This window comes from Uloborus diversus, chromosome 5 (genome assembly GCF_026930045.1).
Source record: "Uloborus diversus isolate 005 chromosome 5, Udiv.v.3.1, whole genome shotgun sequence".
In the NCBI taxonomy this organism is placed as follows: domain Eukaryota; kingdom Metazoa; phylum Arthropoda; class Arachnida; order Araneae; family Uloboridae; genus Uloborus; species Uloborus diversus.
This window is the reverse complement of record NC_072735.1, coordinates 92,483,042-92,627,220: the sequence shown is the minus strand read 5'-3', so window position 1 is coordinate 92,627,220 and position 144,179 is coordinate 92,483,042. Positions and strand designations below refer to the sequence as shown.

Genomic DNA, 144,179 nt, shown 5'->3' with positions numbered 1-144,179 from the left:
AAACAACAAAGTATACGTTGTTATTTCTAATTTTACCTTTCATGTACAAAGTTATTTATTCAACTTCATATACTGGATTGTTTAACAAGAGCAGAAAATTTCGTTACGTATTTCAAATAAATTGTTCTCAACTGTATCACTGTAAAGTTGTTTATTTTGTCACAAGTATTTATCTGCAAAGCAAGTACTTTCCAGGAAAAAACTTTGAACACGGGTTTCGTTGATCAAAAACGCAGAGAACATTTTTAAAAAATGTTTTTATTCACCTCACAAAAATGAAACAATTATATACAGGTAGTTATCAAAATAAAGGAAACACTCTGTGACAACTGTGTTGGGAATCGCAACTCTGCCGTAAATGTTCTGTTAATAAAAGTGCCTTCTGACTGTAATCACTCACACTGGTGAATCCAGATGGTGATTTAGTTCTGTGGTCACTTTTGCTTCTATTTTTCGCTTTTTAGACATTACAATCCGCTTCAATACCCGTCGGTTTCTTTCACTGAGCTTCTCTTTCCGCCCACTATTTTGCTTTGCCGAGCTTGTCTTACCTCGCTCTGTGTATGCTGTCATGACTTTAGATACTCTACCTCTAGAAAGACCAAAAAGTTGAGATATTTCTGTTACACATGCTCCAGCTATATGCGCTCCAACAATTTGACCTCTTTTAAAATTTGAGAGGTCCGACATTTTACGCGCTTGAAAAAAAATCCAAACCTTCCAAAACTTCAATTAAACCACCATATACTACCAAAATATGTACATTGCTATTTCTAAAAAAAAAACAGATTTCTAGTTTATTACTTACGAAGCACATTCAAAAACTCACTTTCATTCACAGGTATTTCCATTATTTTGATAACTACCTGTATCTTGTCTGTGTGTGCATGTTAATCATGTAATTAAATAATTAATTATCCATGAATTAATAGTAGCAAGAACTCTACTGATAGAGAAACCAGTATTTGGACATGAACAAAAGATCATGTTCTTTGCTTAACGTTATTTTCACGGATTGTTCAATTTGAATGTTTTCCACATTGTCGACACCGACCTCTATTTAGTCAACAACTGCACTTACTTCCTTATTTGCGGGACTTTTCGACTCTTGGTCAGGCACCTAAAATTTGCATCAATTCTATTGAACAAGAGGAATTCACTTTTGAAGCATGGTACTTCTAAAGCACATACAACCTGATTGCTAAAAGACGATGCTAAAAAAAGTGGAAGGTATTGAAGTGTTATCTCCTCTCACATAAATCCGTGGCTACCGATAGTCAAGTTCACAACTCGATGGTCTATCTCAGGGTTTCTCAACCGGTCGTCAGGCCGGCGGAAAAATTGACGACTCCTCTTTTAAGGTACAGATAAAAATGAGCGGGCAGGTAAAAATGTTCAGATCGATTTTTTTTAACCGCCGCGCCGCACAGTGAGGCGAAAACGCCAAAAAGCGCTTAAAAATGTCTTAAAAAACTCTCTCGCTTGTTTGTTTACATAAGCATGTTATTAGGGAGTTTTTTTGGTTCATGGTCCAATGTTCACAGGTTTACGCAGATAATTCCTTTTCAAGGTCTTTCTACAGATCATTAATGACTAATTAATATTAATTTCAAAGAGCACATAAGAGGACATTTTATTGTATAGTGTTTTGAAAAAATAACCTTGAATTCTCAAGTTTTCGGTGCTGATCAAAACCGATTTTCGGTTTGAGAATTCGATTATTCATTTTTTTCGTCCTATTACTATCATTGAAAACGAAAGAAATTAAATATACCAGCCTTTAATAAGAAAAAAAATATAGACCGCTTTAAAGCAAATTTTTTTCATTCCCGCGTTTATGGTTCTTCAACTTTCCTCAGGCTCTCTTCAGCTTTGTAGTGGACGAAGGGCTTTAAAATTCCAGTTCTGATTGCCTAAGAAGTAGGCCTGTGCAAATTTATTAATCCTCAATTAGTTGAATATAGGGGGGAAAAAACATTTACAAGCACTTTTTGGCGTTGTGCGCCGTAGAGTACTTATATAACAGTTTTTAAATACCTAGTAAAAGTGTTTTTTTTTTTTTAAAGAGAAAAAAATACTTCACTACTCAGCAATACCTTTACTATTTTTTTTCCTCAGTTCGCGGATCGAAGGTGGTTGATAAACGGGTTCTAACTATAGCTTCGACACTCAGTGATAGATAGCCAATCTCAATTTTCAATATCACGCACTCAATTTGTAGAACATAAATTAATTTAGTGGTTTGTACGCAAAAATAAAAAATTTTCTTTGTAATATTTTCAGATCTAATTTCATGTTTTTTTAAGGAATTAAATCGGCTTGACACGTGATTAAAAAGGCTTTTAAGCACTATTTGACTTGACGATGCTTTTATGTGAATCGCGTAAAAAATACAAGAATGATGTACTTTACATGAAAACATATGACCAATATGACAATATCTTTCTGAAGTTCTTTTTGCTTAAATTTGCTGCTTCCAAAAGAAAAATGTATTTTCAAAAGATCTATATATAACAGACAAAAAGGTAATGACAACTAAATATTTTCCGTTTTTGAAAAAGAAGAAAAGTCTGAAGAGCAATTTGAAACTGGGAATTTAACTCCAAAATCGCACATGAGCATATTTTGGAAGCATTAAAGAAAACATTTTGCCAGCAGTTGTTCTTGTAAATCATTCATCATTAAAATACGTTCCTTCAGCTAACAATTCAAAACTGTTTTGCATTTCAGAATTCCAAATGCTTTGCAAAATAGTGTGTAGCCGCGGGGGAAAAACAATCCGACGCATATTCTTTGAAATAAGTTGCAGTTATTCTAAAAGTAGCAGATAAATCGGAAAAGAAAATGAAGCTTTTTTGAAAGTATAGCTGAATAATACTGGGATGAGAGCTGCTTTCAATATAAAATTTAAAAAATTGTAAATGAGAATAAAAATAACTTTACTCATTTCGCGTGAATGGGGTCGCTTCCGAAATTTTAAAAGTATTTTTTTATGGAAGAGCATGCATAAAAATATAGGATCTGACCATTTTTTAATAATATGACAAAATTTAATATTTTTAAAAATTATTTAAACCGGTGCGCCGATTCAATTTTATTTTTTCCGCTTTTGTGCTTGATGAAATGCCATTCGCTGATGCCATTAGCGCAGAGCGCATTCTCTGATTTGCTTCTTTACTCACATGCACTGGCAACGATATGGTTGATAGCAAGCTTAGAGCGCAATATTTAATTCGCTTTTTAATTATCATAGCCTGGACACGCAGTAGACAGCAAGCGTAAGCATTCAGCGTGCCAAAGTTCTTGATTTGTGACGTCATAAAGACCACGCCTTTTTTGAAAAATCGGACATTTAAAAAAATAATTAAACTAAACGATTTGAAAATAAAAGTTTCCTCGCTCCATGTTTTTTTTTGCTCATTTTATCAACTATAGCAGAGGTTCCCAAACTACAGATCTCTGCAGACCCCCTCCGAAAAAATTACAAACTTCGGGAACCCCCCCCCCCCCCCCCAGCGGGTGCCAAAAAAAATTATTTGACACAGTTAAATCTTTTTTTTTTTTTTGGAATATATTTTTACGATTTTTTTTCCTTCAAATTTATTTATTCATTGTTCTGTATATTTTCAGAGCTCTTGCATGGTTTACATTTTCTACATTATTATTTTGAGTCATGGAAGTAAAATTCTATTTGAAATTCAACTAGGAATAAAATTGTTAGTATCACAAAATTTCTACAACAAGTTTAATTATAAAAATGAACTTCTGAAGTTAATGAATAAAACACTGTTTAGTTTAAGTGCGTTAATTTTTCATATGAGTTATATTTTTATAGCGTAAAATGTGCCTCAGTATTTGCATTTCACTTAATATAGTTTTGGAGCAATATGAACTTCGTCATGTACACAAAATTAATTAATGTGTAGTGTATTTACATCCGAGAGTTCCGGGGGGGGGGGGCGGCTGCGTCCTGCATGTATGTAAGCAAGAATATTTTTATTCCTCATAAATATGCTTTCTTTTAAAATAAAAATATCGTTCCTCGTCCTTCAATCTCAATTATATTTAACGTTTTAGCTGGATAGCACCGCGGACCCCTTGGCATGGACTCACTGACCACAGTTTGGGAAACTCTGCACTATAGTGACTAAAAGTAGTACTTTTGACTGTTGGAAACAACCCCATTATGCAATTGATTGAGGAATATCGAAAGCTTTCGATGAATGGTTTGATGAATGACGTATCACTAGCGCTATTTTTAATCACGTATGATTAACATTGCAGGAACACTGATAATGAAGCAGCGAATGAATAATGCGTGCTACCATTTCTACACTGTGCGTCCAATAGAAAAGGTGACTAATTTTAAATAAGGTACAAGACATACTTTTTTTCTAGTTTAGAAAATGATTAATTCAAATACACACCTTGGGAGTTAATACAATGCTAGAAGCGGTCGTGTAAAATTTTTTTGAAGCACTCTTCAAACCCATCTTTTGGAATTGGCCCTAATGTCGCAGTCATAGCTGCCTGAATGTCTGAAATTGTGGCAAAATGATTGCATTTCATTGCCGATTTCAATTTGGGGAACAAAAAGAAATCCGCTGGAGCCAAATCAGGGGAATAAAGAGGGTGGTCAAGCACCACAATACTTTTTTGGCCAAGAAGTCACGTACAATCAAGCTTTTGTGTGCTGGCGCATTGTCCTGCAAAAAAGACCATGTCCCTTAGTTTTGGTATTTAGGTCTAACTCGATGAATTCTCGACTATAAACGCTTCGAAACACTCAAGTTGTAAGCAGCATTAACTGATTCCCCTTGTGGCATGAATTCCTTATGGATGATACCCTTCGAATCAAAGAAAACTGTGAGGAGAGTCTTGATTCGCCTTTTTTCCATTCGGACTCCGCGCTCTGACGTTTTGTGAGTGGTTCATACTTGAAAGACCAGGTTTCGTCACCAGTTACAATGTTTGCCATGAAGCTTGGATCCCTAGTGGCTGCTTGTTGTATGCCTCTGTAGTGCTCCACTCTGCAATGTTTTTGGTCGTCAGTCAATGTGTGCAGTACAAAGCGAGCACAGGCTTTCCTTCTGCCTAAATTTTCCGTTAAAATGAGATGGACAGTGTATTTAGGTATGCCAGTAAAGTTCTTCGATGAGTCGAGTTGAGACACAATGATCATTTCGAAGGATTTCAGCCATTTTTTCAATGTTCTCATCATTTCGAACTGTTACTGAATGACTTAGTCTTGGATCATATTCTAAGCTGTCTCTACGATCACGAAATCTTACATATCACTTAAAAACATTCTTACGACTCAGTACTTCACTACCATAAACAGTTTTCATCAATTCAATTGTTTCGGCGGCACTTTTACTCAATTTAAAACAAAATTTAATGTTAGCGCGGTGCTCCATTTTTTTTTTTCGACCGAGGCCAAGCGACTTCTTTTAGAATTTGTGCTATCACGTTTGAAGCGATGTTGCCAACGCTTTGAAATTAATCCAGAGAAGAATTGAAATGTGCGTGTATTTAATGAAATCATTCTTTCATAGATAGCGCTAATAGTTCCGCAAGTATTAAATCAGTCACCTTTTCTATTGGACGCACTGTGTATATTTCTTCTCAATAAGTCAATCATACTTTTTTAGTTACTGTTCGTTTTACTTTTATGTTTGTCTTTCCTTAGTAACCAAGGTTTCTAATTAAATGTGGTGTTTTTTTAATTTTCAATTCATTAAAGTGAAGTGCCTTAATTTGACCCCTTAAATTCCGAATTGTATTTTTTTTTCTTGGAAAAAATGACAAAAAACGATTGCATTTTTTTTATTGACGAAAAATTAGTATGTTTAGGTAAAGTGCGATTTTTTTTTTTTTTTAAATTTCGGTTTTGAGGAGCCGAGGGAGTTGACTAAGGAGAAGGGGAGGGACAGTTATAAAAGACAATATTACACAAACAAAATGTAAACGATTTGATTCTATCTTTTTTTTTTTAATCTTCTTCTTTACTAATAATAAAGCAGAAAGTCTCTCTGTCCGGAGGATGTCTGTAGGATGTCTGTGACGCGCATAGCGCCTAAACCGTTCGGCCGATTTTCATGAAATTTGGCACAAAGTTAGTATGTAGCATGGGGGTGTGCACCTCGAAGCGATTTTCGAAAATTCGATGTGGTTCTTTTTTTATTCCAATTTTTAGAAAAAAAAATATCATAAATTATGAAATCATCATAACGTGGAACCGTAACATGGGCACAAGCCAATTGGCGAGATACGAAATTATCATAGCGTGGAACCGTAACGTCGGTACAAGCCAATTGGCGAGAAAATTCACCATACATTATTTGTAAATATACAAGCGAACCAAAAGACCTTTAATTTTTCGATTACGGGCGAAGCCGTGCGGGTGCCACTAGTTAGAAATAAAATAATGGGGGATACAAGATCACCCGTCCAAGACATGGAGAAGTATGTTAATAAGTGGGAAAATATTTATCTATAAATACGCTTTTTAGAAACACATGCTTTGAATTACAAACACGCTTAAAGCAACAGGCTTAAAAAATGTCCATAAATACATAATCATATACATTTAATTTTTAAATCATGCAAAATACGGAATGCATTAAGAGCTAATTTAAAAACTAAAGTTTCATTTTATATTTACTGCATGGTGTGGTTTATTCATCTTTATTCATTATTTTGATATTTTTTTCTGAGAAAACCTAAACCTTAAGAGCCATTATTTTGAAGTTCAGACAAGGTGTGGCAGTGACCATTTTTGATTTTTATAATTTTTTTATATGTCAAAGCAGGTCATGAGAAGTGAACATTCTGAAATTTTTAGGCTTCCAAAAAATTTTTTTCGCTCGTTAAAAATTCCCAAAGTTTGACGTTTTGCAGGGCTTTTTAGAAAAATTCTAAAAGTCGCGTTTTAGTGCGCTTTAGCTCTTTACAGAAACACCACCCCACGGTTATGTTTATATTTATTGATTGTACTGTATCTAGTGATGATGACTTCATAGTAATTTTGGTTGGGGGTTGTTGCTTTCTTCAGATAAGGGGTCGCAAAGTATGGATTTTATCCGTTTTCGCGCAAGTTGAACCTGCGTTATTTCCCCCAAAAAGCCACCCCCCGAAAAAAATGTAACATATACTGAAAGTTTATACTATGAAGAGAGTAAATGGCACAAAATTTGTTTGAGGTTTAATTTTTTTAGGAGAAAAATACCCTGATATTTTTCAAATTATCAAAAATTGTGCTTTTTTGATCGCAATTAACTCAAAACAGCATCACTAGGAAAAAAAAACCTTTTATATATTATGGTACCTGGCTATGTGTAAAATATCATGAAAAAGAAAGCAGCATGGGATCTCTTCTTGTTTTCCAGAAAATAATTTTTTTTGTAGCTCATTTTATGCGTGTTCTCGTACGTAAAACATGTGTCCAGTATGCAGATTAGATCTTCTAAAACTTTAAGGATGTAGTAAGAATGTATATATGTGTGTATAGAGAAAGGAAAAGACTAGTAATACTTTATTTTTCTGATTTTTACAAATTGATGGTATTTTAATTGCAGGTAATTCAGAAAACGATAAATCAATATCATATATATATATATATATATATATATATATATATATATAATAATCCCAAAATAATTCTTTCTTATTTATGTCCGTAGCAATGGAAGAAATATCATGAACAATATCTGTTTTACTTTTCTCTAAATGCCTTTTTTCTATGTCATCTTCAAATACCTCTAAAAGGCTGTCAGTTCTTGATAAATCAGTATTATTCGCTTTTTCTTGCTTGGGATATCAGCTAAAAACAGTTTGAATTTGACTTTTTGTCAGATATTCGTTCGGTTGGGATATTTTTATGTCTTCAATCATCTCTGTTCTCATTGCATGTTCTACTTGGTCGGACGTCTGTTTTCTGCCGGTTTTTTACCATAAAGGAACTTTTCATAAAGAAATTCTATTTGTTTCAATGAAAATTGTGTACTTTTACGAGTTGGGAGAGCCCACCCCTCACATGAGATTTCCAAAATATTTTCTTCTTTGTTTTCTCTTTTGTTGTAGAACATGCAATGAGAATAGAGATGATTGAAGACATAAAAATATTCCAACCGAACGAATATCTGACAAAAAGTCAAATTGAAGCTGCTTTTAACCGATGTACAAAGGGAAAAAAAAAACGGATAATACTGATTTATCAAGAACCGACAGCCTTTTAGAGGTATTTGAAGATGACATAGAAAAAAGGCATTTAGAGAAAAGTAAAACAGATATTGTTCATGATATTTCTTCCATTGCTACGGACATAAATAAGAAAGAATTATTTTGGGATTATTATATATATTATATATATATATATATATATATATATATATATATATATATATATATATATATATATATATATATATATATGTGTGTGTGTGTGTGTGTGTGTGTGTGTGTGTGTGTGTGTGTGTGTGTGTGTGTGTGATATCGATTTATCGTTTTCTGAATTACCTGCAATTAAAATAACATCAATTTGTAAAAATCAGAAAAATAAAGTATTACTAGTCTTTTCCTTTCTCTATACACACATATATACATTCTTACTACATCCTTAAAGTTTTAGAAGTCTAATCTGCATACTGGGCACACGTTTTATGTACGAGAAAACGCATAAAATGAGCTACAAAAAAAATTATTTTCTGGAAAACAAGAAGAGATCCCATGCTGCTTTCTTTTTCATGATGTTTTACACATAGCCAGGTACCATAATATATAAAAGGTTTTTTTTCCTAGTGAAGCTGTTTTGAGTTAATTGTGATCAAAAAAGCACAATTTTTGATAATTTGAAAAATATCAGGGCATTTTTCTCCTAAATAAAATTAAACCTCAAACAAATTTTGTGTCATTTACTCTCTTCATAGTATAAACTTTCAGTATATGTTACATTTTTTTTCGGGGGGTGGCTTTTTGGGGGAAATAACGCAGGTTCAACTTGCGCGAAAACGGATAAAATCCATACTTTGCGACCCCTTATCTGAAGAAAGCAACAACCCCCAACCAAAATAACTATGAAGTCGTCATCACTAGATACAGTACAACCAATAAATATAAACATAACCGTGGGGTGGTGTTTCTGTAAAGAGCTAAAGCGCACTGAAATGCGACTTTTAGAATTTTTCTAAAAAGCGCTGCAAAACGTCAAACATTGGGAATTTTTAACGAGCGAAAAAAAATTTTTGGAAAGCTAAAAATTTCAGAATGTTTACTTCTTATGGCCTACTTTGAGATATAAAAAAATTAGGAAAATCAAAAATGGTCACTGCCAAAATTTCCGTTTTTTGTCTGAATTTCAAAATAATGGCTCTTAAATGCCGTAAAATTTCTTCCTGAAAATAAAATCAACAGTGTAAGTGTGTTGGTATGAGAAGGGAAGATCAATGTGTTGATAAGAAAAGGGTTCGTACAGGCTCCTGGGTTGGAAATGCATTTTTCAAGGCCCTCAGAACGCCTTAGATTGGCAAAATACTCCTTAAAGACTCCTTGAAATTACATATTTCGAATCAAAAGTACACAACTTCGAAAACTCGTGCCATTGTTGAGATAAATAAATCAATGCATTTTTCGTGTCAGTCAAGTGTTTCTTTTTAATCATGTTTGTTGCGAATTTCAAGTTATGGTGCGAAAATGCGATTTAAATAAAAATGTCAATATTTTCATTTATACTACATCGTTTTTTCATTCTTTCAAATAAAATTTTGCTCAAGTGGGAAAATACGCTTTCACAAGGATCAAAGCAAGGCATTTAGTGCAATAATTTAAAGTTGCTTCTTGAAAATAATTTTATCAATTCAAAATACAATCCAGTTGTTTTTTTTTTTTTTTTTTCAAATTTTTTATGTGTATTCCATTTACTTGAAGCGCATCGTTTTTTCTTCCTTTTACAAAAAAAAAAGGAAGTATTGTATTTGCGAAAAAAATTTCACTCAAAAATCGGCCTTAATTTCATTTTGCTCACCCCCAAATGAATGTTGAGTTTTTTTTTCAACCCGACCACACGTACATATGTACCTAAAAACGTACAGACTACCGAAATATCCAAGTTGACGTTTCCCGATTTAATTACAACGAGTTTTCTCGTGACGTCTGTATGTACGTATATATGTGCGTATGTGTGTAAGTATGTCGCATAACTCAAGAACGGTATGTCCTAGAAAGTTGAAATTTGGTACGTAGACTCCTAGTGGGGTCTAGTTGTGCTCCTCCTCTTTTGGTTGCATTCTGGAGTCTCTAAAGGGGTCTTTTGTCCCTTTTTGGGCGGAAATCATTGTTAAAATTTCCATGTAAACTCAAGTGGTGTTATAATTTGGCGGACATTTGGCCATATATCGCCGAACTTTTGGCCCCAAGTTTTGTCGCCAACTTGGCGACAAATTTGGCTATTTTTATTTGTTTAATTTTTCAAATTGGCCACTGGTGGTGATATTTAGAGAGTAAACTATTGAATTACACTAAAATTGCCAATAATGGGGAAATGACATTGAATTGGAGTAGAAGGAAGTCATGTGATGCACACATCAGCTCGTTTTTAATTTGTATATTTCTTTTTTCTTCGCTTGAATATTAAATAATTGCTTGAATGTCTGCTTTGTCGATCCCAAACGGTTGATCTTTCGTTCCCATTCTATATTCCTATTTTCCCCTCTCAGGCAGTTTGGCAGTTGCACGTTATGATTGAAAACGTAAGAATAACTTTTTGGCGCCCCATTTAACTCTTGCAGCGCAGTATGGAGCTAACGCGCAGCAACAATAGGAAAACACGATTGTATAAACAATCAATAAGCGTGAGCGTATTTTACGGAAAGAGCGGATTCAAAAGGAAAAAAAGTAGCGATTAAACGAAGTTTTAAAAAGAAAAACGAAAAAAAAAACTCCATCTGAAGCAGAAGTTAAAAAAAATGCACAATATTGCTTTCAGACACCGAAAATATACTAAGTATAGTGCATAGACCTGCCTTTCTCCCAAAATTATTTTGAAACGAGAAAGTCGCCCGTCAAGGTATGACGAGTGAAAATTGCTTCTCTTCTACATTTTAACGAAGCAATTGCCTGTTTGCTGATATTTTGATTGTTGAAATGTTAACCCTAACTCCAATGGATTAACCTTAAGAAAGAGTAGATAGCGTTCATAGTTGACCGCTATTCGTTTCTTCATTCCCCTGAAATGACAGTCTTCTGAGTAAAACAGTTAAATTACCGGATCGAGTTCAGCCTAGTCACAATAAAGCCTTTCCTTGCATGTTAAAATTTACCAAAAAAATATCAACAAATTATCATGCCGTAATTATCATGATAGTAACTGACCAAACACTTAATTTTAATGCAATACAAAAAAGCGTGGGGGGGGGGGGGCTTCTTATGAAATATCTTGAATTCCTTTTAGTTGTCCATGCCAAAAAGGCAAATAGACAGCACCCCACGGTTCTTTTATTGCATTAAAATTAAGTGTTTGGTCAATTACTATCATCCAAAGATTATTTTTTGCTTTTTAATTCATTTTCCTACAAAAGCGTGTTTTTTTTTTTTTTTTTAGTTTTTTTAAATTATTTTTACTTTCTTTTACAAAAAAGGATGTATTGTATTCGTGAAAAAAAAGTTTTCTCTCAAAATTCGGCCTTAATTTCCGATTTGCTCACCCCCGAATTAAGGTTGAATTTTTTTTTCAACCAGACCACACTCGGATAAGTGCCTAAGAACGTAGAAACACCCGAAATATCCCTTTTGACATTCCCCGAGTTAATTACGACTTTTCTCGTGACGTCCGTATGTGCGTATGTATGTCGCATAACTCAAGAACGGTATGTCCTAGAAGGTTGAAATTTAGTACGTAGACTCCTAGTGGGGTCTGATCGTGCACCTCCCCCTTTTGGTTGCATTCGGGTGTTTATAAAGGGGTCTTTTACCCCTCTTTGGGGGGATATCATTGTTAATTTCGATGTAACTCAAGTGGTGTTATAATTTGGCGGACATTTGGCCATATATCGCCGAACTTTTGGTCGTCAAGTTTTTTCACAAATTCGGCGATTTTTTTTTTTTTTTTAAATCTGGTTTTAATTTGGCCACTGGTGGTGATATTTAGAGAGTAAACTATTGAATCACATTAAAATTGCCAATAATGGGAAAATGACATTAAAATTGGAGTAAAAGGAAGTCATGTGATGCACACATCAGCTCGGTTTTTTTTTTTTTTTTTTTTTAACCTTTTGATATTTTTTTTCGGAAATAGAGTAACGGTTTTTTTAGCTCTTCAGGAAACAATGTGCAGAAAACCATTTTCATATTTCTGACTGCATTTGCAGTTAAGCTGCTTGAAGGGAAGGACTTATGCTCACTTTTAGTACGCAATTTGTAGTCACATTTATAAAAGCAATTTCATTGTGTTTTGTGGTCATTAAGAAGCATAACAGAGGTGAAATGGTGTGAACAAGAAATAAAAGAGCAAACGAATAATTCTCCGAAAACAACTAGTGTATAAACAACACATTACCAGTTATTGCAGCCATTTTTGAGAGAAATATTAGTTGCCCTTGTGACAGAAAAGTCCATTTGAATTAAACGAGCCTGCTTTCCTTTTAAACTAGCATCGATTTTCAAGCATCAGGTCAATATTCTCCTCAATTCGCAAAAAATGCATATTATTTAAAGCATACCTTCTTAACATTTCAAACCGATTAATAAATACAACATATTCCTCTCACGTAAAAAAACTTAATAATTTAAAATAGATACCAAATTTATTTTCTAAAATTGTTCGACTAAATAATTTTCTAATAAATTTCAACCGTTATTAAGCTTTCAGTTAGGAATATTTTAATTTCAGAAATTTTATGTGACTCAGCCAAGAATATTTCTAACCAGCCAACAATATACAATGCATAATTAATGATCTTAACAAAAAAAAAATGTTCGCTATTCATGAGATGAATTGAAGTCATAACTGTCGGATCATTTGATGAGTTATCTTTATATATTAATAGGCAAGCCGTTTTATTTCGGTACCGATTTCTCCTCTGTTTGTGAACAGATTTCCTTCATTCTTTTTTTGTTTAGTAGCTATTGCCGAGTTTTAGTGTCATCAATAAAAAATTTTGAAATCGAACGCTAATTAACGTAAATATTAATTTAAAACGTATTTTCGTCCTAAATGGCTCTCTCTACGCGAACGGATGGTCCAATTTTTTTGAATTTTATATGGTTGGAACGGTTTTTAAAAAATACTCCTAACGGAGAAATTGTCCGGGCGCCCAAGGTCCAATAACCTAATCCACTAGAAAAAAAAGTTATAAGCGTTTTTTAATTCACTCAAAGAATTAGAAGAAACTCAAAAATTTCAATTTTGTCTCTTTTCCATTGTTGAAATTCATTGTTGGAAGCGTGAGACATTAAACTTTAATTCAATTTTTCAACCGCTTTTTCTACACGTAAAAAGTTCACGAATGAAGTCCCGCTTTAAAGTGGGGTTCACGAAATAGTAACAGTTTGTGACAAGGGAAAGGAAAGAAATGACGAGGGACATACAATGGGTAGAAAGTGACAACAAACCTTTTTTTAACAGGAACGCTTATGAAAACAGTGTGACATGTGACAAAGGGAAGAGGGGGTATGGCGAAATGCAAAATTTGTGGCAAAGGAGGGAGAGGGTCGAAAATGTTGAAAAGTGTGACATCAATTATGCCCCGCCCTTAACCATAAACAACTTTCAAAGATGACCTTTTTTTTTTTTTAATTGTACTATTATTGCGACGTCCAGTGTTTTCGAATGGAGAGTTATACGTTGCCAAGAGTAGAGTTCGTTCATTTGATACTTGGAAATTTATATTTCTAATGACGAAGAAGCAACTTACTCAGTAATAGTAGACATTTTGTAAGTAATATTGTTCACACAGAAGTTTTACGCATAAACTGAGTTTTGATGCTCATTTCATACGGGAAGATTTTGAAAATTGGAGATTTTCATCCTATGGCACGAAATTTTTTATTTCCAATGCCAGCGCGTTTTTTTTTTTTTTTTCCTTTGCATACGTAAACAAAGAGTAGGGAAATATCTATTTGCATAGGGTTAGCACAAAGCAACATGGTATACAAAATAAAATTATTTAGGACAAGAACTTGACGACCACACCAATTTCTCAATGGGGTTGTTTTCTTCAGTCAAAAGTACTACTTTTAGTCATTGAAAATGATAGAATAAGCTAAAGAAATAACGTGGAGACAGAAAAACTTTTATTTTCCCGACAGTTATTTTTTATTTATTTTTTAACTGTCGTATTTTGGAAATACAGCATGGTCTTCATGACGTTACAAATGCACTTTGGCGTGCTACTCCATTGCCGCGCTAAATGTTTACGCTTTGCTGTCAACCGCGTTTCCAAGTTATGATAATTTGCGTTGTGTGCTAATGGCATCAGTGAATGGCACTTCGTCGCTTTTGATGCCATGTGCAGAAGCGTAAAAATGAATTTCAATCTGCGCACTGATTAAAATAATTGCTAAAAAAAACTATTATATTTTTTCAAATTATTTAAAAAATTGTTAAAACCTTAAGGACTTCTTTCAGAAAAAAAATAAATAAATAAAATTTCGGAAACGATCCCATTTCCGAACTATCCCCTTTCATCCATTTATTTTGAGATTGACAGACAAAAGACAAAATTGGAATAAATTATTACTGTTTGTTATTCTGTGTACATACAAAAAATGAAGGTTTCCAGTCATGCAGTAAACATAAGTAAGAGTAGAAATGAAAATGTTTGGAATAGTTAAATTCATACAAGTTTTCTCAAATATTCATTTATGAATGTGGTCGAATTTCGACCACTGGGTGAACGCTAGGAAAGTATAAAGGCATTTCTATTTTTATGCGCATTAATTGAGCTCAGAGTTTCATATCCTAACATTTCTTTTTTTTCTTTTTTCTTTTTTTTTATATATATATATATTCATAATTGAACAGAAAATTGTTCAAATCAAAAAATGAACTTTGGGAATGGAATCTTGCTAATGTATTTCGGTTCGGACTAAAAAAAGTTTATTCTAACAGGAATATTCCCTCGAAGTTTATTAAGGGGGAGGGGGATATACAGATCGACAGACACACATTTCGAGCACAGAAATCTATTTACGAGAAAATTATGCTCTCGAAACAAAGGACACTAGAAAAATTGAATATTTTTTATTTGTTGAGCTATGCAAGCATGACAAAAATTACATTAAAATTTTAATTTTCTAGTATTCAATTTTTTTTAATGAACGTCTTTGAAAGCGCTGTTCAAAAATGACGTTTTAGCAAAAAATGGAACAAAAAGCAGTTGCTTCTTTAGCTAACATTCAGGCTGAGAAGCCGTGGAAAACAATTTGTTTCCTCAGCGATTCACTTTAACACAATTTAGAATTAATTACGACCCAGAAACTTCTTACATGTTTTTTTTCTCATATTTTTAAGCCTCAACACACAAAGGAAGGTTGTTATAAGTTTGACGTTGCTGTGTCTCTCTCTCTGTGGTACTCTAGTGCCTAAACGGACGGACCGGTTTTTGAAAAAAAATTTTTTTGCTCGAAAGAAGTGTTGATTGACAGTGTTCAGAGCTAAGTTGCGTCTTCGGATGACATTAACTAACGAAGATACTAATTAAAAATCTCTAAAAGGTTTTTCGCGATTTTTGCAGTGAAAACATACTTAAAATTTAAAAACTTAGTTCCAAAATAAAGAGTAATTGTTTCTGCGTTTGATAAAATGTATTTGGAGTTTTCATGTTATATAGAATTACTAGAGGACCCGACAGACGTTATTCTGTTCAAACTTTGTGAATTGAAAAGTTAAAAAATTTCAATAAACTATCAAGTGTTTGATTCGTTCTGTTGAAAAAAATAAGTAAAAAAATGTTTTAAGTTGCTATGGTGTCAGAGCAGTTGTTTTATTAACTATTTTTTCTCACGTACTTGATGGTTTGTTCCTTTGGCCATACTCAAAGGATAAAAAGCGTCCTCATATTAAGTGTAAAAATTAAACTACCCATCTAGAACAAACGGGAATTCCCGCTGCAACATCCCTCATATGAAAAAGAATAAAACAATCGAAAGGACATCGTTAAGAAAAATGATAAAAGTAAAAACAGTTCTTTGAATAAATCTGCAAAATCACTCATCCCCCCCTCCCGATGTAAAATATTCACATTCTTCAACTAAAATGACTAAATACTCTTTAAAAACGCAAAACAATACTTTGCAATTTGAAATATTTCGCCAAATAAACAAAAAATACCATAAATTACATTAAAAGTAACTTTAAAATGTAAACAAATCATCACGTAACTCTATTGTTTATACCCAAAGTCACCAAGCCACCACATTACTGTAATTCAGCCGATCAGTGAGAGAAGCCAACTCCGACCGATTAGCGGTCCGATCTTTTGAACGAAAACTTTTAAAACTTCATATATTGCCTAATATGTTTTTTCCACCAAAGATAAAGATCTTCCACTGCACTGATCATTTGTGTACTGAACTTCCCTGTTGTAATTTATCTGAACGAAAATAAAATTTGTTTCGTCTTTAAATTCCATCATCTTTTCCTTTAATAATGTACTGATTAGTTAGACAATCCTTAAAGTGTTCTTGACATAGGTGCCAAAACGCAGATGGATTTCACCCGAGAAACAAATGTTGCTAGGTGCGGTACTTTAAACGGAACCTAAAATCGTTGCTTTCAAGAGAGAGAGAGAAATGAAGGTTTCACTCTCTCTCTACGCTTTATCTATACTCAATTGACATATCACAGTAGGAAATTTTCATTACAAAAAGCAGAGCTGGCTTACTTATTGTCTTTTGGCAACTATTCTTTCTTAATGAATAGCATAAAGTCGTCTAAGTTTTTATTACTTGAAGCACTTTGCATTGCTATGTAAGTGCTAGGGTATTTGTGAAATATCCTAGCACTTGTGCACCATGTGTGTAGGATAGGTGTGAAAATATGTGCTAGGATAATTTTCCTGCCAAAATGTGTTTCTTTCTTTCAAAATATTATTTCAAGTTCCAGTTAACTTAACACCTGATGTACTAACAGTTATTCAAAACATTTTAAGAGTGAATACGTGTATTAATAAATAAGCAAAATATTTTATGCTACCAATATTTTCTTGACTTCGCAGAGAGTCAGTTTCGTGAGGGGGAGGATACTTAAGACAATGTTTCATGGCCCCTAGAAATTTTAGGACACCCTGGTTAGGAAGCTCTCGATTGAACTACCACTGAATACTCAATACCGTATAATAGTTAGTGTAAAAAGCCTTTTCTCCGAAAAGTCTTTTAAAAAAGCTTTATTTTTTTTGCCAACAACTAAAAACAAATTGTAAATAAATCTTCATATTCTTCAAGGCTTTTAGCAATAGAAATCCAAAAATGTTCCACGTTAATAGTTGAAAACCTGTTCCGTCGTGAAAAGAGGCGTTTAAAAATCCAGAAATGAAAGAAATCCTTTTCACTATAATAAGAACATTACTTATCTTGCTTCAGAAAATATTTCTATTTGACATATGCGTGAGTTACCGGTGCGAATATTTATGCCGATCGCACGAGCACCGATTTCTCTAATTATTCCTAAGTAACCAACTCCTTTTGGAAGTAATCAACATTGTATACCTTTCTGATATCTACGTTTAGCAATTTTTCTTAGTGCGGATATTGAAGAGAACTGGTTTGAGGCACCCTATTTCTATCGAAAACAAATGTGTATATTTTTTCGCTGGTAGTAGATTAATCCATTATTTACGTGCAAACATTTTATTTAAAAAAAAATATTTTTTTCCCGCACACATCTCTAACCAATAAACATTCCGAGGCCTAGGAAAATGCCTAAGCGAAATACCACTGTGATCGAGCTTTGTTACTCACTTGACACAATGTATAAATTTATTTTGGAAATATCAAGGAATCGGGAACTTACCCCATTTGGTCTTGAGTGACGGTCATGTTCCGGAAATAAAATATCACACGTTAAGAGAGCTTGTTCAATGAACCACACTACTGTGTTCCAAGGCCGTGAGAGGGGCGCAACCACAGATTGTAAGGCAGGGACTTCTCTCGGTGGGGCGGCGCGCTGCAGCCGATCGCCCGCACTGGCACTGAGAACGGGGCTTTGCGGGCTCTTCCGGCGTACGCTGCTCCTGGCCGATAGGGGGCGCAAGGCTTCCGAGGGCTGACTCGGTGAGCGGGCGGGATTCCCACGGAAGACATTTTGGATCATTCCTGGAATAGATATGATACTGGGCTGTATGATTCGATTATGCAAGGCCGCAACTAACTTTTTTTCTTGGGGGAGGGGGAGGTTTGGTGTATTAAAAATCTATGAGTGACTGGCGGGCTAAGCAAAACAGAAATCTTGCATGAAATATGTGCCGGCAACGGTTTTTACTTTGTCATATTTTTTTAAAGTAATATGATAGAGATTGGATTTGCTCTCTAAATTCGTTTAATAATTTTAAATACAGTGGAACCTCGTTATTCGTACACAACTCGTTCCAGAAGAGTTCGAATAGCAATAGGGAAGTTTTCAATTTTATTTTTGTATGATAGAGTAACATGTATGAACATCATAGGTGAAAAAAAATTTGCGATACGATAAATAGTTTTTTTTAAATTAATTTTTTAAGTTCAAGCGATTGTGACGTCAAATGGCGCAGGAAGTGACGTCATGCGCTCTTCCGCCACGGGAGAAGTCGAAGGTCGCGCAGTTGGCTTCGAAGACGAAACGTACAGCTTACCTCCTCGCATTTAACTCCTCGCGTTTCTGGAATATTAAACTTCTCATCCTCTCGGAAATATTCGAATAACATCATTGATGTTACTTGAGGAAGATTATTAGATTGTGCTTTAACGAATCCGGCCCCCATAGTGTGTTCAAAAGGATTATTAAATTTCTGAAAAATAAAAATATCAGCGCGCTCAAAATGTCCGTAGCGAAAACAAGGGATCTTCGGCGGAAAGCTGCCCATTAGTGCCCTGTGACGTAAGCTCGTGACGTTTCAGAAGAGCGCACTTTTGCGCGTGGATTTTAAAAAAAAATTCATTAAAAATCAATCACGGTGTTTTAAAATTCGGCGATGGTGATTTTTTTAGTTTCGAGGGTCAATTAACAATATCCAATAGTCAAAATATGAACATTTAATAGGTTGCAACTTCCCTATTTGTACGAATTCCAAATTATTTAATATTGCGTTAGCTACAATGAAAATTGGATTATTGCGTTCCAGACCCCAGATTATTGCTTATTTAAACGTGTGAAAAATGATAAATATACATCGAGAAATAATATTCGAGAAATTAATAAAAATTTAACTGCAGTTTGCTTGCACTGAGACGAGCTGATGGCGTAAGTGGAATGTGAATAGGATTTAAGAAGGACGTTGATGTTACTGTTTAGAAAGGTGGTCATCTTCCATTTAAAAAAAATGATAAAAATAATAAGATAAAAGTCCTTTAAGTGTTTTCACTATTTTCACGTGTCATTTCTTTTATCTGCTGTTTTACACTGAAAGAATCTTGGAATTCTTTTTCTGAAAATCTATCCAACGTTGTCTGCCTTTGACCAATAACAGTGCCGTTGAACAACGTGATGCTTCTATTGACCACATCAGTATTACAAGGATTGATACCCCTTCCTTGAAACGAGAGACAGGAACTCTCGTGGCGTATATTTTCGATATTAAAGTTTCAAAAACGCAATTTTATATAATATTCGATGGTGTTAGAAAAAAAAGGAGATAAGTTTTTTTTTTTAATTGAAGTTCCAAAATCTCAACTTTAGACGATGATATTAGGGCTAGGTAAAAAGGCTCACCCTAACTATTTTTCGAAAGGAACACACCTGTAGGACAATTTTGATTACATAAGGGTAAACTGAGGGGTTCAGTACACTCCTTCGAAAGTTTTTAGAAATTGAAGTTCCAGAGTAAAGAGTAAAAAATAATCGCCCCCTCCTTGAACATTTTTTCGATCCGTCTTTGCAGTATTATTATGCCATTTTTCCACCACCCTGCGTTTTCTCCTAATGATAACACAGTTCTTTAATTTCTGCTATGGAAATGCGACTCTTGCTACTTTCCTTCCTGAAGAAAGCTCTTCAACAATTTCTTCTTGCTATTACCTGTGCAGTTTTTAAACTGTCGGCTCATTCTCATTGCTATGGTCTTCTATCAACTCCATTAAGTGACGCTGTAGGAGTAGAGAAAAAGAGAAAAATAAACAACGAAATCAATTTTACTTGAACAAGTTGGACGAGTAAAAAACGGAAGAATGGCGGGGTTCAACTGTATATCTATACTCTTAGCAATTTTAAAAAGTAAAATATATATACCGGGTAATCACGCTTTATTAGAAGATATAACGATCTTTAAACTGAGAATTCCATGCTGCAATAACTTAGTGATATACAGTAGACAGGGGTGCTACCCCCCCCCCCCTAAATATCGCGAAACCGCCCCCAAAAGCAAGAGCTCCCCAAAAAAGTGAAAAATACCCTTTCAAAACAACCCGCCCCCCTAAAAATTTCAATGGCCCCCCCTTCTTAGGTGGGCACCCCTGCAGTAGAATCTCAATTAACCGAAGCGTTTGAGACTGCACCAGCTTCGGTTTATCGTAAAATTTTGATAAAAGTGGGGATTTAAAAATGTCTCTCAGGAAACCACAGTAACTTAAACTCTGGTTATTAACGTGCACCATTCAGTGGCGCATTCAGGGAAGGAGCAACATTTTGGGATCCTCCAAGAACCTTTGTTTTATCTGAATTGCTTATCCTAATACGCTAGCTAATATTCGTATATAAGAACTCAAAGTTAGTTTCTGGTAGCGCTGCTGCTCACATTTACAAAACAGTTATTAAATGTGATGTTATATTTACATATTACTTTCATTATAAGCAATAAACGGTACTAGGGATTGCAATACCGGGCCAAAAATTCAATACCGGCATTCGGTATTTTTAAAACGTGATACCGGAATACCGGTATTAATGCCGGTATTTGATATTTCTCAAAAAATGTTTGAAAACATATGGTTTCGTTGCCACATTTCATAATTTTGTACAAAAATTGTATTATTATGAAAACGTATTGTGAACAAATATAAAATGAAGGAACAAATGTCAATAAAAAATCAATACTAGTAAAAAACATAATGCATCTATTGAATTGTCTCTAAGCCTGGAACTCTTTTTAGTGCTCAACTTTCCTACAGTTGAAACTAGTCTTCCTGAATTCACGCAGGTCGGTGGTGCTGTTAACAATGCGTGATCCACCTCTTCTAATTTAATTGCCTAAAAGTGTTTTATCTTCAAAAGAAAAATCGGTCTGCTGCCTTGCATTTTTGGATAAACCCTTTTGTGTGCATGTGTGTGTTTCTTTCGTATTGTGTGTATTTCTATTATTTTTTTAATTTAAAGCTAGTTGAAATTTTTTTCCTGAGAGATGATACTTTTCCAATATTAACATCATTTTCTCTTGAACAGGAGGGGTTTGTGTTTACTTTTTATCAGCTCTTTGGTTTGAAATTTACGATAAACTTGATTAACTTGATCTTATTGGTTTCTCTTGTTCGTTTCAGCTTTCTTTTCAAAATTCTTTGCAATTATAATTATGTAATTATCTTAAAATATCTTTGAATTCATGGAACATATTTATACTTTTCCTCTATGCAAATTTTCAAGGTAATACATAATTTCTAAATATTATCTTGCCAAGTATGAAGCCAAATAGCGAGACGGCACAACAAACCAATACTCGTGCCAACAAATTACCGCTTGTAATGCTAACAAGAAACAGTTTTTGTCAAAATTTAGTACAGTTGAGACAAATATTTCAGAAAAAAAATCATAAAGCATTCCCGCAATTGATGATTTGAATAAATTGTTCATCGCAGATGAGGGTGGGGGGCATTTAAAATTATATTCGAAATTAACTTTCTAAAAAGGGAAAATGAGCAATCAAGGGAAATGGAAAAAATAAATACATGGTGCACAAAATACTTTTGTTTAATGATAATCTATTAGTTCATGCTTTTGAAGCTAAATTTTTACATCAATAGATTGATTTCGGTTCTGTATCGTGGTAAAATAAGTGCACATTTAAAATATAAGTAGATATTTAATAAGTTAAATTGAAAATTCTTAAATTAAGACTAGTTCCTATTTATAATTAATACCGAAAATACCGGTATTTTCCTCAGCAAATACCGGTATTAAGAAATTGCAAAATTGCTCATAATACCGGTATTCGTATACCGGTATTGCAATACGGTACACAAATCAAAAAATGCAGTTCAAAAGTTTACTGGTGTGTGGGGGAATGGAGGAGCAAAATATTAATTACAAAAATGCAGGGGTATCTTACTGTCTGCGGCAGAAGCTGGGAACTACTTTGATATACCCCCCCAAATCGGAAATTTGGCGACTTTTTTTGTTTTTGTTGACACAAAACTTTGTTGCCACAAAAATTGTTGCCACAAAACTTTAAAAGAAAACTCAAAAAATGGTACAAAATACATGAAAATACTAAATTTGGCAACAGTAAAAACCTAAAAGCTGAAAAAACCTAAATTGGCAACACCAAAATAAGGAACAGCAACCCTAAAAAGTCCGTAGGGAATGCCAGATTTGGCGCGTAATTTTTGGGGGTGTATATCAAAGTTATACCAGAAGCTGTTGTCTTCTGGTACCTTAAAATGATTTAATTATTTATTTAAAAATAAAAATAATGAAACCGGTTTCTGATAAGACTTTTGGATAAACAAGGCTCTACTGAAACTTATTATCAAATGTTACAAAGTACTAATGGATTTTATCTTACTTTCTTTCTAGATTGCTGCGCATTTCAGCATTAAAACATACTTTAACACATCAGTATTTTCGTCAAAGCATTTTATTTTTCAGCTTTTGGTTTACCCAAAACTTTGATTTAATTTTTTTTTTTTTTTTTTTTTTTTTTTATTTTTTTTTTTTTTTTTTTTTTTGGTCAGATTAAACATTATTTATATGAGGAATGATTTTATTATTTTTATCTTGGGCGTTTTATCCTTTCAAGAGAAATACACTTGATGCGTCAGATAGTCAAAAAGAATTATCTCACGTCAGACATCTGATTTTTACCCGTTAAACGTACCAATTTGATCGATTGGAAAATGTTGCTCAAATTGCGTATGAAGTTTTGAAGTTTCGAAGAAAAAATTGCGGATTTTCTCATTTTTATGTAAAAATATTCTTAACTTTTTATATTTAAAGTAATTTTGAACCTCAATAGGTGCTGCTTCTTCCAGACCGACCATTCTCTCACTTTCATTCTGTAAAATTTAACATGTTACAAAGAATAAAATGTACACCAATGGTCTTGAGTCAAGCATACCGTTCTTCTGCGCTTGTTCCAACCAAGCGGGAGGGGAACGTTTCTTCCCATCAAGATGGATACAAGGGATTCTATAGGCCATTAATGAATGGCCTAGGCCATTAATGAACGATCTTTGACAACAACAAATTGCCTCCTCCAGGCTTTGGGGGTGTTGATTTACGAAATTCCCTGTGTATGTAATAGGTGTGGCAAATAGAGTCCCAAGGTTTCAATGCTATAAGTATAAGTAATTGCAATTATATTTTAATTCGCTGTTCTTTAGTTATAAACATACCTAAATGCTTATGCATTTTTTAATTTTTAAAATATAAATTTCGAAAAATCCTCGATTACTCCTAACATAAAAATATACTGTATTTTCCATAGCTAAAATATAAATTTAAAAAAATATATCCAGATCGGAACAATGTAGAAATCTATACTTTAAATTAATTTTCTTCTATTTCAGTACATAGTCCTTTATTATCATCAAATTCTTGCGATTGACAAGATTTAGAAACCGAAATGGGTGTCTATCCTAACCTGTTGAACTTTTGTTTTCTACAGCTGGTTTACCACAATGCAAAAACGCTTGACAACTATTGATATCTGCTCGCCTTTCATCACTGTTAGACAAATGCCATATTAGGGACAAAGATTTTGTTCATTTATTTACAGCCTATGTAGATGCAGTAAATTTAAATCCAAATGACCTAGTGATCAATCGTAAATTCCTTAAGAGAGCAAAAGAAAATCTTCAAAAGGCAAAATTAAATTTCATGAACTTGAATTTAGATTTTGTAGTTATTCACTCTGATACAAAGCTATATCCAGATGTAACTGGAAAAAGAACGCCGACAGGATTACCGTGATAGCTTCAGGTCCTAATATTGAACAGCTACTCAGAATTCCTTAGATATTTCTTCAGTTGTATATGATATCTTAGATGACAGCTCTTTATTGCTAACTGTTCTAGCTGTAATGTTTGATACAACGACTTGCAACACCAACCGTATTAATTGTGCATGAAATTTTTTAGAGCAAAAACTGAACGGTGATATATTACATTTGAATTGCCATCATCACGCACTTGAAATCGTACTGCAGTGTCCTTAAAGAAGTTCTTACCTTTCTTAGATCTAGATCAGACATTCAATTATTTAGGCGCTTCAAAATTTTGTGGAAAGATCTCCATCATTCAGAATGATTGAATCATTATGAACTATAGATTGAAGTGTAGTTGAGAACTTGTTGAAGTGTCCTGATTGAAGTGAAGTGAACTGATTGAAGTGAAGTGTACAACTGATTGGAGTGTACTTGATTAAAATGCTGTAAGTAACATTTCAATCAAGTACACATACCACTTAAATTCTAAAAGACGAAGTTGATGACATATTATTTTTCGTAAAAAGCGAAATTGAGAAAGATTACAGAGAATTCTCATAACTTGTAATAATATTTCCTGGTGAATTTCCTCCTACAGGGATATGTTTTTGGCAACCTGGAGCTTATCCCTGAGCCACATGGGTGGCAAAAGGATTTTTTTTTTGAAAATTTTTACATTTAGGGAACAGTATAATTGACCTTACATGAAAAGAAAGCCCTTCAATGCTGTTTTACAAAGCTGTTTCACAATTAAATGCTGTATGAAGATATGGTTTTTCGCAGCAACCCAATCGAGGCTTCTTTGAATATTATAATATGTCTGAAAAACTAGCAGCGTACAAAATGACAACAAACATGCAACAGAAGCAGTGATTGGAAAATTCATAAATCACTTATGGTATTTAGGGGGTAAACTAGTAGCTTTGTCATTGTCCGTATTGGATGAAGATAGGAAAAGACTAGTCTAAAAAATGCTTGTGATAAGGAAGACGTGTCTGATGACTATTTAACAAATTTCAGATCACAGTAGATGATTTAGAATACTTTCTTAGTAAAGATCTTCCTCTTTATGGAATCAATTACGAGACAATAAAACTGTTTGATAAGTTACAAATACTAAAAGTTTTTTTTCCTATTTGATCCTGATTCACGGCAAAATGAAGGAAGGTATTTAAAGGGAAGAGAGATTGTTAAAATGCACTGGGATGATTGTGAATGATACAACTGAAAGAGGAGCACAATATTAATCGAAGAATTTCACAACTAATTTACCAAATATCAGTCAAAAAGCAATTTAATTTACAGACCGTCCAAAACTATCGAAAAAAATACACACTATCGAGATACACTGAGAAAAGCGTACGATTATGGAAAGTTTCTAAAGCATTATTTCATTCTTATCCAACGTAAAATCTTTAGATGATATAAAATAATTAAAAAGATTAATTTTAATGCTACCTCACTCTAAAAATATTTTGCAAACCTAGGAGAAACGATGTACTGGGTCTGAAGTAAAAACTCGGAAGATTTGTGGGAAAATTATCAAAAGTGTTAAAGTTCAACGGCCGAGGGGCACGTGTTATTATTGACCGATCGAGTTCAAATTTTGCACACGTTACTTTTTATAATAGTGTCACAAAACTAGGGGGCGTCACTTGTTGAATTCCGAAAAAAAAATGTCCCATAGAAATAAGGACCACCCTTATATATATATATATATATATATATATATATATATATATATATATATATATATATATATAACTTTTTAAGCAACTTGAAATTAGCAGCGTTAAAGTTGGTCCCCCCCCCCCCAATAATTTTTTTCTGACTTGGGTGTTAGGACTTCATGTTTCCCAAAATATGTCTTTGAAAATTACCGATTTTTTCTCTTTTCTCTGAACTTCAGGGCTCTTGCCCGATTTCAAAAAATAATTTATAAATATTTTAACTATTTTTCCCGTTATTAGAATGCCAATGCGCAAGTTTTCTGCGCTATTAGAAATTTATTAGAAAAAAAAAGTGCTTTTCGACCTATCCTAGTGCCCATCTTTTAGAAACACTTTGTATTTCTCTTTAAATTCGGGCATTACTTTTTGTAATATGGGCAGTAGTTTCGAAAATGATTTTTTTTTAATCGTTGTACTCTCCCTGTATTGTATTCAACAAAAAAAAACTAAAAGCGAAGTTTCTTATTCATATTGATTAACTTGATACATCATCTATAAATGGACACTTATTTTAATAGGGTCTGGTGGGGTAAAGTGGTCATAAAATCGTAGGTTTTTAACTTCGGTGGATAATAAATACAACAAATTATTTAAACACTTCAACCTTTTTTGTTGATATTTTACATTGCATTACTAAAGAACACAGTACATTGAAGTTTAGAAAAAAAAAATACTGATTTAATTAGTTTTACAACACTTTCTTTTCCCTTTGTATTTATGACCACTTTACCCCATGGGATGGGGAAAGTGGTCATAGCATGGGGTAAAGTGGTCATAGTTAAAAATAAATGCAAAACCATATTAAATAACCGTAATATTTGTATATTTCAGTTATTTTTATGGTTACAAGTATATACACTAATATATGTGCGTATACTTGAGTATACGTGTCCTGTAAACATGAGTAAACACGTTCATATATGAGTAGATACGTGTATACATCAGATACATGCATGCACGTGCCTACTCAAATATATGTGTGTATACACGAGTATATAAGCATGTATACGTGATTACCTAAAGGAGTGTTGACGTATCTACACGAGTATATATGTGTCATGTTTATATACGTGTTACGTGTATATACGCGTATAAACGAACGTCATATGCATGTATGCACTTATATCTCGAGTATACACGTGCATACCTGAATATTTACGTGTATAGTAGACGTATATACGCATATATATACAGGTGTACATGTGGGTACATACACAAGTGTACATAAATGTATATACGGGTATACACGAGTTGATTCGTGGATGCATCCAGTGCGTGTTTGTACATATCTACTCACGTATATACATGTATATATGGAAGCATGATTATATACGTATGTATACGTGTAAACAGTTATATACCTGAAAAGACCAATGTACGTACATTTACGTGCATACACCAGTACATAATGTATACACGAGTATATACGCTTATATACATGTATACCTACAGAGTGAATCCAAGTTCTGGAGCAAAAATCTAAGGAGTGTGAGAGGGGAGGATAAAATGCAAAGAATAATAAGGAGCTTATGGTCGCTGACGCACTACATGCACACAAAGCCAGAAACTGATGGATGCAAAACAGGTCACAATTTTTTTACACAAAGATGATTTTACTCAAAATTTTTGTTTTTAAAAAATATTTAGAGCACTTGTTAAAAGTTACGGTCCGTAGTAGTTCTAATACACGCATCGCAACAAAGACGCAGCGATGGATGAAGGTTTTTCAAAAGTCTCGTTATTAAAACAGAGAGGTCTTTGTGATTACGACGCCTGTATTACAGTTGCAGGCTGCAGATTTCTTCAATCGCTTTAAAACTTTCTTACGACCTAAAATGTTGTGTAAAATTGTCTTAGTGTAACAAATTTGTGACCTGTTTTGCATCCATCAGTCCTTGGCTTTGCGTGCATGTAGTGCGTCAGCATTGTGTTTGTGACCATATGTTCCTTATTATTCTTGCTTCTTATCCTCCCCTCTACACCTTTTAAAAATTTTCCCAAGAGTTTAAACTCACCCTGTATACTTGTATATCATATGCTTGTATGTAAGTGTCTATTCGAGTACGTACGTCTATATACGTGTCTACCTGAGTATATAAGTGTTCGTATACATACGAGTAAAAGCAAGTATATACGTGTATAGTCGAATGTATATCTGCATAGATTAAAAATACCTATATCGCAGATACCCATATACGTATTTATTGATGCATTTATGTGAATACGTTCATGTACGCGCCTACACGAGTATGTGCGTATGCATACGCATATACTGGTACATTTAACCCTACTTACTGTAAGAACAATACGTATTAAGTGAAATTAATTTAATTTATATCTGCCTTATACTTAACTATTAAGTGACATTAGAAGAACAATATTCGTTAAGCCTAATATTATGACCACTTTACCCCATCTTACTGAAATTGTTCTAAAAAATTATCTAAAATATATTCAGCTATCTGCTAATGAGTAAGCGATCTTAAGACATGTAGGAAGCTTCCTGTGCCGTCAATCTGTTCATAATTCTAACAAACAAAATTTCCCAAAGAAGTTAAAAGAGGTGTTTAGATTTTTAAAATTTTCATGTTTACACAAAATATTTTTTTTTACCAAATAAAATTTTGCCAGTTTTGAAATTTTGTATTCAAAATGTAGTTTTTAACTCACCTAACCTAAAATAAAATTTTCACATTCAATCGAACATTTACTACCAAGCTATAGTCATTTATTTGAAGTATGACCACTTTACCCTATTGAGCACTTTCCCCCACCAGACCCTACTGAGTTAAATAAGAAATTAGCAGTCTGGACATTTAAATGAACGTTTGCTTAAATTGATGATTTCTAGATTTTAGATTCTTGTTCCATCGCAGACCTGTTTATTTTTTAATTAAATTCATTAGTATTACTTCCTATATATATTGTTTGTATGTTTGTTTTAGTAAGGTAGATGTGTGAAATAAGGCCATGTAGACCACAGTGAGGTCAACCACCCATTATTTGATGTAGGATACCATTCATTAGATCGTGATTTTATCATCATCAGAAAGCTTAACTAATAATAAAATGTCATCAACAAGCAGTTTGTTATCAGCATGCAAAATTGCAGCAAAAGTTACTAAAGAGTTTTGTCAAAATGTTACGGTAAATTATGTTTCTTTATGACTCACAGCAGTTTACTAGTATGAAAACACTTGTTAATTGCGGTTGTAGAAGATCTAATTTATGTTGTTGGCGAATTCAAAAAGAAAAATGTCGTTATGTAACATCAATTTTCGCTGTAATTGTGTGATTTGATAACCCAGAAAAGTATATTGCAGCCCACAGAGGCTATGTTTTTCCTTATTAGTACTCTGGTATCCTTATTCAGACACCGTAGGAAAGTAGGATCGAGTGAACGATATGATCCCGCGCTGCATATACTGCATAGTATGTGCACTGCACGAAACATGCTCAGAAGATCAGAAGTGGCCAATAAACAGAAAACAACGACTTATCAGTGTCCCGACTGTGACGATGGACCTTTCTTCTTTTCATTGAAATTAATATGGAATTTTCGATAATGTTTTTGCGTTTGTAAAATGTGGTTTAATTTGTTTTTGTATTAAGGAATAAAGAATTCTCCCCATTTAAAAAAATATTTGATTGTACTTACGTACTTTTTGGCGGTTTTTCAGAGTTGGCCTTAATAGGAACCAGTCTTCTAAAAAGGTCAAATCGCCCTTTTTTTTTTTTTTTTTTTTTTTTTTTAACTGCTGAAAAACATAATTGCAACTTCAATTTCACACAGATTTTTTTTTATTATTATTTTTGCGAGTCATGTGATGAATGTGCAAAATTTATAGCCAATTGAATTATAAACGAGTGAGATACTAGGCCATAAACCTTAGGGTAACCTTATTTGGCACATTTACCTCATTGTCAGCTTTAAATTTTGGTACTAGGTAAAATTTCGTGAAATTTGTACACCGGTATATTTAAAGAATACACTCGATGAACTGACCTTCAGTGCAGTATTTATTTAATTAACTAGCTGCGTCGCCCGACTTTGCACGGTGCACCTCGAAAATAAAAGTTATGTCTAGTGACGCGTGTTCAAAAATCAGGCTTGAAAAAAAAAATCAGTAAAATTTTTCGGCAGATTGCGGGAAAATAACCAAAGAGTAAACATTTTAAATTCCCCGATTGCAGGAAAAGCTTCAAAACAAAAACCAAAATTTTATTTGTTTGTATTCGAGAAACAAAAATGGCAACAGACCTTTCATTTAACGATTTTCTTCACGCTAAAACTACAAATTTTAATAAAAGCATTGTTACGGAAAGTTGAGATGAAGCACTGAATGATAATTTGAATGGAGGAAAGTCCTCGAAAAATAGGAATTTTATTTTTAAATCTAAGTGTCGTAATTAATAGTTTTTAATTGATATCTCCGCTCATTATTATCGGAGGATTATGTTAAATAACCAAACAGGAAGACGGGAAGATTACGAATCCATTGATACCTGGTTCTATGATCAGTTCATTGGCGTTCGGGAGAAGTTACTTGGACATACATACATACATACATAGATACATACGCTCAGTTTTTAATTATATAAGATACTTGCCGTGTTATGCTTTAAAACGTTTAATTCAATTTATCGAGTACATTCAGAGCAAAATGAGATAGTTTATTTAATGCATTTATTCATTTATTTATTAAATCATCAACGTATTTATTCGTTACTTCATTTGCATTCAATCATTTATTCATTTACTTAATTTCTTATTAACGAACTATTTTATTCACTTCTTTATTTACTCATAAATTTATTCATTCAATTTATTTGAAGAAAAATATTTTAAGGATCAAATAGGAAATGTTTCATTTGGGAAATATTTTAATTACCACTTTTATTTAAAGGTACAAATTTATTACCAAAAATCATAAATAACGTTTTTAATACAAGTTTAAGAAAAACAAATTGTAATCTCTTTATGCACAGTAATTTTTAAAACTAATTCCAAATTTGTTCATTTTGAGAAGTGAGAATCATATTATCTATTTCGCTTTTCCCCACATTTCCCTACTTCAAAACGGGCTCGTTTGAAAGAGGACGAACTTCTTATCAATGATTAAGATTATGTTCTGCATCGATAGTTGAGTTTAAAACTTAATTAAAACATTCCCGATTTTTTGGCACGATGAATAGAAACTATTGCTTATTCTCTCCAGAAGAATGTCCCTGTACCTGATCTGAGACCTAAAACGCTGAAATATGGAGTTCTCATTAACGAAGTGTTTAGACTCTAAAACCAGTGCAACGCCCCCGTCGAAATTCTGAGCACTATGATTAGCATATTGAACGATATGCATATTGTATTGAACGCGGGAACGGCGAGCTCCCTGCTTCAAAGGAATCCTTCATTTAAATAAGCATATGCACGAGAAGTCCTGTTGTTACACCGCAGATGTCAGAGATGTTTCCCGCTCTTTTCAGACACTATGGAACTTGCTTTTAAATAATTTAGTTTTTCCTTTCAAAACTGAGAAGTAGGTTCCAAGCAATAATAGGAAAAATATAAATGGTTCAGTTAAAATGGATAAAGAATAAAAATAAGTGTGAAAAAAGATAGTGTGTACTTGTTGAAAAGAAGAGATCATGTTCAAAAAGCGTTTAACAAGCCTAGAAATTTTCAGCGCAAGAAAAAAAACTTTCTCCAGTAACACTGATAAAAACGAGCTGATGTGTGCATCACATAACTTCCTTTTACTCCAAATTAATGTCATTTCCCTATTATTGGCAACTTTAATGTGATTCAATTGTTTACTCTCTAAATATCAACCACAGTGGACAAAATGAAACGGAATTAAATAAAGAAAATCGCCAAATTTGTCGCCAAGCTGGCGACAAAACTTGGCGACCAAAAGACTGGTGATATATCGCCAAGTATCCGACAAATTATAACACAACTTGAGTTAACATCGAAATCAACAATGATTTCCCCCTAAAAAAGGGTAAAAGACCCCCTAAGGAACATCAAAATGCAACCAAAAGAGAAGGTGCACAACTAGACCCCACTAGGAGTTTACGTACCAAATTTCAACTTTCCAGGACATACCGTTTTTGAGTTATGCGAGATACATACACACATACACACATACACACATACGCACATATGCACATACATACGTACATACAGACGTCACGAGAAAATTCGTTGTAATTAACTCGGGAATCGTCATTATGGATATTTCGCGTGTTTATACGTTCTTAGGCACTCATCCACGTGTGGTCGAGTCGAAAAAAAAATTCAATATTCATTCGGGGGTGAGAAAAATGGAAATTAAGGTCGATTTTTGAGTGAAATTTTTTTCGCGAATACAATACTTCCTTTTTTGTAAAAGGAAGTAAAAATGTTAACGTATTTTCTGTTCCTCTATGAACTTTGGGTGATTCTGATAGATTTCAATGTGCCGAAAAAGAATATATTTGCAAAATATTTCTATCACACTCCAATTTAAAGAAATTTCATTCATAAGTTTTGGATTATATAGGCTATCTTATAGCAGTTACAAGTTTACTTCCTTTTTCAAAAAAGGAAGTATTGTACTCGCAAAAAAAAATTCACTCAAAAATCGGCCTTAATTTCCGTTTTTCTCACCCCCGAATGAATGATTTTTTTTTTTTTTTCGACCTGACCACACGTGGATAAGTGCCTAAGAACCTACAGACATCCGAAATATTCGTTTTGACGACCCCCGAGTTAATTACAACGAATTTCCTCGTGACGTCCGTATGTACGTATGTATGTGCGTATGTGTGTATGTATCTCGCATAACTCAAAAACGGTATGTCCTAGAAAGTTGAAATTTGGTATGTAGACTCCTAGTGGGGCCTAGTTGTGCACCTTCTCTTTTGGTTGCATTCGGATGTTCCTGAGGGGGTTTTTTGCCCCTTTCTGTCGGAAAATCATTGTTAATTTCGATGTAAACTCAAGTGGTGTTATAATTTGTCGGACACTTGGCGCCAGTCTTTTGGCCGCCAAGTTTTGTCGCCAACTTGGCGACAAATTTGGAAAGTGACAAATTTGGAGAGTAAACAATTGAATCACATTAAAATTGCCAATAATGGGGAAATGACATTAAATTGGAGTAAAAAGAAGTCATGTGATGCACACATCAGCTCGTTTTTAGATTCATTTGATCCATAGACACGTGTTTTTTCACTCATACAGCAATAGAATATGTAACAAGAAAATAGAAACCGAATTAACTTTGATAAGTTTTATTTTTGCGACTTTGAGTAGATGGCGCTAGACGTTCCTCATCATTTCGGTTTCACGCAAGATCACCATAGTTGACGTTGTCTTCCAGCCCATGGTAATGCCCTACCATTGGTTCCCATAGCTTATTCTTGCCTATTGAAAGAATATTACGAAAATATGAAGATATTGCATCATGAAATTTACTACTCGCTTTGGAGCATATGAGCAGTTTTATAGTAGTTGCCATTCTCATTGGTCTGGAACTTGATGATACAAATTACTGCTATTCTCTGTGCGAGTGGGACAGCAGGGCAAAACATGAACATTATCTGAAAATAAATCGCCAGAGCGCAAACAAATATTGCAGGTGAAAAGAAATATCCAAAATGTTCCTCTAATCGATTTTTTAAAAAAAAATCTCCCACCTTTACACAAAAAGTTGGAGTTGATGAAAAATTTCGTTAAAACAATGGACAAAAAGAAGATCGATTTCAATATTTGCAGGAACAGTTCCCATCACTCTCTTATGCAAAAATTAAGGATTTCATAACAAAGCTTATAAAGGAACAAAATTTTGAAGGGACTTTAAGTGGTTTAGGAAAAACAGCATGGATTGCTTTTAAAAATGTTTTGACACAATTCCTAGCTATGAAAAATTAATATTACAAAAATTAAGATGTTCGTTGTCATTGAGAGAAAATTTAGTTTTCGGCGACTCACTTAAATTTTTTCCCTGAAAGTATGAGATCTGTGAGCGATGAGCATGGAAAGCGCTTTCTCCAGGATATTTCTGCAATTGAAGAAAAATATCAAGGACGGTTTACTTATATGCTTGGGATTACTGTTGGATTCTTACTAGAGAAGTTTTGTAATAGTGCCAATAATAAAGACTCTGCAGTTAAAGCATTTCCAGCTACATAAGGAATGAAATTTAGGAAAAGTTTTACGAGTATCATTATTTTTTTTCATCAAAAATCTCTTCCATTCTTCTACAATTTTTAAACAATATATATTTTTTGTGTTATATATTAGTTTTAAACTTTAATTGTTTATATAACATGGTAAATGACAAAAATATTGTACATGTGTTGAATTAATGTCATTAAATTGAGATCTTAAAATTTTGGATTTTTCAAAAAATCTTTGTGTGATGGAATGTTTTTTACTGTTATATTCTTTTTCAACACCCCCTAAAATATGGAAGTCATAACTTACTTACTGAGGAGCAGAAACCTTGTCTACCAGTGTAATCAGAGCTGCCACTGAGTTCCGCTATAAGAAATAGTAGCTTTAATAGCCTGAAACATGAAAAATGGTCTCCGCAATAGTCACCAGATGCAAAAACAAAATTAATTATAAAATAGTCTCCCTTATAGAAAAGTAGCATTGATGTCATATTAATGCAGTAGTGCCTAACATCTTCTTTTTCGAGGTCACACTTAGTATTAAGATGATTTTTACGGGCCAGAGAACACATGCAAAACTTAAAATATTTCTATTGTGTCATATATAGAAAAGCATGGAAAAGAAAAGAAAATTGCAAACTAAGAATTGTTTTTATCGTTACTTGATGTTTGTTTTTTCAATTGCATCTGATTTCCAGAAACCAATTTCAGAATATTTGTCTACAAATTTGTGACCTTGGTGATTTTCGAGTTGGAAGTTTGACTCTTGGTTTTTGATTTGTAACACTGTACCAAAAAATGAACCGCATGAGTCAGCTTCACGGGCAGCATGTGGCCTACTGGCAGTGGCGTAGCTACACTTTCTGCCGCCCGGGGCGGTTCCTCAATTTGCCGCCCTTTTGGTGGGAAATAGCTTACATTAAAGAGTCAAGAGTACTTAAAGCAATAATGAGATTTTAATAAAGAAAAGAAACTTTTTTTCTTGATGTTTTTCTTGCAGAAAAAAAGAATAGGAATTCGTAGCCCCACCGAAAAACTCCAAAAATTAAGTCAAAATTCAGAATTTTAGACAATTTTTCTAAGAAAAAAAAAGGCTTGAAGCTCCATCCAGATTGTATTTTTTTTTTTTTTTCCAAATTTGAAATCAGTTTTATGCTTTCCTTGATAACGTTAGGGGGCCGGAAATTTTCAAGAAAAATTTCCGAAATTTATCTGTTAAAAAAAACAATTCTAGTTTATCTTTGGATACGTGAAGATATTGAGAAAGGTTTGGGGGCGCTGTCGGGAAAATTTTTCAACTAAACTGAAAAACACGTAAATGTAGGCTACTATATCTAGTGGTGTAAGGGCAGCTTCCTTTAACTCCAATAAAGCCTATATTTTCCTCCCGAAAGATCTTCAATCTTGAAATAAATTTTATGATATCTTTGGTGGCGTTAAAGAGAATAGGGAACGTTCGGGAGCCCTCTGGAAGTTTTTCGATTCCGAAGTTTTAAGAACGCAGTTGTAGGTTTTCTTTGGTGGCGTGGCGTAAGAGGGGAGTCAAGTGTTTCCAAAAATGTTGGGAAGTCTGACGGCTCTCTCAGCTCCCCTTAAAATTTTTTGAAAATGACGTCCTAAAAACGCGACTTCAGCGGTTGTTTCACGGACAACGTTATGAGAGAGAGAGAGAGTTCGGAAGAGGGTTTCCACTCGAAATCTTTTTTTGAAACTATTGCTCATGTTAAGCTCTTTTTTGAGGAAAAAAGGTTTTGCGGGCTTCCCTCAGAAATTTCTAAAAACGAAATTAGGAGCCAACTGTGAGGACGTTAGGTGATTTCGTGCACATGTGGGGTCCCTACCTTAGAATTTTTCTGAAATTGAAGTTTCAAAAACCCAAATTTAAGCTATTTTTGGAGACATTGGATAGAGATGGGGAGTTTCGATGCTGATGTCCTAAATACACATTTTAGACTACCTTTAATCACGTTACAGGAGGAGTCAGGGCTTGACTGCCCTCAGGAATGTTTTGGAGTTTAAAAACTCAATATTAGGCTAAAAGACGAGATGTGAAGGGATGGGGTGAGTGTTATCCCTTGGAAATGTTCCGAGACTCAAGGCCTAAAACTGCACTTTTGGGCTGTTTGGTGACGTAAAGGGGTGGGAAGGTTCGATTGCTTTTCCCGAAAATTGTGACATTTATTGAGGGTTTAACAACGCAATTTTAAGCTGTCTTCAGTGGGTCAGAATTCTTTGTCCCCAAAACACATTTTGCAGTTTTCTTCGGCAACGTTAGAGAGCGAGGAGGAGGGAGAGGTGAAAATGGAGTTTCAAAATAGCTGTTTTAGTTTTAGGCTATGTTTGGCTAAGTTGAGGGAGAAAGAGATGGTAAGTGGCTCTCCTCCGGGAATTCTTCAAAATAAAAGTCCTGAAAATGCATTTCAAGCTTTGCGACAGTAGGAAGGAGCGTAAAGATCGGGGAAATTTAACCAATTAAAATTTCAGAAAAGCAAATTTAAGGTCTCCTTGGTTTCTTAAAGGGAGTTATAACTCCCTTTTGGATCCGTGCTTGAGCGAATCACTTTAATGTTGAGAAACTCAGAAGTTGCCGTCCACGGTACACAAGTTAGACTTAACCCCTCCCCTTCTCTAGATCCAGTACTGCTATATTACCAAATTTGGATGATTCTCTTTTTCACTGATAGAGGGCGATAAGATAAAGAGGTCTTTTACATTCGATTAACCATACTGTGATTCGTGAGAAGAAAAAGCTGTGCATCAAAAATCAAACAATAATGCTAAGATGTCCATAAGAAAAACGCATGTTTTGTATTAGAGCAATTTTACTATCATAGTCATGTCAAAACCTTACAATTCGAAGATTTTTTTTGCTTCCAGTAATAGATCAAAAGCATGATTTCCTTATTGGGAAAATGCGTTGAATTTTTTTGCATCAAAAGTGTGAAATTGCCGCCCCCCCAAAAAGTGCCGCCCGGGGCGCCCCCTCCGCCCGACCACTACGCCACTGCCTACTGGCCGTAGGTTGGACACCACTGTATGAATGCAATGATATTTCAATAAATACACATACCGTGAAGTGGGGCTACTTGAGCCTCCTGGGGCTACTTGAACCCATAAGAAAAAAAAACCCATGTTTAAAATCCATTCTGGTCCTATATAACTCACTGTATAGACTTAAAAAATTTTCTCCATGACAGGTAGCAGTATTAGGTAGAGGCTGGAGCATGAAACAAAGTTTCTGCTATTCCCGCCTTTTTCTGTTTGAGGTTATGATTGCAAGTTGTCTAAACAGTTGTTTTTTGTGTCTGCAAACTTTCACATGTAAGTTCATGGAAACATCTGATCTCATCAAGGTCAAGATAGTTTTAAGTTTGCATTCTATTTCTTAATAAAATGACAGTGTTTTAAGGTTATAGCTATATAATTAACGCAGTAACTAATATAAGTTAGTTAAAGTGCACTGGTTGCCTTAAAATGGGGCTACTTGAACTCAGCGTTCAAACAGTCCCAAACCACATTTCATCACTAAATTACGTTAAGTAAGGTTTGTAATCTTTTAAAATAAAGAGGTTAGTTACTATTTATACCCATTTTTTGCAGATCTGGGGATAAAAGGGTTCCGAAAGTAAAAGGGAACTCCTTGAAGTAGGAAATTATGCGGATTATTAAGAGGAAAATTTGCAATTGTGTCCAGATTCAACTAATTCCGGAGAAAGATCTTAGAGGGTGGCATCAGCCCATTTTGACTTAAGAATATCAACTTTAGAAAGGAAATTAAAAGATAGTTCACAAAACAAGCCTGGGCATCCTGTAGTATTCAGTAGCTAGGAAGAGCAGGTATTAATCATTATCAGAGAAAAAAAAACCACCCATGCCATTAAATTGAGGGGTTTTCATTCTTTCTTATGTTTAAATAACGAGCATTTCAATTGGTTTTAACTGCAGTTAGATTATGTTTCTATTTGAGAAATTATGTTTGCCTAAAAATATGTTTTAGTGTATACGTTGATTTTACATTAATTTATGTAAATAATTTGCAGTTTATGAAAACAGTTTGCTCACTAGAATGTACGTTTTGAGTTTATTTTTCAAAATCATTGGTCCTTCTTGATACCACTACCTGTTTTATAGCTTTTCCTAATGGATTTACTGAGTGGGACCAAATAACCCTAGCGCAGGGCTACTTGAACCCAATTTTTAAAAATAGAAAAAAAATATAAAGAGCTAAAATTGTTGTTTAAAAAAGGTTTAAGGTGGTAGCAGAACGTCTGAAAAGTGATAAAAACAAGGTTATCAGTTCACATTATGGGTTTAACAAAACATTCAGTGTAAAACTCGCAAAAAGTATGAAATTTCGGGTCCAAGTAGTCCCACTTTACGGTACCGTAAACAGGGGCTACTTGGACCCGAAATTTCATATTTTTTGAGAGTTTTATACTGAATTTTTGATTAAACCCATAATGTGAACTGATAACCTTGTTTTTACCACTTTTCGGACGTAAGGGTACCACCTTAAGTCTTTTTTAAACAACAATTTTAACTCTCTCTCTCTCTCTCTCTCTATCTATCTATATATATATATATATATATATATATATATATATATATATATATATATATATATATATATATATATATATATATATATATATATATATATATATATTAGGGTGGTCCTTATTTTTGAAGTTGTAGATATTTTACACGACGCCCCCTCAATTTGTTCCATTATACAAATAAATGATCCATGCAAAATTTTATGTCAATCCATGAATATTAACACGTGCCCCTAGGGCCCCCTTTTTTGAGTTTTGAAGAAAAAATTGCGGATTTTCTCATTTTTATGTAAAAATATTCCTAGGTTTCATATTTAAAGTAATTTTAAACCTTCTATAGATGTTGCAACTGCCAGACCAACCATTCATTCTGTAAAATTTTACATATTACATAAGGTACATGTACACCAATGGCCTTGGGACAGGCATACCGCTGCTATTCGCGCTCGTTCGATGCTATAAATATTAGTAATGACAATTATATTTTAATTCAATGTTCTTTAGTTATATTCTGAAATATTTATGCATTCTTATAATTCAAATTTTGAGAAATCCTCGATTACCCTATCATAAAAATAAACTCTATTTTCCACATTTTAAATATAAATTTTTAAAAATTCCAGATCGGAATAATGTAAAAATCTATTCTTTAAACTGCCTTTTATTTCAGTACATAGTCATTTATTATCATCAAATTTCTCTTACAATTTACAAGATTTAGGAACCGAAATGGGTATCTATCCTAACCTGTTGAACCTTTTTTCTATATCTGGTCTACCACAACGCAAAAAAGCTTGACAACTATTGAGATCTGCTCGAATTTCATCAATGTTAGACAAATGCCATATTAGGGACAAAAATGCTGCTCATTTATTAACAGCCTATGTAGATACAGTAAATTTAAATCCAAATAATCTTATAATCAATCGTACATCCCTTAAGAGAGCAAGAGAAAATCTTCGAGAGGTAAAATTAGATTTCATGAATTTAAATTTAGATTTTTTAGTTATTCCCTGGGATACAAAGCTACATCCAGATGTAACTGGGAAAAAACGCCGATAGGCTTACCATGATAGCTTCCAATGTTGAACAGCTACTCAGAATTTCTGAGATATTTCTTCAGTTGTATATGTGTGTTATCTTTGATGATTGCTCTTTGTTGCTAACTGTTCAAGCTGTAGTGTTTTTAAACAGCGGCTTACAATACCGGCCGTATAAATTGTGCATGTAATTTTTAGAGCAAAAACTGAACAGTTATATATTGCATTTGTATTGCTATCATCATGCACTTGAAATCGTACTGCAGAGTGTCTTTAAAGAAGTTCTTGCCTTTCTTAGTTCTAGACTCGATATTCCATTATTTAAGAGCTTCAAAATTCAAAAATTACACATACGACTTAAATTCTAAAAGAAAAATTTGATGACATATTATTGTTCATCGAAAGCGGTATTAAGAAATTATTAGAGAATTTTCATAACGTGTAATAATATTTCTTGGTGAAGGCCTCCCTCCTACAGGGATATGTTTTCGCCAACCTGGAGCTTATCTGTGAGCCAGATGGGTGGCAAAAGGAATTTATTGTTTGAATATTTATATGTTTAGGAAACAACTTAAATTGACCTTACATGAAGAGATTGCCGGTAAATTCTGTTTTACAGTTAAGTATTGTATGAAGATATAGTTTTTCGCAGCAACCCATTCTAGGCCTTTTAAATTAATATAAAGTCGAGTGTCTAAAAAACCTGCAGCGTACAAAATGATGACAAACATGCAGCAGAAGCAGTGATTGAAAAATTCATAAATCACTTATGGTACTTAGGGGATGAACTAGTAGCTTTGTCCGTATTGGATGAAGGAATTAATTTTGAAGATAGGAAAAGACTACGTCAAAAAAATGCTTGCTGTATAGGAAGACGTATCTGATGACTGTATAAAAAATTTCAAATAACACTAGATGATTTGGAATACTTTCTTAGTAAAGATCTTCCTCTTTATCGAATCAATTACAAGTCAATAAAACTGTTAGATAAGTTACAAACACCAAAAAATGTTTTCCTATTTGATTCTGATTCATGGCAAAATGAATTAAGCTATTTAAAGGGAAGAGATATCGTTAAAATGTTGAAAGTTGTGAATGATACAACTGAAAGAGGAGCACAATTAATCGAAGAATTTCACAATAAATTTACCAAATATGAGTCACAAAAGCAATTTAGTATTTTACATGCACTCCAAGACTATCGGGAAAAAATGCACTCGATTGAGATACATTGAGAAAAGCGTACGATTAAGGTAAAGTTTCTAAAGCAATATTTCATTCCTATTCAATGTAAAATCTTTAGACGATATGAAGTAATTAAAAAGATTTATTTTTGTGTTACCTCGCTGTAAAAATATTTTGCAAACATAGGAGAAACGATTTTTACGGGGTCTGAAGTAAAAACTCGAAGATTTGTGGGGAAATTATCAAAAGCGTTAAAGTTCAACGTCCTAGGGGCACGTGTTATTATTGACCAATCTAGTTCAAATTTTGCACTGATTACTTTTTATTATAGTGTCACAAAACTAGGGGGCGTCACTTGTTGAATTCCGAAAAAAAAATTTCCCATATAAATAAGGACAAACCTAATATATATATATATATATATATATATATATATATATATATATATATATATATATATATATATATATATATATATATATATATATATATATATATATTCTATTTTTAAAAATTAGGTTCAAGTATCCCCGCGCTGGGGCTACTTGGTCCCACTCAGCAAATCCATTAGGGAAAGCTGTACAAAGGTGGTGGTATCAAGAAGGACCAATGATTTTGAAAGAAAACTCAAAACGTACATTCTAGTAAACAAACTCTTTATAAAAATTGCAATTATTTATATAAATTAATATAAAATCAACGTGTTCATAAAAACATATTTTTAGGCAAACATAATTTCTCAAATAGAATTGTAATGCTCATTATTTAAACACTAGAAAGTCGACCGTCAAGGTATGGCAATTGAAAATTGCTTCTACTGTTCTACATTTGAACGAAGTCATTGCCTGTTTCGAGATATTTTGATAGTTGAAATTGTAAACCTAACTCCAGTGGATTAACACTAAACTCCAGTAAATAGCATTCATTGTTGACCTTTTTTTTTTTTTTTTTTTTTTTTTTTTTTTTTTTTTGTTTCTTCATTCCCCTGAAATGACAGTCTTACCAGTAAAACAATTGAGTTCCCGGATCGAGAGAGTTCAGCATTGTCACAAAAAAGCCTTTCCCTGCATCTTAAACATTACCAAAACATATTATCAAATTATTTTGCCGTGACACCAGTTTCATTGTTGAAACACCCACGTTACTCGATCATTTGCTATTATTTATCTCAGGATTCGAAAGTCACCCGTCAAGGTATGACGGGTGAAAATTGCTTCTACTCTTCTACATTTGAACGAAACCATTGCTTGTTTGGTGATATTTTGACAATTGAAATTGCAACCCTAACTTCAAAGGATTTACCCTAAACTCGTGTTGATACACAGAGCAAAGAAATTACATAGAGAGACCCTGCTATACTAAGAAATTGAAGTCGGAAGTTGCACCGCTGTATCCCAAGATCCTTAGCTTCTTGCTAAATAAATATTCTGAGAACCATTTTGATTCAAAACATTCCATTACTGAATCTCAACTAGTTGTTAATTTTAACCTAAATATTGTTGCAAGTTTATGAGGCACGTTTTTGAAATAGCATTACAACGTGAATTAAAATGTAAACCAATCCGCCAACTACTTTATTTGATTGTTATCATAACCCCACCCATAATTGCACCACTATATCCTATAATTCCGGCTTCAATTTCATCTTCTTTTTACAGTAGACGGGGCATCTCTATGTAATTTCTTTACTCTATGATTTGAATAGAGATGAGATTTTTGAACTTGATTAAAACGGCTTGTAACTTTTTTTCCTTTGGAGATAGAAGCTTAGTTTTTTGACCATAAGTCGAGTTAGATCTGGGGTAAAAAAAAAGCCACTCTTTCCATTGGTGTCAAAAAGAAAACTGTGTGACAATTTCTTCACTTTTTACTGATAGATTTAATGAAGAAAGTAGTGCCTCAATTTCAGCTAAGCCTAAAAAAAATTCGAGCTAAAAACGCAAATAACTCTCGCCGTAATTAAGTTAGAGCATTGAACCAAAATACGTAGAACGCGGAAAATTCTACCCTTTCCAAAGATATGTAAGTGTGCAAATATTTTTTACCCCTTTTTTTTCGCGGCAATTTCCGCGAAATTTGAGATTAAAAAATTTATTATGAAAAAACTAATTCGAAATTTAAAAAACAAAACCCTAAGAACAAACCACCGGGGCTCGAAGTGGTTTTGTACAAAATTTCAAGATTGTAGGTGCTATGGGATCTCTTGGACCACCACAGACTATCTTTCAGAATTCCTTTGACCTTACTTTTTTGACCACTTTTATTATACTTGGCCTGATTGTCATGGGAAAATCTGAGGCCTGCTTTTGCTTATATCTCAACTACTAGACCACTTAAAGACTTTGGAATTTCATCAAATGATTTGCTTAATTTTAAGGTACAACTTCATGCTGGAAAATTCAAATTCTAAAATAAAATTAGTATTTCGGTTAGGATGGAAAACACCAAATTTCATGTAATTTGCTCATTAAATGTTTAAACAAAAATCCATTGATACAATATTTGTTGCCTTGCAACAGTAATGTTAATAGTAATCATAATGAAAATTTTTAATCAAGGTTTCTCTGAAGCAAACGTGAAATTATTCAGTCATTAATCGATAACAGGGCTACGTAAATAGACGAGACACATCAGGATCTTTATAAAGAGTAACTTGTATGTAGGGCCGGATCAAGGAGTCAGAGGCCCTAAGGCATTAGAAGTGATGGGGGCCCCTAGAGCGATCGCGAGGTCAGAAAACAGGGACGGGAATCTGTAGCGTCTAAATTTTTCACACCCAACGCGCAAGCACATATATTTTTATTGAATACAAACAAGGAAGGAGCACCCCCCAACCCTTTTTTTTTTTTTTTTTTGAAGAAAATGTAACTTTTTTTTGTATTTGCAACTTTGATATTTCTCCGGGGCCCTTAGGCTACTGCCTACATTGCCTATTTGGTAATCCGGCACTGCTTGTATGATTTGAACCATAAATTAGTTTGGGAAACCTTTAATATTTAAATTGTTTTAATTAAATTAGCAAACAAATGAATCCTAGAGAGGGACAAAGATTAATTTTTAGTGCCAACTGCTTAAAGTTTTAGACACTAATGTAGATTTTTTTCATTTATTACATGTTCATGATTTTGCCTCAGCCACTCAAAAAGTAATTCAATTGCATCCGAGTTCATTTCAACCACTCATAAAAATAAATATATAAATAAATAAATATTGAATTTATCAGAGCTGATCTTAATTTGTTGAAGTCTTTAGAAAATCAATACTTTTGTTGGGAAATAGAACGTTGAAATAAAGGGGAATTCAAATGCTCTAAAACAGTGGTGCCCAACATACGGCTTTCAAAACTGATTCATGTGGCCAGCTGAAATATCAGATATAGATAAATGAATTTACTAAAAAATGTGGCTTTATTTGAAAGAATTTAAATTCAAGCATCAGTATATTGCATTCTCTATATTTTTACTTCACTTAAATTTATATATTAAAAACAAACAAAAACAGTTTATAATTAATTTCTTTAGTATGCACTCACATTTTTTCAATCACAATCACAAGTAAGCGCTTTGATGAGGTAGTAGCATTCACGTAAAAGTTTAAGACAGGAGTTCAATTTTTTTTTCCGCAATCTTGACTAAAACCATTAAAAAAAATTAATTCATAGTTTTCTGAAAAGTACTCAGGACTGCTGAAATAACACTTTCTGGAATAAAATTTGTTCAATATAACTGTACCATGTGATTTCATTATAGGATTTGTAGGACCATAGGAGCTATTTGTTGGTCAAAAAATAAAATAAAAAATATTAATATTATTCAAATAATTGGAACCCGTACAACATGCCCCACTATCCAAAGTGCCCCACCTCCCCCTACAATTTTGTTTTGGATATTCCTGAGTGAGGTGCAGAAAAAACAAGCAAGTTTTCTCACCGTTCCTAAAAAATTTAGAATCACGAACGTTCATTACTTATTTTAGTCATCATAAACTGATGATTTCTCTTCTTAAGAGCAAAGATGATGTACAGTAACAAATATGTACATAATTTTATGTACATAATTAAATTAAAAATAATCTATGCTAGTCAAAAGAGATTGATGAATTAGGTAAAATATTCCCCTGTAATATGTTTTACTTTTTCAAGTGTTTTTAAAACACACCCTGTTATTTGAAATTAAATTTTACAACGCACCTAATGCAAAGTAGTTGAAATACAGCTCTATTTCAATTAAAGTGTGTTTATTTATTTTCCATTTATAATTTTATGAACTAGTTTTAAAAAAAAACATTCCTGCCAATTGTGTTCAGCCGTATTGATGATTTAGCACATTTGAAGAGTTTTACTTCTGCTTTTAAATTTATTTGCCCTTAATGTTTTTTAAGTTTCTTTTAGATATTCTGCAACTTGAAGAAAGCTCAACTACTTGCTGAATTATAGCCCTGATGCAGATGTTCTAGAAAACTCATGATAGTATTGTACTGTTCGCTTAAAGAATTGTATAATAGAATGATCTCCAATATTTAGTTTACAAGGATGTCCAGAAATCATTTTCCAAGTTTTCTTGACTTGACAGCTTTATCAAAACTAATGAAGTTGTTTAAAAAAGTAATGAACTTCCATACATAATATGCCATTCATGTTTGTTATGCTTCTTATTATGCTGATGACTTCAGGAAATTTGTTACTGAAATGGTCTTTGGACTTTCAACAATGACATACAAACCAACAAAAATTCTGTGTTTAAATGCTAAATAGTGTAATTAAATGAAATTTAGATCTTCTTCATATAAACAGTGCTGTATTTCTGATTTGACACGCTTATTATTATATTTATTATCATTCATTTGTATAATAATTTTGAAATGTAAATAGGTAAAACAAACAATAATTTTGCAACAGAAATTGAGAAATAGCTGGAATTCTGTTTTGATTCTCTAAATTTAGAGTTTTGAATTTGTTTTGTAAAACAAATGCTTTATAAGTTTTATGGTTGTTTGTCATCTAAAAATATTGTTTTCAATTTTTAGATTTTTAATAAATTTTTCGGTATTCAATGCAAGGCTAAAAAATTTAGGTATACATAAAATTATGAAAGATATATTTAGGTTTGTTTATTTCAGCATTGAATGAACAGTTCATTGATGCTTATTTTCTTTGTGTAGTAATCCAGAAATCCCCCCCCCTCAAGAAGAGTTTTTCTCCCCACTTAAACTACAGGGCAGGATTTGAATAACTGCAAATAACTCCAATTTTGGAAGGGATAGGTAGCAACTGTTATCCTAGTCCACTTCCGACTGTCAATGCACCTTCTCTGTTTCTGACTAAATTCTGGAAGCATTTTTCAGGATGTTGGAATATAGGTCATGTTCATCCATCCATGATACAGGGTAATGAATGGAATTGCAATCTATATGAAAAAATCTGAACAAAAAATTCAATTTATTTCAATCAAGGGGTTTTTTTTTCCACAAACATTCACTTCACAAATAGTATAAAAGAAAATAAATTACAAGCATCAGTATATTTTGCCCTGTCTAATCGAAACTCCCTAATTGAGTAGATGGGAATAAAGCCTATAACAAAATTTATTTTCTTTATGCTTATAAGTGACTGAAATTTTTTATTAAACTTGTGTTTTGTCCATAGTTATTAGTTTTAGGAAATGATACTTTGGAGCAAAGAATTTTTAAAAATTTGATAATAATAATCACATTTTGAACATGTGAATATTTTAAAGTTACGTTGCATTTCAGAAAACACAAAGATTAATCTTTGCTTATCTTGTTACTTAAGCAGTTATTGACAATAATAGTTTGTCCCAAAATCTATAAAAACTACAAATTCTGTTTTGGTACCTTGAATTTGGTTTTAATTGCCTCATTGAGAAAAATGTCTTTGTTTTCTCTCTTTTTTTTTTTTTTTTTTTGTGTAAAAATGTTACAAATTCTATGTTTGAAATAAAGTTTACAGATGTAACAACACCAAAAAAATAAATTGAACATTAGAGACTTTTGTTGTAATCTTAATGTGGTAATGACCTGAACTGTTAGTATGGAATGAATGAGTTTTCTTCATGCTAAGTTGTATTTAAAATCTCTGTCAAAATTAAATGTAAACATTGCTTTTCCACGAACATTGAAAATAAGTACAAGTCCTCTACTGCTGCTGGGAATGATTTTTTCTTTGTTTTCTTTATAATATTGTTTTGATTTGAAAATATTGTTCAAAATGTAAGTAATAGATGCATGATGTGATGCAGAGAAATAAATAAATAACAATAGATACATTTGTTTCTTATTCATATGAGTTGAAAATAAGTAATGTTTCAAATTACACCCCCTCAACTCCTCAATTTATTTCTGAATATTTCTATCTACATCAAATTAAAGTAATAATTTTCAACTTTATTCAAATTAATATTTTAACCAAGAGTGAAACTGAAACCACCACTGAACCACTAAAATATTTAGATGTTCTTGGTATTCTTTCTTTCTTTTTTTTTGGGGGGGAGGGGGGGAGGGGTTACCTCGTTTTGACCATCTACCTATTTCTAGTATTGAACTTTCAAATTTTCCTTTGCATATTTATCTTTCAAATTTTTAATTTAATCTTTAACTTAATCACATTTAAATCAGAAAATTGTACAGGGTAAACTTAAACATGCAATTTTAATTAGTATTTATTTTAATAGCAAACCATTTTAATTAGTGATATTGCTTTTTAGATGGTTACAGGAAATATTTTTAGATTTAAAACTCTTTACAACGTTTGCCTTTCCGAAACAAAAACAAGCAATTTCTAATGTGCATTATCTGTCGTTCATTTATTTATTTTCATTTTTTTACCTTTTTTTATCTCTTTATTTATTTTGAATCAATTAAATTCTAACACATGGAGGTAAGAATTCACATGCTGCGAACCAAAAAAAAAAATTATTACAAAAAAAAAATGTCGGCAGATTTAAATGGATATATTTTTGCTGAAATTAAAAAATAATAAATTATTCCTTAGTTTTAACTGTAAAAGGCATGTGACAGCAAAGTTGCACTTTTTGAAGATTAGCCCATAAGTGACTGAAGTTTTTAGTTAAACTAATGTTTTCTTTTTCGGTTGAAAATGCTGAAAATTTTGTGTTTTAAATGAAGTTTATAGATACAATAACACCAAAAAGTAAATTGAACAACAGAGATCTATGTTGTTTACAACAACAACAAGATTACAACAATAAGATCATGCTATTGATCTGAAAACTTAGCATGAAGTAAATGAGTTTTCCTCATGCTAAATAGTTTTCAATTTTTAATTTTTGCTTTGTCATAAAAATTCAAAATAAGTACAAGTCCTTTTTTGGTTCTCTGAATTGTTTTAATTTTGTTTCATTAAAAAAATGTCTACTATCTAACTACTTTTCATTCTAGTATTGTTTTGGTATAAAAATGTTGTTGAAAATTTTAAATAATAGATGGTGTACTTTCAAGAAATAAATATAAAATAATGGAGACATCTGTTTCTTATGCAGAACCCCCCCCCCCCCTCCTTAACTTCCCAGTTTATTTCTGAATATTTCTATCTGCATCTAGTTTCAAATAAAAATGACCTCTGATTAATATAATTTCAGTTTTCAACTTTATACAAATTAATCTATTAACTAGGTGTGCCCACTAAACCATTAAAATATTCTGAGGTTCTTAATCTTTTTTTTTTTTTTTTTTGGAGTGGGTTGGGGCGAGATAGGATCCCCGCAGTGTGGGGTGCCCCACGTCTTAAGGGGTCCAACGGCCTCTGAAATTAAAGAAAAAAATTGAAAAAAACCTAGCACTAAGACTTTTTTAACGTTACAAATATACACTGATGGCCTCTGGGGAGGGGCTATACAGATTTTGTTGCAGGGAGGCCTAAAATGCATAGATCCTGGCCTGGATAGGATACCTTGTTTTAAGCTTCTACATATTTCTAGTATTACTCTTGCAAACTTTCCTTTGCATATACATGGGTGCCACACCCCTAACAGCCCCCCCCCCCATAGGTGGGCATCCCAGGCATATATTTCCTTTCGGAATTTTTTAGCTAATGCTAAACTTTGTTCCATTTAAATCAGAAAATTGTATATTTTTCCTTTTATAGAAAAAAAAATAAATAAGTAATGCTTTTGATATTAATACAAGAAATATTTCTATGTTCAAAAATCTTTATAAAGCTTAATTTAATGTAGCAAAAACAAGCAATTTTTTATGTTCGTTATTTGTTGCTTATTTATTTATTTTCATTTTCTTAATCAGTCTTTATTCTTTCATTCATTTTGAATCAATTAAAATTATAATATAATTTTCGTTGTCTCGGAATCTTTTGATTAATTTAAAATTGATCGTATCAAAGAGAATAAGGTTTAAGAAAAAAAAAAATCTGCTCTTAATTCTTAACACAGGGCCATTTTGTCTTTTTTTAATGTTTGAATCAAAATCGAGCGTTTCACTTATTGAACAGCATGCATTTTCGAATCCGCGTGCTTACATCCTTCAGAACCCGTTTCAGCCACTCTTTCGCTCCCGTTTGGGACTATTTTTTTAAATGAAACTCGAAAGCGAGCAAGGAGCCAATCTTGCAGCTCGGCGGCAACCCTATCTTCCCCCTGTAACCGGTTACGCTTTCCGAGCATGGCTGTTGTCGCAACTCCAAAAACTACGTTTTCATGTAGGGACTCTAGTTACTTTCAGTCAGGGTTGCCAACTTAGGGGTTTCCCCCTAAATTTAGGGGGAAAATTTTAGAATGGGGATTTTTTAAGGGGGATAAAATTTTTAGGGGTAAATTTAGGGGTTTAAATTTTAGGGTTTTATTAGGTAAAAACGTTCTTCTTTTACCTATGAAAATGCTATTTTTCGATTGTTTCATGCATTTTTTATACTTAAGTATACTTTTTGAGTCTTTTAACCATTGGTTTTGATCAGAAATGATATAAAAATGAGTTTATTCCACTCAGCAACGAAAAATAGCAATGGTCACGTGATCTTTTAATCCCATGTGTGGCGTCACAGTTAAAAGATCACGTGACTTTCTGACGTCATTTAGATGTTTTTAGAGTTGAGTTTAGGGCAACCCCGCTTTCAGTTTCCACTATTTTTACTTCGGAACTCCAGCGCTCGAATACGCTACCTTGCGGTGATTTACAAAACTGCCGATGGAACTAAAACATTGCCACGTTGCGTTCCACGTGTGTCTGTTGACGTAAACACAGGCAGTTTGTTGAGTGGCGTAGCCAGGATTCTGATTCGGGGGGGGGGGGGGCCCAGGCGATTTTATCAATGTACTACCAAATTAACTATTTTTCATTAAATCGCGAATTACGTTATTAAAAATAGACTTCATCATGCATTATGCGCATTATAGATTATTACTAATAATTCATTAAAAATCAATAAAAATTAATTGCACCCATATTTGTGGTGCTGGATATTTTCGATGATAAATAACATCAAGATTAATGTAAAGTATGTGGTTTCACATACACAGGCCCGGATTAAGCCAACGCGGGGCCCGTAGCAAATGTTTTCAAGGGGCCCTCGTTTTTACATGATATAGTAAAAAATTGTGCACTTCTTCATGGATACGGGATATGGATTTATAACACGCATGAATACATAAATATGGATATGATTTTAGAGCTTTACGAGGGTTATAACCCTTTTTCGACTTATATTGCCCCTCGTCTTTCCCATCACTACATGTTTTTAGCTTTAAATTCCAAAAACGCAATTTTTGAACGATATATATAAAAAAAGGGGGGGTCAGGTTCGGGGGCTTGCCCCCGGAAAATTTTTGATATTTCAATTCTGAAAACTCATTTTTAACGACTTCTGATGACATTTGGAAGAGAGAAGGTTCAGAGTTCTTTATTCGGAGATTTTTTGAAACTGAAGTTAAAAAACGCGATTGCATCCCATCTTAGGTAAAATTAAAGGGAAAAATTTGGATTTACAGCGACACTCCTCATGCAATTTTTAAAATTGAAATCTTAAAGAAAACTGTTGATTATCTTTAATGATGTTGTAGAGAGAGAGAGGGGTGTCCAAGGAAGCCCCATTGGAAAATTTTCAAATTTATTACCCATTATTAATCTAAAAACACAGTTTTAGGTAGAACATTTTTAGACTCTAAAATGGTAATTTTATACGATTTTTGCTGAGTTTGGGGCGGGGTGGGGAGTTCACGAAAGTCATCCCCTGGAGATTTCTTGAAATCGAAGTGTTGAAAACGTGATTGTAGACCATCGCTGGTTACGTTTGTATGGGATGGAGTTCAGGCACTCTCCAACGCAACCCGGAAAATTTACAAAATTGATGCCTTAAAAGTACATTTTAGCCCATCGTTAACAATGCTGGAGGGAGAGAGGTACAATCCCAAAGAAATTTTTTGAAATTATAGTCCAAAATACGCATTTTTAGACCACCTTAGATGATGTTATAGGAAGGGATCGAGCTTTGGATTTCACCCGTGGACATTTTTCAAAACTTGAAGTTCCAGAAAGCAGTTTTAGCGGGTTTTCGATTATGTTCAATAATTTTATCCCTGAAATTTTCTGAAATTTAAGTTCGAATAAAAAATTTTCAGCTTCCTTTGGTGATGCAAAAGAAATGCGTTTGGTTCGGGGCATTGGCAGCAGCTTTTTAGTTCCCTCCCACTCAGAGGAAAATAGTTAAAAACGAGATTTAAAGTCTTTCTTCCACGCACAATTATTTTAGTTCTTCAACAAATTATACTCTATTAACAATTTATTTATTTTGCCCAGCATACGTGTAAACATTCAAAGAATCTTTTCTTCTCTTATGTCATGATCTCTTAATTTTGCTCCTTGTAGTGTCGCGGGCGGCAATTTTTGAGGGCGACAAACTGACATGAAGTTAAGCGAGCAAAGAGTTTAGGATGACTAATTATTACCTTTTCAGGACACCAATTTCGAAAGCTTTAAGACGAAAGACACTTTCAAACATTTTCTGGATGGTAAACCTTTCCTCCTTGTCTAATATCGCCCCAACGACTGTTTTTAGGATTTGTGCTTGGGGAATTTCAAAATCCTCCTTCTCCTGCGTTCCCCCCAAAAAATTGCTTAAAATTGCATTTTAGGCACTAAATTTCGAAGAGAATCCTTGAACCGTCTCGATTTAAAAAAAAATTATAGCCACCTATTTCCCTAGCTTATCCATATTCGGAGGAAATGATCCAAACCACCACTCTTTACCTTAAGTTAGAACTAAAGATAGCATGCGTCTTGAAGATTCCAGTTTCCAACATTTTGTAAAGCAAATCCGTATCCCCCCCCCCTCCCAAAGATAGCCCGATAACATTTCCAGTGATAATCCAAAATCGCGATTTGAAAATTTAAGTTAGAATTTTTTCCGGCTCCTCATCTCTTTCTCTAAACTTCTCACATAGCTTGAAACTTTGTTTTCAGCTATATTATAGGTAGATCCCTCAAACCCTTTCTTCCCAAAGATAGCTTGAAATTGACTTCAGTTTTGAACACAATTTCAGGAAAGAACCCCATCCTCTTTCCTCTACTCTAATCAAACAGCCTAAATTTGCTTTTTTTAGGCTTGAACAGCTGAAAGTTTCAGGAAGGATCCCTAAATCCCTTAAATTTAATAAAATACTTTTTGAAAAAAAAAAAAAAAAAATCTAAGAGAAAACTTTATTATCCGTTCTAATAAAACTACCAAACATTGCCTAAAATTGTAATTTTTAGGTCAGTTTTTAAAATTTTCTAACCCAACTGAGCTTTTTCTCCTAGCACTAAGAAAGATTAACTAAAATTGCGTTTTAAAACTTCAATTAAGAGAAATTTCTGGAAAGCAATCAGCGATATCCCCCACATCCCCTTCGTGCTTCCTCTGACGTGACTAAAGATAGTGTTACCTACCGTCTCTAAATAACGCAAAAAGCCCCCCCCCCCCCCACCTTCCTTTCTGCACCAATGATACTGGTCAGCATGGTATTATTCCATAACGAGTCTGCGCTTTAATGAAAAATATAAAAATTTTCATTTGCTTGAATATTTAGATTTTTTATAATATATAATATTTATATTTTTTTGTGTGTGTTCCATAAAATTGTTTAAAATCATTTTCATCATGCATTAAATAAAAACTATATTCATGAGTATGTACCCTTGATCAATTGAAACAAGATTCGGATCAAAATTAAATAGTTTAGTTTACTAAGGAAATATCGAGAAGGCTTCATTCAGCAGTTCATTTTTTTTTTAAATAATTATTCTTAGAATCCTGTAAGAGATCTAAAGAAAACTTTAGATTTGATATCTAAATTGAAATCTAAAGAAACTAATCTTTCTATTTATCTCTTTAGTTAGAAGAGAGCTGACGAAGAAGGAAGCTACGTAAAATAATATTTGTTTAAAAACTAAAATAAACAGAACAGGGGCTATTATCAGTGGCGTAGCTAGACCCGACTTTCGGGGGGGGGTTACTTCTTATATATATATATATATATATATATATATATATATATATATATATATATATATATATATATATATATATATATATATATATATATATATATATATATATATATATATATATGTGTGTATAATCGCTTGGAATTTTTCCCTTTTCTTCTTTTTTTTTTCTTTCTCTTCTCTCTTCTTTCTCTCTCTCTCTCTTTTTTTTTTTTTGAGACTAACTTTTCGGGGGGGGGTTTGTCCCCAAACCCCCCCCCCCCCTTAGCTACGCCCCTGGCTATTATGTACCATTAATTACTTCGCTGTTAGTGTAGAATTGGTAAAATATATTTCGAAGAATTTTATGATGCTTAAGAAAAATATTTAGACGTATTTAAATAAAATTTAGGGAAAAGAAACTCACATTAAACTGAATTATAAATATTATGTAATACGTTAATGAATTCTTTTGTTCGTCACTAAATTGTTTTGTCTGAAGTTTTCTCACTCCACTTCCCCAGTAAAAAAAAATAACTGTTTGGTCAAATGTGCAGCTCTATTCATTTTTATTTGAATTGTCGTATGGTTTGTAAAAAAAAAAAAAAAATGTGTTTGTTTTTAAATCTGAAAGGTAATTCAATTATTGAATAGTAAAGCTAACTAGAATTATTAGCTAAACCTAATTTTCATTTTTGGTACGTTAAACTATTGTATGGCTTCACATCTGCCAGAAAAAAAATTTTGTGTCAATCAACCAATTTTTTTACTTATTCTATTTTTTTTTAGTTTATATAAATTTTGAGTAATGCGGTATCGGCAGTAGCAAAATTAGTTACTTGTTAAAACAATACTTAAAAAAAAAAAGTCATTTCGTCGACTATTTGCAAATAAGGAGTACAAAAATTGTGAACTTAGAGGGACAAAACCAAACTCTCATTCTTAAGAATGAAATATCATAAAATAATTAAATTCAAAATAAATAAATAAATAAAAAACTAAATAATTATTAACAGTCGTTTTTTTTTAAATTAAAGAATCTTTTTCCTTATCCTCAAGCATAACTACAAAATGTTTTATTCGTGACAATCTTGATGGGATATGCATTTTTCAATGTAAAAGTAGCTAAAACAATAAATCTCCTCTCGAAATTTAACATATGATTTTGTTCTTGAAACCAAATCCCCCCTAACCCCTTCTTTTTTAAGAATAACAGCAATAAATATGAAATAAAAAGTTAGCAGTTCATAAAATATTGCAGGATAATTTACCTCATTTATTTGTAGAATCCATCAAAAATTTCTCTTTGTGCACACTTTGTCCTTCTGAACTGAAAGAGAACTTGAACGTACAGTGGAATCAAAAATAAAACTTGTGTTTGAGTAGAGAACCGAAAACGGACTGATTCTTATCCCACTGCATCCAAATAAATTTCTGCCTTCCGTTATTGTAAAGTGATTAAACTAATGTTTTCTGAAAAACGATCCCTCTCCACTGGATACTTTTTGTAGATGCTTCAGGACAAAAAGACCGAGCCAAGAAGGAACAATTTGGAAGTTTTATTAGACATCAATCTTCAAGGGAAAGTGTCAATGGATTTCTGTGACAAGTTGTTGTCGATTTGGGTAATTTGCGCTTTCATAAGAGCCGAAAGCATTTCCGTGGTAGGGGCAGGGTCAGTATTGTGGTCTGGTGATTAGTACAATCTGTTTTGTATTGTCCAGCTCGAGGACAGAGTGCGGGGGGCGCAGACAATCTATCTGACAGATAACTGGGCAGTAAAACTGGGCCATTATCAATCTAGACGCCGTCATTCCTGGAGCATACATTGCATAAAGGGCCCCGTTGTTTACAATAGAAGACTGAAGAATCCGCTTTAGGGCCCTTCTACACTGGATTGGTAGTACGCAGTACGCCAGGCTAGACCGATTAAGAATCCCCATCATTAGACAGGGGGGGTCAACGAGTCATCCGACAAGATCCAGTACGGATAGCTCAGGCGACTTGAAGCGCTGATATCAAAGGCGTAACACTTTAAATTTTTTCGGGAGGGAGGACTTTAGGTGGGGATAATTGCCTCCTCTCTCCTTGACTTACAGAAACATAATGTACTTTGTTCGTGTCTGGTATTAGTTTTTTTTTTTTGCATCCTCCTCTCCCCCCCCCCCCCCGTCTACACCACTGCTGTCATACAAAGAATTTTTTTTAAACCAACTTTTTCACCACGAAAAAGTTGGTTAAAAAAATCATTTTTACATGAAATATTACTATGTCGATAACGAAAATTTCGGGGGGGGGGGGCCCGGGCCCGGTGGGCCCCCCCCCCTGGCTACGCCACTGGTTTGTTCTGAGTATTTATTAACGCAACCGTTGTGTCTTAGTTTGCTTTCAGCTACAGAAATTAATTCGTCCCTTAGTAGTATTCTCGAGCTTCTCAAAATAATGTTAGTTTTCCTTATTTCTTTCAAAAAAGTATTAAATGGTGGAAGCGTAAACAAGAAAACTCTGGATTAACAAAATTGGATAACGTCATACCAGGTAAAATTTTTTATTGTTTTGTATGAATTTGTAAGAATATGAGTTTTTTTTATCTTAAATTAATTTAACTAATCATATTTTACAGCAGCATTTAGTTGGAATGGACAGTGTGCAAAATATTTTCTTGAATTTATTATCGTAGAACAAAATGAAAAATGTTTAACCGAGAAAGAATTTACTTTATTCCTTTTATTCTCAGCTGAAAGGTTTCGCCAAATTTGTTTAGGGTTATTGTTTTAGTATTGTGCGAGCAAAGTAGCCTTGGCGAGATTTCGCGTTTTTAGTTAAACCATTTTTAATTTTTATCATGAGTGGAATAAAATGATAGTAAGATTACAGAATTCGATAAGTAAAAAGAAATAATGGTCAATCAACTGAAAAGAAAACTACCACCATATATAAACTGTGAGTACACATTTTATTTATTTTGTTCTGAGTGAATTTGAATAAATATCAGTTTTTCAATTCGATGAAAAAAAAAACGAACTTAACAACATTGACTGGACACTTTTCCTTAACTTAATTCCACATAAATGATTTAAATAACCCTTGTTACTACAGTATCCTACTGAAATAGACAGTATGCAAATAAATTTTCTTGAAAATATTTATCGCAGAACAGATTGAAAAATCCAGAAAGAACGTTAAGAATTTGAACAATAAAAAATAAAAGTTCGCCAAAAATCTGTTTATAGGGTTATGGTTTTAAAATTGTGTGAAAGAATAATGTATCTTGACAAGATTTCGCATATCAGATAAATCATTTCCATGACGAATGAATTAAATGCATGATTTCTTTGGATATCCAATCATATAGTCATCCCAGACAGCACAGATCTTCCAATATTCGTTGTTATATCGTTGAACTGGTGCAAAACTCATGACATATCACAAACGGATATCGACGCGATGTAGATTTCCTCACGTAGTTGGGCTTTTCCAAATATGGTTGACAAAAGTACGAAATTGGCACAGGTTTCAAAATAAATCCAAAATATGTTTGAAAGTTTACATTTATAGTATATAGCGTATCTCTAATTTTTGTAATCATTTTGATGAGTTTTTACATGTCTGAAAACTTTAATCTACTCATGCGCAACAATTTCAGTTTAGAAAAATGGCTGACTGTAGTATGTTTCCACGTTGTCAGTTGTCGGCTTGTGTATTGTTGCGAGCGCGAGTGTGTAAATGAATTAGCGATTTCTTGTATCAACGTGAAGTAAGTATATTGCCTGCTTTTTAAGTTCTTTTAAATTATGTTTTCTAAATTCAAGGGACAATGTTCTGATCGTCAAGAACGACGTAGAGATAGCTTTGAATTAAAAAGTCTCATATTATTATTATTATATATTATTATTATTATTTTGTTTTTTTGTTCAGATTATTGCTGGAATAAAATTTGTGGATTGTGCATACAAAAGAAATCGTTTATTGTCTACTTAAATATGAACACAAAATAGGTTATCAATGATTCATAGATTACTGGCATGTTTCTTGGAAGTCTTAAATCTTTAAAATTACTTTTTAAAACGCTAAAAATAGTTAACATTAGCCATTTTTCTTAAATTATTTAAATAAAATATACATATTTATTTATATTTGAAATCAATTTAAAAATTATTTCATTTTTCTTGTCTTTCTTAATTATTTTATTGAGTTATATTCCAAATTTGAATTTTATTCAAATGATTTTTTAAAAAATCTTAAGTATATTACTGTTTTAAAAAGTTTGAGGGTAAAAAAGTTTGTAAGACTTTCAAAAAGTGTGCAAACAGTCTATAAATTACTGGTAATTAATTTACCAAGATGCAATTTATGTAGATATTTCGTGACACAAACACATGAGAAAATCGGTGATAAATCCTCTGAAACATGTTGTTAGTTCATCTAATATTAGTAGATAAATCCATTTAACCTCTAAAATCCGTTGAAAACTCCTCCAGAGCACAATGTAACCAACATAGAAATATCGTTGATATTTTGTAAGCATCCAAAAAAACGTTGATAATTGCTCCCAAAAATGTTGAAAGTCATATCATATCTACAGCGATTTCACGTAAAATCGCTGTGCTGGGCGGACATTTTGCTGTTTTATCAACCAGTTCTCTACGAATTTAAGAGGATTTCGGTACATGTGATCACGTTGATGTTACATTACTTCTACGATTTTGGAACGATTTGTGCTGTTTGGGATAGAAATAAATTATCTAGTGTTAAACGTTACTCTTGACAGTCTGCCACGTATGTGCACTATGTGATAAAAATGTCAACAAATGCCGGAAATGTCACGAAACTGAACTTAATATGTACTAATGTTTAGAAAAAACGGTACAAAATGAAAATGCCGTTCGAAGCGAACCAAAAATTTATGAATTCCGAATTCAACATCGTGAAAATGGCTGCTTCAGAACAACTTACTGTGTGTTCTGCATTAATTGTTTACTTTCGTAATACTTTTTGGTTTCTAATCTCTTTCTATATGGATCAGAATAACCAAAAGACTTTGAAAAATCTTTTCAAATGAATAAAGCGAAAAAATCATACATAACAACAAAAATCACAACACTTTTAGCATTTTCTTCGTTACCACATGCGTTTGTTTTAGTTTTTAAGTCGGCCATTAGACAGTGACTGCAGTGCCCCCTATAGTTCGTTGGAGTTGCGACTTGCCAAGCCGCAGAAATTATTTGCACTTCTCGATCAAAGAAGAGCGCTGGCTTGGAAACGCCCATTTTCCGCCGGTTTCCAAATCTCCAAAGCAAATAATCTCACGTCATGTGGCTTGTCATATGTTCGAAAACTATTTAATTTTCGACAGAAGTAAATAGTTGTACTTTGTACGTTTCTGTGCCTAGCAACACGATGGGTATTCAAGAAGTCTTCAGGTTTGTTGAACCATCATACTTTTTGTACATTTTTGAAAATTTTTAATCATTTTGTTTTAACTTTTATAGTTAGATTAGTTAGATGTACTCTCATAGCTTAGTTCAAATGCAAAATTTACCAAACTTGATTCAATTATAGTAATGATCAGGACATGGTTAGACAATGAGCAGCATTTATTTAAAATTTAATTTCAGAACTAAACAAAAGAGATCGGGAGTAATTAAAAAGGAACATAAAGTAGTAAATGTTACCTTTCTAGAAGTTTTTCTAACATAGATGACACAAGAGCTATCGTTAGAAAGAGAAATTAAAGAGGGAGGAATCGTCTTTTTCATGAAAGGATCTAATACTCAATCATATGGAAAGGATGCAGGCATAAGAGAAAAAATATATTTTATCATTAAAGTATTTGTAGAATCATTTATTTGGTATTGAGTTGAAAACATTTTTCTCACCTGTGAAAAGAACTGGCATTAACGTTGTGGGAAATATTCAGTTTTTTTAACACTTGGGAAAACTAAATACTGCAACAGTGAAGTCAAAGGCTGAAATGAATTCAACACCTTATGCTCATATTTGTTCTTTTTTTTTTCTTTAATCTCCCTCACTGACTGAATTCGACAAAAGAGAAGATGTTGAGTATAGATTTATGGTTTTCTGTCACTTAAGGGGAGGTGGGGCATGTTGGTTTGCTTTTTTACTTATCATTTTTTATCTTGTCAAAAAATTTAATGAGCAGTTCAATTTTTTACAATAAGTTTCATTAAATGCTTCTCAACTCCACACATGTCTTTTGAAGTGTTGAATTGATACCTATACTTTTTTTACATTAATTTTTCAATGGAATTTTGTAAAGTGAACCAACGTACCCCACGGGTGGGGCATGTTGGACCGCATAACTCAAAAATAACATTTTTTATAATTTTAGTGATAAATACTATCAAACTTTGTAGCTACCTATTCTCTTTTGCGTGTAGAGTGAAAAGTATGGAATGTAAAGATCAATATACCATATTAAATTGATTTTAATTTATAAATCATTTTATTTAAAAACAGCAGTAAGTATTCACCATTAGTAGGTAAATAATTTTTTTTAAAAATTCAAATGAAAAATCAATTATTGAATATTCATGAGACAATTAATGCAGGTCAAAGTCAACTAAAGATGTATTGTATGATATCTGGGAATGTAAAAGTGCTACTTCTTGAGCTTTGGAAGTAGCACTTTTATTGGACTGGCTTTGGAAAGATAAGTCATACTTTTATGCCAAGTTACATCAATATTTGCTGGGGGGGGGGGGGTAGCTTTTTTTCTACATTGCATTGCATGAAACAATTTTAAAAAGAAAAGAATCTTATACTAATACCATAAAAATAAAAAGTAGTCGAAAACTTTGTACTGCATAGTGAATAAAATATGACAACGTATATAAAGTACAAATTCAAAATGAAAAAAGGTTAAAAAAACCAGCAAACAGCTGTTTCGGCACTCTAAAATACAAGTGCCATCATCAGTGCAAATAAAAACGAAGACAGGTTCAACCCGACTAAAACACAGTCGAGGCGAACATTGGAATGAGAGACGAGTTGTAAAAGGTATGAGAGCAGTACCGGAAACGATGACGTCAGGGTTACGTCAGAACTACAGAGGACAGTTGCACTCAGGAGAAAACTTCACGGACAAAAAATAAATCAAATAACAGACTTCCAAACATTAGGAAAAGGGGGAGTGCTAGACATATCATTGACGATTAAATTAGCATTTTTCCATATGTAATATGACTCCCAAAAATCTAAATCATGAATGGACGAACACTCGTGAATAACTTTGGCGGAAGAAAAAAATAAAATTATGGCCACAAGACCAACAATGTTGAGCAATAGAGGAGCGTTTGAGATCCTGTTTTTCGACGTAGTTTTCGTGTTCTTTTATCCGGAATTCGAGGGATCGTCGAGTCTGCCCAATGTAGGCCAATTTGCACTGGCAGGAAACACTATAAATGCCCCATTTGTCAAGGTTCTGAACAGGGTGTTTAAGCTGTGAAAATTTTAATTTATTAACAGGAGAAAAAGTGACGGAAAAATGAAACTTTTTTAAGATTTTGGCAATTTGTAGACTGATTTTAGGAAAAAAGGGTAAGACAATGGAACTCGAATAGTTCACAGGAGCAAGTGTTTGATTTTTGTTAGCTGAGCTACATAGCTTCTTATAAATGGTATCAATAATATCTGATGTGAATCCCCGATCAACCGCAATACCTTGTAGGTAATTCAGTTCTGATGAAAGTAAATTGGAATTTGAACAAATGGCTAAAGCACGGTAAATAAAAGATCTAAAAGCAGCCAATTTTTGTTTAGGAGGGTGAACGGATAACTTGTGGGGGGGAAGAGAAACAGCAAAGGGTTTACGGAAAACAGTAGTTGTAAACATATTGTTATGACGAGTGATGGACACATCAAGAAAAGAAAGATGATTTCCAGATTCCAATTCAACAGTAAATTGAATATGTGGGTCAATAGTATTTAGGATGGATAAAAGGTTATCAAGGTCACTGACAGACGAGTCCAAAAGCACAAAAATGTCGTCAACGTACCTGACGTAAAAATCAAATTGTATAACTTTAAATAATTTAAGTTCGAAATAGTGCATGTACAAATCACTTAGAATTGGACTCAAAGGGTTGCCCATAGCAAGACCTTCAGTCATACGGAAAAAATTACCGTCGAAAACAAACGTGTTTAGTTTTAAGCAAGAACTTGTTAAATTGCAATTCATTGATCTCAAAATCGGAAAAGTGATGTTCAGTTAATCTCATTTTAAGGCAGTCTAACGCACCTTCAACAGGCACGTTAGTGAAGAGTGATTTCACATCAAAAGAGGCCATTCTATGGTTATTTAGCTGAAAAATTCGAAGTTTGCGAACAAAGTCGAGAGAGTTCCGAACAGTAAAACAATTGCTGGAAAGAAGAGGTGAAAAAACGGAAACTAAAGATTTGGCCAATTTGTAAGAAGCACTACCAATGTTAGAAACAATGGGACGGAGAGGAATGAGTGGTTTATGCACTTTAGGCAAAGCGTAGAATCTGGAACATTGTGCAACAAAAGGAATCAAGCGTTTTTTGTGAAAATCTGGAATCAACGGAGATGACTTAATGGCGTTACTGATAGTTTTTAATTCTTTACCACAAGGATCATAGTGTTTCCTGCCAGTGCAAATTGGCCTACATTGGGCAGACTCGACGATCCCTCAAATTCCGGATAAAAGAACACGAAAACTACGTCAAAAAACAGGATCTCAAACGCTCCTCTATTGCTCAACATTGTTGGTCTTATGGCCATAATTTTATTTTTTCTTCCGCCAAAGTTATTCACGAGTGTTCGTCCGTTCATGATTTAGATTTTTGGGAGTCATATTACATATGGAAAAATGCTAATTTAATCGTCAGTGATATGTCTAGCACCCCCCCTTTTCCTAATGTTTGGAAGTCTGGGATTTGATTTATTTTTTGTCCGTGACGTTTTCTCCTGAGTGCAACTGTCCTCTGTAGTTCTGACGTAACCCTGACGTCATCGTTTCCGGTACTGCTCTCATATCTTTTACAACTCTTCTCTCATTCCAATGTTCGCCTCGACTGTGTTTTAGTCGGCTTGAACCTGTCTTCGTTTTTATTTGCACTGATGATGGCACTTGTATTTTAGAGTGCCGAAACAGCTGCTTGCTGGTTTTTTAACCTTTTTTCATTTTGAATTTGTACTTTATATACGTTGTCATATTTTATTCACTAATACCATATATTTGAAAGAAAAAGTACAATAGAATTAACAGCTTTAAGTTTGCATATCTTTGTGTTCTACAATCAAAATTAGATAATCTTTAGTAAAACTATATTTTTGTATTCCTTTAATCAATTATTTGTTTTATTTTGTTTCTATGTAGAATGCTTGTTTAGCAAAAAAAAAAAGTGTAATACAGGAACTTTGTTATAGCATGTATTGCATATTTTACTTTTAAAAAACAATTGTCTGCGAAAATTTAAAAGTATATATTCGAAAATATAAATAGTAAAAAAGTGCAGATATGAAATCAATAAATCTTTTGGTAAAATTAATTTAGTCTAATTTTTGTTAATTAATTATAAAAATATATCTGCTTCTTTTGCCCTAAGTTTTTATTATTATTATTTCGAAACATGTGTAACATAAAATTAAATGAATGTATCATATATACAAACAGTGAGAATATTATTATAGTTATTGAGATTTAAGAGAAAAAAAAGTTTTAAAATTATGTGGGTAGTGGTCTGGTCTAACTTGCCCCACAAAGAGTGGACCAACCTACCCCACCTTCTTGGTCTGAAAAAGTGCTGTCATATTTTTTTTCTTTTTGAAAAAAAAAAGCGAAAGCATTGCCAATTATTATGAACTAAAGAAACTTACTTTAAGAAAGGAGTTCAATTTTTTCCCGCAATCTTGATGAAAACCATTAAAAAAAAATGAAGTTACAGTTTTCTGAAAATTGCTCAAGACTACTGAAATAATCCTTTCTGGAGTAAATTTGTTCAATATAACTGTACCATGTGATTTCATTATAGGATTTGTAGGACTATAGGTGCTTTTTGTTAGTCATAATAAAATTAAAAATATGAATAGTATTAAAAAAATTGAGACCGATCCAACGTATCCCACCTCCCCCTCATCAAAGAGGAATCAATGTATCAATAATGAAGTGCTCTTGAGGGGAAAATAGTAATGATAGTAGCTCCGGTAAGTGCTGCTATGCAGCATGTTTTAGAAAAACTTTTCAATCAAACCTTGTGGCTGGAGCTTTCCTTGCATTCCACTCTGTACCTTAAAAAGTTTAATTACATCCCTTTGTTTCTCACTGCCACAAATATGATTTTCTTTCGAATTAGTGTTTTAACATCTTGAAACAAAACACTAATTTAAAGTTGATTCTAAGCTTTCAATCAGGCCAAGTATAATAAAAGTGCTTAAAAATTGTTTCAATGAAAATAAATGTTGCTTGTTTGGAATTTTGTTTAACTGAGCTATTTTTTTTAAATATAAATTTTGTTAAGTTTTCACATGGCTAGTAACACCAAACTTTTATTTGCTGTTTTTGTCGCAGTATGTTAAAGTTTAACAATCTTCTCTCTCAGTTATATTGATGATCATAAAGCAGATTTTATCAAAGCTTTGCGTGAAGCTGTTGCAATTAAAAGTGTGTCTGCATGGCCAGATCAAAGAGAAGATGTCGTGAAGATGATGAAATGGGCTGCCAGTGTAAGTTTTTTTTTAAAGTACCTTAACTCTTAAACAAAACCATTAAATACAGAATGCAAAATTCATCAAACAGGTTGAAAATATTGTATTTTTTCATTAAAAGCTGTTTGTTATACAGTCGGATCCCACTACAAAGCAATCCGACATATGCGAAATGGCTATAACGCGAGTTTTTTTGTAGTAGTCATTTTTTTATTGTTGACACAAATTGCTCGTCTGCAATATAAAATTTTTTTGAAAGGAGCGGCGGAGTGTTAGAATGGGCTTCGATGATACTAAATATTAGTTTTGTTAATGGGCTTTAACCTCTTTAGCATCGCTGAAAGCAGAAATTCACACACTGTATAAGTCTAAACTAAACAATGCTTTGCTTTAGTTTGTACAAATAACCGCTCCGATTCTTAACATTTGAATTCTTTCCATTTTACATATGAACGTTCATAAAATAGAATGGCTCTCAAACGTGCTTCTTTATCTAAAGGTTTTTACCGAAAGCGGAAAAAAAAGAGAAAGTTCCTGACCATTAAAGAAGGTCAAGTTTTTTATATGCTGGAACAATTAAAAAGCACTTTGAAGGTAGCATGACTATTAGGTATGAGTGAATCTTCGATACGTACAATTGAAATTCAAGAAAAAGAAATCGATAAACTTTCAGAACTTACTTTTAATACTGAAGCTCGCAGAGTAGTGTCTAAGCAAAATGCAAATATCATGAAAATGGAAGTTGCTTTTGCATTATGGATTAGAGGCCAGAAAGAGGGGTGTTCCCACACTGCATAAACCATAATCTTCATCAATTAAAAAATTATAATTAAGTTTACGATATCTAATGTTCAGTGGTGTTACTATAATGCAATAATGTACTTAATGTAAGTACCGTACTCGTACTGTTTTAATTTGTGTCTCTCATTGATCATTGATTTTGTGCTTCATATTAGTAATTTATGGAAACGATTTTTCTAAAATGCAGTAAAAAGTCGGCTCTTTATAAAAGGAACTGCAAAGAAATGGTTTGAAACAATTTGAGGGATGTTAACACACGCCTGAAATAATTAGGTATGCTTATAAAATATTTCTAAACATACGTTGTTCCACAACGTAGAATTTCGACTTGTGCGAGGGATCTTGGAACGTATCCCTCGCGTAAGTCGGGATCCGACTGTAAACAGAAATATTCCTAAGTGTGTTTTCTTCCTTGAAAAAATTTTTATTTGAATAAATAATGCAGTACAACCTCAAAAAGTGGGGAAAAACATTAAAAATTGGGCAAAATTTCCCAATTTTTCTTTTTTTTTTTAAAATAATTTATTTTTTATCTAGTAATGTATTTTTATCATAGTCTTTAGATAATTTCTTGAACTTGAAGACTATCTTCATTGAAATCAAAAAAATATTATTCATAAAATAAAATGAAGGAAGCAATTCCCAATCTTTGATATACTTAAAAAAAAAATACATAAACAAATTTTTGTATTATGTGTTACTGGTTTCTTCTGGCATTGTTGATTTATTCCATTATCCATTATAATTACAGTAGAACCTCGATCATCTGAGCTTCGATTAACCAAGGTTTATGTTAACCGAGCCAATAATGAAGTCTATATTTCAAAAAGTAATGTAAATTTAATAAAATAATGAATTTTCAGGTTGAGAATAAAAATATTTTATGGAAATTTGTGTGTTTTTTAATGCATTTTTCAATATTTAACTTGGTATTCTTGAAAAAATTCAATTTACTTTTTAAAACTTACTACAAGTTATTTTACATTTTAATTTTTTGAACTCTAAAACATTACTTTTTATCTGTCCACCTTTGAAAAATATTCTATTGTATTTTTAATTTATACCATTTGCAATCCTGACAGGTTTTTATGCAAATTTTCTATTAACCGAGAATTTCGACATTCGAATCACTAGCAGTCCCAATCAACTTGGATTTAATTGAGGTTCTACTGTACTTTAAAGATTTTTTTTCTAACCAAAAAAGTCACCAAACCATTAGATAAAGTACGTATAAACAGAGACTGATTTATGAACGGTAATGTTATGTAAAATAGCAATGAAGTTTATATAAAATTCCAATTTAAATGCTATTCCTTAATTGAAGGTTTTAAAATCCTTTCAGTATTTAGAAAAAGAAGGCGCTAAAGTAACCCTTGAAGATGTTGGGCAGCAAAAATTGGCAGATGGAAAAACCATCCCCTTGCCTCCTGTCCTCCTTGGTGAATTGGGAAAAGATCCAAAAAAGAAAACAATTTGTATTTATGGACATCTTGATGTGCAACCTGCTTTCAAGGTACAGTAACAGAATAAAATGCTTATTTAAGCTCTATAATTTAGTTAGATGGAATGACTGCTCAAGTTACTCTGAATTGTGCAAAATAGTCTTGTAGGTTTTACTTTATTTTTGTATTTATTTCAGTCGCCATTTTAAGTTAGTGAAGTTAAATATCTTAAATTTTAGTGAAGAAATTAATATGGAAATATTAATAATCCTCAATTAATTCATCAAATAAGGAAACCAATGAAATTATTTTATGTATTAAAAGAACATTTGCAGTGGTACCAGATGCCAACTCCTTCGATTGGTGCCTGATGCCAGTGCTGACCAATTTGCTAGTGCTCAAGCGCCTCCCATGATGTCTTTAGTGTTGCTGGATCCAGTGTTTACTCTCAACTGTCAGTAACCTAGGTCCCTGGTATCAATTAATAGAAAACTTCGGGTCTCTCAGTGGAAAGAATGAGTCTCTTAAATTTTAAACAGAAATTGATTTTAAAAAAAGTTGTGAAATAAACCAAATTGGATACTTTTTACTCTTATATTCTGTGATTATCATTGTAAAACCACTTTAAAATAATAATTGAAAAAAAAAAGTGAGTGACAAACTATTTTTTCACTTAAGATAAGAGTATGCTAACTCAAAAATGACTTTTTTAAGTATGATGCCACCATAAAATGTCAAACATGTGCTTTTGATTGATTGAGCAGCTTACCAAGAATTTCTTTTAAGTGAAAAAAATATCAAACACTCTCTCTCCTCTCACAGTTAATCATCATTGCAAAGAAATGAAAAAATGGCAAATGCCAAAACAACCCATTGCAAAATCATGATCTCAGAAACAAACCATTCTCTTATATGTGTGCGAAAACTGCACATTTGCAATCATAAGTTTGCTTATTCAGGGTGGCGACAGATCAGGGAAAAGTCAGGGAACTTTATTGATCAGGGAAAAATCAAGGAAATATCAAGGAATTTCAAAAAAAAAAAAAAATGAAAATTCATGGAAAATTGATCAAATGAAGACAAAAAAAATTTTTTTTGTTGCTTTCCAAAATTAAATACTTTTATTTCCTATGCATTTTCCGCCAATTATTTGTTCAAAAAAAAGTAAAATTATTGAGTTACGATTATACACTGACATATGTTTGTGCATTTTTTTCCCCTAAGGTATTGAGTCTTAAATTATTAACCATAGGATAAACTTCCTAAGCTTCTGTGTCTGTTAAGTTGTTTATTTTACGTAGTTTGAATTTTTCTGTCAGGTGTTTTATGCTACGTAAAATAAACAACTTTGCAGGCAAAGAGGATGCCGCCATTAAAGACTTTGCTCCATTGCCTTTACTCATTGTTGAAGTAGCTAGCGTACTGTAATCACAATTTCAAGAAAAAAAATCTTTTTTTTTTTAAATTGATACTGCTTAGAGCTTAAAAGGTATTTTACTTGGCATTTTCAATTTAATTGCTAAAATTGAATGTTAAATGAAAATCAACTTTGTTTTTTTTATTTTATTATTTGCTGTCACTTTAGATTATAAGAAGGGTTTATAGATTATACCAAGGGTTTTTTTTTTTTTCAGACTTTAAAAGTATTTTATTTTAAAACCAAGTTATACACTATAAATTTTGAAATTAATTATTGTTTTTTTACATTTCAATGTTTGTTACAAAAGATTTTTTTTCGACTAATAATGAAATTGAAATTGTTGTGTACATAAGTAAATATTTTTACTATTTTTTAATAGTCAAAATGCTGTATTCGTTCATTAAAACCTAAGTTCTTGATTAGAGAATAGCTCAATATAACTGGTTGTTTGAAGGTTCCAATTTGTTTTACATAAATATGTCCATTATTTTAAGTAAAACTGTATTACTTCTACACTTTCACAATTACTTGTTCTTCTCGCAGCAACAATTATGCTGCTTGAAAATTCAGTTAAAAATTATTTTTAAATTAACTTTTTTACTTTTATCATGATTAGATATGCCTTTAAGAAGGGTTCCAATAATTTCTTGAATTCTTGTGTTTACAGGTTACTAGTATTTGTTTTAGATTTCCAATAATATTTCTTCGTAGATATTTTAATACACTATTTTTACTTAAAAAAGCTTATTTTCAAAATATATTTTTAATTAACAGCTTAAAACGTTTAAAACACTGCATTTTATTTAATATACAATGTTTTTCAGGTAGGGTAAAGGAAGAAAACCATTATCCATGGTAACGTAAATCAGGAAAATTCAGTGAACTAAATCAGGGAAAAGTCAGGGAACTTTTCTTCGCCGTTCTTGTTGCCACCCTGTTATTAGATTTATTTTGGCCCATTTCAAACTACCTATTTTGACTTTGCACTATTTTTAAAACAGCACGTTTTTAAAATCTTGTGATAAAGTAATGTCTGACTTAAACAAGTTCAAATGAAAATAACGTATTAGAAAAAAAAATAATACAAGGTTTAAAAAACCTTTGTATTAAATTCAAGTATTTAGCTGCAGTTTAATGAGAAAAATGTGTGAGGTTCTGAACTGTGTATTTAGCACAATATGGAAAAGGGTTCACCATTTTTTTCTCCCATCTCTTAATTTGGGGTGCAAAACGATAATTTTTAAAAGAAATTCTAGTTGCATGAATGCTAGATAAATAAGCTTTTACTGTACAATTTTCTTGTGCTAATCCACAAGAGTGCTTTGAAACAGGACTTTCTTTTACTTTTACCTTTTTTTGATGTTTTCAAGACTCTACAAGATACAAGTTGAGAAGTGCTTCTCCCTAGAATACAGTACAGGGTTATGACTGAATAATAAGTGCAATACTTCGATCCCTAAGCTCAGTATGGGTCCCTGTACTCCCCTGTCCCATCACTAAAACTGGATTGACTGGTCAACAATAGGAGTGCTTTTGAATAGCTGATTGAGAAATAAGGTCCTTTTTATACCTGTTTGTTGGCTACTCTTAATCATCTTTACTAATAATAACGCTGAAAATCTCTCTGTCCGGATCTCTGTCTGTCAGGATCTTTCTCTGTTTGTCAGGATCTCTGTGACACGCATAGCGCCTAGACCATTTGCATAGTGCCTAGACCATTCGGCCGATTTTCATTAAATTTGGCTCAAAGTTAGTTTGTAGCATGGGGGTGTGCACCTCAAAGCGATTTTTTGAAATTTCGATGTGGTTCTTTTTCTATTCCAATTTTAAGGACAAAATTATCATAAGATGGACGAGTAAATTACGAAATGATCATAACGTGGAACCGTAACATGGGCACAAGCCAAGTGGCAAGATACGAAATTATCATAACGTGGAACTGTAGCATGGTTACAAGCCAATTGGCGAGAAAATTCATCATACATTATTTGTAAATATACAGGCAAACTAAAAGACCTTTTAATTTCTCTACGGGCGGGGTCGTGCGGGTACCACTAGTTAACACATAAAAGCACAATTAGGAAATGTATTTTCCACATTTTCCCACTATTTTTTCTGGTTTGTTTAGGTTTTCGCAGTCCCCAGGACCCGAAATTAGGCGGAAGTTGTGTCTTTTTCCCATGTACTTGAATTTAAAAAAAATTATAGCGTGGAAGTGCAAACCCTGCTTCTACGCTATACCCCTTGCAAATCAAGAGAAGAAAAGGGAAAGTAATGACGGGGGAAATCTTATTTTTTCTTTCTATTCCTTGAATAATAGAATTGTCTTTTTTTTTTCGCTTCATAAAGCATGGGGGAGGAATATAAAGTTTCATTAGAGCAAAAATTTCACTGGGGATGAAAATATGTAAAATAAAAAACAATGAAATTTGCTATTTATACCCGTCTGTGCTACAGCTCCCCTGGTTATTCAAGGAAGAAAATAGAGTATTGTGTTTCTCTATTATAAAAATTCTTTCTTATATTTTTGTGATTAAAGTAGTTCAGCTTTGTGTATGGGTTCTTTTGTTTCCATCTTTCATTATTTTAAGAACCTTCTTTCAAACCCTTTTAAATTCTGAGCTTGATATGATTATATTGAACCTAATCAATCAACCAATCTTATTATTTTTTTTAATAACTGGAATTATTGTTGTTTTGTTAACTTTATTAAATGTTCCAAAACATTAAATTAAAAAAAAATCTATTAAACTAATTTCATGATGAAAAAGCTAAGTTTTCACCAAAACATCAATTTTCAAAAGAAATCTGTTAAATTTCATGCTAATTTTAAACCTTGTGACTTATTCCTGATTGAAATTAAAATCAGTGATTTTTTGTTCTGTTTGAAAATTTTGCTTTATCCTTTACTTATGCACAATTGCTCAAGCAGTATTGATTCCAGCAGGTTTGCAGCTATTAAAATTTCATTTAAACTGTGTAGTCAAATATCCTAATTATTCTATAGTTGCACAATGTCGACATTTCTACCAATTACTGTCATTTTCTCTTTATAGTGAATAAAAGTAAGGTTTCAAAGAAATTCTGATGGGAAGTCTGTGGCGGACGTACGTTCACGACGCCCCATAGCATCTACAGAATTGAAATTTTGTACAAAATTACTTCCAGTCCCGGGGTGTGCACCTAGGGTTTTATTTTTTAAAATTTGAATTAGATTTTTTGTAATTTTTTAAGCTCAAATTTTGCATAAATTGCCTATTATTGCTATTAAAGGGGTGAAACATTACTTGCACATATTAATATTATGTATCATTGGAAAGGGTAGAATTTTCCGCGTTCTGCGCAATTTGTTTCAATGCTCTAACTTAAATACTGCGGGAGTTATTTGCGTTTTTAGCTCGAACGTTTTTAGGCTTAGCTAAAATTTTGGCACTACTTCATTAAATCTATCAGTAAAAATTGAAGAAATTGTCCCACAGTTTTCTTTTTGACACCACTGGAAATAGTGGCTTTTTTTACTTTAGATCTCCAGTGGTCGAAAAACTGAACTTCTATCTCCAAAGTGAAAAAAGTTACAAGCCTTTAAAAAAAAGTTTGAATAATTTCATCTCCATTAAAATTATTCCATGTTTTATTTGGCATTGCCGTAGTTACGTCTTTTCGGCGCATGTTTCTTCTTTTTTATTCACAAACTTTAACGAAATATCTTAGACTCAACTCAATTCAAGCCCTGAGATAAAGAGCAAAATATATTACTTGAAACCACAAATATGAAAGTGACTTTTCAAACGTACAAAACTGCAGTTATGCAATGCTCAGGAGCCCCTTAGCCCTTACGGTTCTGTAAGTTGGTACGAGTTATTTTTAAACCCGGGGAGGGGGTGCTTTTTGATCTAAAGGGAGCTAGCTCACAATGCATTTTTAATTTGTTTCTTCTAATTGACGATTTAAATCTTTGCGAATCAAATAAGATTAAACCCGAAGCAATTTTTGGGGGTTCGTGAGCGTTAGCGAGCAGGGGGCAGAGCCCCCTAGTATTTAAAAAAAAGGAATTAAAATGAAAGTTTTGCCCCTATTTTAATGTTGAATAAAATTAAGAGAAATTTATTTATACTTGCAATGTACCAACAGCTTGGTTATCTCATTCAGAGATTGCAGTTTCATCCTTGTTATAGACTCTTCAGTCTGGAATCTTTGCGAATAATAAAGCTGAAAGTCTCTCTGTCTGAATGTCTGTGATAAGCATAGCGCTTAGACTGTTTGGCCGATTTTCATGAAATTTGGCACAAAGTTAGTTTGTAGCATGGGGGTGTGCACCTCGAAGGGATTTTTCGGGAATTCAATTTTGTTCTTTTTCTATTCCAATTTTAAGAACATTTTACCCAGCAAGTTATCATAACGTGGAAGAGTAGATTACGAAATTATCATAATGTGGAACCGTAACATGGGCAAGCAAATGAACATAGCCAATTGGCAAGAAATTCATCATCCATTATTTGTAAATACACAGGCGAACCAAATGACCTTTTAATTTTCTACTACAGGCAAAGCCGTGCGGGTACCACTAGTAAAGAATAACCGAGCTGGAGGCAGATGTCATCTCATTAAAATGTATTCAAATTTTTAATTCCTCAAAAATCTTTAATTCATTTCCTTTCAAATTTTTAACAACTGGAATATGTTTCTTTAATTGTCTGCTGCTGTTGAAATTAGCATCAATGTGTATGTGCTTTTTACGCTATTTTTATTGTTATTTGTTTTATGTTATTCATTTTTGCTTAAATTTTGTGGCCTTACATAAGTATGAAACATAAATTTATTTTCTGCTCATTTTCCAAACATTATTATTTTTACAACAAAACATTAATATGAATGCTGTACATTCCTGTCATTACATTTTTTTCCTTTCTTTTTTTCTAAAACCATAAATAGGAAGATGGATGGAATACTGAGCCATTTGAATTGATTGAGAAAGATGGAAAGCTGTATGGAAGAGGATCAACTGATGACAAAGGGCCTGTTTTGGGTTGGCTTCATGCCATCACAGCATTTAGAGAAACTGGCCAAGAAATTCCTGTCAATTTAAAGGCAAGTGTTTTTTTAATCATTTGAAAAATATCTATTATCTAACAACACAGCTGTGGTACAACCTTTTGTGCATGGAAAATTCATTTTTAGTTGCTGTGCTTGGAGTATAAGTATCAGACCTATCAAAAAATTTCTTTCTTGATATAGTAAATGTACTGTGTACCAGTATTGATATTGTTTTGTTGTAGAGTGGTCTTGTTGTCGAATGATGTATGTGTAGCAATAGTACTTGAAATGGAACTTCCCACTTGTGTTCATAGTAATCATCAGTCATAATTGAAGAGCAGTCAATTGCATATATTCCTAAATAACAATTTTAACACGTTTTTTTTAGCTTTACCTGTATTTATGTATCTTGTAACGGAATCTTGTAACTCAAATTTTGCCCTCTTCCTACGATCGGATTCTTTCAAAATTTGGCATGCGACCTGAGACCTGATGACGATGCAATATTCTATAATCAAATTAATTAGCTGTTAATTGTTGGTTTATTCCAATTTTAATCAATATTTTGGTCTAATTTCCAACAATGTGAAAAAGGAAAGTTTAAAAAAAAAAACATTAAAAAATGCTCGCAAAAATTATTTAAAAATATCTATAAAAACCTTTGATTTTTCTGCATCAGACAAAATTTGTTCCATTGTTCCAAGGTAATTAGAACATGAGTTACTATTGTTTCTAACTAATTTCATGCCAGAATTTAGTGAGCCTTCAATTGGCAATTCATTGCTGATCAGGCCATTGTTGAACAATATTTTTATTAAAATGTATCAGAAATTTTCAAAGCAATGTAAATAGGATTTCCACACACGTACATCGATGACGGAGATGGATTAGACAATTACTCGACAGGAAATTTATCAACGCAGTTGAATGTTTTTATAGCTCGGCTATTACACTTTAAGAGATATAGTTATTCTTTTTGGAGTTCGAATGACATATTTTGAATGCTGCCCAAGACCTTTGCGCTTTTTATTGGGCAAATTTCATGAATATAAAATTTTTTGAATTATGTTGAAATGAATATTTTTTTGTTAAACAAGTTAAACTAAAAACAAAAAAATAAAATAAGTTTGAAAACCTAAAAAAAAAACATGCTTTTGTAGCAAAATGAACTAAAGTAAAAAATAATCTTTGGATGATAGTAACTGACCAAACACTTAATTTTAATGTAATACAAAAACGCATGGGGGCTTCTTATCAGTTGTCTTGAATTTCTTCCTGTTGTCCATGCCAAAAAAGTAAATAGACAGCACCCCATGGTTTTTTATTGCATTAAAATTAAGTATTTGGTCAATTACTGTCGTCCAAATATTATTTTTTACTTTTTAGTTCATTTTGCTACAAAAGCACGTTTTTTTTTTAGTTTTTTAAACTATTATTATTATTATTCTGCACAATGACATATTTAAAAAAGATGGACAGCCAATTTATCCTTTCTCTGTAATGGGGGCCGAAAAAAAATCTGCTATTCAGTTTAGATTGTCTTATATCTCAAAACAAGTAGTCGTATGCTTATGTCCTCATTCACTCTGTGATGTTGGTGAGTTCATTATGGCATCTTGTAGAGCTTTACGATGCTCTACCAAATTCTGAAATACTACCATAATTCTCTGCAATATCAAAAAAGTTAGAAATTATTTGAATGTTCTGGAAAGCAGATTTTAAAAACTGCTTGATTCCGTAAATTCTTCATGAAGTAAAATGTATGAGGGTTGCTTATTTTTCAAGCTCCATTTGGCTATTTAAAAAAAAGCAGGTAAATATACAAAGAAGATTTTACTGTCAAAAATAAGGTACAATGCATGTTATTTATCCATATTATCACCTTAACAATTTAGGCATTTGTCGTACCTGTGCACAAGCTTTTCTATACCCTCCTCATAGACCATTGCCGCCAATGATTAAAAGTGATTTTTGACTGTCTTTGAGTTCTGCCCTCTTTAAATTTTTGGCACCACTTACGAACAACACCAGCACTCATTAAGTTATCTCCATATACACGATTTATTCTTCGATGAATTTCCGCTGCCCTGTTACCTTCTGCTTGCAAGAAACGAATAACACTTTTCAATTCACATTTGGCGGGAGACTCAACAGAGACAGCCATGTTTTCGTGTCTGTAGCTCAACAGGAAATGACAGGTTGGACTCGACAGTAACCGAGTGTTTGGACAGGGGTATGTGCAGTATCCTAGTATGCAAACCCGCCACCTGCCGCCCACCTGACTTTCCTACTGTGAAAATGGAGCTTGGAAAAAAAAAACGACCTACATATTACTAAAAGTGGAGGAATAAGTATGTACTGAAATGTTGTATCTTAAACGTTGCACTCTGAAATTATCGTCTATTAATGAACAATATAACAAACTTAAATCCTGTGTATTTGCAGAGAGCTGCATACACACCTTTCAGGGTTATAAGTAACCCCCTTTTTCAGTGCAAAAGAGATGAGCTTATGAACGAAAAGATTCAACAAGAGTTTTTATTAGATGGCTTTTCATCCATAACCTTGCCTCTTTTGCAAAAAGGGTTCTTTGTAATCCCAAAACATGTGTATTCAGTTCTCTGAATATTTGAGATTTAACATTTATGCATTTCTTTTACTTTTCTGAGTAACAATTTTCCATAATTTCTTTTCTCCTATAAGTTAAATATTAGATGATATTAAAATTGTCTATAAACTTTTTGTTTTGAAAACCACATATTTTCAAAGAGTTTTGTTGCAGTTTATTTATTTAAAAGTTAGTTCATTTTTTGATGACTAGTATCACCTTTTGAAAACGTACATGTTAGACAGGAAAAGCAGGTATTTTAAAAGGCTACTTTGAAAAAAGAAGTGGCCAATGGTAAATAACTTCACTCTTATTTTGTTATGAAATTGAACTGTATGTGACTTTTAGTCATTTGTGGAAGAAACTTTGATAAGTTGTTTTATGTTCAAATCTTTTTCTTTTTAAAATATTTATAAGAAAACCTCTTGTGTGTAAAATGGGGGAAAACAAAGTGCTCCAAAAGTTCTCTCACTTTTTTTTGTGGTGTGCAATTGAACAAATGTAAAGAAAGACAAGGTCTGGAAATCAGGGTGACAATATTCATGGCAAAGACACTTTCTTTTTATTTTGGTTGATTGATTATTCCCACCTAAAACCATTCATTTTGATATAAGCTGTTCAAATTTCTGAACACTTTGGAATATTTATTTATTCTGTTGGTCATCTTGATCTGTTCTTTTCACCTTTTTCTTAAGAGCAAAATACAACTGTCTTTCTTCTCAGTACTAAAATAAATATTGATATTAATGTAATGAATACAATTCTGAACTTTCATAAAATAAAACTTCTTACAGTTTTGCTTTGAGGGCATGGAAGAATCTGGCTCAGAAGGCTTAGATGATCTAATACTTGCCCAGAAAGATAAATTTTTCAAAGATGTTGACTTCGTTGTGATATCTGACAGTTATTGGCTCGGAAAGAAGAAACCTTGTTTAGCATATGGACTGAGGTAAGTAATTGTGTGACCACATATATGTATTTTTACTTCCTTTTACAAAAAAGGAAGTATTGTATTCGCGAAAAAAATTTCACTCAAAAATCGGCCTTAATTTCCATTTTTCTCACCCTGGAATGAATGTTGAGTTTTTTTTTCAACTTGACAACACGTGGATAAGTGCCTAAGAACGTATAGACACCCGAAGTATCCATTTTGACCATCCCCAAGGTAATTACAACTATTTTTCTCGTGACGTCCGTATGTGTGTATGTATGTCGCATAACTCAAAAAGGGTATATCCTAGAAAGTTGAAATTTGGTACTCAGACTCCTAGTGCAGTCTAGTTGTGCACCTCCCTCTTTGGTTGCATTTGAATGTTCCAAAGGGGTCTTTTACACCTTTTTGGTGGGAAATCATTTTTAATTTCAATGAAAACTCCAGTTTGTTATAATTTTGCAAACACTTGGCGATCACCAACCTTTTGGTCACCAACTTGGCAACAAATTTGCTGACATTTTTTTTTCCAAATCTAGTTTCAGTTTGGCCACTATTGGCAATATTTAGAGAGTTGACCATTGAATCACGTTAAAATGTCCAATATTGTGAAAATCAATCTGTATAAACGTTTTTTGCTCCGATTCGCAACAAACTTGGGGTAAAAATATTGAAAGTGTTTCTTTGCTTAGTCCAGGACACTACTATCATTAATTTGACGTAAAAGAAAGTCAAGTGATGCACACATCAGCTCTTTTCTTTCAGTGGTCTATCAAGTTGTAATTATGCATTGTTGGACAATTCTTGAAACTCAAAAGTGTGATTACAATGATTGATACAGTTTCTTAGATTAGTATGATGAATATTTCAAGTGTTTGCTATTTCATTTATAACTGAGTTTTGCAAAGTTGGAAATAAAGAAATTCATACTCTCATTAGTATATTGTTGACAATATAAGTACAGCACACTCCCGATTATGCACAGCATTGGGTGGCACACGTAGTGCGGATAAAGAAAATTGCGAATAACTCAAAAAAAGGTTTAAAATGCAAGGTCAAGAAGAAAAAATCTTGTCTTTTGCTTTTAAAATGATTGTCTTGTACTTATAAAACATGATGCAGTGAAAATAGGTGTGGTATAAAAAATTATTGCTGGTGTATGCAATGCCTTTAAAAGATCTGGCATATATTTAAACTATAATGGTCATTTCACGGTATTTTAGGCAATTATGTAAAGTCTTTAAAATAATTTTTTTTATTACTTTTAATTTACTGTTTGGTTGCTACATTATTTTATTTTGAGTATGCCCTACCAACGCACAAACTCAAATTAAAATAATTTGCAAACCAAACAGTAACTTAAATAGTTATCGCACTAAAAGTGTCATATTACAGAATCTACATTTGTCAAAAAAATACTGAGAAATGTCCTGTAACTAAAACAATAACAATGTATGTAAAAAAAGCATGTAAAAATTAAAAAAGATCACTCAATGTTGCTAAGGGATTACATACGTGAACAAGCAAAGCATGCAAACAGATTAACTGCAACATAGCAAACAAGTGAAATACACCGCCAGCTCAGTGATTTCCAGCCGAGGACTGCAGTTTCGTGCTTATTAGCACTCCTCGGCTGGAAATGACTGAGCTGGCGGTGTATTTCACGTATTTCTGCTTTAACCCTGGCTAATGGGCGGTAATTTACTGAATATATCAAAAAAGGTTACACCAAAAAGACGGGTGAGGGGGAGAATTTTTTCAATACAGTTAGGTCACTTGTTCATGCGCATAGATAGTGTAGTTTTCAATAAGTATGGTGAAATACACCACCAGCTCAGTCATTTCCAGCTGAGGACTGCAGTTTCGTGCTTATTAGCACTCCTCGGCTGGAACTGACTGGGCTGGCGGTGTATTTCACGTATTTCTGCTTTAACCCTGGCTAATGGGGCATGCTAAAACTCCCATAGTTCCTAGCGCGCCCGGGCGGATGTTGGTATGAATTACTTCCGGCTATTCCGCCGGCTCGTCTTGCCATAGAAGCTGTGAGGAGTTTCGCTGCGTCTTCAATGTTACGATGCTCTTTTTTTTTTTCGACGAGATTAGTTTTTTCGCAAAATGAGTTATGTGAATGTTTTCTCAAAACATCAATATATTTTTACCATAGACGTAATACCCTTCCTGTCGCAATTCTGATTGAAATAGCTGAAAGTGTCACTAAGTACAATAAGCTTTGAGCGTGAATCGCTTATTAACAAACAAATAAGGAATAGCATAAGAATTTCTACTCTGGAAGAAATGTGCATTTTTCTATGTACAGATAAATATGTATACATATTAGGAAACTTAATTATATTATACCTAATGTTGTTTTTTTTTTTTTTTTTTTTTTTTTGCTGTTAGAGGTGAAATAAGTTAAAAATTCAGGTTCGAAAAGATTAACATCGATGTTTTGCATTTCATGCTTTTTCGATGTTTGACATTTTAAGAAAAAAAAATGCATCGAACAAAAATAAAAACTGATTATTAATAATTATGATGATAGTAAGGGCATATTTCTTACAAGGTCCATTTCGTTTTATAGTTTTCTACTGAATGTAAATCGAAATTCTTAGGATTGGAAAGAAATATTATTGTTTTATATAGCATGCAGATGAAATGAATAGCAATACCACTTATTCCGCACCTTTCGGACAGAAGTGTACATATGTTTGAAATCTTAATAATGTATTATTATTATTATTATTTTATTTTATTTTTTTCATTTGCATTATTTAGTTTGAAGATAAAGGTGTCTTGCCTAGTTGTTTTTATCAATATTTTGAATTAATATCTGAATATTTGTATTACTTAATTTGAAATTTAAACTTTAAAGAAAGTATTTATCATTTATATTAGTATTTGAAAATGTTCTATTTTAGTTACGTACATATTAAGTTCTTTTTCTTAATCATCTGAAATCAGAATTATATGCATAATAATACCAATAAATTTTTAGCAGTTAAAATTACTTTTTGTCTGTCTTTAGTTTAAAGTCTTAGTTATAAATTAATGAATAAATTAGCCATCTTTGGGAGCGGGTGCTAAAAATTCTTTTCCACCGAACTTAAGAAAAATTAAATACATAATATTAGTTGCACACCGAGGGGTGAATTTGAGGGTCAACAATACAGAGCTTTTCATCTTAGCGTACATGGCCAATACCAGTGCGGTAGTTTTTTTTTCTTTGCATGTGAGGCCTGTTAGACCCCCCCCCCCCCCAAAAAAAAAGTAATTTATGTCTGCTACAGTGCATAAAATTATTTATGTATTATATTGTTAGTGTACTACTGGTACATATTTCACGTCTGTATAAGTGTTTGCATAACTTTTAAATATATTTTGCGTTTTAACTAAAATATATGAAATTTATCCTTATAAAATGGTTGCAATGTTATTATACTTAGCTACTGTTATTAATACGTTTTTTCTTTAAAGCACGTGACATTTGTATTTAATTTGAATGTGCTTCGGTAGAGCTACCCCTTTGCTTGATATTCTTCAGCATACCTGCTTTGAATAATTTATTTTTTGTCAAATTTTAAAAGTAAAAACAAGAGTCTTTGATAAGGTATAAAAATCTAACATAGCTTTCATATCTAATTCTTTTTCAATCTGATATAACAATAAAATTGTCATTCTATCTTCTATTGTCAAATTTTGCACATTTCATGGGAGAATAGAATTATAATTTGGATAAAAACGATTAATTGTTATGGAAGTTATGTAGTTCAATGTGTGAATGTAAAAAAAAAAAAAGAAAAGAAATGAAATTTTTGAAAAATACAAGAACGGTAACATTTCAGGTTTTTTTACACGTTACATTTTGACCGTCAACTAGAGAAACGTACATTCTGCAAAAGAATTAAGCAGCAGCATATAAAAATTTATTCTAGTGATTGCAGTTTTGAATGTCGAAATAAAGATATAAATATTATTTCAAATAAATAATTACTAAATAGTTGTTCTTTACAATGAGAAAATATTTAGCTAAAATGTGAGAAAATATTTAGCTAAAATATAAATAAAAATATTTAGCTAAATGAGAAAATATTTAGCTAAAATTTTATGTTATCAGCAGAATTAGTGAAAGATAATCTTCTTTTAATTGATACCATCATTTAAATACTATCCATACTTCCTGGTACTTAATTCAGCTTTAGACCTCTGTTTTAACGTTCATAACTTTTAGTTTTTCTCTCAAAATTGAAACAGCAATCTTTTTATTTTTTATACACTAAATTCAAAATTGATTTAGCTTCCTCGCGCACGGAAAATCGCGTATTTAACACTGGAAAAAATTAGACTTCTTCCTCGCTTACGCTCAAGCACGTTAACGGAATATCCGGAAGTAAAGAATACCAATTGTACATGTTGCGCCACCTAGTGACCAAGTTTGTCCCAAGCATGCCCCATGGGCGGTAATTTACTGAATATATCAAAAAAGGTTACACCAAAAAGACGGGTGAGGGGGAGAATTTTTTCAATACAGTTAGGTCACTTGTTCATGCGCATAGGTAGTGTAGATTTCAATAAGTATGGTAGATATGAAAATCAGTAAGTAGTGTAGAGCTGAAGCAGTGTCTTATTAACATTAATATTTAAAAACTGAATTTTGTGCTATCTTAAAACTTCTGCTTTCAACTTTTTAAATGTACACTTTATAATTTTTTTAATTAACAATTTAAACATTTATTAGCATGCACCATGTAGAATGACCACATTTACAAATTACTAACTGATATCAATAAGAAATTTAGCTTATAAAAAAAGTTAGGAAAGAAAAAAACGTCTTATAACTTTTGAGAGCTACTATGTGTGTGTGTGTTTACTGGTTGTTCTCTCTTTTCTCAATCTAAATGTACTTTCTTCAAACTTCATATTTACTCTCATATGCTTTACTTATTTAGAAAGCACTAGAGGGAGGCTAGCAAAACAAAATGCATTGAAAATTAATGCATTGTGAATTTATTAATGGTAGAGATTTTTTTTAATGACAAATAAAAAGGTACCAAATATCATTGGTGCCCCCCCCCCTCCTCCAATAAAAAAGCAAGAGCCCCCCTCCTAAAAAGTAAAAAATACTCTTCAAAACTCCCCCCCCCCCATAAAAATTTCTATGGTGCAGTCTGTGCCATGCCTCCCCCCCCCTCCCCCAGGTCGGTACCCCTGCAAATACAGTAAAGATTATAATTTTGTGAAGATTTTGTTATGGAATTGAAAATTAATTTCTTTTTCTGAAAGGCTATGATGTCTACAATTTAATATTCTTTATTATTCATTTTTAGTTAATTCATAATTTTACTCAACTATTAATTTATTTAATTGCCTTTTTTATTTCATTGAAAAAAAAATATAAAATTAGATAATCCTTTATTTTTGAAACTTGTTTATCCCTCTACTGCCCACCATGACTCTGAGGTCAAATCAAATTTCATCATTATGTTTCCCGTAGGAGGGTTGTTCCTTTGTTGACCATTGTAACTTGAGTGGTGCCAATAGGGCTGCTTTACATTTTGGTTGTTGGTACTAGCGCAGGTTAATATTTGAAACACAGAATCACAAAATCTATTTCGCAAATGTAAAATATTTTAAAACAAAAATCCACCTTTATTATGTGTTAAATACATTGTTTTTAAAGTTCTGTGCAGATAAATTTTTTTTTCTGGAAAAAAATAATTTGGGAAGTAGAGGGTTTTGTTGATTTTCCATTAGAAGTAATTGATTCGATCATTATATTAATAGTTTTTGAATCAAATGATTTCATTTGTGTCACAGAAACAGCAATTGCATTTTATGTCTTGTTTATCACCTTGTACATCAAAATAGAGTGAATGCTTTACTCGCTTCTCATCTTTTCTTTTATATTTTCTTTATTTTAGAGGACTGGCTTACTTTTTCATTGAAGTGGAATGTGCCTCCAAAGATCTGCATTCTGGTGTTTTGGGTGGTGCTGTGTAAGTTTATGCTGTTTGCTACAATTTTCCTTGCTCCGATATTGTCCTTGAAATTCTTATCAAAAATTCACTTATTTACAAATGTCGGCAATTAATAAAATGAAAAACATTGAACTGAGAGGTCAGGTGGCGTACTGTAGCTCATGTGCTAAATGAACTGTCAAAGACCCTCAAATCTCAAAAACTTGTTTTTAATATGATCTTTTTTTCTTTCTTTCTCTTGCCTTTAAAATTTGTTTTACATAATTAATAAAGTACAATGAAACCTATGTTAGTGGATAACTTTTAGTGCAGTAGTTTAGTGATCAGCTTAGACAGATGGTAAACATTTAGAAGTTGATATCCTGGGTGGTTATAGTTCAACTTGCCCTTTTGTCTGCATTTGGTGGAAGCATGTCGCTCTAATCGGGGAATGTGTGCTTAAAAGGGAAGTAAACTGAATTAAAGTGTGCTTTCTCTGCTTGATGTCATGTTTCATATTCAGCATGATTTTTATTAATGAAACTTACTTTTCATTTGAATTTGAAGCAAAGGTTATTTCATTTAAAAAGTACTTTTCTCACATTGTTTAATATTTCACTTTTGGATTCAAGGGTTTTATACAGGACGGTAAAGACCACAGTATTTACTATGGTTTTTGCCATAGCGTCTAAAACCTTATGAACCCTGCTTCTGGCCGGGGGGGGGGGGGGGAGAAGGGTACACCTGTTGGCCCCAGCCCGAGTGGAAGGGGGCCCAATATTTTCACAACTAGGCATGAAATATTGGGGTAAACAATATTGAAGGGGGACCCAGAAAAATCATTTGTGACGGGTCCCAAGAGGCTTCAGGGGTTACGTAGAATTGATGAGTTACATTTGACTTGAATGTAAAACTGTTTATTACTGCTTTCTGATTTCTCTGATGTATTTTAAGGTATTTATTCTGTTTTGTTTTTCTTGTTCTAGCCATGAAGCAATGGCAGACGTCATTGCTTTGATGAATTCTTTAACAGATGCAAGAGGAAATATTTTAGTTCCTGGAGTTATGGATGATGTTGCACCTGTCACACCAGAGGAAGAAAAATTGTATGAAAATATTGATTGTGACATGGTACAGTATATTTCTTGATTCTTATTCATTCCTTTTTCTTATCTTTTAAATTTGTAACTCCTGTTTAAAACTTTTAGAATCATATTCTTGGGTACATTCCCAAGAAAATTAAGCAATTTAAATTTTACCAGTCCATTCAAACTAAAATTAAATTTCTTGTTTTTTGAGTAATAACAAAGAATTCAGTCACCTGCTTTTGTAACACTAACCCCAGTTTACTGCCACCAGCAGATGCTTTGTAGGCTTTGCTCATCAACCTCTGGAATAAATTATTTTCTCCATTTTTTTCCATGATGTTGTTGTTCATCTTGTTGATTTGCTAGATTTTGTCTGCGTTTAAATCAATACTCACCATCTTGCTTGTTCTTGTTGTCTGCCGTTTTATCGATTTTACCAATAATGGCGGCAATTGGGGCTTATAAGTGGGGGGGGGGGGGGGCAAAAAAAGACAACTGAAAGCCATGGGACTTTTAGTGGCAGTAAAAATTGGAAAAGAAAAAGAAGACAAAATTTTGTTAGGTCTGGTTTTAAGAACATTGAAGCAGATAAGTAAAAATTGATGCAAGTCCACCAACTTAACTCACATTTTTCTTAAGGTTTTGATGAATTTTTTACACAATAACTTTCTTTGATGAAGCACTTAAGACATGAATTAGACTTACATTATTTAACCCAAAGTATTTTGAGGTGTCATATACATTTGGTAAATTTTATTGAACACTAGTGGTACCCCGCACGACTTTGCCCGTAATAGGAAAATTAAAAGGTCTTTTGGTTGGCCTGATATTTACAAATAGTGTATGTATGGTGAATTTTCTCGCCAATTGGCTTGTAACCATGTTACGGTTCCACGTTATGATACTTTTGTACCTCGCCAATTGGCTTGTGCCCATGTTACAGTTCCATGTTATAATAATTTCGTAATTTACTCGTCCATCTTATGATAATTTTGTTCTTAAAATTGGAATAGAAAATGAACCACATTGAATTTTCAAAAAATCGCTTCAAGGTGCACACCCCCATGCTACAAACTTTGTGCCAAATATCATGAAAATTGGCCGAACGGTCTGGGTGCTATGCACGTCACAGAGATCCTGACAGACTGTTGACTTTCAGCTTTATTATTAGTAAAGAAGTATGGCTTGTTTAAGTAAAGATCCGGCAAAAAGTGTGTCAACTCTCTTTTTTGCCACATATTAAAAGTTGGGTGCTTGAATTGAGTTTAACCTTGGACTTTTGTAGACTTTAATGTCATTAACGCAGAAGAAAGGAACTTCTAACATTTAAATATTTTTTGTATTTAGAATATTAAAGAATTGTTATTATATATGAGAAGGTAATAAAGTAAAGCAGAAAGTGGTATTGTTAGATATTAATAAATGTTAATGTAAAATCAGAAAATACATTTTAATTTATTCAAATTCTACATTGTTGCACAAATATCAATGCTGCTTTTTCCAATAAATAAAATTATGTTAATTTTTCTCTTTTTTCAGTATTGTACTTTTTAACAATCATTATTTCCCTTCTGTATACTGTTGTGAGTTTAAATGTACTAGCAAACAAAACAAAAGTTAGCATAAGGCTTTAATTTTAATGTTCTTGGAGCAATTTCATAAAAAGCTAGAAAGTTTTTAAAATGTTTAAACTTACTCGTAAATTCAAACTATCCTACAAAGAAATATATTCCCGTTTTAAATGTCTTAAAACCGGCAAGTGAGTGAAAACACCCTAAGTTTCTAAACACCCAACAGATTGATCACGTGTTTTGCCCATTGGCGAACGTGACATCAGGCCTCAAGAGTTGTGGATCTTTTTGCTGATAGCATTGCAGAAATTAAATTTTAAAAAATAGCAACAGTTACAAGATAAACTGAGTTGAGTTGCTGTGAGATGCAACATATGCAAATTTTGACAATGTCACGTCATTGCGTAGGGAATAACTGAGACTGCTTAAATAGCAAGCTGATCAATCAATCGATCTGTTATCGTTTAGTTCCGTGGCTGCAGTTGTCAGTTTTGTTTGGAAGTGAGCATGTGAGCTTGGATTGGTTTGTCCACGCAGAGGATGTGGAAGTTTTTCTTGAGAAATGTGAAAATAAAAATACGTTTGTCTGCTAAAAGTGCAGGAAGTGTTCTAAAACAGTACCCTATGTTTGGAAGGCATTTTTTTTTCAGTAATTTAGGTTTAAAGAGTTGATGTTTTGAGAATTAGGCCTAACATGGCCGGAAGGTCCGATACGGCTCATATCAGGTTTCAAAGCCGGTCGCACGGTACGGGATTCAGTGTGGAGTGAAGCATCCTCTCATAGACATTGTCCTCTACTAGGGTGAAGTGTCCTGTCATAGACTGTGTGTCCTCTACTACTGAATTGTTTCCTGTTTTGCTTTGAAGCCAGGTAAATAATTTCCTGTGCTGCATACGGTGAGGAGTTCTCTACTGTGGCATGGGTGGGCCTGGAATGGAGTGACCATTGACATGGTATGGTCTCAAGTGGATGTTTTTTCAACTCAGCTGTACATCTTATACAAATACAAAAGTGACGACCAGCAACAGGCTCTGGGCCCAGCTAGACTGGTCCTAGTCAATTTACAATCCCCACTGAAGATGTAATGTTGATCAATGTAAACAACATCTACAGGCTTCTTATTGTCCAAAGCCATGGTAACTTTGTCATAGAAATGTAATAAATTAGTTGCACAAGATTTACTTTTCCTGAAACTCTACTGAAAACTAGTCAATAGATTATTAGTCTCTAAAAAATTTACTATCTTAATTTTTATCAATGTTTCAAAAATTTTGCAAACCACCGAAGTTAGACTCACAGGTCTATAATTTCCTGCACTCCCTTTAGACCCTTTCTTGAAGAGCGGTGTAATGTTAGCCAGCTTCCAGTCCTCTGGCACTGTCCCCGAGTTATAAGACGCATTGAAAATATTTGCAATCACATCTGCTAATTTCTCTGCACATTCAACTAAAATTTTTGGATAAATATTATCTGGTCCCGGAGCCTTAGTCTCTTTGATTTTTTTTTAAATGAAGTAAAAGTAGAATCTTACAAGTAGATGTAGCCTTCGTGTTTTGTGTGCCAAGTATTTGTGTGTGGACTCCCAGTGGTATGAACTTTTCAATAGTTTTTCCTGGACGGTACCAACAATGTGGCATTGTGTTTAGGGTGGGTTTATTAAGGATGTTTTAGAACTGATATTTAGAGAAAACAAATGTGTGATATTTCTTGGTGATGTTTGTTGGGGGGAAATATTGTTTAATTTGTTTATAGGGATTTGATTTATAAATGTTGAATGTTTGTTTTTCCTATTTACACTAGTTTTGAATAAATTGTTATTTAAATTTAAATTGAGTTTTCTTTTTTCATTTCTCCTGGATCGACCATTCTACATTAGTTGGTCTCTCAGCTAACACACGCCAACGTATTTTTTTTTTAAATAGTTGGAAAATCAAACATAATGTTCCATATTGCCAATTGGCATCTACCTGCTCATATATATTTTTTCAAAGATTAACTTTTTGTATATATGCACAAAATTTATACATTTGTATGAATTTAATTTTATTTTCTTTTAGAGTTTTAAGAAATGTTTTTTAAATACTTAAATAGGAAGAGTTCCGTTGCGATATAGGATGTAACAAGTTGGTTCGTCCAGACAAGAAGAAAACCCTTATGAGAAGATGGCGTTTTCCTTCTCTCTCATTACATGGTTTGTATTAAATACATTTTTTCCTTAGTTGTATAAAATTTCTTTTATTCACATTATGACGGAAAATAAACTGAAGTGTTACAATGCTCTTACAATTTAAGCACTCTTGTGGTAAGTTAAATATTTTAACAAATATTGACAATTGTGTTAGGTAAGAAATGACCTTGCATATTAAAATTTTGACTCTTAATAAGAAAGTTAACATTTCAAAATCACTTTTCTTTGTACCAAAACTACAATAAACCTAAATTTCAGAAAAACTCAAAAATTCATTTACTTTACTTGTAGAATATTCTTATGTTTTACTAGGTAACACTTATGCTTATTTTCTTGGTATAATTTTCAATCAATTCTGAACTAAGCCCATTCTAAAGTAATTTAACACAATAAAATCATATGAACTTTTTAATAATTAGACATAATTTAAGTATCTATTCCTTTGATTTCAAAGACCTTTTTATAATTCAACTTAAAATGTCTTTCTTTGGATGTGGGAATGAAAGGTGACTACTTATAGAATTGTTCAGGATTTTGATGAGTTATCACAGAAAGTTGATAATCCAAATGCATTTGCTGTTTAACATTAGAACTGGTTATTTTTGAAGGCTATATTAGCTTTCTTTTTCATTTTAATGATTTTTTGCTGATCTTATGTGAACATTCATTGTTTACTCCAAACTTTAAATCGCCTTAATATATTTTGTACTTGCTTTTCAGCATGAATAAAAATAAAGATATTCGTTACAAAATAAGTTTTGATATGGAAGTACTGTTGGGAAATGTTAAATTTGAAATTCAACTTAAAATTGCAGTAAATTCTGTGCACCTCTTGTGAATACATTATAAAATGCAAAAGCTTATCTGGACCAAGTAGATTTTCTTGGCATGCTAAAAGTCATACCAGTTCATGTTCGGCAAAATCCTCTTGAAGCGCATTTTTAAATATCAGCAAAACACGGGTAATGATAATTTATATTTGTATTGCAAACAGAATTTTTCAAGATTTATTTCATCATATTGTTAAAGTGCACATTAAACTTGAAACATGTTGAGGGGGTGATCTAATCTTTGAAGAGTGTTTTGAGATATGATCGAAATAGTTAACAAGAATGTATTTGAATCACAAATGGTATTATTAAAATTTTATTTCACTGTTGTGTGAAAGGGTGCATTAAACTTAAAACACCTTGGTAGGATCTCGCATAAAATTTAACTGCAACTTCCTTTTCTGTATTTATGTAAAAAACTTTCATTATTTTATAAAAAAATATTCCAATGTTTTAACTGGTGTTTGTGTTTTTTATATGAGAAATTTGAAAATGAGAAAAAATAGATATTCAATGAGCATCCATTTATGATATATTTGTTTTACTATTGCTATTAAAATGTATCATATTGTAAGAGGTCTGAACTGGAGCATTTTGAGAAAATTTTAATGAAATATTCTTTGTTAAAAACTGAAAGATGAAATATTATTAGACCCGATCTTATTGGTATGAAATTACTCATATATTCATCTCAAACCCGATTTTTAACAAAAGATAGTATCACTTGGGCTCAGGTGGTCTCGCTTTTCGTCAAAGACAACTAAACTCCAACTTGAATTAAAAGCTTTCAGGCACCAGCAAAAACAAGCCTGAACTCATCTCTTCTGGGGACCGGTTCTCTTTGATATTTCTAAATTCATGAAAATTAGCACCAAGATTTTAGCCAAATAGGTTGAATGAATACCAAATATTGGCATTAGTTATTCAACAAGATTTTCCCTGTTTTAGAAAGGAAATGCAGGTTTTATTATGACAACAAAAAAGCAGCACAGAACATGAGCCCCCTATTGACTGTTGAAATTTCTTTTTCTTTGGTGCTCATTATCCATACATCAACTGGTAGAGTCACATCATGAATGAAGAGCAGTTTTCCTGATAACTCTGTAAAAAGGATCTAATCTGCCTAAAAAATGTTTTTTTTTTTAATAGTTCTTAAAGCTTTTAGGTATTGGATTTTGTTATTACAACAATTTAAATTTTTGGAAATTTTGTATTCAATGAAACCAATATAATGCTTGGGTTTATCAATAGATCTATTTCAAACAAATCTAAGAAGGTACTTCTACCTTTATAAAAGAGTTTAGTAAAACCTCATTTGGAGTATGATGTTCAGTTTTGGCCTCCTTATTTTAGGAAAGATATTTATGTATTGGAAAGGGTTCAAAGGAGAGCGACTTGACTAGTAAGGGGACATTTAGATTATGATACAAAACTTAAAAGGCTTAAATATGTATAGCCTGAAGCAATATTGGGTCACAGGGGGTATGATTTAGTTGTTTAAATTTATTAAAATGAAAGAAGTTAACAGGTTAAATTTTTTCCTGGAAAGCAGGACGAGGGGATTGTTTTAAGCTATTCAAATCTCTGGCTAACCTGGAAATTAGGAAAAATTATTACTAAGATTTTCCTTTCTGTGCTATTGGAAATAGATATCAATTTTCGAATTCATTTCAGTTACACAAATTTCCACGTCTAGATCAGGATGCTTATTAGACTATAAAATAGAACTTCCTAAGTAATACTACGAAATTGATGGATCTTGCAAAGGTATCCTCATTTTATTATATAAAGCCCACAGTTAATATCAAACTATTCTGTCATGTTAAGCACATAAATAGCATACAGCTGAGTTCAAAATGAGAGCTTGCTGTTTAATGTTAACTTTCCATATGGCATTTTTCAAATTTTCTCTTTTCAATATTTCCCTTCCACAAATGGCCAGAAAACATTGTTTTGGCAATTTCTGTTTAAAAAAAAAAAAAAAAAAACATCTGGTAACAATAGCTCAGTTTTATTTAAAAGTGCAGATAAAACTTGTGCTTAACGCAGTGTTTTCTGTCACCTATGACAAATAGATACTGAGATGAAGCTTGCCAAGATGACTGAAAAAAATGGCATAAAAGAGGCAAGAGTTTGTGAGAATAAAGGAAAAAATCTTCTCAAATACTTTTACAAGTATAAAATGAAAAAAATAACCATTTAATTCCCTGCAGCCACAAAATGCTAGACTTAAGCATGAAAAGAGAGATTGTGATTTTTTTTCTGAAAGAAAATGTTGATGCAAAAATGTTTACTTAAATTTGATTTTATAAGATAACTAAAGTACTATGAGTCATGAAAACACTTTCGTTTCTTGCATTGGCTATGTGTTTTCAAGCGTTTTAGCAAGGTCTTTATGCTAAGCATGTGATATTGTGTATACGTGCAGGTATTCAAGGTGCATTTTATGGAGAAGGTTCCAAGACCGTCATCCCTGGTAAAGTGATTGGTAAATTTTCTATACGTCTTGTCCCCAATCAAGATCCATCTCAAATTGAAAAAGCAGTGGTCAAACATTTAGAAAAACTTCATGCTTCTAGAGGATCGCCCAACAAACTAAAGTAAGATATATTACAATGTTATTTAGATGAACAACTTATTAATGTATTTTTGAGTTATGTTTGCATATAAATCTTAGTTTTCAAAAATATTAAAATTCATGTTTGAACATTTTGAGAAATACAGGGTGTCTGAAAAGTCCTTTACACATCTTTAAAATACATATTCATACAACAATTTGTTGTTTTTCTATGCGGTTTGCTCCATAAGACTTCAGTTTCAAGAATTTTTTATAACATGGTAAAAAGGAAAAGTGTAATTATAAGTAATCGCTGTATGATCATAGTAAGAAAAACAAATGTCATATGCAAGGTGTTTAATCTTTTTATTAAACAGAAAGCAATACAGTAAAACCTGTCTACAACGATACTGTTGGGACCTAAAAAAGTATTGTTATAGACAGTTTGATTATTCATGCTGACATTTTACTGGGACCAAGGAAAATATCGTAATAGACAGGCATATTGTTGTAGACAGTATCGTTATACACAGGTTTCACTGTACCTTTCACTCCCAGAGTTCAGTGTGTGCACGGTATGTTGCTCTAACCACATTTGAACAGTACTCAAGTTTGTCCCATGTCCTCAAACCATACACATGTTGAACTCTGGTAATGAAAGGTATTGCTTTCTGTTTAATGAAAAGATTAAACACCTTGCACATGACGTTTGTTTTTCTTACTGTGACGAAACAGCAATTATTTAAAATTACTTTTCTTTTTGAGCAATCACGATTGCTTGTTGTTCTCACTTGACCGTCCTTGATGTTACGGTTCCTTTCACAGCTTAAACCAGGGGCCTCTGCAGCACCACCGCCCGCCGTCCTCCAGGCGTGGCTGTCCCCCGATCCTGAGCTATCCGCTTCTCTTGGTCGGAGGCGTCCATGTCCTACACACACGCACGCTCACACACATACAAACACACAACTTCACACACTCCTACACACACACACTCATGCCTGGACACAAACACACATGCCTACATACACACACAAACGCCTACACACACACACAAACGCCTACACACACACACAAACGCCTACACACACACACACAAACGCCTACACACACACACAAACGCCTACACACACACACAAACGCCTACACACACACACACGAACGCCTACATGCACATGCACGTACACAACACTCACTCACACACATGCATACACTTACACACACATGCACCCACCCACACACATGCGCCTACACAAACACACACGCGCATACACACGCTCGTGATTGCGAAAAACATAATTTGAATTCAAGATGCCAAAAATTTAAATTAATATAATTTTTTCTTTTTCCTTCTTTTTTCTTTACAACGTCATAAAAAATCTTGAAATTGTGAAGTATAATAGCGTAAACTGCATATTCATACGATCATTTGGTGCTTTTCTATAATTTTTTAAAATATGTCCAAGGACTTTTCGGACACCCAGTATTTCATAAATTTAGTGTTTGGTATCTTTTTCAGTGTAATTTTAGGACACAGCACTAAAGCATGGATGTGTGATCCTCATGATCCTAATTACACTGCTGGTCGAAGAGCCATGAAAAGAGGTAATTATTTCTTAACTAAAATTTGCATATTTTATGATTTTGTAAGTGTTTTTATTGGCTATTCGCATGGCACTTTTTAAATTTCTAAATTTGTATTTATCAACCGTCTTGTAAATTAGAGTCTGGTAATTAGAGGGGCAGATCCAAAGAAATTTAAAGGTCTGGAAAAGGTTATCCTCACTTCCGTCCCCTGATTTCGAGACATCAAGCAGGAATGTCAAGCTTTTTTTTTTCAATCATGTTACAAAAATTCAAGCAATCCTCTGCTCAATGTATTGACTGATCTTATTTTAGATAATTTAGCATTAAAAAACTTTGAAATTGATTTTCTTTATAATTTTTGCTTGTGGTATTGGTGGAATGCTTTTTGAGAATATCAATATTTTTGCTGATGATGTAAAAGTTATGAGGATTGTTGACAATGAAGAACAAGTGAAAGTTTCCAAGAATATTTTAATTCAATTGGATTCCCAAGTGGGGTATTTTCTTCAATGTTGAAAAATATCGAGTGTTTCATTAAGGTTGTGGAAATAGGTATGCAGGCAATTATTTATAAGAGTCCTAGGTGAAGAAGAAACAGTTGTTGATCTCAGTGTCTTATTTAGTCAGAACTTTAAGATTAGCTGGCTGTGCAGAACAGCAAATAACAAAGCCAGCTAAATGTTGGGTTTTATCAGTAAGTCTATTTTGACCATTTTTAAGGAAGTTGTACTTTTTGTACTGAAGTCTGATACTTCATTTGGAGTATGCTGATTAGTTTTGGTCTCATAAATGTTTCAATTATTCTGAAAGTCTGAAGTTATTCTAATATCAATTTTGTAAATTTTCTTAGTTTTTTTCATGCGAAAACTAAACGTAGTAACACAAAACTGAAAAATTAGAGGAAGCAGTAAAACTCATTAAATAATAGATAAGAAAAAGATGTAGGCACTTGAGAAAATATTTTACGCTAAGAAATTGTACTAATTTTGTGAAGTATTTGTTTTTGAGATGATTCTTTATACTGTTTCCTTCTCCCCTAAAAAAATCATTCTAAGGGGTGCTTTCAATATTTTTTTCATACCTTAACTTTTGAGAGGAACTTTTGGATTGTTCAGTTCTATTTCCTTGTACACATTTTTTCTCTATGTCAAGTAAAATATCCCCTGTTCAACATTATTTTCAGCCGTGTAGTAAGTAAATCGCAATGTTATGTAAAAAAAAAAAATCAATACCCATTTTAACTCTTTGAGGCATGGTGGCTTATTTTGAGGCCATCAATTTTTTTTTTTTTTTTTAATTAGTTTTTAAGCCAATTGTTGAAAGCACCGTCAGTTGACTGAAATTTTTTTTAAAAAAGCCACAATGCCGCTAGGGGATAAATGTGGCTGCCTACTTGATGAACTTTTAATTTCATCTTGACAGTGTTTGGAGTGGAGCCTGATTTAATCAGAGAAGGAGGAAGCATTCCTGTCACACTTACTTTCCAGGAGGCTACAGGCAAAGGTGTAATGCTTCTTCCTATTGGAGCTAGTGATGATGGTGCTCATTCCCAAAATGAGAAGATTGATGTTTATAATTACATTGAAGGGGTAACTAATTTATTTTGGTTTTTTGAATGCTTAATTTTGTAAGATTTTAAAGAGGTGAAAATATCTTTGTCACGTTTTTAATTTCAAGTCAGTTTTATTTTGATGAGGTTTGAGCATTTTTGTGTTCTTAAACATTGTGTTCTTTAAAATATTAAATTATTATAATTCACTTAATTTCTCTTATATTATTAACATAATGTACATTATAAATGTTAGCATAAAATATCATGTATTCAAATTAAAACCAAGTGAAGACACAGTGCCATATTTATGTTACTGATATAATAGTGAAATTAACCTTTTAAGTTTTTGAAAAAAATATTAATTTTAGATTTTGGAAGATGAAAATTGTTTGTTTGAAGGCTCAAGTATTTTAGCCCTAAAGTTAGTTTTTTGTGTAGATCAAAATTAATGATAGTACAGTTAAAAATTAATTTCTTTTCTACATATCTCATCCCGTGCTCAATATTTTCATTTCAAATTTCAGTGAGTTTCTTTGATACTTAAGTTCTGTAAGTTAGGTGAAATTTCATTAAAACTATAGTTATGAGTACACGTGATTTTTCCACTAATTGGCAGAATTTCAATATTCAGTTTCACTGAGTTCCACTTTTATGGTTATTTGATTTTTTATTTATTTTTTTTAGAAAATAAATACAGGAATTAAAATAAAAAAAACTTTGGTATTTTTGTTCAATATGCTTTAAATTGTTCATACTTTAGGAAACAATGAAAATATAGCAGATGCTTCCAAATATGCTGTTAATTAGCTTACGCCTGCTACAATTTTTAAGTTTTGTTACAAAGAAAATAAATTTTTATTTTCATTAAAATTGAAGTAGGAAAACATACATGTGACTTGTGCTCCATAAAAAGAAAAGGGGGTAGTAAATATTTAAACAACCTGTAATAAAAAATAAACCAAGAAGACAGTTCCTAATAAGTAGTCTGTCTGGTGATGAAAAAACTGATTCTTTTAACACATGTTTGTTTTCTTTGAGTTGAACAAATGATAAACTGAAAGCTTTTTTCCACCAGCAGCATCCCACGATTTTCAATCTTCAGGTTCCAAACACTGTCCGTTTTTTTTTTTTTTTTATCAATCACATGTATGCATGAGCCAAAACCATGTGTCTCATTCTCATCTGTTCTGAAACATAAAGTTGGAGTGGATCTCGATACTTGAAGCTATAAAAAATCATATAGTACTGATTTCATTGAATTTTGACTTTTAAAAATAGACGTAAGAGCCATGCGATATGGAGCTCTGTCATAGTGGAAGCAATTCAGCCAGTTAGTTCATTCTAAGGAAACTGTAGAGAAGAAAAATATTTGCAATAGATAGTTTAATGAAGCTCATAAAACAATGCCCTTTTAATTTTAGTTACTTACAAAGTATTTTGAAAATAAAATAACTATATATGAGCCAGATGCATTTTTAGTGTTGGGTAGTGTTATTAGTTGTGAAAATTAATTATCCAACTTGATTGTTGTTTAAATGAATATAAAACAATACATGATCTTTATTGAAATTGCAAATTTTAATTACATTTCTTTTCCAGACAAAAGTATTGGCAGCATATTTACATGAAGTGTCCCAAGTATGATTCTACGTAAATGTATATGTACACATGCAAGATTACAGCCTACAACATTTGTTCATTCATTGAATAACTTATGATTGTTAAAATAAAAATTGTATATTTATTTCAGAGTCTCTTTTCAAGACTCTTAAGAACTTGTGACTATTTTTACAATAAATATTTTTAAAATTTTATAAAAAATTTTTTGCTAGTCATGATATTTCCTTTGATTTTATTTTTAACAATTATCAACATTTAAAACTGACTGAAAGAACAAAAATAAACTCTATTTTGATCATTATATTAAATAATAATATTTAATATATATTTTAATTATATTAAAAGTCAGTTTTCGAAAAAGAAGTCACCTTTTTGAAAAACTGCAATGCATTTGCATAGGTGCTGTTTACACAGTTCATCAATATCCATTTAGTCACAACAAAAATTAGAATGAAATTTATAAGAAATTTCAAAGTCCAAATTATAAGAGATAACAGTTCTGGTTTTAACAAACAAATCACACTATAATCACAGGCTACACTGAATTTTAAATATAGCAGCAATTAAGTACACACAATAGGCTCGATATTTGCACCACATTTGAAGTATCAAATGCCAATTGTGAAACTAGAAAGACAAAACTACTTTTTTAGTTCATTCATTTTCAAAATGCCCCATAATAAAAGTCTCTCAGAGTTCGTCTTTTTGGTTACTAAATGCATATTGCACAAAAGATAATATCATTCTGATGCAGAATAAACTAATTTGCTTTTTTAAAAACAAATTACAAGTTTTCCCCGTTCAAGGAATGTAAAATATTTTAAGCAATGATAGGTGAATTTCATATAAATTAGGAGATTCTAATTTCTCAAGAGTAATACTGCATTGTTCTCGAGACGACTACTCCACGAAAAAAAGACCTTGCATGGGTCAAAACTTGCTACAGATTACTGTAATGTATGAACACATATCAAATGCATTTATTGTTCGCGAGAATATTGCACTTCATTTTAGCTTCTGAGCTCCCGTTTCTGCCACTAATTTTGGAGCTGAAGAAAGCACTTCATTGTTATTTAGTCCATTTATATACACACCATTATTGCCATTTCGACATTTTGGATGTCCAGGTAAGTATTTAAGGGTGAAGATCCAGATGTCTAAAGCATCTCTTAAGTCCCAACTTACGTAAGTGAAATAACGTGCAACGTCCATTAAGTTGTAAACCTAAAGAAAGGAGAATGATGCAATTACTAACAGCGTAATGTTAGACAGTGAAAAGCTAAGGGATTAAGTGGATTATAAGTTTTGAATGAAAGTTTCCCTTTGTAGGTTTTCATAGAAAAGTTTTTCTAAACCATGCGCTATATCGGGACTATTTATACTTTATAGGAAAAGTAGACCGAAAGTAAGCCAAATAGTAGCCAGAAGGGTTCCCTCTGCGCAACTTATGGGGAATTTCTCAGGAATTTAAAAAAAAAAAATAAACCAATGCTATTTATTTGCCATTTGCATGGCATCAATTTGTATAACACAAGTTAAGGCTATAACTTTTACTTTTTTTAAAAATTTTACATAAAGTAAACTTTCTGACCTTAACTGATGTTATATTTTTCAATGTCAATTGATTTAAATTATGAGTTAGTTTGCTCTTTTCTAAAAATTGATGGGACATTTTTAGAAAAGCCTAATTTCTGAACATGCGGCACTCGACACCATTTTTGGGTTAGACCGTGCAACACCGGGCAATGCAGCTAGTTTCTAAATATTTTTGCTAAGAAAAAATTTTAATGCATTAAAAAAAGAAATTTAAAAACATAAAATGACAAAACTGATTTTTTTGGAGGGAGGGGGGCACTGTTAGGATCATATAGCAGAGGGTTCCATTAAGGTTTTTGTTAAGGACCAACTACTAAAAGGAAGTTTTTTGACCAGGGAATAATTGGCAGTTTGAAAATCTAAGCAGGGAGATTATAATTTTTTATATGGTTTGAAAAAGGAGATGCAAAAATGTTCCTAAAACACTGCTAGCAACCCCCTATTATGGAATTTTTCAAAGAGAACTGTAGAAAAAGGGATGCCAAAACGAAGATTTTGTAATTTAAATTGAGGAGTAATTTAACAAAAGGGAACAATTCCAATGTTTAGAAAAACTTTATGACATTTTCTAAATCTTTCCTTTCTAAAATCACCTACTCTCAAGAAGTCCAATCAGGGCAAATCCTATTTTATTTAAGGATCAAGTTTGACTTTTAGATCAAAAAGTAACAAATCAGTCCTCTGCACATTTTATTTTGAACAAAAGGGGTCATATCTTAAATAAATCTGTAGTAAGAAAACTTTTAGATTCAAAAGAACACATATTCAAAATCTTCAAATTTGAATCCACTAGTTTTTTGTTCAAGTGCTTTGATAAGAGAAGGTGAAATATTTAGGGTATATGTGGAATCGGAATTTTCAAAATTCAGGTTTTCCTTCAAAAGGGCATATTGCCAAAATAAAGATGGCATTTTTTTTTTTTTTTTTGCACAAACAATTTTTAATCCAGGCTATGATTTGGATAAAAATGAAACAACGTTTAAAAGCACAGAAAAGATAAAACTTTATAAAAACGCAGACATGTTTCGGAGGCAATAGCCTCCTTCCTCAGTGCGAAATGTACAAATGAATAAATCAAATACAAATACAAAAGTGGCGACCAGCAACAGGCTCTGGGCCCAGCTAGACTGGTCCTAGTCAATTTACAATCCCCAGTGAAGATCAATGGCCCTCTTAAAACTATCTACTCCCTTGCTCATTACCACCCCTTCCGGTAAACTGTTCCAAGGTTCCACTACTCTGCTATAATAATTTTTCCTAATATCCATGTTAGCCTGAGATTTAAATAGCTTAAAACAATGACCCCTTGTCCTGTTTTCAGTGCTAAACTTCAGCCCCGTAACATCTTTCATTTTAATAAATTTAAACTGAATCATGTCCCCTCGGTCTCTTCTTTGCTCAAGACTGTACATTTTTAACCTTCTAAGCCTGGAATCATAGTCTAAGTGAGAAAGTCCATTTATTAGCCTTGTAGCTCGCCTTTGAACCCTTTCCAATACATTAATGTCTTTCTTAAGATAAGGAGACCAAAACTGAACAGCATACTCAGAATGAGGTTTTACCAAACTTCTATATAACGGCAGAAAAACTTCTTTAGATTTGTTTGAAATAGATCTATTGATAAACCCAAGCATCTTATTGGCCTTGTTACTAGCAATGCTGCACTGTTGGCTAAACTTTAAATCCTGACTTATTAAGACCCCCAGATCAGTAACTTTGTCTGCCTGACTAATGACTGAACCTTGCAAATAATAACTTGTATACTTATTTCCATGCCCTAAATGTAGCACTTGACATTTCCCAACATTAACAGCCATACCCCATTTATCAGCCCACTCCGTAATATGATCTAGATCCTCTTGCAGCTGATTTGCTTGTTTTTCATTTTCTACAGTCCCCATAACTTTCACATCATCAGCAAAACAATACATGTTCCCAGAAATATTTTTGTGAATATTGTTCATAAAAACAATGAACAAAACAGGCCCTAACACTGATCCTTGAGGAACCCTGCTTAAAACCTCACTCCAATTAGAGTAATTTCCCCTTACGACTACCCTTTGTTTCCTTCCGGTCAGCCAGTTTTTTACCCAAATGAAAGTTTTCCCTCCTATTCCTATATCAGCTAATTTGCTAAGTAGAGCAACATGCAGTACCTTATCGAAAGCTTTTTGAAAATCAATGTAAACAACATCTACAGGCTTCTTATTGTCCAAAGCCATGGTAACTTTGTCATAGAAATGTAATAAATTAGTTGCACAAGATTTACTTTTCCTGAAACTCTACTGAAAACTAGTCAATAGATTATTAGTCTCTAAAAAATTTACTATCTTAATTTTTATCAATGTTTCAAAAATTTTGCAAACCACCGAAGTTAGACTCACAGGTCTATAATTTCCTGCACTCCCTTTAGACCCTTTCTTGAAGAGCGGTGTAATGTTAGCCAGCTTCCAGTCCTCTGGCACTGTCCCCGAGTTATAAGACGCATTGAAAATATTTGCAATCACATCTGCTAATTCCTCCGCACATTCAGCTAAAATTTTTGGATAAATATTATCAGGTCCCGGAGCCTTAGTCTCTTTAATTTTTTTCAAATGACGTAAAACGTCATCCCTGGAAAATACAAAGTTCTCAAGCTGTACTATAGCTTGTGTCTTGTTGGTGTCAACTGTTGAGATACAGTTATCGTTAAAAACACTCGAAAAAAAGTTATTAAGAACATTAGCAATATCACTATCGTCCTGAATTAAAATTCCGTGCTCATCAACCAGTGGCCCAATATGACTATTTCGAACTTTCCCCGAATTAGCGTTTGCAAAAAACCTCTTGGGATTCCTATTTATGTTATCTGCCAGTCTTTGCTCCAACTCTCTTTTCTGAATCCGTACCAAATACTTAAATTTACGCCTTGCCTTACAATATTGGAGCCTATCTGCACTGTGACCAGTTTCTTTAAACCTATGAAAAGCAGCTTGCTTGTAATTTAGAGCGTTTTTAGTTTCCCTGGAGAACCACATTGGCCAAATTTTAGTGTTGACACCCTTTCTCCTAAAAGGAACATGATCCCCAACCGTTTTCACTAGCTTTTCCTTAAACTCTGCCCACTGAAGATTCACATCGCTATTGTCCAATCCAGAAGAAAAAACTGCTTTCAAACTCTGCCTAAGTGCCACAAAATCAGTATTTCTGAAATTGGGCACAAATCTAAAATTGTCTACTTTGTGCGTATCAAATTTAATCCCAAACCTAATACTGTTGTGGTCACCGTCTCCAATGTGTTCCCCTACACATAACTCCTGAACAGAACTTTCCATATCACAGAAAACTAGATCCAAAATCACGTCCTGTCGAGTATCCTGAGTTACAATTTGATCTAAAAAAGTCACCAATTACTTTCAAAAATTCCTCTTCTCTGCTATTACTATGGTAAAAATTATTCCAATCAATTCCTGGAAAATTAAAATCTCCCATTATGATGACTGACCCCTTGCTTGAAATGTCACTAATAATACTAAACATCTGTTCATCTTGACCTGGCTTAAGTTGGGTGGCCTATAAATGTTCCCTAAACGTAGTTTATTTCCCTTATTGCTCATCAACTCCAGCCAAATCATATCGATCTCATTAGGTTTATCATTAATTACCAATTCATTGCAAGTTAAAGTGTCTCTGACATAAAATAAAACCCCACCACCTCTTTTACCTACTCTATCTTGTCTAAACAAATTATACCCAGCAATAGATAATAAATCATTATCACTTTTGGTAGCCCATGTCTCAGTAACTCCAATAATATCCAACCTCTCATCTATAATTATGCTTTTCAATTTTTCCATCTTGTTCCTAATACTACGAGCATTTGTATAAAAAACCTTAAGTAAGCCCATCTTACTTTTATTTAATGCTGCATGATTATTTGAATTCCAACTGTTAAAATCTTTTCTCTTATTAGCCACCCTATTTCCGTTTCTACTAAAATCCAAATAGTTAATACCCTTTCGAATTCTGCTCCTAAAACTATGCCCCCCATTCCAACTTAGTTTTTTGATTCTGAAGCCTCTAAAACCAAACCACTAACCATTTTGACCCCTGTAGAGCTCAGATGCAGGGGTGCAGAAATCAAGGTCGTGGGAAAGTTTAAATTGCGTAACCGGAAAAACATTGACCAATCAGCTATCAGCGAGTGCTGAGGCAAAATATGACATATTCTAACATGTAAGATTGAATAAGATTGGAGAAAAATGCAGAACAGCAAAAGACTCATTGCAAAGATTATTTAAGTTTTTATGACTGTAAAAGGATTCTAGAAAATCTAATTCACCTACTGTTGTAGGTCTGCAAATGATCTTGGCTTCCGAAAGGAGAAAATTGTGCCCTGTGTCCCAACAATGTTTAGCAATTGGAAGATTTGTTCAGTTCCTGTTTTTTAACGTGGTTTTCATGTTCTTTCAAACGAAATTTAAGTGAACGCCTTGTCTGTCCCACGTAACCGATATTACATTGACAAGGAATGTGATATATGCCCACTGATCAAGTGGTTGGATTGGGTCCTTCAGTTTGGAAAAAGAAAGTTTATTTATGGGTCTGTAAATTACGCGAAAGTCAAATTTACTAAGAATTCTAGAAATACAAAAAGAAATATTTGGATAAAACGGCAAAACCACAAAATTTGTTGAAGAAAAACTACGTATGTTGGAGGTTTTATTCCGGGTTGAAAGTTTGCAAAAAGCCCTGTCGATGACCTGAAGAGGATAACCCCTGTCCAGAGCCACGGCTTTCAAAAAATTGAGTTCATTGTTGAGAAGGGTCTGATCAGAACATATGGAGATGGCTCGATTGACAAAAGTATTTTGCTTCAGCAGTCAAGCAGACATTTTTTGCTTCCTCGGGTGGCATGAACGAGAGTGTGGGGGAAGACAGACAGCAAATGGTTTTTGGTAAACGGTAGTAGAAAACTTATTATGGTTCTTCGAGATTAAAACATCCAAAAAGGGCAAAGAATTATTGTTTTCAATCTCAGCAGTAAACTGAATATTAGAATCGACGGAGTTAATTAGATCAATGATAGACGGAACAAAATCAACAGTGCAATCTAAGAGGGTGAAAGTGTCATCATATCTAAGCCAGAGTGGAAAGTCAAATAACTGAAACAATTTCTGTTGAAAAAAGTCCATGTAGATTTCACTGAGGATGGGTTGCCCATAGCAAGGCCGTCAGTTTGTTGGTAAAAAGTACTCTTAAAAATAAAGGTTGAATGTTTAAGACAAACTTCAGTCAAATTTACAAGTTCGGAAATTTCGTGTTGGGTGTGATGGAATTCCCGGAGTCTTGTTTCAAGACACCGTAAAGCTCCAATAACAGGTACATTGGTAAAAAGAGATTTAACATCAAAAGAAACCATAAGTAAATTATTGGGTTTGAACTTACAAAGAATATTAACAAAATCAACAGAATTTTTGACAGAAAGTGTGTTGGAGTCCAGTAATGGGACAAACCTAGAAGTGAGAAATTTGGCCAGTCCATAAGAAGCGGTGCCTATGTTGGAAACAATAGGTCTTAAAGGTCCGTTTCCGGAGTCAACAAACTACTCCGCGTTGGTCCTTACACCTAGTTAAAACAAGATCCCTCGCCGAATGAATTAAAAACCGTCTGCAGGGCCATAAAAACAAGTAAGTTTTTTTTATAACTGCTTTAATTTAATCCCTTCGGTTTCGCACTGTGCTAGATTTTACGCTCCGCCTCAAGTCCATAAGATCGGAGTACCTTTAAGACCTATTGTTTCCAACATAGGCACTGCTTCTTATGGACTGGCCAAATTTCTCACTTCTAGGTTTGCCCCATTACTGGACTCCAACACACATTCTGTCAAAAATTCTGTTGATTTTGTTAATATTCTTTGTAAGTTCAAACCCAATAATTTACTTATGTTTTTTTTTCATGTTAAATCTCTTTTTACCAATGTACCTGTTATTGGAGCTTTACGGTGTCTTGAAACAAGACTCCGGGAATTCCATCACACCCAACACGAAATTTCCGAACTTGTAAATTTGACTGAAATTTGTCTTAAACATTCAACCTTTATTTTTGAGAGTACTTTTTACCAACAAACTGACGGCCTTGCTATGGGCAACCCTTTGAGTCCCATCCTCAGTGAAATCTACATGGACTTTTTTCAACAGAAATTGTTTCAGTTATTTGACTTTCCACTCTGGCTTAGATATGTTGATGACACTTTCACCCTCTTAGATTGCACTGTTGATTTTGTTCTGTCTATCATTGATCTAATTAACTCCGTCGATTCTAATATTCAGTTTACTGCTGAGATTGAAAACAATAATTCTTTGACCTTTTTGGATGTTTTAATCTCGAAGAACAATAATAAGTTTTCTACTACCGTTTACCGAAAACCATTTGCTGTCTGTCTTCCCCCACACTCTCGTTCATGCCACCCTAGGAAGCAAAAAATGTCTGCTTTTTATACTTTTGTCAACCGAGCCCTCTCCATATGTTCTGATCAGACCCTTCTCAACAATGAACTCAATTTTTTGAAAGCCGTGGCTCTAGACAGGGGTTATCCTCTTCAGGTCATCGACAGGGCTTTTTGCAAACTTTCAACCCGGAATAAAACCTCCAACATACGTAGTTTTTCTTCAACAAATTTTGTGGTTTTACCGTTTTATCCAAATATTTCTTTTTGTATTTCTAGAATTCTTAGTAAATTTGACTTTCGTGTAATTTACAGACCCATAAATAAACTTTCTTTTTCCAAACTGAAGGACCCAATCCAACCACTTGATCAGTGGGGCATATATCACATTCCTTGTCAATGTAATATCGGTTACGTGGGACAGACAAGGCGTTCACTTAAATTTCGTTTGAAAGAACATGAAAACCACGTCAAAAAACAGGAACTGAACAAATCTTCAATGGCTAAACATTGTTGGGACACAGAGCACAATTTTCTCTTTTCGGAAGCCAAGATCATTTGCAGACCTACAACAGTAGGTGAATTAGATTTTCTAGAATCCTTTTACAGTAATAAAAACTTAAATAATCTTTGCAATGAGTCTTTTGCTGTTCCGCATTTTTCTCCAATCTTATTCAATCTTACATGTTAGAATACGTCATATTTTGCCTCAGCACTCGCTGATAGCTGATTGGTCAATGTTTTTCTGGTTACGCAATTTAAACTTTCCCACGACCTTGATTTATCCATTTGTACATTTCGCACTGAGGAAGGAGGCTATTGCCTCCGAAACATGTCTGCGTTTTTATAAAGTTTTTTTCTTTTCTGTGCTTTTAAACGTTGTTTCATTTTTATCCAATTTACCTTGCACAGAGCTATGGCTTTTCAATCAGGCTATGATTTGTTGTGCTCAATTCTGCACACAGAAAAGATGATGAAAACTATTTTTCTCTTACCCTAATTCGTTTTTTTTTTTTTTTTTTTTTTTTTTTTTTCCCCACAACCTGAACATTTTAGGAAAATGGATATATTCTCTGTTGATAAATTAGTCCTCAGTTCCAAGTTACTTACATTTTTTTAATTTTTATATATTCCTACTATATAAATAATTATTACATTATTTTGTTGTTTATTAAGTTTCTTTCAAAAAAATTCTATCATTAACATTTATTAATTCTTTAAATATCTACTAATTTATTTTGTTTTTAGGCAAGTGTTATCAAGATGACAAAGTAAAAAATATTTTCCCACTTAATTGAATATTATATGTTGGAACCAGGGTTCGTCAATATATATCATGATACATATCCGATATTTATTTTGAAAATTTGATATTATAGATATTTATTTTTTCAACTACGGTATTTTCAATGTAAAAATTAAATTAATCATAGTAAAGTTATTCATTTATTATAAAAAATAACCAAAACGTTATGTACAATATTTTTATGATTTATTAATACATCAGTAATATAACAAAGTGATATAATATTCCTTTTTATTTTATATTCATAAAATTATTAGTAATGTAACAACTTTAATTCATATTAAAAGTGTCTAATTAAATATTAAAATTGCTCAGAAAAAAAGGTCTTATGACTGCAACGACTAATGCATATATTTTATTTCCGAATCATATAACGGTGTAAAAATAGTTAACAGAAGAAAAATGAGTAAAACAGCTAATGCTAAATAACTCCAATAAAATTGATAAAAATGCAAAATGAAATATTAGATATAAATAATGAAAGAAACATGAATTTTAAGTACACATATTGTAATTATAATATAAGAAAATAGACTGATTTGAGGATGCATTTACTATTTTGAAAACTTTAATTAATGCAGATTGAAAATATAGGATATATATCAATATCCGATATGTATCAAAATATCAGATATTTTCGAAAATATTATGATATTTTCGAATTCTACAATATTCATTTCAGTGGGGCTGACAGTATTGCAAAAAAAATCAAAAATGAATATGTATAAATACAATTAACACACACATTAAGAAAGCAACTGGGCAATTCCACTGTGACAAGCTAACAGTCACAGAAGGAAAAATGCCCGTGTTGCTTTTAAAAAATTTAAATATTCATTCAACTTGTGGTTAAATACTGTATATGATAGCAGAATTAAAGTGATGGTAGTTTATTTCTGTAATATATCTACTGTCATTAAAACATAAGCAATAAAAGGTCCCAGTAACAGACTAACCCAGTTTACCATTGTTTCGGCATACCTTTATTTATGCCTATAACATACAAAACAACAGATAATTCTTTATGGAAACAATACATTTAATGCAAAAGGGATGCAGAAGTAATTTTTTCTAATAAAATTTGTTCAGAACCATTCAATAAAAGCATTTTGCATGCATCACAGACTAACATTTGATCCACAACAGACCAACAATAAATTAGCTGCCCCAGTCAAAATACATTCATTTTTGAAATTTCATGTTATTATGTTGAAATAAAAGAATGCTCAACCGTGACATGCCTGTGGCCGGCCAAGTTTTTCGATCCAGTCGAAAAAGGTAACATCAGTTTGGATTTGCCCAACTACATTTTGAAAGCAACAAATAGTAAACTAGAACTTCAATTCAAAAAGATTTAAACTTTCTTTTTTGAATTATTACTGAAAGAAATTCAGATAACAAAATTGTAAACATTTTGCAAAATATGGAGGAACTAAAAACTTTGCTAGGCAATTTGCAAAGCACAGTAGTGGAATTTTCCTGTTAAATGGCATTTTGGCAATCAACATTGACTTATGTTTTTAACAAAGAGCTAAAAAAAAATTGAATTTTGTCATCTTGAATTCAAATTATGTTTCTCGCAATCACGAGTGTATGTGTGTATGTAGGCGTGTGTGTTTGTGTGTGGGGGTATGTGTGTTTGTGTGTAGGGGCAGGAGGTATGTGTATGTGTGTGTAGGCATGTGTGTGTCTGCAGGCATGAGTGTGTGGGTAGTTGTGTGTATGAGCGTTTGTGTGCATGGGGTCGGGGTATGTGTATTTGTGTAGGCATATGTGTTTGTATCTGTGTGCAGGCATGAATATGTGTGTAGTTTTGTGTATGTGTAGGTGTCTGTATGTATGCGTGTCTGTATGTGTTTGTGTGTGTGTAGTTGTATGTATGTGTTTGTGTGTACGTGCATGTATGTATGCGTGTAAGTGTAGGACATGGATGCAACCTGGAGACGGATTTCGCTATATTAGCAGCATCGTGAGGACCCGGTCGACGGTGATGCTGCAGAGGGTGGCGGAGGAAAAATAAAATGATAGGACATCAAAACAGTCAAGTGAGAACAATAAGCAATCGTGATTGCTCAAAAACATTCATAATACTTACCAATCCACAAAGGAGGGCTGTAGAAATTGGTAACATATATGATAGAGGCAAATAAGTATTCAAACACAAAAGAAGAGGTGCTATTAAGCTGCTGTCCCATAAATCCATGTCTGCACTGGTTACATTTGTGATCTAATTTAAAAAAAAAAAAAGATTAAAGCATCAATTGAACAATAAAATTAATTATATTGGTTTCAGTCATTTTATTTGTTAAAACTTTTTTTAACACTGCCAAAGAAAAATGATATAGATTTAAGTTTTTACCTACAGCTCAGACGATATAAAAATAAGAACATAAAATGTGTTCAAACCTCTTGATTACAAAGGACACATGTTTCTCTCTCTAGATGCAACATCAGTCCCCTTCCTTTCCACCCTTCCCTCTTACACTTCCTAAGAAAAAAGGATTGCACCTGAGGGAATTTTTCGTTCATGCAAAATCTTCCAAGATCCATAGTAAACTCCTTTTTTCACATTCTTATATGGGGGAATGGGTTATTGATTATTCTTCCTTTTATTGTCATTGAAATCAACTTCTCTAGTTATTGAAAAAAACTAGAAAGTCGCCCCTTAAGGTATGGCGGGTGAAATTTGCTTCTACATTTGAACGAAAAAATTGCCCGGTTGGTGATATTTTGATAGTTGAAATTTTAACCCTAAACTCCGGTAGATAGCGTTCTTTGCTGACTATTTTTATGTTTCTTCATATTCCTAAAATGAGTCATAGCAGTAAAACAGTTTAAGTTACCCCATCCAGTTCAGCCATGCCAAAATAAATCAGCCCTGCCGAGTTAGTTTCATTGTTGATGACGTCAGCGTTACTCGATTATTGGCTATTATATAGATGAGGATTCTGTGACCTCACTGCATGATAAATATCATGACGTAAACTAACTTATTACTCTATGGGGTGTTGTAGATTTCAGCTCATATTTTTTCGAAGGGGAGGATGAAACAGTAATTTCTGCTCATTACATATTCTCTATAAGAGATGATATACCATAGCCAGCAAATTACCCCGATCTCATTCCTTGCAATTTCTTTCTCGGATGGACCTACTTGAAGGCAGCATATCAACATACGGTGAGAAAACTGCAAGACCCACTGCCACTTGTATAGAAAGAGTAGCAAATATCACCAGAATTGACTGGCAAAGTAATGTAGAACTTCACCATAAATGCACAGAATATGAAGATTGGCATTTGGAGTTTCAAAACGAAATGATTCAGAGTATGTAACTTGGTAAAGATTGGAGGTATCAAATCCAGGAGGATAGTGGTAAAGATTGTTGTTTAAAAGTATAAATGAATTTTTCAATTGCTTTTTATTCATATTTGAAATGTGGGAGTTATTTTTGCCGCACTCTGTAGATGTAGGGACTTCTATGACCATATCCCCCTTCCCCAGAGAATGAATTTTGATTGCATCAGTGATGTATTACTAGGCTATGTTCAACATGTTGTACACTGCAATCATGTCAGGCTCAGCTAATAATAAATAAGAGGTACATTCAGATTCTAGCATACTTAAAAGACTATTGAATACTCTTTAGACACCAACATTACAGGGGTGATTGTGAGTTCATCAAAAAATACCTGAAAGTTTCAAAGCGAGAACGGGGGGGGGGGGGGGTAATCTTTGGCCCCTATTACTTAAGCGCACCTTTGCCATAGTATTAAATAGTTCTGAGTCAAAATATTGTGTGTTAATTTGATTAAATTTTTAATGGGTTACAAAGTTACTTTTGAGCTGGTGTTATACAAATTATTTTGACATTTGTCCATCTTAAGGCTCTTGCAGGTATATTTCATGAGTATTATGTAATTAAAAAAATTGCGTAGGTAGGGAGTTAAAAGCATAACAAAAAAAAAAACATAATTCCGGTATTTCGGGACATAAAAATACCGGAAATACGTCCGAAAATACCGGAAATTCGGTAAAATACCGAAACACAATCAACCCTGAACATTAGCACACTGTATAAGAAAATGCGAAATCTATCTACTGATAAATGGTTACTATCTCAACCAATGGATACACTTTTGGTTATAGTTCCCAATACAATTATACTTCTTTAGATATTATCTACTTGCTCTAAATCCAGATTTTTACAATCTATGCAAAGGTTTCCTTTTCTTTTAAAATCTATTTTTTTTAACCTAAAATTTTTCATAAATTACAAAAAATAATAATAATAACAATAAGAAGAATTCCCTCCCCCCTAAGATATTAATAATTTACAGTACTTACTACTAGTTTAACTGAAAGTTTGGCATATGCAAAACCAAAAGCTATTACAAATACACAAGGACTTGAATGAAACACGCCTGCATTAAATGCATGCAAGGCAAATACTGTCAAAATAGATACTGGCACAACTGGATTCCAAATTGTAGGACTCTGAAAAAAATTAAAAAATTAATCAGTCCTTCAACTTTTGAAAACACATTACTACAGTTAAAAAAATATCTAAGCATAGAGGCTCTGTCAAAAATAATGTCACACTTTTTTTTCAACATATTTCACCCCCTTCCTCTTTGTTACATAGTGTCACTCATCACTGTATCTGCCCTACCCTCCCAGCACATGTCATGCTATTTTTCATAAGCACATCAAAAAATGCGTCATAATTTCAAGAATCCCATCCCTTCTTCAAAGAGTGACATCATTTGTAGATAACCCACATAGGAAGTTAAGATTATGGTACTAAGTACAAGTAAAACATGCAGAAGTATTTGGCCAAAGAAATATTTGGCACAATAAGTACCACCTACAGCTGGACTTAAACTGCTTTTCAAAGTTTTATGCCTCGAAAAACTTTATTCACATTCTTTTTTCAGAATTTTGTAATAAATATTTTGCATTCACAAATGACCATGAAACATTGCATATTATAAAATATGTTATAAAGAATCATCTCAAGACAATAACTCAATTCCTATAATAGATTCAGATAAGACTTTTGAGCTTAGTACAGCAATGTAGTCTTCAGAACTTATTATACATGAGGCAATAAAGTGGACTGTTTAGTTTTGAGTAGAACACATTTAAAGTTCAGGGTCGCACCATCATTATGCGCAAAGTCGTGCAGCGCACGACGGCACCAGAGTCAAATAGGCGCTGAGCTCTACCAATCAAAAATGCTCTAAATGGGAGAAAAGATCTCTAAACCAAAAAACTGAATCGAACTTTTCCTTTTATCTAATGATGGCGATGAAATAATACTGCTCATTGAGACAAGCAACCGGTCTAGCTATTGATCTGAAAGGAATAAATATTACCTTTTGTGTCTAAACATACTATTCAGAAGCGCCAAAATTAATTTACTAGGCTGAAAGCACGTTTTGCTAATTAATGCATGCATTAGCTTTTTTCTTCCTAATGTGGAGCCGTGAATGCTATTTCGATATATCTATAGTACCTAACGTTGAACAGAGCATACAAGGTGAATTTCTTGAATTTGCTGCTCTAGCGGAGAATATGTTGTTTTGGAATCTGTGCAGTATGTCTTTCTGTGATTTTAAACTATTGTTCGTGGTAATTAGACTGCTTCATGTTGTCATACATAAAAAAAATCTGGTAAGCACATTTGTATATTATTTGTTACTCTAAGTTCAAAACTTTCACGGGGTGACCCTGACTTCAGCCCTGCTCCCATCTCATTAAAAATTGCCTAAGATTTCGTTTTTAGGAACTCAATTTTTGAATTTTTTCTCGGAGAGCACCCTCCAACATTATTAAAATCATTTAAAATTTTGTTTTTCCGACTTCAACTTGGAAACATTTACGAAAGAGAGTTACCGAATCCCATCTCTTCTCCTGATGTCATGAAAGATAGTTTCCAATTGCATATTTAAATGTTCAGTTTGGAAAATTTTCTGGGGGAGAATGATTAAACCCCATCCATTATCAGTTCTGTGATAAAAGATGTCCTACAGTTTTTTACTCTTCAATTCCGAAAAATTTCTGCGCCAGAGTTACCGATCTTCTCCCCCCCCCCCAACCAAAAATGATACTCTGAAGTTACGCTTTAGAACTTCAAAATTCGAAAAATTTGCGGGAGCTGACTCCAGTTTTACGCCCTCCCCCAACAGCCCTAAATATTGACAAATACTTCGTTTTTAAGGCTTTAATATTGATGGGGGGGTGAGAATCCTTGAACTCATCCTTTCCTTATACATCATCAAAGATGAACAAAATGCGTTTGTATAGAACTTCAGTTTCGAATATTTTCTGTGCGAGCTCTGAATCCTAGTACTTCCAGTAAAATTGCCTTAGATGGCCTAAAATTGCATTTCTAAAGGTTCAATTTCAAAAAAAAATTCTGGGGAAGAATCCCCCCCACTCTTTCGAACATAATCGGAGAAAATAAAAAAAAATGCCATCTTCCTATCCTTCATTTGGTTGTAAATTTAAAGTTTGACCTAGAGCGTAAATCAACGCTTATCCGGCACTGGACATGACGACGATCACTCTATTCCTTCACTCTTTTTTTTTAAAAAAAGGACCCCTTTTACAATTCTGTATTTTGGAGTTATTAGTTTCAGATTTTGTGGTAGAATCTTAGAATACCCTTTACATAATCAGGGGTTCCCGCCCCCTAAGAACAAAGGTGCACCCCACAAATTGCGAAGACACCCCCTAAAAGTAAGAGCTCTCCCCCCAAAAGGGAAGATACCCTTAAAAATACCTCTCCTAAAAATTTCAATGGGGCTATCCCCTGCGCCATGACCCCTCACCCCCCTAGGTGGACACCTCTGACATAATTGTACTTCAGTTTAGAAATAAAATCAGTACTCTGTTGTCATAATTTCTGTACCTCAGAACCAGGAGGATGTAAGTCACATTATGGTAATTTTATACGAGAGAGGAAAAACTTTTATTGCAAACAAAGGATAAGACAAACGCTCTTTTTACCCTGGCAAAAAAAAATTAAGGATATTTTTTTTAAAGGAATTACATTAACGTGGCTTGATGCAGAATTGGCTTCTGCATACAATGCGCTTATTAACGGAGAATTGCAATTTTTGCACTTAGCTCAGGCTGGCTCTGATGTACAGATTTGATAGGCGTAAAAGTTTGATTCGTTACTATCCATCAATTACAGATAAGAGATATTTTTGTGAAGCATTTAACTTTGATATTTAAAATATTTTTTTTTCCAAAGCGCATTAGCAAATCAGAGGAGCAGTTGAACTTGAAATAACTTCGAGGCATGAAGAAAAACAGTATACTATATTCCAAAATTGAGCATATAAAAATTGTTTTTTTAATAAATTACGTATTTGTTCTCGCATTATATTTGCCTATAGAAATTCACTCCACTATATTTTCCCCAAACGCCACTGCATAAAGGTGCTCAAAAGACATTTGCACGATGGAGCCAAAAGGCTTGGCGTGGGCCTGGGTCATAGGTAGACTTATCAGATTTTTTTTCCAAATCATTATGTATAGCAGAACCTACCAGGGCTTCTAGTTGTACATCTTGCCCCAAAGAAGAGGAGAGATTACTTCCGAATTTTTAATTTTGACAGTCACATCCCTTTCTTCTCAATGCCTTGACGAATAACTGGGATTCCATCTAATGTATGGGAATATGAACGGAATTGAATAGAGGCTCCCAAGAAATTTAAGCCCTGGTTATAAGTACATAGATCTATCTTTAAACACTACTATTTTTATTAAAATGCTTAAAATGAGAACATACCATTTTTCTGGGAATTGAAACAAAGCTGTCTAAAGGAGTTTTGTTTCCAAGAACATATCTGACATTAGAAACTATATTTCCAAACAATGACATCAAAGTTAAAGCACCAACAAGATGTCTCAGTTCCAATCCAAAGCAGACCTAATAAATACAAAAGTTAAGAAATTAAATAATCATAATAAACTTTACCAGGGTGGTAAAATTAGGTTGCAGTATTGGCAATGTCTCACTTTTTTGGCATTTTAGAAAGTCTGTAAGGAAAATAGGAAATATACCACTGCCTATATTTTACTCAAAATGAAATGTCGGCATATTTTCAAAAAAAAAAAAAAAATACTGACTAAATTTTGAAAAAAATGACCAATACTGACCAAGATGAAGAACACTGACTTTTATTGACCGATTTTATGCTCTAAAGTTCATGCTTCAAGTTTGCTTTAGCAGAGTACCAATTTAGTCCTTAACCAGATTTAGTTCACCATTTTTTTTTTTTTTAAATCTTTGTGGTTTTTACACCTCTTAAATCTTGGTTAAAGCATTAATTTAGGTCTGCCTCTCTTTTTGGTATAAAAGGTTTTTCCTTTAGTAATTCTTTCCAACGTGTACCAGTTATTGTGTTTGCTATAAATACTTTTTAATTCAATAAAATTTCATTCTTTCTTTTGATTAGTCTTAATTTCAAAATTACAATGAATTCTTTCACTAGTAAATTCCTTGCGGTTCTAAAAATTATTCACATATAGTATGAAAAGTTTAAATAAAAATTATCAATATTTTAAACACAAAGAATGACAGGTAAAGAAATTCAATATTAAGCTCCTTCACAGAGTAAATAGCAAAAGTTTTTAAAAAGATTATTACAAGAGAAGGAAAAAACTCAGAAAGTTCAAAAATATTTACATTTAATTGCTAGCACTATAATTATTAAGCTATACTTTATGAATTAATTGAGAAAAAACAGAAATCAGTTATCATTTTAAAATATATTACCTGATTTCGCCAAAAGGATTGACCATAAAAAGCAGTTAACAACTGAATGGTTATCACAGAAAACTGGGCTTCTGACACATCAATCCTAAATAAAACAAACATATTAAGGAAAATTTATAAGTAAATACAGAATACAAACAAGCTTTGGGAAATCATGTAGTTTTATCCTTTCTTTTATATGAATGCTTCAAAATTACATTAGTCAACAATGAAGACACAATAAGCATAAGGTTAAATTGTTACTTTTCTACTTGGCAAGAAATTTGTCTTCATGATATAAGTTCAAAATTTGATAAGAGAAGAAACTTCATTTCACAGAATTTTAATTTTGATGAGGTAATAAAAACACACAATTATAAAACTTTACATAATTTTAAAAAGGAAAAGAAATAAATAAATGATATTTGAAAATTGTCTCACTCAAGCTTCAACTCTTTCTATCCAGTATATTAAGACCATCACCATTATATTTCTTGCACTAAAGTGCAATGGCATAGCCAGGAACAAATTTGGGAGGGGAATGTTAAAATTTAGTTCGTTCTATGATCAAAAAAGGAAAATCCCAAAGTTGGGGGGGGGGGAGGGCAAGGATGTTATCCACAATTCTTACATTTAATTATCTCCTAAACAAAAACATTAATTTTATTTATTTATTTTTTTTTTATTTATTTATTTTTTATATATATATATATATTTTTTTTTTTTTGTCCTCATGATTGATAAAAACTTAAATTCTCTAACTAGCAAATTATCTTCTTTTTAGCATCTTTAACCTTTATAATCTGTATCATCCACCAGACCAAAATAAATAAAGCTTTTAACTCTCCTTATTCAGCATGGTTCATTTTTCCTGTAACAGTTGTTGGGTCAAGAAAAATCACTTCTTCACTATCTTATCCAAAGTTTTTTTTTTTTTTTTTTTTTGCTTTTTGGTAGATATACTAGCAACAGTGGCACACACAAGGGAGGGGTCCAGGGGCCCAGACCAATCCCATAGTTCTTGCTTTTTTTTACCAATTGATTATGATTCTATGTATTTTGTACAAGAATAATTTCAAACAAAGGTAACAGTTTCAGTTCTAATAATTGAAAAAATAAAATTCTAATGTTATAAGATTCTTGAAAACATAGTGCACTTTTCCTATTACAAATTGCCAGAAGTAGAATGATTAATATAAATAAACACTGTGATAACCATATTTTTAGTTTTGTAATTACAGATTAAAAAGAGATTCTACGAACTTGAATCCATATTTAATTATAAGAAAAGAAAAGCTCATATTACTTTGCATTCTGGTTAGTCATGTAAGTATATTTCATTAAATAATGCTAATTATTTCTTCAATTGTTAATTTTTACCGTTTTTCGTTCTTGAGAATCGATAAAGGCAAGTTAATGTTTGATGTCGAACTGAGGTATGATATGAGAATGAGGTTTTTGACCTTGAACCCTCTTTTTGCAAAATTCCTGTGTGTGCCACTGACTATCAAGGATTTTGTTTTGCAATACGGCAAACCGCATTTTAACTACATATAACAGCAGAAACATAGGCACAGTTTTTTTGGTTTTTTTTTTTGCAAAAGTGAAATATTTGGATATATTATCGGAATTTGGATTACTTTAGGAATATTTGATAAAATCCTGAAAAACCTACATTAAAACTGCCAATAAAATGCCATGGGTTAATGCTAAAGGTTATTCAAAAATTTCCACAAACTCTAGAAGAAACTTATTTATAAAACTCTACTAGTAAATATATCCCTTCAACATTATATAGAATTTGATTGTTTTGCTCCGAGTACTGATTACTTTTTAATTTTCAAATGTAAATTTGTTCTTTAGTGAATATATTCTATATAAAATACAATGGGCACAAAAGTAGAGTTTTAAGAAGCATTGGACGTATTGGTAAATAACTTTTATATGTTATTTCTGTTTGTAAGCTATGCAAGATTTTTAATTTCGATATAGCTTAAGAATACTAACTTTTCCCTTGCTTTTACTTTCAAATAACGTAAAAATACGATTTTATGCTACTTATAAACTATTCATGAAGATAATAATAACAATGAAATAATGTACATAGAAAAAATAACATGTTAGCCTATATTTTAAATATTAATTAAGCATATTATTTTAATGATTGTTTTTAAAGAAAAATGCAACAACTAAAGCACATAAAGGAAAGATCAAAATAACTAAAATTACAGTTTGAAGATTTAACTATTTGATTACTTCAAATAGTCAAAACATCAATAATAGTAATTAAAATGATCAAATTTAGCAGTGCAAATTTCTCTAATTAAAAAACAGTGAACACACCAACACTTGCACACACACAGCATTTTTATTTCTAACAAAGGAACAAGCAAGATCACTGGGAGTGAAATTGAGCAGCAAATAAGGACAGTTAAGCTCCCAACTGGAATCACGTCCCTTTTTTCCTGGAAGACAGACAAACTATAACACACAGATCCAGAAGGTAAGTATTTATATTTCAAAGTAATTGCCGTCATCCACCCTCAGTAATACTGCTGCATCTTACATTTGCACTATGCAAAAATTCAATTTTTTTTAAACTAAAAATGTGTTCAGCATCTGTTTTGACAAAATTTATCCCAGATCCAAGGAGGTGAAAGAATTTTTTCCCGCAGAATTTCTTGCTAGAATTTTTAGTAAGCATAATTTTTACTTTCCTTCGAGTATCAGCATAAATAACACCATGGGCATCGCCAGGATTCCTTATAGGGAAGAGCAAGTGTACAAGCAACAAGATGGTGGTTTTTACCCCCCCCCCCCCCCCTTGTTGCGAACCTCGGAAATTGTTTGCTACTCTTGGTCAGATGAAGACAGAAAAAGTGGTCATGCAATTTTAAATTATCTTGAGTGACATTTGGAAAGAGCGTGGTAATCAAAGTATCTCTTCTAGGGAGGGGCAATTGCCTTCCCTGCCCCCCTTTGGTTATGCCCATGAATTCCATTAATTGATAATTTGTGATCAATCACTCAAATATTTGTATATTCACAGTATGCTTATGTACATAACGTTTGTACATAATTTGACTTTCTGTTTAACCACAAAAAATCGTCCTAAGTACACTGCTCAAAAAAATTAGGGAAGCAAGCAAAAAACCGTGTGAGACAGCCACGTATTGGCATACAATGGATAGTACACCAGTATCAATGCACAATGCAGAAAAAAGATGTAAAAAAATTTGGAATTAAGCTTTAATTCTTTGAAAATACAAAAAAAAACATGAAAAGATGATTTAGGGCAACAATTTGAGTACATGTTAACGATGAAAAAAGGTACTGTTTAGACATGATGCATAAGTTTTAATAGGGCGTGTGGTCTCCTCAAACAGCTAAGACGGCTGCACACCTGTTTGCCATGGATGCGATGAGATAATTGATCTGACTTTGGGGAATACTGTTCCACTCCTCAAGAAGTGAATCTCCACGTCTCAAACAGTAACAGGCGGCCTTGATCGTGCAGCAGTGCTTCATCCGAGCATGTCCCAAACATGCTCAACTGGATTTAGGTCAGGAGAGCACGCTGACCTTTTCATACGCTGTACTGTTTTGGCTTCAAGCATCTTCTCCACCTGAAGAACTCTATGCGGTCAGGCAATAACATCCTGGAAAGCAAAGGAATCTCCAATGGCTCCAACATAAGGATGACATCAGGTCGGAGTATCTCGTCTGCAAACCTTTGGACTGTCAAAGGGCCATTCCGATCAATATGCAGGTCCATACGTCCGCCTATGCTGACTCCACCCCATATCATCCAACCAGCCCGTTTGTATTGTGACCTTTTATGAACGAATGCGGGGGTTTTTTGAGTGCCCCTGTCCCTCCATACCACCACTCCAGACGTATTTGGGTCTCGTCTGTAAACAGCACTTGGCTCCAATCATGTTGCTCTGAATCTCAAAGTTCAGCAGCCCATCTTTTTTGAGCCACACGGTGACGTAGGGTCAACGGAATGCCGACTATTGACTTACGTGCATAGACCCTCCCCCCCCCCTTCATGAAGCCGATTACGTACTGTTTGGCTGGACATCCTTCGTCCTGTTGCCAAGAGCAAGTCTTTGCAGCAGCGTAGCAGTCTCTGCTCTGTTTCAACAGGCTGTTAACGGTATATACCGGTCATCAGTTGCAGTAGTGGCGTGAAGCCGACCTTGCCCTAGTCAACGTCTAACATTTCCTGTCTCTTGGAATCTATTCCACAGCCTTACAACACTTCCAAGTTCTCCAACAATGTCCGCGACACTACGTTATGTTTGCCCGGATTCCAGTCTGCCTATTACACACCATGTCATGGATTCCAGTAAATCACGTTGTTGAGACATTTTCAAGTAACCTAGATCAAGAAAAAATACTGCGCAATCGAATTTCACACTTACGGCAATGAAACAGACGTTTCAGTAACATCCCGATTTCTGGCCTTATGTCCTTTTACTGGTTTTTTAAGTCATGAACACTGATTTGCATATAAAGTTTTCTTCTTTCGTTTCCTGGTAGCCTTTAAATTATGGATTATTCATTTTATGTTACTTATTAGTATACATCTTTGCGTAATTTTGTTAAAACCATGTGCTCCCCTAATTGTTTTAGGCAGTGTAGAATGCGTCCTTAAATAGAATGCTTGTAAAAGTACAGTGGAGCATTTGGGACCGTAAAAAGCAGTCGTTAAATAGAGAAAATCATTAGATAGAGCATTATTAAACAGAGAGCCAACTGTATATCCCAGAATTACATGTTTATTTCCATGAACAGGCTATTTCTCTCAGACCTGTAACCCTGTTTTTGTGGGGGAGATGGGGATTACATAAAAAAATTTCCCGAAATTTGAAATGTAACTATAAAATATATTGTTTGCAAGCAGGGTTGGCAAGTTTCTGCCGAGATGGTTAAAACCACTAGTAAAAACCGAATAAAACCGGCATGGCAAAAACCACTTTCTGCCACATTTGCGGCAGACACTGGCAAAAACTCACAAAATGAAAAATTAATTCTTGATATACAGTAAAACCCCTCCTAATGGACACCCCTCAAAGGCGGACATCCCTCTTATGCGGAGAATTTTTAATTCCCCAGTCGCAATGCAAATTACATTGTTAAACCCCTGTCCTGCGGACACCTCTCTATTGCGGACGAAAAAAAAATTAGTCCCAATAGTGTCCACATAAAAGGAATTTTAATATACAACAGAAAATACATCGAAAAAATAATCAATTGTTAACCAAAGCACTGTAATTTTATTACAAAATTATCACAATTCAAAATCAAATGTTCCATTGTTGGGACTCTGCAATTGCATCTTTGAAAAGATGGTTTCAAAAATCTAAACAGGTTCTCAATTTAATACGCACAAATGAGAAACTTTAGAATATTCTTGAAACAGAAGAGCTAGCAGACAATGCTTCAAGGAGCAAGCAATGCTCGTGAAACTTTCATATATTGTATAACTGGTCCACCATGTAGTAACTGGGGTTGTGGTAAAAATTTGACTAGAAAAATAAGTTTTGAGAAATGGGGCCAATTTGTTTTGCAAAGCTGTGACATTAGGTACAAAATTCTAGGCAAGTAAAATTCTGGCACTTTCTTCTTGAAGCACGTGACATGATAATTTCAATCACACACAATTTAGAGGAAGCATATGAGTGAGCAAATTACAATCAGTAATGCCCGTTTAATTCTGTATGTCACTCCTCTTTCCTAAGCACCCCCGTATGATTTTTTTATCCTTTGTTAAATTAATCCAAATACTACGAGCCTCTGCAATTGAAAAGTTCCCTTTCTGAACTAAATCAAGGGCACTAGCATTGGATTTTATTTTTTTAAATGATGAAATTATGTTTAATTTTTTAGTTTACTTAAACAAATATCATTTACTAATTACTTGAGTTATTAAAGACATTTTAAAGTTTTTGCCAGTTTCTACCGGTTTTTACTGGTTGTAACTAGTTTCTGCCACTGGCACGACAAAAACTAGTTTCTGCTGGCAGAAAGCCAACCCTGTTTGCAAGATATTTTTAAATGATAATAATATTTTTAAAAAATAAGTAAAAGAAGGGGAATCTTGTTAGATATTTTTTAAAAGAACATTTTTAGAAAGGAGTGCAGAATAACAGGTTTAAAAGTCTATAATATCCCTACACAATTTATTTTTATTTTATTTTTTCTAAAATGCTACTTTATACTGAGTTAAAATATTTACTACTGAATGAAAAATTAAATAAATATGTTAAGTAAATCTCAAATTTGAATGCTTGAACAATCTGCAACTTTGCAATCTGAAAATAAAATATTTTGGAATTGAACTTGAAAGTTGTACCTTATGTTTCTCAATGAGCATCATTTTTAAAAGAATTTAATAAACATCATTAATCCCAAAAATATCCATTTAAAATAGTGAGGTATCACTATAGTTAAAGTGCATTGGTGATTTCAAAAGTTTTGAAAATAATTATCCAAATTAAAATATTTCTAAGGAGACTGTGGAGTTGAATATTTTCTGTTATTGACTCTCAGTGAACTTTTATTAAAATCCTATTTTAATTGTGGTCTCTTACTTTCTACATATCTAGCTTTACTTACATAAACAAACAAAGCAGTTAGTTGATTAAAAAATATATATAAAAAATAATAATAACAATTGGAAAAACGCGGTTTTGAATCATTTTGATTATTAGATTTCCGTTTTTGGAAATTCTTAAGTATATTCAGGGCTTAATTTCGGACAACAGAAGTGAGAGAGCCTTGAAGTCTTCGAAACTTGTTTTAATGTGTATTTAGCCAGATTTTCCCAATTTAGAAGAAAATTCGCATAAAATTCGAAAGAAGTGTCTGAGATGAGTTCTCATACTGTATTACCCCGCATTATCCAGCATACGAGAAAAAAGCGAGGTTGATCAGCATGCCGGCAAATTCGAATTTTCTGGCAGGCCGCATAATTTGAGGGGATTTTTTCAATAAAAAAGTAAATTTCCCCATTCATTTCCAATCAGAAAGCAAACCACTGTTAGGAAAAAAATAAATCACGAAAGTAACCTTCTTTCATAAAAAAAAGAAAATGTATTGCATAAAATATGTGCTTGTTATTTATGGTAGGTCATTGATGAATTTAATTATATAACAATAAAGTAATCAATTCAGAAGCAATCACCGTCAGTGTGATTTGTTCATTTTCTTTTAAATAAATTATAATAGGTTTCTTTTAGCGAGATAAATTTAATTTTTATTTATTGAAAAGCTATGATAAATTCTTTAGCACTTGTTTAGGGGTTGTCACTTATTGCTTAAATGTTTGCTTACTTAGTTTTAATTTAATTTTCATAAATTTATTTGTTATTAAACAATATTTTTCTTGTTAAAATAGCAGATGCCAATGTTGGTAAATATTTCCACAAAATTAAACTGTTTATAAATACTAATAAGATATTTATAGAACTTATATTCATTTTTAAATTCAACACACATTTTTTACAATATTTTTTTTCTTAACCTCCATTTTTCCGGCATGCCGGAAAGGACCAGGCAGGTGTTATTGAAAATCTGGTGACCCATGAATTTTGCGGCATGCCGGATAATGCAGAGTAATACAATACAAATTCAGGGGTCAGAGTGGTAATTTCAAATATTTTAGGACACACTTTTGATAAATTTTTAGGATAACAAACTTCAAGTTTTTTTTTTAAATTTAAATGTAATTTATAATTTTGTTTTTCGTAGTGGATGATTAAATGTTTCCAATTCAACCTTGAAAAATACAATAGAATGTATTTAATATTTTATTCTTGAACAAAGAGACACATTATGAAGTAGAAATATATATACCAGTAGGATAAATATAGGTCCAATGGCTTCTTTACTTGCCTTGTTGTTTTTTCATCAAAGTGTATTACAAAGAATGATAAAAAAATATCCTATTAAGGATATTTTTCAAGATGCTAAAGAGGGATCTAAAGTAGGGTGCAACTCCAAAATTTATTATGTGCTTAACTTTTATCAGATAATTTGATACTTTTTGCTATCTCAGAATCATCAAAAATATCCCTGTAAATTACAGATAAATCAAAGATGCAAATGAATAATTATTTTTAACGGCAGCTAAACCTCGGCCTTTGAAATTTTATCTTGAAGTGAATTTGGAGCAAAAGGTTTGTATTTCTTCATCATAACCTATTTGTTTTCTGTAGAAGAAGAAGAACATGGAATTTAACGCAGTTTGATTTTTTCAAGCTACTTGTCCCAATTCTTATGTCTCGGTTGCATCAGAATGAGACAATACCCATGAAAATCCTTGATTATCAATATTGGAAAGATAATGTACAAACAGAACAAAATGCTTTAAATTCATCCTTTTCCACAAGGCACCGTGGGCTAATATTGTATCTATTTCTGTCTGCTCTTTCCAAGCACAAGGAAGAGAATTTAATTTTCTGCGGTTTTTTAATAAAAGAAATTACTATTTACATTTTTAAGGCATTTACATTTTAAGTTAAAAAACTATATGTGCAAGAAATAGTCCAACTTCACTGTGAACAGAAACACAAAGCAAACTGACTCTTCGTACTGGAAGAACAAGCTAATGCTCAGACCACAACACAAGATAAGCACTAAAAATAAATATTACTTCCCACCTGAGACAACCCATTTAAATTTTGCTCTAAATATATTTTTTGAACCAAGAGATTATTACATTTGGGTTTTAACTCAACACATTGTATTTATTTTATTTCAATAAGCTATGACACCCTTCATTCCCCCTCCCCCCCCCCCCATCTTACTACAGAACTGAAATTTGAGGGAAATGAGAATACTCCCCTCCCCCCCGTCAACACATTTTTCAATTATTTTCAAAGGGGAAAAAAATCGAAAATATCATATCCTGTTCTTTTTTCCTAACTCTTTTTCTGCAACCATTGGCTACACAGCAGTTTTTAGTTTCTTTATTATTTTATTTTTATACCTTTTTTAGAAGAAGAATGACTGCAAGAGTTAATAAGTATAGATAAAACAAACAGCTTTATATTGAGCGTATGTTTTGGTTAACTGCACTCACTCCCCCCCCCCTTTCATTTCCTTTCACCAGAAAAAAGGGAGCAATGGCATAGATTTTTTTTTTCCAGAGAAAATTTCTTAGGGTCTACCAAGTTTATTTTACCCTAAAATATAGGCATATCATCATGAAAAGTATCACTTTTTATGAACCCTGCACAAGTAGGGAATAAAATAACGAAAATTTGAAGACAAAACTCTAAATTTTAGGACAAAATTGAAATTTTAGGATTTTTAGGACAATTCCTACGCCTGCAAATAAAGCTTGGAGTATACTGACAAAAGATTTTTTTTTTTTTTTTTAAATATAATGATAGTCAAATTCAGCTAGTCAAAACAATGAATAGTTTGAATTTATAAAATATCACAACTTTTATTGACTGAACAATTTTCTAGCAATCAAAATACCAAAATCACTTACTACAGTTATTAAAAAAATGAAAACTATTATTTTGAAAAATGCTTGGATTACATAATTCTAGTCAACACCATATATTAGTGCTCAATAGTAATAAAAAAAAAATTTTTTAAGGTTTGAATGATACTTATTGCATTGGAGAACATTTTAAGGAAATTTAATGTTTTCAAAATGATACATTCTAATTTAATGCTTTTAAGTGATACATCACAGTTGAGTGTTTCTAAGGTGAATCATTATTTTAACTCAACGTATGCTTTCACATCCAGGAATACCCTACATAAAAAAATTTTAAATAAAAATAGAAAAACAAGTAAATAAAAAAGAAATTTGAAAAAAAGAAAGAAAAGAAAGTCTCAAAACTTTTAATGCTGATTTTCTTTTCAAAATTTGTCAAAACAAAACTAACACAAAATCAATTGCAAAAAATTAATGCAAAACATACCAGCAGCAAAAAGAGGGTAAACCATAGCAACCAACTTACGAAACTTTTTTTAAATCATAGCTTATAACTTCTCATAAGTAACACAAAAGATGTTTTTTTAAATAAGCAGATGACAAATTAAAGCAATTTATAGCATTTCTATTTATTTGGCATTACTTAGTCTTTTCAAAATTATAAGGAACACAGGTGATTCTTATGTGAATTCAATAACTCCACCTCATAATAAAAAATTAAATAAAACATTTAATTTGAAGTTAAGCTCTTTGTGTGCAACAATCGAAAAGATGCTACAATGAGCTTAGAGAATATTTTTTCTTCGTTGAGCTAATTTTTCTTAAGAAAGGATCATCTTCATAGAAAATGGCAGATAATTCTACTTTGGAAAATAATTGTTCCCTACTGTAACCTCATTCATTGATTGATTCTTCCGTTTATTTTATGTAATAAAGGACAAAAGAGTAACATGGTAATGAAATTTTAGAACTAAACTGGATAGTTGTACAAAAGTAAAAATAGCGGAACTCTGTACATAAGTAAAAAAAAACCAAAAAAGTTAGCATAAATTAAAGTCCAGACTAAATAGCAGCACACAAAAAATAACATTGTCTGCACATGATGAAAGAAAACAGAAGATGGGAAAAAAATTGTTTCAGTAATATAACAAAATCAAAAAGAGAAGATAACAGACATGGGTGTTCCAATATTGGGCAACAAATCACAGATGCAAATAACACAAGAAAAATTCATATCAAAAATTTTAGAATAGTTGCAATTAAAGTTGAAGCCCAGTGGATTAGTGGAGCACTTTGCACTGTCATGCCTGCCACAGACCTGGGTGCTATTCCCTTGTTGGACACAGTCGACTGAGCTTTTCATCCTTTCAGTGAGTTGATACAATGAGTATCAAGCATACTTGGTAACTAAACATTAGTAAATTTAATTGGGGTCTGGATACTTTTAAAAAATATATATATGGAGGTTCAGTAAAAATCCTCCTATTCTACACTAACCATTCAAAGTTTTAAAAAATAACACAATTACTTAAAAAATACTAGAAAATAATTAGAGTAGTGGAGCCTAAAAGGTATTGTTGCCTATAAAAAATGTTTAAAAAATAATATATTTTTGCAATTAATACATTTCCAGTTTTTGACCTTTGTAGGCTGCTGCACTGTGGGTTCCACGTTCGACTGACCACCTAACCAGAACATTGCACCTCAGAGCCCTCAATCACAAAAACTTAGATGGACACAGTTGCACCACTGAGCTTAATTTTTTGTCATTAAAGTTAAAAATTTAAAATAATGAGTTTTAATTTTTCTTGCTAAAACTGACACCTTTAAACCTCATAAAGAAAAACTTAACACCAATGCAAGTTAAAATTTGTCTATTGTTTTCCTACTTAAGAATAAGGTTTTGATTCTTTTTTTCAAAAAATAAAGCATTATATATTTAACAACATGCAAAAAAAAAAAATAAAATAAAATAAAGATAAATACTTACTTCCCAAAAATCATAACATGAGTCACATGATCTTGCCAATGAGTTGTATAAAATGCAATCATGGAAGTAATGAAAAATGAAAACATCAGGATGGGACAGTTTCCCAGTTGACAAGCTGCGGCAGTTGTAAGACCCACAAAAACTATAAATTCAAAAGGACGAAAATTAAGAAAATTTCAAAAAGCAGTATACGTTAATTATTATGAACAGAAAAGTGGCTGTGTTTCTGTTAATTTATTATAAATAATTATGCATATTTTTATTTAAAATTGAAATAGTTAAAACAAGGATATCAATGATGTCTGACTTGATAACCAGGTTTCTCAATTTTAAAGACTTGACAGATTAAGAGCCAAAACCAAAAATGTAATAAGGAAGTGAACGATCATGCCCTGTACAAACTCAGCATGAAATTTGTAATATTACAGAAGTTGTACTCCAGAAAAGAATATCAATCTACTAAAAACATTTTCTATCCAAAAAAGATGTTCTGAAATTCGTACACTCACTCCGAACTAGTTTCCCCAGAATCAGGAAGCTCACAAGGTTTCGTTCACTGCAATTGCGAAAAACAATGCAACAGTAAAAGACAGAAGTGGGTAACTTCCGTCATTAAATGCAACTCAAAAAGTGCCATCACAGTTTCGCCTCCAAAAAAAAAAAAACTGCATGTTTCATAACTTGTTCCATTCTTTATTATTTTATTATGTTTTACTTACAATCATTTCATTAATTTTATTTAATCAATTATTTAAAATTAAAACGTTTTTTAACTTTTATTTGGTCGATTTATCTATGTGAAGGTGTTTTTGATTTGTCGCATCACGAACTGATCAAATTCAGGCATGCTAACTTTGAAATAACCCACCATTTCAGACTTGGCTCTTTTGTCAGTGATTCATTCGAGATTTGAGTATTTTTTCAAACATTGTCCGATTTCAGAGTTGCATTCCACCAAATATATGAATGTATGTATACGTGTATATATATATATATATATATATATATATATATATATATATATTAGGCATTTTCTCTAACTTTAATGGCTAATTGACTATCATAGAACTATGTACACATACACCTGCAGGAATAGAAACGTGTGACAAGGCCTAAAAATGCTGAACAGAATTTAGTTGTAAAAGTGAATTGTATTTATGTTGTCTACTTGCGTATTTTCTGTTTGTGTCATCCAACAATAAATGCCTTTTGTATGGCATTATTTGAATGATGGTGTCTTCAACCCTCTAGCCTGGTAGCAGGAACCGAGTGATGCTGTGAAGAATGCTGCAGATTCTTGAGGAAGTTTGCAAGTATTTTTTAGTTGGAAAAGAAAAATAAAACCTAAAATTTTTATAGCAAAAAAAAGTTTTTTTCATTTTAGCAAGCAAAGTTTTGTACCATATATCTGGGATATAATTGACAGGTAGCCTAGGCATATGGTTTTTAAGATTTACATCTCATTTTAAGCATATCTGTGCTGATTTAAATTTTACGATTAATTTAATACTGGTTTATTTTGCAGACAATTTTAGAATTTTCTATCTGCCTCACAGACTGCTGCCAATGCCTCCAAATGACCTTGTTGCTACAAGTCTGGTCTTAACCATGGATTCCTCATTAAAAAAAAAAAAAATTCTCATGTGGAGAAGTGGCCCTACAAGGTTTTTGTGGGAAGTGAAATATTTTTAATAATGTTTAATAATTTCAACATTTAAAAATGCAACTTAATGAATATCCTGAAATTTAAAGCCCTTCAGATACAAAGCAAAACTTACCAGTTGAAATAGCATCACATCCATGGTCATATACTTCTTCAATTTGAGTGTCTTGCACTTTGATGGCTTGTTTCCCATCCAAAGCATCAAGTGTTTGATATAATAATACACCTACAGCACAAAGCACATAAACCCAGGATGGAGCCTACATAAAAAGAAAATTAAGTTGAAGAAAAAAATGTGTACATCCCATGAGATCTGCAAGATCTTTTAAATTAAAAAGTTTGATTAAATAAACACAATTTCAAAAAAATCTTGGGGAAGCATTCTACATTATATGAAAAGTATGCTAACATAGCTAAGAAGAAACATAATCAAAATCATACTAATTTTTAAATTACTCCTAGCATGTTACTCATAATTTACTAGCATCAAAAAGAATTGAACACTAACTTCTGTTCTAGCATCTGGGCTAAAATATAGGAGTGTCAGACAGCAGCTAAGATTAATGCCCAATCCTAGACAAGTAAGAACACAAGGCGCTACTCGAGTTGGAATATATTTCGCAAACCACGTCCAGAATCTAAAAAAAGATTTAAAAAATAATGTTAATGATCACAAATTGAAAAAAAATTTCATGTAATGTAGAAACAGTGTCTAAAAAAATTTTAATTCAGGGGGTAAGCAAAAGCTGCTGTTTATGTAATCGTTCTGCTTTCATTAATGGTAAACAAGCAGGAGTTTATAAAAGATTTACTTAAGAAAAGTACATTTCATGAGCATCATATGCTAGAAGGACAAAAATGTAAGTACAAGATGTTTAACAATAGGGCCAGTTCCATGGACCCTTTCGACCCCGGAAAAAACCTGCTTTTCACCGCATTCCGGTTATTTGCGGGGTATATGTTGAATTTTTCTCCTCCTGCTTCCTTCTGGAGTGAAAGCGGAGTTTTTACCCAGAATGCATTAGGCGAATTAAGTTCGTCTACTTGCTGAATGTGGCCACTAAGGATGCTGGGTAAAAACCGTTTTCTCTCGTACAATGAAAAACCTCTTTTTGCATGGAAACAGGGAATTTTTCGATCTTTTTTTGCGGAGCCGAATCGGTTACTTACAGGGTCGAAAAGTGTGTTGTGAATGTGGCTAATGTCAGTTGAATCACGCACATACCAGGGTTTAAACTACTTTTCCTGCATAAAAGGAATTTTAAGTATTGAAAAGGAAAATATTAAATCCAAAAAAAATCAGTTTCTAAAAATCAAGAAATAATTACAGAAATAAAGAATCAACTCGTTAAAATTACTTTTTTATGATAACAAAAAGCTGTGAACTAAACTGGGTAGCTTGTTAGGATAAAACAGTTCACGTAGAAAAAAAAATGTTAAATTTTTAAACAAAAATTTACAAATCAGTTTTAGTGACAGGAATTTAATTTTAAACACCATGATAATGCTTAGGATAAGTTTTGCAGTATCAAAGTGTAGAATCTAGATGCCATTTTAAATGAATCAAATAGTGTGACTGCTCACAAATGATTATAAACAGGCTATGAATCATTTTTCAGATATTATTTTTAATTAAACCTTGCATAACACTTAGAATGTTGAGGTAATAGGTATAAAAATGCACTCTTCTCTTGAAAAAAACATCGTGTAGAAATTTTAAATCTATCAACTACTTCAAGTTTTGCTGTAACAAACGTTCAGACTCTGCATTTTTATAAATACTACAAATAAAAGCTGAAATATTCAAGGCCATATTACTTCTGCAAGAAAAGTAATTCCAAAATGGAGCCAGCAGTAGCATTGTAAGCATAAGGTTTTTTACTCAAGACATCAATTTGTTCTGGAAGTAGAATCCATCCAGGATTGCTAATGGAACTTTTTTTGCTTTCTTTGGAGTACATGCTATGGAAATGTGAACCTGTAAAACAAAATATAATGTAAATTATAGATAGATGAAAGAGCAAAATGATACAAATGTAACTAATTATACAAATAAAAGGAGATAAAATCAGACAGAAAGGAAAATGACACAATGTAATCAAAAGAACAAATTTATGAGTATTAAAGTTAATTTGTACTGTTTATAACATTCTGCGATTTTGCTTCCCACACTTAGGTAGAGTTCTCAAGATTTTTGCATATATATTGTAAATAATTATAGCTACTATTCATAAAAAAATTATCACATTTTTATCAGTACCCCCTTGTGTCTTTTCAATATTCTTGTAAATGCAAGCAAGAACAAGTAGACAGTCAAATCACAAATGAGCTTCAGAGCAAAACGCTGAACTAGTACCCTACCTCGCTTCTCTAATTCATGCTTGCTGGGACATGAACCTCATTCATTATGGATAAAACGTAAAATAGCCTAGTTTCTTGAAAATATATCTCTCCTTGCTTGGAAATTGTCCTAACACCCTCTTCTGTTCTTGTTAGATCTAGGATCCTCTTTATTTTTTAAACTTATGTTTTATAAGTTCCTTCCAGGAAATAATTTCTCAAGTACAAACTAAATTAACCTTTAACTAAGTTAATTTAAGGAAAAATTCAATGTTAGTCTCATTTTTACAGGGGGCATGCATATTGCATAGACCTGCCAGATGTCCTGGTTTTCAGACCCAGTGTTCAGACCCCAGTGTCCTGGCCGGTTTACTTCACCTCCCAGAAAAAGATAAATTTGATAACAAATGACCAAAAAGTCTAAAAATAATTAACTGTAAAGGATTATTTAGGGGATAATTACTTTATCATTTGTAACATTGACTAGTAAAATTTATACCGGATTAGCTTGTGAGGCTTTTTACAACAAGATTAAAACCAAGAGATTGTTTTAAAAAGTTCTATAAAATGAAAAGTACATCTAAATAGTGTTCAATTTTTTGTTCCTCATTTAAATTCTTTTTTCTAACTAAAATTGTAAATATGTCTAGAAGTGAAATGTTAAAATTTTATTTGCTTATGTCATTTTTCACCCGTTTTAGACTATTTATTCATAGCATTGAGAATAAACTGCCCCTACAATCCAAAATCAGTCACAGGTGTGTACTCTTTTGATTATGAGTGATGCTGGGGGGGGGGGATATTCCAGTGTCCCAGTTGAACATTTCAGAAATCTGGCAAGCCTAATATTGCATATATGAGGTAGTGAGAAGCAAAGGGATATAAGTGGATTTTCTAAAGTTCTGAGCAAAATGTTTTCAAGTTCAGACCCAAAGTGGGCTTTTATTGAAATTTTTTTCTAAATCTTTCAGTAAGGCAGCACCTACCAGAGCTACTAGTACCATCTCTGTCACCATAAGTACAAATGATTGTAAATATCATTCATACATAAATATAATTTTAAGCACATATATTCTTACATAAAAAGTATATTCATGCATAAATAATGGAAGAAACATTAGTTATAAGTCTTTCAGTATAATACAACAATAATAATATATAAGAAAATAAACAGTGATTTGAGGATAGTTAATTAAAAACTTTACGTTATGCTGATTGAAAATTTCCGATAATCAAAATATCATAATAGTTTCAAACCCTGGTTAGAGGGTGTGGTTTTTGCTTTATAAGTTAAAATCTGCATTAAGTGTACAACCCCGAATCAAGAAATCAAGAAGGAAAAAAATACTGCAAACATGAGCATCAAGGACACAAAACAATGCTTAACTATAAAGCAAAAAGTTTTGAGACTTTAGATCCAAAAACAATAATTAATAACCGGCACAAAATAATTCCTCTTTCATTTACTTCTCAACAGCTTAATTTTATTTATTTATTTATTTATTTTTTCTTTTACACAAGGTCCAATTTTTGAACAAATTGAATCACAACTGCTTTTGAATAAATATGTTCATTTTTAATGTTGCTTTGCTTCAGAAAAAGCAAAGGTACAAACAGCAAATATAGGTTTGAAAAGTTACTATATTATTTAATTTCTATGTTTTATTGTTGCAGGTTTAAATAGACAGAGATTGAATGTATGATTTTTGTTAATTATTTTCCTATTCTTTTTACTCAATACATACAAATTTATTAAAGATTATCTAGTCACCTAGGGTCTATCACCTTTTTAAACCATAAATTGCAGTTCGGGTCTGACGAATTTCGAATGAAAAAACTTATTTCAACATCAAACTGAAAAGTATTTTATTCTCAGAATTTTGTTTATAATTCCAGCTAAGTATACACTTCTAACTGAAACAAATTTACTTTAGTGCTAAAAACATTGTTTAAAAAAAAATATCGAACATACCAAGCATGTGCTGATTTTTGTTCTCCTTCTTTTAAACAAGATTTAAAAGTACGTTTTTACAGAACTAAAGGTTTCCACTAAAGAACTTTAATAATAATTTAGCTAACTTTTCTTTTATTTCAAAAGTTTATGAAAAAGCAGTACAATAATCATTCGTATAAGAATTCATTATTCATCAAATGTCTCAAAGCTTTAACATTTTACGAAACAAAAATCAAATTTGCTGTTTATTGGCTGCAGGAGATAAACGAGTTTGTTGTTTTTACATTTTTTACGTCATATTTTTAACACAAATTTCAATGTTCGATTAAGCTGAATCAAGTCAATCAATACGAACCTAGGAGCACAATTCACAGCTGTGTATAGAATGGAAGGGTTCCACAGTCTTTTTTGATAAGTGTAACCAATTAAAAAGAAACTGAACACACAAAAGATAGTTATTAATATTTAAAACTTAAACGTTTTTTCACTATGTTGCACTTAAGCTCTCGCCAAAACTTCTACTCCTAACAGAATCCAGCCATTAAATAAATTACAAATCTGAGGCGCTGTTGTCGTTTTTCTTTACCTTTGCATCAGAGATTACATCACAGGAAAGCAGAACTATAATTGGTCATTAGAAAAACGTCATAATACAGTCCATCGTGCGGCGCCTTTTCTGATTTACGATTATCAGTTGTTGCGTTAAAAGAGTAAAATGTTTCAAAACTAATAAAAGTTAAAAGATCTCAGATTCAATAAGATATTAAAAGTAACTGTTGCTACCTCATCAAAGCGCTGCTACCAATGCTTTTTACATTTTTCTTAGTGGATGTTAATGTTAAACCCGAACTCTGTTTCAAGACAAACTTTTCTTGTTTTTTAAAAATGAATAACAAAATGACAAAGAACCAAAATAGTTTTCAAAAAGCTGGAACCAAACTGGAGTGCTATCTATTCTGTGCGATTCGTCGTCTGCTAGAAAAAAAGATTCCGAAACTAGCGAATGTGTATTTAATTTCTTTCCCCAACGGTGGCAATGGTCCAATTAATTCGTCTGCTACAGATCAAACAGACGAATTATATGGGCAATAGCGGCGGTGACACTTGCGGATCCCTGTGCAAAGTTAGTGGAGCTCTTTTGTTCACAGATCGACCAGCGTTTTTAGAATGTGGCGCGGGGATCTTAGTAGTTTTGCAAGCGGTCCTGGGTCCTGTTCGAGGCCCGTCATTTCAAAAATCCGGGGGCGGGAGTAAATGATTCGTATTCAATGTACATGATACAGGTAAAAACAACGAAATTCATACAAAAAATGCATATTTACCCTTTGTTTCTAAAATCCAGGGCTCAATTGGACCCCCCCCCCCTCCCCTCTGATCGTCTAAATAACGGGCCTGTCCGGACCCTTCCTTTTTGAAACTCCAAATGAAACTCCCATAATGGGAATAAAAGTAATGCTATCCTCTATCAAAAGATTTTTATCGAGTAATCGATTTTTTTTGTGTGCATGACTATATGTTTAAAATTAAGCATGAAATTGCCTTTTTTTTCATTGCCAAGTATCAGAGTTGGCATCAGGGGTGTGCCCACCCCTCTAAGAGTATATGGGCAACCCCCCCCCATCCCATAAATATCACGAAGATCCCCCCCCCCTTCCCAAAGCAAGTTCACCCAAAAAGGAGAAAAATACCCCTCAAAACACCCTCCCCCCATTTCAATGTCGCCGTCTGCGCCATATGACCCTTCCTGTGTGGGCACCCCTGGAGTTGGTTAATTCTGTTCATTCTGGCCTGGAACCACCGCCCCCTGAAGATTCTGTTGTGAAGCCATCGCCATGCAGAAGCTTTTATTCTTATAAAATTCACACTTTAAGATTGAAAATATTAAAATCCTATTTCTCACAACGAGTAATTTTAATTTTCCCTCGACTCCTGCTTAAAATCAGTGTTTCTTTCAGACCTGTGGTATCGGGGAAGGGGGTTATTATACATCGATCTGGGGAGCGATCTCTCTCCCCTCGAAAATAAATTCAACACTACCTATTCTGAATGTAAGCTTCATTTTTAAACAACAATTTGAAAATTATGTTTAGAGCGGGGGAGGGATTAAAACTCAAAGGGTTTTTAGCAATCAAAGTTATAGAAACGTCATTGTTCCCTGCAGGAAAAAACTTCTGATATCCATTCCTCTGAACGTCTTTCGAAGATCGCCTAAAATTGAGTTTTTAACGCTTCAGTTCAACGAAATTTCCAGGAGAGGGGACGAAACTGAGAAGTCCTAAAAATAAAGTCTTATACGATTTTTAATGATGTTAGGAGGGGTTCGTTTCACGAGAAAAATGTTCTAAATTGAAGTCCTGAAAACGCAATTGTAGGTGATCTATGATAACGTAAGAGAAAAGGGCAGAATTCGGGCCTCCTCCAAGAGTTTTTTGGAATTGAAGTCCTAAAAGCGCAACCACAATATTTTGATGACGTTGGGAATGTGGTTCAGGACGCGCTCCTGGAAATGTTTCACAGAACTGAAGTCCTCGAAAGGCAAATTTGGACCATCTTTGATGAGTCATAATTTTCGAGATTGATGTGTCCTATAAAAGTAATCCCTACTAGCAAAATTTCTTGCATCAACCTTGACAGATGTTGATATTATACTGATGGCGTCAATATTGACGTGTTTCATACTGCATAAAGCTTGCATAAAGATTAAAAAGTAATATTACAATAACAACACGTATGCAACATTGCATTCATCTTAAAATATCAATATTGATATTACCTTACAATAACAACATTGCATACATGTTGACGCCGTCAAGATGATATTGATTTCATGCTGTCGCCGTCAAGGTAATTAGTACACAATAGAACAGGTGGACTTTCGTCGATACTTGCGCATGCGCACAGTTCTTTCTACCCAGCGTCCCTCGCATTGCTGGCACATTTTCCTCCTTCGACCTTCGATTCAGTCGGTTCAGAGCACGTGGCGTTGCAATCTTTAGGCTTCGTTAAGTTGGTTGCTTAGTTATTAGTGTGGAATAGTATTGTTTTAGGAATAACTTATGAATGAATGATAACTGCATTTGTTTATTAATGTAGTACTAAACAAGTCATATCGCAGACGATGTCCGATCAATGTTAGAAATGGCCGAAAATTACTTTTTTCGTCCTTAGATTTTGAAAAAAAGGACATGAAGTCCAGAATTTCGTATTATCACTTCAATCTCACGAGTAAGATTAATTTTATTCAATGGTTATTTATGTTATTCTTTATGATAAATTCATATGTTTTGTTCATGGATATTTTTAATGCTGACATCTGTTTGGAAATGTACTTTATTGTATTTATTTATTTATTTATTATTTTGCTATCTTTACTATTAAATGTGCTATAAAATCTTCCGCAATTATTCCTAACTAGGCATTTTATGTCTTTATAATACAATTAGAAGCATGAATTTAAAAAATAAGTCAAGTATTACGCAAAACGAAGAAACTTCATTCTTTAAATTAAATTGCGAGTACTATTAATACCTTTATATGAATTTTCGATCAGATGTCAGCTTTTAGAAAATATTCTTAGGCTAGAAACTATCTTGAAGAATAACAGAAATAATTAAAGAATGAAATTTAATTCTCGCGAGTTTAAAGTGAAAAATAATACAAATAAATAAATAGATAAAACACCTTGCAAACGTGCTGATTTCATACTGTCATGTCAATGTATCCTGACATTTTCCTGTCATATCAATACGTATGCAATATTACAAAAGCAAGATCATCTTGCCTAGACCTTGATTTCATGCTGTCATGACAACATCTTGATATTATCCTGTCATATCAATACGTATGCAAGATTACAAAAGCAAGATCATCTTGCCTAGACCTTGATTTTATGCTGTCATGACAGCATCTTGATATTATCCTGTCATATCAGTACGTATGCAATATTACAAAAGCAACCTACCTTGTTATTTTCCTGATATTATGCTGCATACACCTTGTCAGTCAATATTGTGGCAGCCTGCTGACAGCATAAATGGAGTAACATAACAAGATTGAGGCAGCATTAATGCAAGATGATTTTTCTTGCATGTCAACCTTTATGTAATACTGAGGCAAGATATTTTGCTTACTGGGATTGTAAGCCATCTTTGTCGGGAGGAATGGGACTCATGGACTCTCTCCTAGAAGCTTTCAAAAAGTAAAGAGCTAAAGTTACGCAATTATAGACCATCTCTTATAACGTTGGAATGCGGTTTGGGGCTCTCCCCATTATGTTTTTTTTTTTCTTTTGTGTTTAATCGAAGTAGTAAAAACTCAGTTAGAGCTAGGTTTCAGACTCTTGCTGCTACATCTACTGGACAAACTATAGTCGGTTTAAATCCAACATTGCAGCATTGTAAAGGCTATAGGCAGATCCTAATCACAGCATTACGACGCTGCCAGGCTAGATTTTCCCCAAATACAGAAGTATTTTTTTCGGCATAAATGCAGCATTATCTCATTCTTCTCTAAAAGTGTCGTAGCAAAGAGGGATGTAGGAGGCAGGGGTATTATTAGCACTCTCATAGTGAAATAAAGCTTATAAGAGTGCAACGCCGAACAAAAAATATTTTACAAAGAAATAAATTTTTCATGTGCATCTACCGCTCAACTATTTTATCAATCTATCTATCTATCGATCTCTATCTATAGATCTGTTTATCTAGTTCTCTCCTTCTCTCTCTCCCTATATATATATATATATATATATATATATATATATATATATATATATATCTTTTTCTCTATCTACCTAGTGTTACATATGTGTGAAAATAAATAAAAATCCTCTCCATAAAAAATTCCTCGCGACGCACAGCGGAGTATTTGACTAAAAATCCTGGCCAAAACTATTTAAAATTTTCACTCTTCTGAAGGCGATACCCTTATGTGCGTTTGTGCGCTGTACGGCGAAGCTATCCCGCTTATAGACACGAAACTTGATATACAAGTTGTCTGAAAGTTCTGATGTTACAATTTGAAACTAGATTTTTAAAATTTGAATTAGAAAATGAAATATTTATATTTTATCCACGGTTTAGACTTTTGCATGTTTACGACCGTAAAAACGATTCTAGTAAACGTAGAAAAAAACCCAATGCATCACTAGATATGAAAAATAATTCTCTTCAATAATATGGCTTGTTTGAAGTTCTATCGTAATTAATTGAATTTCTAGGAAATTACAAAGGGAGGTTACACTTTTTCAACTTTTTTCAATTATTCAATCAATTTAAACTAAAATTCCTGATCCGATATTCTAATAATGTTATGCTCTGAAACTTTTTAAGGAAATAATATAAACACCTTACCTTCATTTACAGTGAAAACGGTGAAGTTATGTTGTTTCACTGATTTATAATGAATTTTTTTTCTAAGAGTTGAAAAAAAAATTTCAATAATTTTCACTCGACGGAAATGGATGCCACAGTTGGCTGCTTGCCAAATAATGCTTAGACAAGTTATAAGTAAACATGTTTGATGCGATTTTCTTTTGAAGATATGTAATTAAGTGTACTGTTCGAGGAAAAAAAAAGTGGTTAAAAAATCCTAGTATTTTGTACAAAACACTAATTTGAAACCAAAAAAATAATCATTTTTATTCTTTTCGTTTGGTTTCAATCATTAAAACCCTGAGTTAATCATGCACAAAAAGAATTGAAGCCAAGGGTTTCGGGGTTCTAAAGAACCTTTTTTTCTGTAAAAAAACAGTCGAAAACTTTGTACTATGGAATGAGTAAAAATGACAACTATGTGTATGAAGTACAAATAAAGTAGTATAAAAGAGTTAAAAAATTTGCGAACAACTATTTCGGAGCTGTCACATGCAAGCCCCTTTATCAGTGCAAAAAAGAAGAACTAAAAGTCCACACAATGTAAACCGAACGATAAATAAACAAAAAATGGAAGGCAGCAAAGTAAATAGGCATGGAAACCGGAAACACATGCGTCACAGAACAACAACGACACTTATAGTGTGGAAAAACGTCACAAACAGAAAAAAGTTTTTTAAGATAAGATTTCCAAACACTGGGGAAAGGGGGAGTACTCGACAAATCATTACCTATTGAAGCAGAATTTTTCCAAATGTAATAGTATTCCCAAAAAATCTAAATCATAAATCGAGGAACACCCATGAATAACCAAGGCAGAAGAAAAATCGAAAATATAATTGAAAGACCAACAGTATTGTGCAATTGAGGAACGTTTTAAATCTTGCTTCTTGAGATAATTTTCATGTTCTTTATTCCGTATTAAAGAACATGAAAATTATGTCAAGAACTGTTGGTCTTTCAATCATATTTTCGATTTTTCTTCTGCTCTTTTAGGAGACAATTACAATTGTCTTTTAACGTTAGCGAGTGTGTGTGGGGGGGGGGAGTCTTTTCCCCCTTATGCTACGTATAAGGAGGAAAAGACCACCCTCCCCCGGCACATTATTTGCAGCACTGATCTGAAAAAATATAAATATTTATTTATTTTATCTAAAATCTGTTTCAATTTTAAGGAAGAGCAAATTTTCTTAGCGAGATCACAAAATAATTTAACTTATTAACTCATTAACGTACATGAGAAAATTAACATAAATGACAGCAAACATATGTTTTAGAGGTGCAAAGAATCTCTTTAGCGATGCATAAAGGTAAGAGTTTCGAAATTAATTGGATGATTCTCATTCCATAGCTTACATCTTTATACATTGATGAAGCGGTTTCTCGTAACCCTGTAACTCGTGTCTGAAATTTTATTGTTGTTTGTGCGCTCAAATATGTCGATCTTTTCATTCAGTAGCGCTTATGGTAACTTTTTACAAATTTATTGAATCTTTGTAGGTAAATTCAGTTTAAAATCATGACTTGTCACAAAACGATCAGATTATGCACTTTTTTTTTTTTGAAAATTCATTTTAAAAAAAAAGAGCAGCTGGAGGCGGAAGATTTTTTTGCTGAAATTAGTACTAGAGACTTTGCCAAATACGATGCAACTTTCAAAACAGTCCGACGAAGCCCGACGCCCATTTAAAAAGCTTTCTCTAGTTATAAATTAAGGCGGAAGGACTTAAAAAATCTCAGGTTCCAAGTTTTCTTTTTTTTTTTTTTTTTTCACAAAAAGAAAATAAAAATATCTACTTTGATTTATAATTAGCACAAAACCCTGACATTTTTTTATCCCGTAAAATTGATTTGGTTCAATTTCATTCATTTACAAAGCCACAAGAAATCTACATTTCAACGTAATAATTAAGCTGAAAGTAACAAAAAAGTGAAAATTCTTGTAGAAATCTCATCTTTTACCGAGGCTATGAGCATAGGCGGATTTAGGACTGAGTTCCTGGGGGGGGGGGGGGGGAGGCAGGATTTTTTTTTTTTTTTTTTTTTTAGCAACATCTTTATTGCCCCCATTCTCATGTTTTTGTTTGTTTCCTGTGATGCACTAGTCCATGCTTTACTTTTTTGTGTGTCGTTTTCATTAATGTGTGTTTTCATGCTATCCTTTTTGAATTGACCTTAAGAGAGGGAACTGGTATCAAGAGAGTGACGCAGGGTTCCCTTTTAAGTGGGAAATAGTATATCTCCTTTTGGTTGCCGGAGGCTTCTTCCCCGGAGAAATTTTTGTAAAATGGATATAAAATTCTGCATTTTGAAGCCTTGTAAAGGTTAACTGGATAAACATAGAAATTGATAACTAGATTATACAGTTGTACAGTATTGTTGAAACTTTGTAAGAAACAGCCATTTTAAGTTTGGAAGAAAAAATAACTAGTGGAAAACAACTATTACAACTAGTGATGTGCCGGATCGTTAAAAAAAGTAGATCCGCGGATACGGATCTCAAATTTTTTTTTAACCCAATTCAACTATCCAAGTGTAAGATTTGTTATGGAAGGTATTCCCGTCAAAATAAGGGCAGTTTCATCAAAAAATGTCAATTGCGGCAAAAAATATAATCAAGACTATGATTTACTCTTTAAAGAAATCTCCGTTAAAGTTGAGGGAGAGTTGGAAGGAATGGGTCAGTGCTACATTTATGCTGAAATAAAATGGAAAAAAATTATTTCTAGCCTGTCCAGTAGCAGCTTTACACTCTTGCTCCTGTATCCTACATCTACCGAGTAAGCTAAAAATAATTTTTCACATTCCATCTAAGCATTAATGCAGCGCTGACCCATTCCAATGAACTTCTCCGACAGACAAAATACATAGCCGGGAACACCTTTACAAACAGTAAATAAAGAATTTAGTCTCTTTTTTTTAAAGGATGCCGAGAAAAACAAAAATGAAGAATAGCAGAAACCCCAAATCAATAACAAAAACTAATATTAAATTAAAAATTTAAAAAAAAAAAAATCCCAGAGAGCCGACCTCATATTAAGATGAACTTTGCGGGTCAGAACACACATTTGTTAATAAATATGAACTGACAGCAGGTAAAAATTTTAAACCATTGAGCTTTTTCTCCTTATGTTTTGACTATGAAATCGCTACCAATCACGCGTATAAAGCCTTAGAATGGCATTTAAAATTTCCTTAACAAGATTATAGCTCCTACTGTATATAAGTTGGAAGTTTCAAATAAATATCAAACGCAGAAAACTTCGATCTTTCAATTAGGGGTACAAAAACGAGGCCAAGCTAAGAACACTTTCGATCAAGTCACCTTTTGAACGAAAAATGAACTATCAAAATCGGTTCATCTGTTTAGGAGCTACAATGCCACAAAAAGACACACTGATACACACTTTTAGAACTTATTTCCCCTTCCTTTTTGCAACCGGGGGTGGGGGGGGACAAATTGGTTTCTGAAATGATACCTTATAATTTAAGTAGGGAAAAAAACCTAATTTATACGGAATTCAAGAGTTTTTTATTAAAATATTTAAAAATTTTTAGAATAGAAATGATCCGTTTCAGATCCGTCAAAAAAGTAACGGATACGGATACAGATCTTTATTTTCCCTCGGTTATCCGCGGATACGGATACGGATATCCGGAACATCACTAATTACAACAACCTTTTTTAAATTATAAGTAGTACAGAAAACGAAAAAGAATAGAGGTAATGTATCATTTTTTCCCCTGGCTTAACAGATTAACAATATGCAGTAGAAGTAATTGCAGCCTACTTTGCTTAGGATTTTCAAAGACTTATCTAATTACTTTCAAGGACTCTAGAATAAATAAAATTATTTAATGCACTTCATTTGTACTTTCCAGTCTCTGATATTTTAGTACCTAATTGTACATTTTTACAGTCCTGTTCTAACTTTGTGAGAAATAGCTATTTTAAATTTAAAAGAAAAAATAAACCATAGATTTCTCATGACAACAACTTTTCATCAGTTGCAAATGGGGCAGAAAACGAATAGTAGTGTGTATTTTTTTACGTGCTAAACAGATAGGCAATATGCAGAAATAAGACAAAAGCAATTAATACAAAAGAATTTCTAAAATACTGCATTCGGGATTGAATAAATAGCAAGATATGAAATATGTGAGTCACAAAAATTCATTTCAAATAATATGTTACCAACGTGAGAATCATGGTTTTTACATTTTTAATTCAGGATGTGGCAATGAGCTGAATTTAACATATTTTGGCATTCCGCCCCCTCTACCATTTGATAAAAATTTTAAAATTTAAGGTTTGTAGCCACACGGTTCCAAATATTCAAGGTTTTCAAGCACTTAAAAATGAAATTAGTTTTTTCAAGCAATTTCCATTTTTTAAGGAACGAATCATGAATTTTTTTGAGAGTTAGGGACTCACTTCAAAGCAGGGCCCTAAGCAATAGCTTGTTTATCTTATAGGCCAATTCGGCCCCATTTGTAATTCACTCTTACCTGCAAATTTTTGCTTGATGTTTTTTGTAATTTTTATGAAAATTCATCAGTTTTTACGGTTGAAGGATTTTTACGATTTTACCAATCTTTGTTAGGCTTTTATAGACTTTTATAAAATTTCAGCAAATTTTTCCAAAACTTTTGATGACTCAATTATTAAGATTTCAATAATGACAAGGACTGATTCACTTAGACTTAGAAGATTATGACTTACCTTACTTTTAAACAGTATTTATAGAGTAAGTAAAATTGTACTCTAAGTAAAAAGATTCATTTCATCAAAACACTCAGATAACTGAAATTTATTCAGTTTGCGATAGTATTTATTTTCTCCCTCTCTCTCTTTTTTAAAAGAGAGAAGGAAAAAAACTATGTTTTTTAGAATTTCTCAAAAGGCCAATTAATCTACTAAGAACATAAATATTATGCACAAATATACTTTAAATGTAGACACAAATCATAACGAGTAGATTGTTCTGTTAGCGCGAATGGGGGGGGGGGTTCCCCTTTGCTTTAGGTTCTAATTTGTTAAAATAATCGTGAATTATTATAAGTGTTGCAGCTTAATGTATAGCTCGTTTAGCCTATATTTTCATTCATATACTTGCCCAAATGGTTTTCAGTCCAAAATAGTGAATTTAGACACATTTTCAGCATCCCAGTGACAGCTGTAATATTTGTATTTAATATTCGTTTTTTTTTTCCTTTTCTTTTCTCCCATCAGAAGAGGACATTCGCTTTTCTCTTCATTTTCATTGAACTATTCAAAAAAGAATGTCATGATTTTTTTGTTTTAAGATTTTGAATGATGTGCTGTTACTATATAAAGTCCTTCCAAAACTGGGGGGCATTGCCCCTCATGCCCCCCCCCTATAAATCCACCCATACCCTTCTAAACTATTCAAAAAAGAAAAAATAATTTTTTTTTTTAATTTTTGGAAGATGTGTTCTTACTACATGAAGTCCTCCCAAAACTGGGGGGGGGGGGGCATTGCCCCCCTCTGCCCCTCCATAAATCCGCTCATGGCTATGAGCAATGTACGTGACTCAAGTTTCCAAAACAAGTGCCGATCGATGCACCAGTTTGTCAACTATCATAGAATAAATTTTCATAAAAATCGGGTAAATTTTTAATTTTGGACTTCTGGCCAGGATTTTCAGTCAAATACTCCAATGTGCGACACCACTGCTCCTGATTTTCCCCTACACTGAAACATTTCCTTCAAAATAAAAAATTTAAAAAAAAAGAAAGAAAAAGAAGAAAAGTACAAAATAGCTGTCCTGAATGCAATTTTGACTAAATCTACTAGGCAGTGTCACGAATTAACCGTGTGCTGTTTTTCGGTGGCTTCGTATAGACATGATGAATCTCAGCCAATTTCAATTCATTTCCAAAATAAACTTGTTTCCCCTGTGTTTACAAAAGCGATCACGAAATCTGTAGAGGTGCTCCTTTTCTGTTTGAAAACAACAGTTTCTTACATAGTTGGAGATTTTCCAAAGCTTTCTACGAAATGGATTATTACCAATGTCGTTCTACATGACCTAAAAAACAAACAAAAATAGAAAAGATGAATTCATCTGGCAAAAACATTGTACAAACAAGAAATACAGCATCTTGTTTTTAGGACTGCCGTGACATTAATAGTTAAAATTACATGTCTCAAATGTTGTTAATTTGAAACAATTTACATTTCGCAAAAATATTACTAAATGATAATACGTATATCAACGGATAAAAATAATCAATAAAATTTTTAACTTTATTAATCCTATATTCAATTGAATCGGCAGGTTTAAGAAGGAAATAAAGACCAAAAAATGTCAATTTCTTTTTTTCTTTTTTTTTTTTACAATCTAAAATATCTCATAGCTTCAATCTTTTGTGGGTGGTAAGAAATAAACAAAAAACATTCCCTAGAGATAGTTATAGAGCATTGAATTCAACGTCAGGTGTAAGAAGGAAACAAATCTCTGATTTATTTCCTTCTTAGTACTTATAATTAATGGTCCGCTAGGTTGCAGCACGAGTAATTAACCAATTGAGAAAATTTTTTTAAATGCTTATTATATGATCGTTCGTTGTTTGGTTTACAAATCGTTTGTTTTTTCAGTGTGCCTAAGTCTATATCGTTATTTTCATCAAATTATGATTAATTAATTATTTATTATTAACTTCTTTATAACAATGTCATCGGAAGATTTTTGAGGTTTCCCACAACGGGGGGGGAGGGAGGAGAGGTGTCCCTTATATTGATAAAATGGAGACATTCGCAATTTCGAAATACAGTTGACTCCCGCTACAACGCGATTCGACTTACGCGAAATGGCTATAACGCGAATTTTTCACGAGTATTGAATTTTAGAGCTAACGCGAATTTTTCGCCCACAACACGAATTTTTTTGGAAGGAAGTAGTTTTGTTATTGGCTACTAAATATTGATTTCGTGAATGTTATTACATCCCTTTAATCATCAGTGACAACCAAAGTTCCCACACCAAACTAGTCTAGTGCATCAAATAACCACTCAGCATTTTTCATTTATTTATTTTTTTCGTTCTAAATATAAAAGTTGATGAAATATAATGGCACCTTAGTGTCACCTTCACCTAAACTTTGTAAATATGGGAAGAAAAAGAAAGTTTTTGATTTTTTTTTAAAAAAAGCTAAGATCCTCGAGATGCTTGAACAACTGCAAAACATCGACGGTATAGCGCGACAATAAGTATGAGTGAATCTTTCACACTTACAATTAAAAGTCAAAACAAAAAGATACCCGAAAAAGTTCATAACTTAGTTACAATATTGAAGCTTGCAGATAAGTTTAGCAATAAATATTATGAAAATGGAAGCTGCTCTTATATTGTGGATTAATAAAAAGATCAGCAAGAGGAGATTGCTGATCCGATCTGATTGTTGTGGCAAGAGGAGATGTTGCCACTAATTGAAACGTTATAAAGGCGAAGCAAACGTATGTAAAAATGTATTAGATAAGAATAACGATCTGATCATAGAACATAAATCATCACTATCTTCATTTTTTAACGCTTAAATATAATTACTATATCTACTGAACTATTATAGTGCGTCATTTAAATTTTACTACATGCTGTGCGTACCGTGTTTTTTTTATTTTATGTCTTTCAATCCCATTGGTCATTAATTTTGTTCATCTTAAAGTATTCCATTTTGAATAACAGTTTTATATTTTTTAAATACAGTAAATGTTCAATTCTTTGTGCAAGAAACTGTAGTGTATGGTTAAGGAATGCTTTGGAGCAGTTTGAGGAATGTTTATAAGTGTCTAAAAGTATTTGGTATGCTTTAAAAAATTTGTATACATATATTTTTCCAAACGCGAAATTTCGACTTACGCGAGGAGTCTTGGAACGCATCCCTCAAGTAAGTCGGGACTCGACTGTACAGACATTTAATATATTATAATATCCGCAGGATATGTAACTACTTGTGAGTTCATTGGTGG

At 32.8% G+C, this 144,179-nt stretch overlaps 2 protein-coding genes across 3 annotated transcripts; one reads left to right on the top strand and one right to left on the bottom strand.

Moving 5' to 3' along the window:
* The first annotated feature begins 58,704 nt into the window (after positions 1-58,704).
* LOC129222670 (cytosolic non-specific dipeptidase-like) lies at positions 58,705-95,418 on the top strand. The gene is made up of 12 exons (XM_054857201.1): positions 58,705-58,855; positions 64,017-64,140; positions 66,266-66,436; positions 72,718-72,873; positions 76,222-76,376; positions 82,277-82,351; positions 83,299-83,443; positions 87,064-87,163; positions 90,419-90,590; positions 92,064-92,149; positions 93,554-93,720; positions 95,283-95,418. The coding sequence occupies exons 1-12, from the start codon at positions 58,833-58,835 to the stop codon at positions 95,325-95,327; spliced, it is 1,419 nt and encodes a 472-aa protein (XP_054713176.1). The 5' UTR covers positions 58,705-58,832; the 3' UTR covers positions 95,328-95,418.
* Positions 95,419-96,298: 880 nt separating this feature from the next.
* LOC129222671 (cholinephosphotransferase 1-like) lies at positions 96,299-131,343 on the bottom strand. Of its 2 annotated transcripts, none has more exons than XM_054857202.1 (10): positions 131,169-131,343; positions 128,338-128,497; positions 127,028-127,157; positions 126,635-126,779; positions 124,857-124,998; positions 113,425-113,509; positions 112,435-112,575; positions 108,978-109,127; positions 106,728-106,859; positions 96,299-96,527 (listed from the first exon to the last, which is right to left on the bottom strand). In XM_054857202.1, exons 2-10 carry the CDS (start codon positions 128,478-128,480, stop codon positions 96,309-96,311), a joined length of 1,287 nt encoding a protein of 428 aa, XP_054713177.1. In that variant the 5' UTR covers positions 128,481-128,497; positions 131,169-131,343; the 3' UTR covers positions 96,299-96,308. The 2 variants fall into 2 exon arrangements, with proteins under 2 accessions (XP_054713177.1, XP_054713179.1); XM_054857204.1 differs by lacking the exon at positions 131,169-131,343 and adding an exon at positions 130,645-130,760.
* Positions 131,344-144,179: the final 12,836 nt, after the last annotated feature.

Coding starts and splice junctions, on each gene's coding strand:
- LOC129222671 (XM_054857202.1), bottom strand. CDS start 128,480: ATGTACTCCAAAGAAAGCAAAAAAAGTTCCATTAGCAATCCTGGATGG. Junction 113,510..124,856: donor CATGTTATGATTTTTGGGAA/GTAAGTATTTAT, acceptor TGTTTTATTTAG/GATTGATGTGTCAGAAGCCC. Junction 96,528..106,727: donor CAGCCCTCCTTTGTGGATTG/GTAAGTATTATG, acceptor TCCTTTCTTTAG/GTTTACAACTTAATGGACGT.
- LOC129222670 (XM_054857201.1), top strand. CDS start 58,833: ATGGGTATTCAAGAAGTCTTCAG. Junction 64,141..66,265: donor TGATGAAATGGGCTGCCAGT/GTAAGTTTTTTT, acceptor AAATCCTTTCAG/TATTTAGAAAAAGAAGGCGC. Junction 82,352..83,298: donor GGTGTTTTGGGTGGTGCTGT/GTAAGTTTATGC, acceptor TTCTTGTTCTAG/CCATGAAGCAATGGCAGACG.